General features: G+C 33.7%; 1 long non-coding RNA gene across 1 annotated transcript; it reads left to right on the top strand.

Annotated features, from left to right (window-relative positions):
- The first annotated feature begins 54357 nt into the window (after window positions 1–54357).
- Window positions 54358–108750, top strand: LOC146998498 (uncharacterized). Its single transcript, XR_015039316.1, has 3 exons — window positions 54358–54631; window positions 107975–108099; window positions 108438–108750. It is a non-coding gene; the product is annotated as an uncharacterized LOC146998498 (long non-coding RNA).
- The last annotated feature ends 35429 nt before the right edge of the window (window positions 108751–144179 follow it).

The raw sequence follows: 144179 nt of genomic DNA, 5'->3' as shown, positions 1-144179 counted from the left end.
ATTCAAATATTGGATTAAAATATTTGCATGTGGTTTACTTTCAAGTGTTGGATTTTTTTTCCAAATTTCGTTTTTGAATTTTATCTACTCAAAATAACTTTTGAAAGTGCCTATTATTTTACAGTTTCGTTTTTATAATTTGTGTATGTTTTTTATCTATAATTCTGCAATTTCCTGCACTGCATAATATGGCCTGTAGGGATTGAACTGATAAAGACACGTTTTTTTTCTTTTTTTTTTTTTTTTTTTTTTTTTTTTTTTTTATTATTTTCAAAGATTATTTTTACATTTTAAACTTTAATTTGTGTCTTTATCCCTTCACAATAGGCTCTTTTATTTATTTACTTCTTTCGTTACACTAACCACTTTATGATGATGCTACGGAAGTTGTAAATTTACTATTTTGTTTTTGGTTTTGCCATATTTTGGCCCTCTGTCTTCTGCAGTTTTCCATATTCGCTTGTGAGTTTTTGGTTTTTGCATGTGTTTTGTTCCAAATTGAATATGAGATGAATTTTAAACGAATTTTTTTATTTCATTTTCCTTTATTAATACATGATAAAGTCATGGTAAAGTATATATATGTGTAACGCATTAAGAGAAAAATTAAATTTTAAGAGAAAGCTATGCTGGAAAATTAAGAATACAAGGCGAAGTGCATTTATGTTATGTGTCTGGGTAATTTGACGAGATATCGCATAGCTATTATTGCATAGCGTTTTGGCGAATTATTTTGTCGCCAAATTTATCAAGACAACGTCATTTGGGTGACATTTTTGTCCGGTCCCTGTATCACCGTAATATGTATTGAAATTGACCACTGTGTTAGCTGTAACCGAAATTCCACACTCTTATTGCTTTCCAGTAATTTCGAGAAACAGAAAATACTAGAAATATCTCGGTGGGCGGTTGAAAACTATGAAAGCCCGGAGAAAGAGCATCTGAGTTCAGTTGTTTAGTTATTGTTATTGCGAGTTGTAGTTTAGCGGGAACTGGCATAAATCCGAGTTAGCTTTCTCTTTAGATGAGCCTTGCGTTGAGTTGTGTTTAACGTTCTCAGTAGTTTGAAGTGTAACTATTCACTATACTGTGTGATACTGTGAACATTTGTACGAATATTTCTGTGGAAAATTCTAGAGTTCTGAAATATTTCTTTTGATAAAAGTAAATTTTATTCACCTGTCTGTCATGAGACCTGTGTACATTCAGTTTATTACGAACCCGCACACATGCAGCAATATATAGTAAAAGTGGCAGACTTACTGTACAGAATAAGAGACTGAAATTTTCTGCGAAAGTTTGCTGAACTTAACATAATGGCCCGCGTCGCTGATTCCGGCATATTAACATAAATCATTCAGTCAAGAGTGAGACTTTCAGAAATAATGCAAAGTGCTTATACCGCACTAGGTATAAAGTCAAGATAGATAGACCTTGTACGTATGAGTTCACATATTATCCGTGAACTACTAACCCAGGACTAGGAATCTGAGGGTGCAATATTTCTTTCTGCACTACCACCATCTTGAAAAGACTTCCGAATCGACAGATTGCATCTTTTCTAAATTTAGCAGTATTTTATTTTAAAAATTCTTTGGTCCCTTAAATAAATATTTAAGAACTGACTCAAACACGTTAAATAATTATAAAAACCAATTCTAAATTTCTTTCGATCTTTAAATATTTGATTCTATAGCAATACTGGCCTCTTTTAAGTTTGTGTGCGCATTCACTTATTCACAATTTCATTTTACACAAAAACGTTAACATAAAACCTTCCTCTTCTGAAATACCTTTATTTTCTCTAATATACTAGTTCCAATCTTCATTGAGTCCGACCGGTGGTAAAGGTTTGGAAACACTGAACATTAATAATTTCTGAGTTGAAGTCTTTTGATTGATTGAATTAGTTTCGATTTTCATCATAGTACCTGTAATATAGTTACCGGGCATAACATGTGTCCCCGTGTTACCGTAGCATAACAAATTGAATGCAAATATTTAATTTTCTAAATAAATTCCTGATTTTAAAATTGCTTTATTTAAAACGCGTTTGACAGTCTTCATTCCTTTTGCATGCGTGTAGTTAGTTCAATTCAATATTATAATTCTAACTGAAGCATCTAAATCTGTTTTAGAATGTGAATAAAATAAAGTTAGCATGAATAATTATAGTAATTACGAAATATGTTACCTTAAAAATTAATATGTGTATAATTGGCTCCGATATTTTCGGCAAATTAATTAAATGACACCCAAAGCAATATAAATATAAATAGCATTTCTGAAAGGTTTCATTAAATGTTTTCTAATGTTAGTAAAAGCTATTTGCTACATAACGAAGATAAGATTTTTTTCCTTGTAGTTAAGGGTCTATTTAGGGGTTTCTGAAGGTTAATAGTTTGCACACTGCGCAAACAAAAATGGAACATTTCTATATCCCCCGTTCAACTTGGGCGATTGATAAAATTCAACTTGCGTTTTTCATGTCTTGAAAGCGTGACTTAGTATATGTATTAGATTTATATATAGTGTTATAATAAAGGTATGTGGACACAAAATCGGACATTTTCTGAAACGGCATGCCAATTTTTTTTCCATATTTCTATTCTAAGATTCACATTATGAGAAACTGCCATGGTTTGTAAAAATCGCACGAATAGTTTAAAAACCCTCGGAAGCCATAGTTTTAGCTCCTCAGTATTAATTGAATTTGGTGAACCATTGAATTTGATATACATTTGTTAATATCTCTTTTTTTTATTAAACTTATTTGATTCTTTCTTTCACATTTCGAAATTTAAGGTCATTACAAATTAAAAATAAAATTCGCCCATTTTTTATGATTTTTTTTTAATTTGCAATTTTAAATAATTTTTATAAATTTTTCAAAAACAATTTTGAATTATAACCTATAAAATTTACCCTCATCTTAAAGCAGATGCATTTCTAACCATACCTGCAAAAAAATAGAGTTTTTTATTCAAAATTTTCTAAGATAAACGTGACTTTAGATATTGGCGCGTTTGGAATTTGGCATATTTTTATGAACGATAATAACATCAAATGTGGTTTACGCACTTAATTAAAATTATTTGAAAGTATGAACAATGATTTTTATCCCTCTCGAGTACAATGAAAGAAAGGAAAGGAAAATAGGTTGCTATAAATTAAGAAATTTGCCAACTGCGCTAATTCTTGGCGCAAACTGAAAAAATAAGCCAAGATAGACTTTTAAATTTCTCACCAGAAATTGGCAAAATTTAATATCTAGGCATAGTTTGAATCATAGAATCGGAATATATAAAATATCATTATGTTATTTCAGAAAAAGCCCGATTTTGTGTCAAAATACCTATATTAGAACAATGCTGAGTATAAATCTAATATATATCCTAAGTCGCGCTTTCGAGACATGAGAAACGGAATTTGAATTTCGTCAATTGGCCCAGTAGAACGGGAGATATAGGAACAGTCCCAATTTTAATTTTTTCCAGTGTACATATACTTTTTGTTTGGCTTTTGTTACTGTTATTTTTCGCTTCGGTGCCTGAAATATCCGTTTCTCAGTGCCACTTCAAAAAATTTAGAAAACACTATTTCTAGTCATATGTGTTTACACTGTAAGAATAATGATCACGTATTGCCCTAGCAGACTGAAATTTACCAAGCTTAAAATTAAAGCAGGATTTAATTAATTAATTTAACGCAGGCTTAAATTTATTTTCTTGAAAATGAAATAAAAAGTCCGATCTGCGAAGAGATAACATAGCAGAATTGTTCGATAAATTTAACAGCATCTTCTGCTATAAATACTGCACCTCTTTGGAAATAAATACAATATATTAACTCTAAGCATGGTAAGTAAAATAAAAATAATTAAAAGTATTTAAAAGCTAAGATGTTAAGAGCATTACAATATGTTTAAAAATCCTCGAAAGTCATACAACGGCAAATTTAAATTGTATCTTTAAGGTTATCATTTATGGCAATTATTGCTTTGAATTATTGCTATAGCTAATTGGCAGCCTGTAGATTGTATATGTTCCCTGAACGTTTTCATTCTCTCCATGCAGTTAAGATCAAAATACATTTATTATTATTATTATTATTATTATTATTATTAACCTGTGACTTATTTATGCATGGATATTATTTTCAGTTGTTTGACTATGCTCCGGCCATCTTCATATCTCGTTGAAAATAGAGACCATATTTAGATTATTAATGGGAGTATGTTGCTTCAAATGACAACCACTTATGGAGTTTATATTAAATTATGCTGTATTTCAGGTCTTAAAATACAAGGGCTTTAAAAGTTTTAGGCAAAATTGCTTCCAAAATGATACAATAAGTGATCTCCTTTTCTTCACGATGTTTTCTCTGCGGAAACCTATATCTGCATCGTTAGATTAAAATAAAAATTGCTGCTGTCTTGATGTAACCCGTGTTTATTATTCGAACTCATTCTTCAAAATATTGGATACAGGTGCAATTTGGCGTCTATGGAGTTAAGTTAACCCTAACGGCGCTTTTATGTACAGAAATTTACTTTGTGCTTCTAACAGACTGTTTTGCATTTCGCAATTCTGATTTCAATAGCTTGTTGTTTAAAATTAAGATTTTTTTTAATCCAGCAAAGTATTTTGCAAATACAATTACTAATATTTCATTTATTGTTTAAAAATTTCACAATTATTAAAGTTTATACAAAATTTGACAAAACGTCAAGTACTTATAAGAATTCAGAGTCTCAGATGGAAACTGATCATAATAAAGGCAATAAATTAATTAATATACGATTCCAACTGAGTCTTGTTTGCTGCTGTCTTGAAGAGCATGCTTGGCAGAAAAGGAAAACTTTATCAAAAAAGAAGATATCTTTTCATAAAAATGAGAGACGAAGACGAAATAAAGGAAGAGTTTTATTCTCTTTCTTGTCGACATTTAATTTCTTTTCCTTTTGTGAGCGTAGTTCTTGAAATAAGAAAGAAGAAAGACACTGATACTCAAATATAACACTTGTTTTTGAAACCCATGTAGAAGATGAAATGTTTTAAACAAGAAACACTAGAATTAAGAGAATAAGCTTTAATGACTATCTTTCCAATCTTTTTCGCGCGCGGTGCATTATTCAAAAATTTTATTTAAAAGAGATATGTTAAATTTTTACTTTTTCGAAGACATTTTCTATTAATTGAGCGTAACTATAAAACGTCCTGGGCTATTGAACACATTTATCTTCTGTAAAAACTGTACAATGCACACCTGTATTCTTAAATATGCATAAATGTAATTTGAAATTCAGAAGAAATATAAAAAAAGGTACTTAAAATGGTTTTAGTGGCTTTGTTTCAATGATAACTGAAAACAATCTACAGTGTTATTGTCGTGTTTTATCCCCAATCTCAAATCTCTTGTTAGTATATTAAATGGTAGTACTAAAACAAAATTCAGTTACAGTACCAATTGTACACTGCGCTAGAAAAAACATGGGAAATTTCCTATATCTCCTGTTCTACTGGGCCGATTGACGAAATTCAAATTTATGTTTTCATGTTCCGAAAGCGCGACTTAGGATATGTATTACATTTATGTATAGCATTGTTCTAATATAGGTATTTTGACACAAAATCGGACTTTTTCTGAAACGTCGTGCCACTTTTTTTCCCATATTTTGATTCTACGATTCAAATTATTCCAAACTGCCAAGTTTTGTAAAACTCGCACGAGTACGTGTTACAAAATTAGGTTTCAAAATTTTACCTCCTCCATGTTAATTGAATTTGATATATATTTATTAATATCTCTTGTTTTATTAAACTTATTAGATTCCTCCTTTCATATTTCGAAATTTAGCTTCATTCCAAATACAATTCGTCTATGTTTCATCATTTATTTTTAAAATTTCTATTTTTAAATAATTTTTATATATTCTTCGAAAAACATTTTGAATTATAACCTATGAAAGTTTTACCATCATCTTAAATTGAATGTATTTTTAAGCATACCTGTAAAGAATACCTGCTGTTTTTCATTCAAAATTTCCCGAGATATACGTGAATTTACATTTCGGCGCGTTTTGAAATTTCGTGTATTTATTATAAGCGATAATAACAAAAATGTGGTTTACGCACTATGTTAAAATTATTTGAAATAACAAACGATGACCTTTTTTGTCGCTCGTGAACAACGAAGAAAAAGGAAAGGATAATATGTTGCTATAAAAAGTTCGTAAAGTAAAATTATTCTTAACACAAACTGAAAAAAATTCGCCAAGATAAATTTTAAAATTTCTCCATAAATTTCTCAACGAAAATTACAAAATTTAATATTCAGGCATACTTTGAGTCGTAGAATTGAAATATAGAAAACTATTGGAATGTTATTTCAGAAAAAGTCCGATTTTGTGTCAAAATACCTATGTTAGAACAAAGCTATATAAAACATCTAAGATACATTTTAAGTCGCACTTTCGAGACACAGAAAACACAATTTGAATTTCGTCAATCGGCCCAATAAAATGGGGCATATAGAACGATCATTTTGTTTTTCGCAGTATACCTTAGCAAATTGTAAGCACTTCAGATCTACTCTTTCTCAGAATCATATTTTTATTTCGTAGCTGCATGCATGTGTGCAATGTTAAGTGGAACAAGACTATAGGCATAAAAATTTCATACATATGGGGATCTCTAATTTTCAAGCGTCCTAAATGCCTTCAATTAAATTTAATTATTTTTGTAAAATGCATATATAAGCATTCTACTTATTGTCAGAATTCGTTTTGAATTATTCAAGAAAGTAATAATTGAAGATAACTTTGCTATCAATAATAAAAATCTGATGTATACACCACATGACTTCCTTGTACGGAGTATTAAATTATACGCATTTTTCTTGCGTTTCGTTTAAACTTATTGGATTTTATTAAATCTACTTCGCCGACAGCGCATAAACCACAATAGAATAAATGCATTCTTTATATTCACTCTATTTGTTTACCATAGCGACACTCTGGCGATAGGTTCATCTAACAGTATTATATTTCGTTCATATTATAACTCAGAATGCACAAAATTTATATCATTTAAAGAATTATCTAATCGCTGCCACATGTCCTATTCAAATACTATAATAAAGCTAAAACGATGTATAAAAGAAATTAAGCAAACAAAACAAAAAAGAAAGTTTTTCACATACGATTGAGTATTTCTCATTCAATTAAATCAGTTCTCACTTCGCGACAAGGCAAAAATACATAAAAACTCAAAATATCTGTATTAAAAACTACGAAGTAAATCTTAAACGCTTATTTCCTCGAAACAATTCCAGAAAGGATTAAGCATGATTTAGTTCGCAATAATAAATGAAGGCGTTATCTTTGTTGTTCCGAAGCTAAGTTTCTCTAGATTGGCAACAAATCCACTATCCTGCTGTTTTAAACAAGCAATGGCCGCCATCAAGAAATGTATTAGGCTTAGCGGCACTTAAACAACTTTAAAATTGTTGATAATTCTAAAAATATTGCATACAGATTTACTAAAGGCATTAAAAACCTCAACCGGAAGATAAAAAAAAACATAATTCAATCATTTTTAAAGCAAAAAATGTACAATTTACAAACATATACGAGTAAAGAAATTCAGATCACTGAGCCGGGTAAAAGAGTGGATATATATATAAATATATTTATATAGGTTTGGTGCGGCCGATTGCAACCAAAATACGAGATGCACATCTACATGTTATAGCAGTCTTATATACAAAATTTCAACGTTCTGAGGCTACTCGTTTTTGAGTTATGCGAGATACGTACGTACGTACGTACAGACACCCCGAAAAATTCTCTTCAGAATTCATTTTAAAGCAGTTTTATAATTTTTTTGGAGGAAACGAGTCTTTTATTCTGTCCTTACGACAGATTTACGCAAAAACATCGTTAAATTGCATTCGATACCGGTCAAAATGGATATTTTCGTTGAAATATGCTGCCTGAAACTTTTCGCGATTACAATACTTCCTTTTTACTTCGTACAAGTAAAAAGGCTCCGTCTGTTCTTTTTATATTAATTACTTTAATATGAAATTTAATTTTATACAATAATTATTCATATAAATTAAATTCCATACTTAAGTATTTAATATGATTTTATTATTTTAGCTAATTAATATTACTTTACATATTATTAGATTGAATTATCAAAGATGATTTTCGAATTTTGAAAAATGAGATTTATACTTTACAAAATTTATTCGATCCCCATATGAAAATATGTTTTAAATCTTCAAGAATTTATTACTTCTCAATGGCAGCATGAATATAACATTTGAAATAGGAACAAATATTCTTCACTTAAAATTAAATAATATCACACCGCTTAATAATTCGCTCATTAGAATATTCCTATTATTTTGTATATGTTCTGTAATTCACCAAAGGCGCATCAAACACTTTGGCACACTAGTAGTCTATTTTTAGCGTTCAAAGTAACAGTATAGAGATATTAAGTATTAAAAGGAGCAGAAAAGAAGAAAATTCAGCAGCGCCATCATCCCGATTCTAACTCCGAACCTCACAATACCAACCGGACGTGCTTCCAATTACATCAAGTAGGCAGGCGGTAAAGGAATAGAAAGGTCTCTTACATTCTCCCCCACCCTAAAGAGCGACTGAAAATTTGTGGACTTAGTCGCCAAATCCAGGTGGTGCTGAACCACAATAATACATTATACAATACCACATATTTAATATATATTTTTGAGTGGCATTTATAGGGCAATTAGATATTTATCTGGGTTGTAAACAGGTGACAGGTGAGAGCAGGGTCCGGACATCCGGGTGGCTTTCACTGACTATTCCGGTATCGTCCGAATCCCTCAACTGTCCAGAAAAGAATATTTCGAACACATGGTGTAAAACAGGCGTATTGTGGGTTCCTTCAATATGAATGCTTATTATACAATATAATACACTATACATTAATAGTGCATCACTCGATATAGTAAAACATACAATAATAAAAATACCTAAACTCTACAGACATTTTGGCGAGCAATACCAGTGCGCATTACGCAACTTATAGCTATATACATTATGCATTAATAACACATACACACATTTATTACACATACATACATAGCATGAAAAGTGCAGTCGATATATCAAGGCATTATTCATAATACATTATATAGTTATATACATTATACATTAATAGCACATACACACGTCCATTACACTGATACATACATAACATGACAGGTGCATACCATATATCAAGGCATTATACATTAATAGTGCACTCAATATATTAATACATACTATAATAAAATTTTCTAAACTCTACAGCCATATTGCAAAGCTGTACCAGTGTACATTATGCAACTTGTAACTATACACATTAACAACGCATGCATACATACATTAACACATACGTTAAATAAAATGTGCATTCGATACATTAATAGGTGTACTCGATATATTAATACATACAATAATAAAAAAATTTCTAAACTCTGCAGACATATACCAGTCCAAAATTGTACAGCTTATAACTATATACATCGTTATACATTATACAATAATAGTACATGCATTACATACATTACATTAATACATACATAAGATAAAATGTGCATTTCCCTGTTCGATTAGATTGAGCATTAAAGTTATGCATTGGCATTTAATTAACTGGTATGAAGATATTAATATCTATGTAAGAGATAGGTCTCCTATGGCTAGGTGGGACCGTGTTCCGCACTGCCGAATTCAATGCCTAGCGCTTCGAGTTTTAGCATCATTAGTCATATTTTCCTCTGTACTGAAGGTTGCTTGACCATAAATCTTTTGTAGGTGGTTTTCTATAAAGACGCCATTATCTTCCAGATGGTGCTTCAATCTCTGAACTAGGAGCTTCAAATAAGCAACACCGTGGCCGGGGTTTGACTTTCGGGCCTCCTGATGTAGATTTCGGACCTCCTTTGGTGTAACTAAAAGCCAGATGAGCTTTCAGTTACACCACGAAGGCACGCAGTAAGGAAGGAAAGCATCCCTTATAAAATAATATTTATTTCCTTTATAGAGAAATTTATGCACCTTTTATGATAGGGTTTTATGTTAAAGTTGCGTGACACAGCACAGTTGCTTTTTTTATTTGCATACTTTTTTAGAGAATATACATCTGATGAACAATGGTTCAATGGATTTCTTTGAAAGGAAGGTGTAATATAAATAACAAAAAAATAAATAACGGCAATTTTGAACAAATCTATTTGGAACTAAGAAAAACGTTTTACTTATTGACTTCATAATTTGAGACTGTGTTTTCAAGCGAACTATATAATTTTTCTGAAGAATTTAGAAAATTGCGGAATTAATATTTTTTTATTATTCTTATTTTAGGAGAGAGCGAAGAGTTTTTCTTTAATCTGTGAAAGTTTCAAAGCTTTATAATCATTATGAGCATTTATAGATTTCGAAAGTTTAGTAACGACACAAAAAATCAAAAAAAGACAGCGATTTTTGAAAATTTAAATATTTCTAAAATTCACCAACATATAAAATTTTCGAAAAAGAATTATATAAAATTTCCTTTGGAAGCTTGTTTCCAGCTCTATGCGATGGTAAAAAAATAAAATTCTGAGATTTTTTAGATTGATCGTTAAACGAAGACATGCATGAAAAATAGTTTCAAAATTAAAACATTTTAATCGGATTTTGAAAAACAAATCGCTTCGCCACACTGTATTGCCTTCAACAAACAGTGTGTGAACAAATTTTTAGTTCGGCAGCTCATTAGAAAGTAGTTTAAATCGATTGAAAACTTTGACGACAGCAATAAACACTATGAATGAGTTAATAAAAGCTTACAAAATATTATGAAATACCATTGAATGCATTTGAATCTCCAGTTATAGAAAGCACGCTAAGATTATCTGCCTAAGAGGGAAAAGTCTTCGTGGAAAACTTTCTAAGGATAAGTAGACCTTATCCAATTAAACACTTCTAAGATTAAGCGGATCTCTATTTATATACGTAGAATATCACGAAAACACCCATACAACGGCCCATTCCCCGGAGACAAAATGTATTGAATAGTTCTAGAATATGTAACATTTTCAAATATTACATATATGTTCAATTTTGTAATTCTTTAAATTACAATAATCATTACTAAAACTTTTAAACGTTTCTAAGAAAAAGGTACTTCTAATAAAAATTACGAAGCATCTCATCGTATGTTTAAATAAAATATTAAAAACATCGAAATCCCTTAGGTTTTTCTGAAGCAGTAGAGGCGAAAAATGTACAGTGCCTTCGCCGAGACTCGAACCGCTTGAATGTGCATTGATTATGCTTCCAGCTACACCACCAAGGCATACGGAAGGAGAGAGGAAATACCGTATAACATTTTCCTTAATTTATTCGGTAAGCACTAAATGATGCATTTAGATTGAATTACTGGTAACTTCACAATCTTTTGAATGATTAATGAATTCATTGCAAAGTTTCTGCAAAAAATTTATTATTTGTGGTCCTGAAAATTTTTATTATATTTAAGTAAAAAAAATGCATTGCCTAAAGAAATAATGCAGCAACCACGCATATAAATAGAGTAACGAGCTTGACCTGTAAGCAAAAGGTTTTAAAACTTTGCTTTAAATTTAAACATTGTAACCCGCATGTAGCAGTTAGCAACGTTGTTTCCTTCCTTGTTTCTTAATCCTATGTCTTAGCCTTTAGCTGTATATAAAATTTTGTGTAAGAAAATGTTAGTAAGCTCTTAGTGAAAAACTATGTTGCGTCGAATACTTCCTTTAAACTTCTCTTCACAATAAAAAAAAAACGTAATTTTTAATGCCCATGTCAAAAAGTAAAAGACGCATTTTTTTTGACGTTCTAATGTATAAAAAGAATTAATATGCGTCTTTTTTCCGCCTAAATTTCGAGCAAATCATAGTTTTTTCTAAACCCTTGTTACATGCATCTATAAAAAAGGTACAATTATTTTAAACAATCTGCTGAGTATTTTTTAATTGATAATCATAATTTTTTATGGGGAAGGGGAATTTTCTAGACTGCAATCATTTTTTCCATAACAAAACAAAGCATTAATTATATCAGAATTAAAAATATGTTTAAAGCTGATTTTTAGCTTTTATCTTTTTATTAATATTTTTCATTGTAAATCAAAAACAAATAATTTTTTAATTATTATTATTTTGTCTACTACTTTTCTTTACTAATATCTACTGTACATCATCGATCTCTTAATCTCCATGCAATGAAAGAGATGAATAAATTGAAATTACATTATATTTGTAAGGACTTACTGCATTTCCCCTAATGTACTCTTATGGCGTAAAAGGTCATCTAGTCCAGACAGAAAGTAGAAGATCTGTGGCTTAAATACCAGAGAGGGTTTCGAAATTATCTTAATGGTCTTCATTGTGGCGCCCGAACTAAACTGTGGTGAACGGTAATTACTTGTATTTGATCGACTGACTGTCATGTCTCTTCCCAGTCCTCTTTAAAATTGAAAAGGCAATTAATTAACATCCCCGATCAGAAAACTGAAATTCATAGTTCGAACCACGGCCAGGGCACAAATAATTTTCCCTTTTCCTTTATAAAAAAAATGTAAGTATTTTTATACTGATCTGCCCAGGTATTTGTTGATTTATACGGAAATAAAAACTATGAATTTACTTGAAAATGCATATTCGTAAATTGTTAGGCTTTTTTCAAATTTTTTGGCATTGAATAATGCACAAAATCATTCAAGATATCTAAATTGCTTAAGTATTGAAACAACAGGACTATTATCAAAAGCAGTTTCATTAATTTACATACACATTACAGTTACGGATGCATTTAAACTTATTGTACCAGAAAATGTTTGCAACGGATTTCGGACTTCAAGCATGACTTTTGAAAGATTCTTTTAGTTTTGCACTGCCCCAATACCCCAATTTTTTCTTTTCTTAAAAAGCATCATGTCGTTGCCTTAAAACTTCTTTTAAAAACCTATATAATACGATCCGATTCAACTCATTGTGAAAATCTAATTGAACCATTGGTAATTAAATTACCGCATGGATTCGGTAATCCATGCGGTAATTTAATTGGCTATGCTGCTGGGAACGAACGCTTTGTTGACATGACTAATGAGGGTATTGCAGAACTACTGGTAGATCAGGCTGATGAAGCAGATTGGGCTGAAGTGGTAGCTATGCTATACCAAATAAAATCAGATATAATTTCTGAAGCTCGAAATTCTACCCTATAATAAAAAACATAAACTTTGGTAGGTAATTGCGATTCTATTTTCCGAACACATATCTACCATAGAAGGAAACAAAAATATTCGAAAAGGGGCTTCATAACCGTTTTTCTTCGTGCGATAAAATTAGCAAAGAAAAGTAAGTTACGTATTTGGTTTTAAAGGCAACCATAAAAATTTAGATGCTACAAAAGAAAGAAAGCCTCTAGAAACACAGAAGGCGCAAATAAGTAAATTAAGGAATTTTTTTTAAAAACAGACCATCAGGTTCTAGAGGCTGAAAAAGAAACTTCAGTATAATAAGGTGCTTAACGTAATTAGTATACAAATAAAATCATAATTACCATTATTATAAGTTTATCATCGAAGGAAACGTTTGTTGTATTATGCACTGCAGTGAAGAAGAAGTAAACAAGCAACTTCTATTTCTTAAAATTAATATATAAGGCACTTTTTTAACTATTAATGTATTCAACAAATATATTTTAGCCTTCTAGAAGCCAAATACTGTACATATGTTAGTTTCAAAAAAATTACAGCTCTCCCACGTTAATACATCCCGAGCTAGCAAGTGGAAGATTAATGGTTTGCAACCCCGTTTGGGCGCAGTTGAATTTTTTACGTTTCCTACTCAAAATCCAAAGAATATGTGTAGAGGACGTTCATGTTAAAATATTGAGAATAATAACTCGTTCTTCTCTGAATTTGACAAATTTAGTCTGATCTTTTCACCAGTCGATTTTTAGTGTAATGGAGGGTGTAAGGAGTTACCAAATTCTTTTGTTCAGGCTTTTGTAACATAAGCTGTTAGCATATCCAGTGATCGAAGATCGGTGTTTCGAGTCCTGGTAAGAACGCAATCGATTTTAGGGTCCCCATTTTAAAAATCCTAGTAGCCCCTCCACGTTTACTATAACTGAATTTGTCTAAATTTTTCTATAACTCCATCCAAAGCCTTGTGTATAATGCAACATTCCTCAAACATCTAAACAATATATTGTATCGCAATTATCTCTCTTCAAAATGTTTCGAAATAACACAGAATTGATAATAAAAACAAATTTGTTTGAAACAACCATTAGCTTCTAATTTATCAAAGGGAATGAAATCAATCTAATTAAACCAACCAGCGGAACGAGTTTACAATCAATCAACAAGACCATTTTTTAAAATTTAAACAGTTGTTTGAGTGCAAATTCCTTTTTTGAAAAATAAACAAAGGAAGCGGAGTATTTTTTTACTGCTTCTATATCTAATTACCCCGAAACTGTTTTGGAAAATAACTTCATCGCTAAATGCAGTTTTATGTGTGTACATAAAACTTCATCTTCTTGCATAAGTTTTTAATGAAAGATAAAAAGCTATTTCTAGTGAAAATTCCAAAATATTCTCAATAATAAAATAAGAATTAAAGTCATTTGCTGATGAGTATGAAAGAAATTCCTAACTAAAAAAATCGAAAGTATCTGTCAGTATCCTATTACCATTTTTCACGAATTCATAAAGTTGGTTAAATACCCATAGGTTAAACTTTCTTACTCTATATACTGTGAGGCCAAAGTTGGCCTAGATTTCCTCAAAACTATAAATTTTGTTTGCAATTCGCAAAAGAGATGCGCAGAAATTAGTCTTACTTATTAGCCACTCGGAATCCTTATAACATAGATCTTCGGATGTCATAGAGTTATTCACAAACAGGATATAAAGATTCAATATATTTTAATACTTCCTCATTTTTTCTTACAGTAATGCAATTTTAATAACATAATTAGTTAAAATAATCAAAAGGCAAATGGGAAACGTATTCTCATCTCTCTCTTCGGATTATGCATATCTATATAAGTCACAGATTGTACATATTATTGTCTGTGATTTACGTAATATATACATAAGTCATGCAGCTATATATTGTGTAAATCACATAATATACCTCTTCACCTTCAGTCAAGCAAGTTAATCAAATTGTGAAGGAATCTTGAGTTTTCGATAGAAGAAAATGATATCTGATATGAGCAAAAATAGTCTTTCCGTGCTTCTACTTAAGCGGGCATGTTTCATAGTCTCTTCTAATACTAGATTTAATAAATTAGAGGTTTAGTTTAAGCATATTTTAAGTCTCCATAAAAGCAATATGCTAATCTAGACAGTGCATAAAATTAGAAGTAATGCGATTTATCGCTATCTTTGACACTCTGGTTTCAGCTTTATATGCTAGAAAATGAATCGAGAATCATTATACATTCTTCATTCCCCTTCACCAATAGCTCATTTGATGTAGAATCTGTGTAAGCTTATTTGGAGCTCAACTCTTCGCTAACATACTCTCAGGTAATAATTGGGTTTGTAATAATTAATCACTTCCTCTCTATTCATTGTGACAAATGCGACAATCATTGAACCACTGGGGCATACCAGAATTCCGGCAGAGTTGACAGCTCTTTAAAGTCTTGAGATGCAGTCTTGAAACTGAGACGCTAATTAATAACTTAAAAATGGCTAATGACTGTCATTCATGAACCGTCAGTTGGGAGTAATTAGTTTGACCAGGATTAGAGAGAGTGTTAAAGTTTTGAGTGCAAGGGAACTAGGGCAAGTCGTTGAATACTAGGAGAAGCGTTAATGGGATGTTTACCCATCAGTACTACATTATCTATCAGTTTTGTCAAAGAAAGAATTATATTTCTTTTCGTAAAGGCTTAAATTTCGTATCACTACAAAATCTATTACCGGATTTGCATTTCAATAGGATAATGGCATGTAAAATTAAATATGAAAAAGGATCTATTTTTGTTTTCTGTAAACTTTAATACCTGAAAGCGAAAAATTAGGTTATAGAGTGGCAGACGTGGAGGAATACACCTCCACTATATGGCTCGGTAATTCTCTCCATTCGTTTCATTAGTCTAGGCTATGACGCGATACAGGTCACCGGATTTTAGATGATTCCCAAATCATTCTATACAGTCTCCATTCTCAATTTTCCTACGTAAAACTGGGAAAGGAAGAGCTATGGACCCCCTGAAAAGATGCTGTGACTGGGGGTCCTAGGCTCTCTTAAATGTACTTTATTTATAAACCATTATCAAAATTTCAGTCAATAAAAATAGTGCGCAGTATGACATATTAACGCAATATGCATTCTTACAAACATTTACAGCTTCATTTCAGTCCTTTATCATAATGTACATATTAATGAAAATTTGTATGCATACCTTTACATTTATATACTTTCATTTTTATGCGTTTTTACATGTTATTTTTCTATTTTATATTATTGAAATGCTTATAAACTATGTTTTTTCTAAACGTGTATTTTTTCTAACCCCAACTTAAATAGCTTGGTAAAATTTAAATTAATTCATCATAAAAGATTATCATTCATGCCGCAAAGCAAAGTACCTTGTACCTGACAATGCAAAAAACAACATTCATCAAATGGGGAATTTCATTATATATTCTAAAATCGTAATACAAAATTGCTGCAGATCTCTCATTCTGAAAGAAACATACATCTGGAGCGTTAATTCACAACCGTTCTAAGTCGGGGAACACTAAATTCTAATGCTGCTTTTGCGCGGAACTCTTACATTGCGCCCAGTATGATATATAAAAATAGTGCACTGTATGATACATGAAATTCGTAACATTCGTAATCTAGCTCCATAGATGAAAGCGTTGTTTGAAAATTCGGTTTTTCTCATTTTAATAAAATTAACGATGGTAACTACTTAATTCAATATTTCGTGTAGTCTCTTAGAGATTGTGTTTACTTCCCAAGTGCTTCTCGGCTAAGACACAGTGATTAAATGCTATATTTGGATCGTCTGGTTTCGCTAAAGTCACAAATTTCTTTCACGGATCTTATCAGAGATGCTGCTTCCTCAATACAATACCGACACCTTAGTCCCACGATAACGCCTTCAAATATGATATTATCGTGTCAAATAACTCCTGCCATGTTGTACTTCCAAAATGTTCTTTGCAGCATAAAAGTTGGTTTATTATCTTTTATTCATAATTGAATCCTCCAAAGCCTAAGAGATGTGCTTTGTCACTTTTATCAGTTCATTTGTCTATTTATAATGCAAAGGGCATGTAAACTAGTTCACCTGCGACTGTTCTCTCAGTACTGCAGGACATGTCACTAATTCTTCTGCGATCATGTCATCAGATACCTGAATCTTCAAACTTTCTTTCTTTGCTTTTCCCCCGAATGTACTTATCATTGTTTCACAGCAAGCAGGTAAACTAAGAGTTTCTGCCACCATGTAGGCTTTAAATTTTAATGCTACTAACTCAGCAATTTTATATAATGCAAGTTGATCTTTATCACTTTTTTTTATTGTTTTTTCAATTGTCTTTTCGTTTCAAAAGCCCGAAGTATTCTTTACTTTTTACTAAAATATTTTTATGTTCAATTGAAAAATGACGCTTTAATTTAGTGGGTGCCATCGCGCTATTGATCCGCATAAAACGCAGAGAAAAATTGGATTCTCTAACAAGGTAAATCTGAATTTTAAATATTTTTCCCCGTATAGGCGATTGACATTCGAGTTAACTTCATAATATTTATCTCTTCTGCACCGTCTGTAAGTCTACTAGTGTAAGCAGTATTCTCATCATTAATATCAAGACGAGATATCTTTATGATAAAATGATCTATTAAATGTAATAAAAAATATTTTTTAAATTTAAAATTGGTTGATAATATAATTCAAGACTTAGTAAATTTATTTAATTTAGAAATTCGAATCGATACCATAACAAAAAAGCAGTGGAATTAACTACAACCGCTGATCAGTATTCATTTGTGAACTGAACAGGCAAACCAATGTATAACACTGTAAAATTGAAAATGAACTTGGCTTACCGGCGTCAAAAAGTTTCTGTATCTTTAGTGGATGTGCAGGGCACTGTTAACTTCCAAGCTGAAAACTAATTCATTGATTCAGCTCTTTCATACACTCCCTAACCTTAACAAACCAATTTATTATCGAATAGTTTTACTTTTGTTTTCACATTACCCTACGTCTAACACTTTCATTCCGATGATGAACATACTATCTTCCCTCTCAGATGGCAACGAATAGGCCCGTCTCTTGACAATCATTGTGACATTATTTGCTTAGTAGCTTAATTTTCTATATCACTCGTTCTAGTGTATGACATCATTTTTCTTAGCGAATTCTGTATTAAGTTTCTAAGCTACATACGTAACTAAAATTTTTAATTTACATTCGTGTTTGCTAATTACAACCGTATCCAAAAATTATTTTGCATTATACTACTTTTCTTTTGCAAAACGTTTTAATTGTGTATTTGATTTTTTTCGTGGAATACTTGAAGGAACTTCACGGAGCACCAGTGTTCCGTGGACTACGGGTCTACAGACAAAAACCTCACTTATATGAAATAGAATCTTTTAACCATTCAATATCCGCACACTCTGAAATAAATGCAGAAGTTTACTGCACTACTTCCACAGTTGCATTCAAAGTCCCACTATATTTTTTTTCTGGAAAGTAAAACGACACATTTCAGGTTACAGACTGCATGTGATTTCCAGTCTCGGGACACAATTAGCTATTATCTGATTATCGGTAGCATATAGCTTTTAACACATTTTCAGTACAATAAAGGGCAAATTTGAGCTTAAAATCCATTTAGACCCTACAGCACAGCAAAAGAGCAAGAAGGATTTTAAAGCGGTTAAACATTGGCAATGCCTTCCGCCGTTCCGAAGAACGTATCACTACATTTAGCTGAAATCGCAAACACTATCACCACAATTCAGTTTTAAAGTAGAGCTTTCATTTCTCAGTGCCGCCATATCATATGTACAACATCTCAGGCAGACCAGTGTCACCATCCTTACGGACTTCACATCAAGCCTAGCTGTAGTTGTAAGCACATTAGTACAATATACATGACAAATGCTACTTCAAAAACGCTACCGAGAGCAGACACACATTGTGCTCTGTCTCCAAAAATGTCCATATAATATTGATTTTGTGACGTTACGAGTATACGCATATACACTGCTAAAAAAATGGGACAGTGCTATATCTCCCGTTCTACTGGGCCGATTGACAAAATTCAAACTTCTTTTTTCATGTCTCAAAAGCGCGACTTAAGATATATATTAGATTTATATATAGCACTATTCTAACATAGGTATTTTGACACAAAATCGGACTTTTTCTGAAATAACATACCAATTTTTTCCATATTTCGATTCTACGACTCAAATTATGCCAGAATACCAAGTTTTGTAAAAATCGTACGAGTAGTTTTTAAAATATTACCTCTCAAAATTTTAGCTTCTCAATGTTAATTGAATTTGGCAAATATTAATTAATATCTATTTTTTTATTAAACTTTTTTGATTTTTTCTCTCACATTTCGAAATTTAGGTTCATTCCAAATAAAATTTACCCAATTTTTGTGTTTTATTTTTTAAATTTCTATTTTTAAATAATTTTTATAAATTTTTCGAAAAAAAATTTGAATTATAACCTATAAAATTTTTACCATCATCTTAAAGTAGGTGTATTTTAAAGCATATCTGCAAAAAATTAGACTTTTTTATTCAAAATTTTCTATTATATATTTTCGCGTTTTGAAATGAAATTTGGCATCTTTTTTTTGAGCCATAATAACACGAAATGTGGTCTATGAATTTTGTTACACTGAATTGCCACAGCTATTTTTAACCTTAAATTTCAAGTAAAATTTTACGGAGAATTATAATTATATGACATTTTTCCCTCAATGATGCGTAATAAATATTTATTAATACTATATGAAAAGCTATAAAAGTCAAATTATGATATAAACATACAACCCTCTAGAGACTGAATTAATGGAAGTTCAATGGTTAAGTAGAAATGATCTGCAGCTACTTAATCGCTGGATAAGTCAGCAGATTCTCTGGACAAGTAAGAATAATTATATAAACGGCACCCAACATTCTGGATTCAATTAACAACGAGGATACGATGTTTATTAAATGAATTCAAGAAGTTTTAAAACATAAAAAATCAACTCATTTTTTATCCTAAAATGTATTTTTGTGCGTAGGGTATTTTAATTATATCCTTAAAATTCTAATTTAGAATGTAATTGTCAAGAACTGAATCCTAATCATCAGTAATATAAATAAGTAATTATTACGGTTATTAATAAATTCTTCTTATAAAGTAATTGCAAATATTTCAAAAAACTTTCTGTCTAAATGCAAATATTCTTCTGTGCAAATATTTTTAATTTTATATTAATCAAGATTGCACACGATATTATTTATTTGCACTTCAATTCTTAACGTCAGTTTTAGTAGAAGTTACAAATCAATTATATTTAATTAAGGATTGGATTGGATTATTTAATTATGGCAAAGCACACGAGGGCTATCTGCCTAAAGGGAGGGATGCCTTCGTGGAGGATTTTCTAAGGGAAACTGGCTCGTTTAAACGTTACACATGGGGAAAAACACTAAAACGCCCACGCTGCCAGCCCGTTCGCGGGATTCGAACTTCGGACCGAACTACCAGTGTTCAGCGTCTTTACCGCTCGGCCGCTGGTGAGCTATTTAATTAAGGAAGAACCATCGAAGTTTAGAAACAGCCTACCGTAACAGCAATTCAATTATCGGCACCGTATCTTTCATGTTACTCCCGATTGGCAAGCTACATGATTTTTAATGAGTATTCGGGTTTTGCTAGTAACTTCACTTGGAAATCGTGCTTCAAATAGCTCAGTTGGTTATTTGAACATAGAAAGAACATGGAGGCTATTTCATTAAGATGCTTTCACAGAGAACCTTTGTAAAGAGAACCTAAAAAATTACGAAAACCAACTATGCAAGCCTGGGTTAGACTTCGCAACAAACAATTAGTATTTAACAGTCTTCAAATGCTTAGGCAACTGGTGAGGCTCCAATTAAATCTCCAAGTTAATATTTTATTTGTAAATATTTAAAATATTGTTGTATTCTTAGACACTAAAAGGAGAATTTAAGTTTTGTTAACTCGTTAGTAAACTACCAAGCCGTAGTGCAAATGAGCATTCAATTTCTTTTGCAATAATTGTATTCACTTAATATTCTTAGAATATGAGCTAAGGAAGGAACGTTCTCGGAAGATTAAAAAAGTGTTTAAATCCAGTGATATTAGGTTTCTCTTACAAGCCCAGGATCAAAACGATTCCGGAATTGCCCGAGTAGTTGACTTGTAAATGGCTATGAATTAAGCAGACTGACTTTTAATCTTACGTTTTCAGTCAGAAAACGTATTCCAAAAAAATAAATAAAATAAAATAAAAACTTACTTTGTATTGCATGGCAATGCATCTTTTCATTATTCAATAACCAGTCTGAGAACCGCTTGTGTTTCGAAAATAAGTATGTGTACTCAATTGTCCTGCATGTTCTTCAAATTTGTCTTTTTGTGAATTTTTTCTTTCCCAAAAACTAAAGTTGCCTCTCAAAGGAAAGTTTTTTGTCATTGAAAAGATAAAAGGAGTATGGCATCTACTTTTAGAGGCATGTCAAAAGCAGATCTCTACAAGCCTTCTCTTCCATTACATGTTGTGCAGTCAGACAAAAAGTTGCATCAGCGTAAATTCTATAATGTATTTTTATTACACTCTGATTATTTTATTAACATACAGTGAATATATACTAAATCTTTTACTTTAGCTTAAGTAATTCGGAATTTTTGACGGAACTAGGACTTAGAAGATAAGTTAAATTAAATATTTCTATAACCCAATAAATTCAAGGTCGAAGTCTCAATATTTTATTTTCGGAGGGAGGGGAAATATTTTCCGTTTTGGTCCATTATCCTAAGTATATTTGCTTCGATTCTTTATGTTCCATAAAAGCTAAAAATTTACGCATGGTATACATATAACGCATAGCTTCAAATTAAAATTTAATAATATACAGAGTGGTTATAATTAAAGTTCCACATTGAAACGGTCATAAAAAGAAAACTACTAGATCAAATGTTATCAAACTTGGTAATCGTGTAAAGGAAGTCACGAGAATTTATTTTCCGCGAAAAAAAGGAAGTTCGAAACCTCACCACCAGGTTAAAAAGGCGCTGTATGCAATATTATTGAACGAAATATGGGTCGGAATCTAACTTAACATTTTGTTGCACGGGTTTAACATGTTGTATACCCTGTATATTAAGAAAATTTGAAGTAAGCAAATTATCGTTTAAAGGCGTTAAAGTCGATAAAAGTCAAGTGCGCCATCCGTGTAAAGGAGAAATTCGTCCGTGAAAACCACAAATTAGTGATTAGAAAATGTGAGATCGCAAATCACTCGCACAAGTGCGTACAATCTGGAAATCGTTTTCTTGCAGATCGCTAATTTATAATTTTTGAAGCCTGAATTCGGCCCTAAAACATGAAGATTCAAAACGCTTTTAATCGATTTGTGCCAGATGGATCAGTGTGATTGCATCTCGCTTAGAGTCAATGTTAAAATGTTTCGTGATACATGGACTGCAGTAACGTGGCATTTTAGATACTAGGATTTTTATGCAGGGCTGGGCCCCACCTCACATGTATCACACAGTTACTTAGGCAACATTTCACGAATGAAAATCTTATAGGCCAAAACTTCCTCTCTTCCCACCAGACCTCATCCTCTGTGACTTTTGGCTATGGGGTTATCTCAAAAGCACTGTTTATGGTGATAATCTAAACAATTTGGCAGAAATGAAAAATGTGATACACTGACATGTCCGTAACATTCCTTCTGATATGCTAAGAGCTGCTGTTGAGAATGCAGTAACAGGATTTAACTTGCTTTCGGAAAATGCTGGACGCTACATTGAATATGCTTTGTAACACGTTTCGGAAAATATTAAACACATTTTAAACAGATGTTTTCGTGTCTTATTTCATTTAACAATATTGTATACAGCGCCATTTTTGCCCTGGTGGTGAGTTTTTGAACTCTTTTTTTTCCGCAGAAAATAAATTCTCATAACCTCCTTTACACGATTCCCAAGTTTGATAACATTTGGTACGGTAGTTTTCCTTTTATGAACATTTCAAATTGGAACTTGAATTATGATCACCATGTAAATTAAACTTTAAAAATTTGACAGTTTGGTTCAAGTCCCAGCTTTAAAAATATATATATAAATATAATCTTTTATATTAATTCTCTTAGAAAGAATGTTTTAAGAAGCTAATTTTTCTCTCGCGTTATAGATTGTATAAAAAAACATGATCTTTAATATGATTTAGATTGTTTCAGCCGATATAAGAATCGGGTTACTCGGTGGTACAGAATAAATCCTGCTGGACTGTTTTATTTCTTTGTCATTTAGCAAAAATCTTTTAATTAAAATATTTATGCTTTGGACTTTGCTCTATACTTTGTTTATAGTTAAAATATCTAGAAAATGAAAAGCTGTCTTCAGCTGAAACGCAGTTGATGCAATTGATATTTTAAAAAAATTGACAAGAATGCAAAATTTATGGAAGTCTAGGAATCGAAAAATCTTAATTTTTTTGTGTGAGCACTGAAAATAACTGTAGAAGGAAAGAAGAAAATTAGGGAGAAAAGTAAGCAAAAATTTGCAGGGAAATTTGGCTGTCAGACATACCAAGATGTTTAAAAAAGTTGGACGCTTTTGAATATACTTTCAGGATACTTCAAAGAATTTAGGCGTTCAAAGAGAAAACACTTGGACGTGTACACCAGCAAATACCATCAATTGAGCTTGTGTTAGCACAAAAGACAGAAACGCTATCATTGCAGATTAAAGTGAAAAGCGACTGGTTTTAGACTATATGGTTGTATAAATTTAAATTACATTATAGAACATCATATCGTATCATAAATGGAGAATCCCGTGATTTTCTCAGTCGAATTATTTGAAGATTCAGGAGTTTATCCAGCATTGTATGTAGATGTCACCTAAAGGCGTTTTTTTCCCTCCTGATGAAACAGCGGCGAGCTGTAAAGTCGCTGAACACTGGTAGTTCGGTCCGAGGTTCAAATCCCGCGAACGGGCTGGCTGCATGGGCGTTTTCGTGGTTTTCCCCATGTGTAACGTGTATGCGAGCCAGTTTCCCTTAGAAAGTCCTCCACGAAGGCATCCCTCTCCTTAGGCAGATAGCCCTAGTGTGCTTCGTCATAATTAAATAAACCAAAACCTTTTGATGAAACCAGTCTTTCCTTTCATCTCATACCTTCAAAATGTTTAGCCTCTAAAGACTGATAAAGGCTCTGACGAAATACTTCGTGACGAACTTTCTAAGGGAAGCCAGCTGTCATACGCAATACACATGAGAAAATCCACGAAAACGCCCATGCAACCAGCCCGTTTACCGGGGTTCGAATCCCGGAGTGAACTACCAGTGTTCAGCGACTTTACCGCTCGGCCGTTTGTGGGCTTTTATGAAATGGAAGGCGATAACTTTGTTTAAAATGATTGTCAGAAATACCAATATGTTTCGAAAAGTTGGATACTTTTTAATATACTTGCAGAATGCTTAAAGAAAAAGAGAAGAAATATAAATTTTTTCGTAAAATTTAGTATTTGTATTTTTTTAATTTAAAACTTTTTAATCTTATAATATTTGATTCTTGCGATTTCAAAAATAAAATATTTGACTAAAATATGAATAACATTTTAAGAAACCAAATGTAGGATAAAATTGTGTAAAGCAATGGGCACAATGACAATGAAACAATTAAAATAAAAGTATAAAAATTTAAAAATTACCTAAAATAATAACTATGACAAAAAATATATAGAGAAAACTATTTGAAAAAAAAATAAACGCTGCACCTTTATTTACGCAGTTCGAATAGGTAAATAGAAATTTTTAAAACAGTTATTCGAAAAAAAATGCAACTTAAACAATTAAAATGAAATTCGAAAAATAAAAAATTACTTAAAATAATAAGTTATAATTAAAAATATAATATAAAGAATATTATTTGGAAATAAAGAAACGATGGTGACTTTTTTTCCCTCTCACGGGAGAGGAAACTAGGTTGCCATATATTAAGAAGTTCGCCAAGTGAACTACTCTTGGCCCAAACTGAAAAAAAAGTGCCAACATAAATTTGTGAATTTCTCCGTAAATTTCGCTCCAAATCTTACAAAATTTTATATTTAGGCGTAATTTGAGTTGTAGAATCGAAATATGTAAAACAAATTGGTATGCTATTTCAGAAAAAGTCCGATTTTGTGTTAGAATAGGTGCTATATATAAATCTAATATATATCCTAAGTCGCGCTTTCGAGATATGAAGAACGCAATTTGAATTTTGTCAATCGGCCCAGTAGAACGGAAGATATAGAACTGTCCTACTGATACACCTACGCATACATCTATGGAAAGGTAATGCATAACGCTTTTAATTTATGCTGGGACATGGTTCCTTCCTTTCATAGTTACTTAGATTTGTGATTATGGACACAGAGGCATGTCGCTGTAAACAGAAGGCAATGAATGCGCAACACTTCATTTCTGAACATTTCAGTTCTCAGAAGCAGTATCTATGGAACCCAGCCCGGAGCGCAGGCTTTCATAAATAAAAATACTGCTAGAAATACAAAATTTACTCGGTGCTGTCATAGCATGTAGCTAACTATGCCAGAGCTTCAGGGAGTCACTCACATCTTAGATTCACTATAGTGAATGGCATTCATAGACGCCTATCATAGAAATGTAGCATTATTATGAGATGAATAATAAGCAGCACATATTTTTATATTATATTTTATATAGTATATTGTACGAAAATAGACTTCAAATCTATAGATGTATATTATTCAGAAAAATATCTATAAAGAAAGCAGCATTACCCCTTAAACAAATTTACGTATAAATGTAGCATTAAGCCCACGTAGCCAGTTATAGTGAAAGCCAAGCTTGCATATCAAGCGGTAAGTATGTGGTAATGTAATATATATGTGTTTTTATTGGTTAATCGATGTTAAATGTAAGCTCTGCATATGTTAAAACAATGCACACATTGTTTATAAGATTAGTGCAGAAATTCCTACTTTATTTCATATATAAGGTCCATTTATTGTATAGCGTGTTATTCTTACCCTCCCCTTTCCCACACAAAGACAGCTTCCACAGGACATAGTCCCTATGATCAGAATTAGATATCCTTATGAATTGGACCACTCAGATTAGTCACCGTTCGAAATGACCTCCGACTGCTGTGTTAGCCGTAGAGAATTAAGCTGCTAACTCGTCGGAAGATACTAGAGCTATGAGAGTGAAATGACTTCTATTGAACTGACTGCATGGAGCTCACGTATCTCTTTGAACAATCAGGGGGAAAATGTAGTACCGTTGTATGAGCAAAGTTAAACTGCAGCTAGTACGGAAGCTAATGTAGGAAAGCATATCGTTTAAACATTCGAGCGAGTGATAAACAAGTAATCAAACTAAAAATATACATATTAATAAAGAACTATGTACAAAGTATAATATAGATGGCTGAGCTGAAAGAAAGGGTACGAGTGCTACTGTGATGCTTTGGCAAGAATATGAACGCCTTTGCCACCTGTGGTGGCTGTGAGTCATTTCGCATGCCACTTTTAGAGCAAATGCTCTTAAGATATGCTGTCGGGAGAAGAATTAAAATCGCTTTATCTTGGACGTTGTTTGCTGTCTGCTTCATCAGATCTTTAGTCAGCTGAATTCCGGCAGTACCTTGTGGGTTAAAACCTTACGTAGAACAGGACAGTTACGAGATGGAATGAGCAATATTAGGTGGCGAATGGCATATTCCAGTAAACTTCTGCTACAAGAAGCTACTGCTCGATATGAAGAGTCTGTAAAAGTCATGGCATTCGGTACACATTCGATTGCATAGGAGATAGCAGCATGCAAAGCTATTAGTTTCGATTGGAAAACGGAATTTTTGAATTCGAGAATGGGTTTTCACTTGTACTAAACGATGTTGTTCTGCAGATTGCAAACGCTATTTCCAATACCCTTTTTCGATTTTGGATCCGTCCGTATACCATAGCAGTACAGCATTGCGCACGATTATCAGAGCTTAAGTTTTATGTGCTGAGATTGTGAGTTTATGCTCTTTTCCCAGCTTATGAAGGTGCTCAGGCTTTCTTGAACTCTTTTTTCCAAGCTCGTGAAAGTCCTCAGACTTTCTTCAGCTCTTTTGTATGCGGCTGCTTTTATCAGCTACTATCAAAAGAAAGCCTTCGGCATAGGCCTTTGAGTGCTCTGATTCGTCATAGAGTTAGAGTTGTGGTAGCAACTAGGTTCCATAAGATCGGATCTTAGCACGAACCCTGTGGGGTTCCTCTGGAGATGTCCTTCGTCACTATGGTGCATCTAATGTTACTTGCGCTTTGCATTCCATTAAATACCTTTGAATGAGGTCAACTAATGTGTCTGGGCATCCTACTGAGACAGACCTATCAATGACAAACGGCCACACTGTGAATCGAAGACCTCTTAGATGTCGATTGCTATATCGAGTGGTTGTCAACTTTATTACTATTTGACATCAATTCGGAAGACATACTGCTTTGGTTGCGTAATGCAGTTTCTTTTGAGGCAATAATTGAGATGTGACACAATGAGGCACTCTAAACATTTTGCTAATGCCACAAGAATGCATATTTTTGAGTTAATGGTGAGGTATCTTTCCATGATTTGAATCTCGGTGACATTAAATTGACATTGAAGACACAGCTCATTCATCGAGTTTCTTTGCTCCGAAAACATATTTAAAAAGTCTCTACTGTGAGGCTCCAACTAAAATGTGACAAGTTACAATATCACCACGATTTAATCAGTGAATCTCGTGCCTTTCTCTTTCTGCTCTCATGCTGTTAATAGATAGCATATCCGGCTAGTAAGTGGAAAGTTTGTGGTTCGAGTCTCAAAGAAGGCATAATTGATATGCCACGCTTCCTGGCTTCGAAAAATTTAATACTTCGTAAAATTATATTTCTTAAATATGAATTAATAATTTCAAATTTTTAGTTAGTTTTATTTTGAAATACAGATTAAACACAATGATGACAATATTAATTTAATATAGCCTCATAAAAAATAATTTTTTATATTCGAAATTCTTATAACAATACTGTTAGTTTTGCTAACTTAATCATCAAAAGTTTTTTCTTCCCCTTTCTAAACCACAGCAACAAATTACAAAGAGAAAATTCCAACTTTCAAAGAAAAGAAATTGCTTTCATAGAGTGAAGCAGGTGGAACAGAGTGAAGTGATTAATTTCTCATGCTTAAAGCTACTCACCATCAATCTAACTTGTCCGAAAGTGGTTTTAAAGGCCCATGATAAATTAAATGCAACTTTAGTTCATAAGCACAAAACATTTCTTTCATTTCTTTCAAGGCTTATACTCTTTACCTGTAACTCTCTAACGTTATACTCTTTACCTTAACTGTTTTTCAAGCTAAAACAGCTGTAGAATTAGTTTCCATCTGCCAAATAATTTTGGAAATACTCTTTTATATTAATAACTCCTTTAATTTTTGGATAAAGGTTATTTATGAGGAAATTTGTAGTACTTTTTTTTTTTTAATGATTTTGTAGATGAGCACCGTTTTTTAAGTAAAATATAAAACTGAAATTTATGTATTTTGTTAGTTATTTCATAAGTGGTTATATCAATTTGCAAAGTCTGAACTTGAAGTTTGTTTTATTTAAGAATTTGTAAGGTTTATTTTAAATTTTAATTTTATAGCAGTTATTTTTAATTTTGAAACACTTTCCCTTAAATTCTTGTTTCCCACTTAACGCCCTACCAGAATGAGTTTTTAGTATCGCGTTGCATATAAACGAGGTTGAAGAAGTATTTAAGGAAGGTTCAGCTTACTTCAGTAGAAGAACTTCAGTCTATAATGGCGCTTGCTTGCCCTCAGGTTACTTCGCTATTGAACCAACCACGTTCGGCTGCATTAAAATAATAAAATCATATTAAATACTTAAATATGAAATTTAATTTATATGAATAATTATTGTATAAAATTAAATTTCATATTAAAGTAATTAATATAAAAAGAACAGACGGAGAGTTTTTACTTCCTCTTACGAAGTAAAAAGGAAGTAGTGTAATCGCGAAAAGTTTCAGGCAACATATTTCAACGAAAATATCCATTTTGACCGCTATCGAATGCAATTTAACGATGTTTTTGCGTGATATCTGTATGTAAGGACAGAATAAAAGACTCGTTTCGGTTAAAATGCGGTCTAGCCCACTGCTTGGCGATTGTTTTTCAATGGGTAATAAACGCGCCAACATGGCTAACCCGATGTTTTGAAACTGTGTTGTTATTCTGTTGCCACTAAATGTTATCGCCCTGTGTTATATTTAAAGAAATTAAATATTGAAAAATCTCCATAAATGTTTCTCGCATTGTGATAAAACAACGGTACCTAGAGCCATCAAATTTTGAATAACATACGTTTCCAACCTAATATGAGCATCTGGAAGCCCAAACTTGGAATTTTTTTTTTATTATCTGATTGATATTTTGTGAAACTTGAACGAATTTTTGATTAGCAAACTCAAAGATTTGAAAGCGAGCAACGGCAACACAGTACGGGGGAAAAAAAAAATCTGAAATGTTTCAGATTTTAAATTACGTCCAAAGGGGCGTTTTTTAACATTTTGTGTGTTACCTTTCTTTATTAAATATCATGTTCCTCGCACTTAAACCATAAGATCCAGTGCAACGGCAATATCGCAAAATAGTTTTGAAACGAGCACATCTTTAGAATTTCCGATACAGAGACTCACGCGCTGGAGATAAAAATGTTTTTTCTGCACAACGTTGCCATTGCTCGCTTTGAAATCCTTGAGTTTGTTAATCAAAAATTCGTCAAAGTTTTAAAAAATAGGAAATCGATCATAAAACAAATTTCAAATTTCAAATTTGGTCTTCCACATGCTCATATTCGTTGGAGGATTACGTTATTCAAAATTCGATGACTCTATGTACCGTTATTTTATGACAATGTGAGAAATATACATACATTTACGCAGATTTTCATTATTTAATTTCTTCAAATATAATGCAGGACTCTAACATTTTATGGCAACAGTTTGAAAAGTGAACCGACATTTATCCGTCCGACGTAAAATGCCAAAACGAAACTAATAGTCCTTCGGGATTCAAATCCTTTTGGACTAAAAAAAAAAAAAAAAATTACGTGCAGAGCGCAAAACTGTGTATCGGAAATTCTAAAGATATGCTCATTTTAAAATTATTTTGCGATATTGCTGTTGAACTAAATTTTATAATTTAAGTGTAAAGAACATTATATTTGATAGAGAAAGGTAACACACAAAACGTTAAAAAAAAACCCTTTGGGCGTAATGTAAATTCTAAAAGCTTTCGTTTTTTTTTTTTTTTATTTTTATTTTTACTTGTTAATTCTGTTGCGGTTTGAATGTTCTTATGTGGTGGTTCTTTTTTTAATTAAGTGTTTCCTCCCCCCTGTGGGTTTTAGCCTTTTTTCTGCATATATTACGAAACGGCGTATAAAACGTTAGTAAATTTATTTAAAGATGAGGGGGGTTCCAAAAGGGTTTACCCCTGAGATAAATTCATATATAAAACCCCTCAAAAAGACTACATTTTTCTTGAAAAGGGTAAGTGAAAAATTTTTTCTTGTATGGTTCGTTTTAAAGTTGCTTATTTTTAATATTTTGTATTTCTTTTTGGCTCAATCCTAGAAGATTGGAAGAGCTGACGTTGTGCAATTCTCTGATGTTTTTTAATGAAAATAGATCGATATGTACATGGGCAAAGCCAATGCAGTGCGCAATGCCGACGTTGTGCGCGATGCCGAGTTTGTGCAATTCTGAGATGTTCTTTTTAAGTGAAAATAGATCGATGTGCACATGGGCAAAGCCAATGTGGTGCGCAATGCCGAATTTGTGCAATTCTGGGATTTTTTTTTAAGTGAAAATAGATCGATGTGTACATGGGCAAAGCCAATGTGGTGCGCAATGCCGAGTTTGTCCAATTCTGGGATGTTTTAAGTGAAAATAGATCGATGTGCACATGGGCAAAGCCAATGTGGTGCGCAAAGCCGAGGTTGTGCGCGATGCCGAGATTTGTGCAGTTCTGAGATGTTTTTCTTAAGTCAAAATAGATCGATGTGTACAGGGAAAAAAGCCAATGTAGCGCGCAATGCAGAGTTTGCGCAATTCTCTAATGTTTTCTAAGTAAAAATAGATCGACTTGTACATGGACAAAGCCAAGGCAGTGCGCAATGCCAAGTTTATGTAATTCTCTGATTTTTTTAATCTTTTTTAATTGACTTCAAATTGTATAGCAGGTTTTTCTATACACTGTTTCTGGTATGCATAGTGACTGATATCTCTTTAAGAAAATATGTATGCACGCAGATAAATTTTAACAAATGAATCCTTGAACGCATGAATCATGCATTTTGCGAGACATAAACTTCCATGTTTGAATGAAAATGTTGTAAATTTCTACGAGGTTTAAACCTCTCGCATTTGTTGTGAATTGTACGTAGCTTTTAAGCGAAACTAATGGTATTTTGTGTTTTAAACTTACCTAAATTGAGTTTTAAATTATTAGACCAAAGGGGAAATTTGCCCAGAAGGACTATTAATTTCGTTTCGGCATTTTGCGATGATTCACTATAAGCGTTGTTTAACTTTTCAAATTGTGGCCAACAAATATTATCGCCCTGTATTATATTTAAAGGAATTAAACGATTAAAAATCTTCATAAATGTATGTTGTTTCCCGCATTTTGATAAAACAACGGTAACTAGAAACATCAAATTTTGAATAACGTAATCCTCCTGCGAATATGGTCATCTGGAAGCCCAAATTTGAAATTTGGAATTTGTTTTATTATCGTTTTCATATTTTGTAAAACTTTAACGAATTTTTGACTTGAGGAATTTCAAAGCAAGCAATGGCAATGCTCTACAGAAAAAAACATTTTTATCTCCAGCGCGCGAGACTGTGTATCGGAAAATCTAAAGATATGCTTATTTTAAAATTATATTGTGATATTGCTGTTGAACTGAATTTTACAGTTTAAGTACGAAGAACATGATATTTAATTAATAAAGGTAACACGCAAAGTGTTAAAAAAAACGCACCTTTGGGGCGTAATGTCAAATCTTAAATTTCAGATTTTATTTTGTTTTTTAATTTCATTATATTTGTTATCTTTTTTTAATTTCCTATCGTTGACAATATTACCTATCCTAGCTTTAGATATCGAAAAGCCATGGCTTTCACAGCGTTTTTTAATAACTAGATACGAATAAATTTCTTCGGAGAGAGCACAAATGTCCGAAGACAAATTGTCAAGTAGCAGACGATAATTTATGCTTTCAAAAATATACTTGCAGTTAAAAAGAATTTCCAAGCAGACGATTTCTTTTCGAATTTTTACTTCGTAATTTGAGCAGTTAATTCAGTTGCCGTTGAATGTTCTTATGTGGTAGTTATCAATCGAGTGGTATTGCCATTTTTCTGCATATATTTCGTTAAATAAACAGTCGCTATGGATTTATCTGTATTGCTGAGAGAGGTGAGTGAATGTACATGTAAATTTATTACTTTATTGGAAGTGCAAGGGAAACGTGCCGTCATTGAATGGTGTATGAAAGTTGGTTTCATTGCTACTTTTTTTGTTTGTTCGAAATGTGGTGAAAATATGCGTTTTTGTGAGAGAAAGGGAAGTATAGATGGATTTGAATGGCGATGGAGTGTTCCAATTGGTGGTGAAGGAGTGATAGTTAAAGTGGATGAGAGCAAATTCGGGAAAATGAAGTATGGAAGAGGAAAGCCTGTGGACGGTCATTGGGTAATTGGTGGTATGGAAAGAGGAACGAACAGGTGTTTTTTTAGAGAGGTTGAAAATAGATCGAAGGAGAGTTTGGAGAGAGTGATAGTTGAATGGGTGTTGCCGGGATCAACTGTGGTTTCAGACTGCTGGAAGGCATATGGTGGACTAAAAAATTTAGGTTATGGCCATCTGACTGTCAACCACAGTCTGTACTTCCGGAATCCCGAGTCGGGTGCGCACACTAATTCCATAGAAGGTACCTGGTCTGAAATCAAACGTCATTTACGTCGAAATACAAACCACGTAGATGGCGAATTTGATTCATATTTAGCGGAATATATATGGCGAAAATGGCACAACCAACTCACTAAGTGATGAACATTATCCTGCCTTTTTAGCGGCAATCATAAAGATTTATCCGCCGGAAACGGCGGATAAAACGGAGTAAATTTTCTTAAAAACGGAGCTTAGGGAGGTTTTCCTCCGACATAAATTTAAAAAAAAAAAAAAAAAAAAAAAAAAAAAAAAAACCCCTCAAAAAGACTTTTTATTTTCCTGAAAAGGGTAAGTGAAAATATTTTTTCTTTTTAAAATTGTTTATTTTTAATATTTTCTTTCATTGTGAGAAATTAGATTTTTTAAATTTATTAATGTATAGAATTCTAATACGAGAGTATAGAACGTGGTTTAGGAATTTAAGAAACAGGGAAATGAAATCTGTGTATGATGTTGATATTCAATAATAAATATTTTTCTTTTTTTATTAATGTAAAGCTTAAAAATTTTTAGAAAATAATTAAGATTGTCTACTTACTAGTATGTAAGAGATGGTGTCGTTACGTAGCAATAAGGTAATTTTGTAAAGATGATTAAAGTTAAAATGTTCCTCAATATGAAATTAAAATTTTAAAAAATCTGTTTTTATTTGTATAAATACTAAAGCTTAAAAATATTCACCCTCTATGAGAGACTGCGATGTTGTTTTCAGTTTTAATAACTGTTACAATTCACTTACAGTATTATAGTAGTTTAAAATACAAAAAATTTAGTATACTTATTTCTACATCTGTAGAGAATACATTATGACGTCACAATCTTAGTCCCACCCATTTATGAACGTCACATAGCTCCGCATTCGCAACTTTGTTTCTACAACGTATTCTGAGATTTTACTGGCGATTTTTTGAAAATCGCCGCTACTGAAAATCACAAATGATTTCACACGAAGACAAGGAAAATATTAAATATTTTAATGAGATTTTTGAAATTGCCTTTGACATATATATACACTGTTTTGTAATAACTTGGAGAGGTTTTACTGCGCAGTAAGAAGGAGAACACTTGAAGACAGACGTAGCCGTTATATAAACACACACTTTTATACCTTTGTAAGTTAATTCTTAGGACAAGTATTCTTTCTCATTGCACATCACCATTAGGGATGCACTATGCACCCTACTATTTTATATAGACTACATTTTTTAGATAAATGGACAATAGCTAGGAGAGGCTAAGCGATATGTATAAGCAACAGTTAGAGTAGTAGTAAAAGGAATACGCAACCGGGAAAATGCAGTATTCAGTAAATTACACTACCTGATACTGAAAATGCAACACTAAGAAGTAACGGCCCTCCAAATTTCAGGGTAAACGCACGTCACCGAGCTATGCGAATGATGTGAAATGCGCGTCTCTCCAGCGAACGTTGAAGAACGTTGATAGTATTTATGATGTAAAAATGCGCTTTTTTAAACATGTAAATTTATGTATAACAAAATTTGAATTTTTTTTTTTTTTTTTTTTTTTTTTCACTCAAAATAAGAAATGGGTGTATAAAACTTTTGTGTTTTTGAAACTCTATGAAAAGTTTTGGAAATCCTTTCCTGAACATTGTGTGGATTTTAACACACAAAGACTTTTAGACTGAAAATTTTAATATGACTCAAATATTATCAAAGTTTATATTTTGAAATTATTTAAATAATTATGTCGGCTAAAATTTTATGAGTTGTATTTTCTAAAATTATATTTTCTTCATTTGATACTTTATTAATGCTCTTTCTCTAAATAGGCATCTCTGTCGTTAAGCATTATCTCTTTGAAAGGGAGAAAAATGTAAGATAAAAAATACGTAAATACAAAATTATAATTTAAATACCTTTTCTGCACTGCGTCGTTCGACCATGTCATATGACTTAACATAACGCTGCTGACGTAAATGGAATTAAAACAGCCAATAATAATTTATTGTATTAACAATTATCCAATCAAATGCATTAAAATCGAAGCTAACTCATTCTGAATTAAGATTTCATTTTGAAAGAAAGGGCATTTTTGTTACTACGAGTACCTCTGTTGCCGCAAAGACTGCGGCTTCCTGCTTTCCTTTCTTCCGCAAAACAGTGTCAAAAATAACTACTCCATAGAAGTCAGGACTAATTTGTGGCCACATTAATCGTCTCGGCTACCAAGTTTACTCTTTGTTGTAGATCAACATCTCAGTATCTACGCAAGCAGCATTCCTACATCATTACAGCTAAGTACATTTTATTACATATACTACATACATACCATGTGTGTGTATTTGTGTATATGCATATAGAAAATTCAAAGCTTAAACTAGCAAATTTAAATATTATATCCAATTTTGAACAAAGAACTGACACATAAAAATTTTGCAAATGCAAAACTTTCATTAAAAGCAAACTAGAAATCGAGAGCTGTTCTATAATCGCTAGACGTTGTTCCAACCTTGTGCAAAACCAATATTCGTACAAAAATTAATTTAAATTTAATTTGTTTTGGTTTTGAATATATGAGGATGTCTTGAAGCATGCAGCCACAATGAAAATTATTTTATCGGTTTGTGGAAATCTTCAAGCAGAAAACAGTATCAAATGCATTACAATATGTTTAGATATATAGTAAGCATTTATCACTACTTACTATTCATATTTATAGATTAAAATGTTATAAATTAAACAAATGCAGTATCAATGACTAAAATGCTGTTCGGTAAGTAAAAATATATAAACGAACCTTTCCATAATGTCCACATCAGTGTTAAATACATTTAATAATAATAATGATATTTCATTGTCAGCAATATTCAATAGAAACAATTCTTTACTAATAATATTATGTTTCTGTAAATACACGGTATATAAAAAATAACGCATTTATAAAAATATAATATTGATATGCAGGATTTACTAAACAATTGCATGACTAAGTTTCTCTTAATTATTAGTCTTAAACTGATGTGTTTAAGTTCAAGAAATTAATCAAATATTATAATACTTAACTCAGGTAACTTTGTTACATTGTACATACCTATCGTTAAACCCACCAATAAACAAATGGGTAAAACTGCAGAATGTAATCATTCGAACTGGTTTTAAGCTCTGAGGAGTGGTCTGATTATGTGGGCCTTTGTGTGGTTTACCATATGTGTTAAGTAGATGCGATCACCTTCACCTCATGACTTCTTATGACGTGAATCTCACAGACTTCGGAATGTCACAGTTTTTTAACTGTGGATGTCACAACTACTTGATGGTACCACGACACTTTTCAAATACTCCTTTCAATATTAGTTTACAAATGTGATGACGGTAAGTCAACCACAACAAAGCTCGTCGAAATTTCCATTCAATTCTGGTACATACTCCTTGGATCAGTCCTGTATTAGATGCTGTAGTATCAAAAGACATACCGATGATATTGTCACGTAGCCCAAATTGGTCCTGGAAGAACTCCTTTAGCCATTTGCTCAGTAATGCCTTTCCGAGCAACAGATGCACCGAGCAAATGTTCAAAATCTTTGGCAATCACTAGAACCGCTACTCTGTCTTCCAAAGTATTGACACTCCCTTTGGCAACTCAGAGTAACAGTTTACTATTTACTATCCCAATGCTAGACCAAATGAGGAGGACTTTCAAAGAGTGACTCTTCAATTTTCTTTGCCATTTTACTTCTACTGATCACCCAAGCTCGTTACAAAGTAATTAGAGATACATAAATGTTTTAAACATCGTGGCCAAGGCTCTTCGCAGTTGCTATAAACAATATACTTGCTTGTCGAACAGAAAACAGTTCTCGATCGCAAGTTGACGTGAGTGTCTGATCAAAAAGTTTCATTCTAAGACTTGCATATAATATTTTCGTTTCAGGAGGCGAAAACTCGGACTGTTTATCACTAGGTGGTGATGATGATAGAGATAAGTCTTCTAGTATTGCTTATTGACTTTTAGTATCGCTTATTGGTGGTGATGATGATAGAGATAAGTCTTCTAGTATTGCTTACTGACTTCTAGTATCGCTTATTGGTGCTGATGATGATGGAGGTAGGTCTTCTACTATCGCTTATTGACTTCAGCGATAGCTTTCTAATGTTCATTTCATTTTTATTTTCTTTTGTACACTAAGTTCATATTTTCTGGGAAAAACCCTTGTCTACTCCATTCATTGACGAACTCAAACAGTCCTATGATCCTCTTTTTGTGACCTTCTTGATATGCGCTAGTCATATCCATCGCATTTTGCCAGGAAATCTCAAATAACTTTAGAGGCTTACGTTATACTAGCACGGATATTCTCCTCCGTCTTAACGGGGATATTTGCTTTCCTCCACACGTCCTGTAGTCTAGTACCGGTAGATTTAGCAGCATTCCAAAGTGTTGCTTTCATTTCCTTGTGATGGTAAGTAAAGTTAAAAGTACTTTTTCCTTTGGAGGGAGGAGAGCTTCTAAAATGCTCACAACTAGGCACCTTTTATAGCAACCCAATTCTCCTTTTGGTTCCCGTTTTAAAGTTAGGCTACTTGCAAAAAATGAAAGAAATACATGAGAAGCCGATTAGTACAAAGCAGTTGAAAATTAGAAATTTCACAATTTTTAGATAAAAGTATCAATGTGCGCAACCTCGAAATATTATCCAACCTTTTTTAAATTCGGAATATATATCTTTTAGGTAAGTGAGACTCGGAGCGTAATCAAAGTCACATGAAAATATTATCTTAAGAAATGAAACACCCTAAGGGTCCTTCTAGAAAAGTAAGCGTCAGTGAAAAAATTCTTTTTCCTTAGCCGAATAATCCAAACAAAGTAAAGCTGTCCTTACATGATCAAAATTGTCTAGGGTAAGAAAAATCAATTTCTATTTTTATTAATAACAAATTTTTACCAATTTTTATACCTTTTATCTGAAATGTTATTTGTAATTTGTAATACAGAAATTATGTTATTTTTTTCGCATGCCGCTTCTGAGCAGTTTAAAGATAATTTATTAAAATTTCATTTTGAAGATTAAAACCTTGTGTTTACAATTTCTGTTTAAAGTTCATTTGATCTTAACAGTCCATTCAGATAAAAACCGGAAAGGTAGCTCCATTGACAATTCCTCTAACTGCGCCTTAAAAAATGACCCGTAGATTATTAACTTATTTTGTTTCTTCTTTCAATTATATACTATTTATCTCTAGTTTTTAAATTTACTTCCATAATTAATTTTTTAAACATGCATTATGTTGTAAATTTTCCTTAAAGTAGGTAATGTACCACTAGTTTTAGATTAAATTCAAATTTGTGCTCTTTTGTATTCATATTAATTTCGCAACATTCTTCGAGATTTTCATAGTTTCTAACATTATGACTTTTACGATATATATATATATGTAAGCATTGTATTTATGCATATGTGCGTGTGTGTGTAATGAACATGTGGTTTTACTTAAATTTCACAAATATTATTTTTAGTGATTATAATATCATTGAGCATTCTTACTGTTTGTCTAAGGTAAAAATTCCCAAAGAGAAAATTAAAATAATTGTGACATTTCTATGTACTAATTACATGTCATGTTCTTTGAAATTCTGTTAATACCATTCGTATATATATGTGGGCGTCCTATGATTTTATTCTTAGACACATATGATCAAGAATGTTATGCTAGCAAAAAAAGGTTACTTTAGTACATTTAAATTTTGAGTTAATTGCAACCTTGACCAAAGTTTGAGTTAATTAAAACCTTGCACCTTTATTTTTTCATTTTGTTTTATGCATTTTAATTTATAAATACAGTATTTCTGTTGAAAGATTAAGTTAAATAAATTATAGAAACGATATTTTAACAAAACGTACATTAAAAACTAATAGTATACCTAAGACACAATAACACGCCGAATAAATACTGATTCAGAAGTCAAACAACAAAAATCAGCGTTAATTCACAAAATTTTCACAGGACTAGTTTCGATGGTTTTACCGAACCATCATCTTCAGCTGCAAAACCGCAAATGAACAATATAGGAAATAATGTTTAGATAAGATAAGAAAGCCTGGACAAGAATAAGCAAGTGGCGCCATCTGTTGGCGAAACCAGAACTAAAACATAATTTCTCTAAAAGCCGAAGGCAAATTTGGATTGGAATTAGGATCGTTAACTAGAACAGAAAGATTTTTATGAATGTGAAATGCCTCTAGAAAATCCAGTTCTCCAATGGAAGATGTTTTTTGAATAATTTTGGCAGCAGAAAAATTGAAAGTGTGATTTTCGGACCAACAATGTTGAGCAACAGAAGACTATTGATCCTGACTATTGATGAATTCTATTGATCCTGCTATTCAGTTCACTTTTGAACTTGAGACTTGCAATTCTCTTCCGTTTCTCGACATTCTGGTCACACGTAACACATCCAACTTCAGTACTACAGTTTACCGTAAACCTTCATCGGTTTGCCTTCCACCACACTTTAAATCATGTCATCCGACTAAACAAAAGTTAGCTTCATTTTATTCCTATGTTTTCCGTGCTCTTCAAGTTTGCTCCTCCAAACTAGCCCTTGATGAAGAACTAAATTATTTAAAAGCAATAGCTATTGACAGGGGCTTTTCACCCAACATTATTAATCAAGCAGTTAAAAAATTCTCATCTCAACACACTAAAAGCCACACTCTTATTTTAGGAGATTATAAAAATTCTGTTGTCATTCCCTTCTTTCCATCAATTAGCTATAAAGTTGCACATATTTTGCAGAAATTTAACTTTCGGGTTGTTTACTCTCCCATCAATAAAATTCCAACTTCTATACTCAAGGACCCCATTCCGGATATGAATTCCTGGGGTATTTATAGGATTCCTTGCCAGTGCGGTTTAATTTACATTGGCCAAACTAAGAGAGCCTTAAAATTTCGCGTCAAAGAACATGAGGCATATGTTAGAAAAAAGGAAACACAGAAGTCTTCTGTTGCTCAACATTGTTGGTCCGAAAATCACACTTTCAATTTTTCTGCTGCCAAAATTATTCAAAAAACATCTTCCATTGGAGAACTGGATTTTCTAGAGGCATTTCACATTCATAAAAATCTTTCTGTTCTAGTTAACGATCCTAATTCCAATCCAAATTTGCCTTCGGCTTTTAGAGAAATTATGTTTTAGTTCTGGTTTCGCCAACAGATGGCGCCACTTGCTTATTCTTGTCCAGGCTTTCTTATCTTATCTAAACATTATTTCCTATCTTGTTCATTTGCGGTTTTGCAGCTGAAGATGATGGTTCGGTAAAACCATCGAAACTAGTCCTGTGAAAATTTTGTGAATTAACGCTGATTTTTGTTGTTTGACTTCTGAATCAGTAATAGTATACCTGTTTAAAAATAAATGCTACTTTTTTCTGCTAATCCGACAGTTATAACTACAGTGATAGAAATTACATCAAAAGGGAAACATAGTGTATTACTTTCAAAAAATAGTTAACTTTGAATGAGCTAATGCGTAAATGTATTTTTACTTTCAAAAAATAATCTTGAATAAGCTAATCTGCCTCATGTAAATCTGAAACATTTGAAAGTAATATATTGAAATACAAGTAAGCACTTCAAGACAAGTAAAATATACTTTAAGCAAATAAAGGACCAGCTTACACGTCTGCTTTCGCAAACAAATACCTCAGGTCAAAAAACAATGTTGTTTACAATAACATTCAAGAGTTTTGAAAACTGATAAAGCTTTTAAAACTGAAACATAGCCGTTTCCAAAACTCTGGCCAGAAAGATAATCATAATACGATAGCAGAGAACTAAAGATATGAAGCAAAATGTCAATAGAAAATATTTTGTGGAAAACAACGTTACAAACAAAATTTATGCCTCAGGTAAATGCTATAGATTCGTAAACATCTGGAGAATCTTCTTCCTCTAGATAATCCCAAATTTCTGATGCTTGATTTCTTAAATAAATATAAACAAACATTGCAATGAAGAAGGGACTGAAGAAAGTCGCTTTGTTTAGTTAGTGTTCGCAATAAAATATTAAATGCATGTTAAACATTGACGTAACTTTTTTAAACTCAATAAAAACTCTCATAGAATTTCAGAAATTCGTGCGTATTATTACGAACTGATACATTTATTATGCGTGTAATTGCAATACTTTCTTTTAATGAAGATACTTTCCAGAAACATACCTACATATATTTTTCACCTGAGAGAAAATATAAAAAACCTATTACATATAGAAATTTTAGCTATTTGTGTACACCTTTATGTTTGATAAATTTTAAACCTACATTAAATCGTTTATAGGCGTTGGCCACTACTAAGGCCAGCAGGGGTAGTCACTTTATTATGGAGGCACTTATAAAATGAGCCACCGTTGCCTCCTAGGAAGGGACAGACAAATTACATCCACCCCCTTCTCCGGGATTCAAACCTGGGCCCTTCGGCAGTCAGAGTCATTAACCACTTTCCCGTTCGAGCGGCTCATTTTGAAATAAATTTGCTTAAATTTACAATTACTAAATAAACACACAAAATATTAATAATAAAAAGACAAAAAAGCTTTGTAAAGCCATCTTAGTAAGAAAATTAAAATATAGTAAACTGAAAAGAGACTGAAAAAAAACCTCAGAACAAACAGAAAAATATGGGCGAACATTTAACGCTGCATCGGGAATTCTAAATGTTTTATAGTTTTGTTTCTGAATTGTATATAACATAAGTGCGAAGAAGATGATGCATAATAATAAAGCTAAAAAGACAGGAAAAAAAGACTGGATTAATAGGAGTGAGTATAACAGCAGACTGGTAGACTGCGAGCTCAGAGAGAGCGTAAAAAACCTTAACAAACCCTTTCGGGCGACCATTAAAATCTAAAACCTTTAAGATTTTCTTTTCTTTTTCGTGTTTTTAATTCTTTTTTTAGTTATATTTATTAAAAATTTGCAAATGCTTTTGGCCAAGCATTTCATATTTAATTTATTTAACCGTGATATGACGTGTAACCGTGTATGATGTTTTTTTTTTTTTTTTTTTTTTTTTTTTTTTTTTTTTTTTTGTTGTTGTTGTTGTTGTTATTTTTACAGTACTAGTTATTTAACAGTTAGAAATAATTATTGGCAACTTTAAAAATATCCTTAATGTAATTTCTCCAGATCCAATCAAACTAAACTGTATTCGTGAATATCTTTAAAAGGTTTAAGTTTATACCCTTTTTAACATCTTAGGCTTATCGAAACAGAGAGATTTTTTTAAAGCTAAGTATTTTTTTATGAAATTTTTGTAACATATAATCATTGGAATATTTACATAACAAGTTTGAGCCGCTTCTTTTCAATCATCTAAAAATAATAACATTATTTTTTATTTTTTAAAACTAAAAATTTATATTTATCTCTTGTAAATGTTTCTAACTTTTTCTACTTCCATTTTCGTTGTGCAGGCAAAATATCTGTTACCTTAAGCAATTTCACTGTAGAATAATGTTTTCTAAAAAATCAGTTATTTTATCCATCTTGCTCTGCCAATTTCACTATTTTTTTTCTTTATCATTTCATTTCAAATTCTATTTATATGTTAATCTTTAAGATTTAATCTTTAAAATTAACCAAATTTTCGCATTTATTTAGCACAATTTTTTCCTCTGTTGTAAAGAAAGTAGAATCCTTAAACTCGTTACTTTCCATTGCTTTAATTTTCATGCAACCGAAATAAAATTAATTTTTTTCTCTCAATACGCTCAGCAAACATAGCAAATTTATTTTAAGACATATGACTGTTTTTGGAACGCGTTTTAGCAATTAAGCAGTGAATTCTACACTTATGCTGCTTTCTGTTATTAACCACACCCACCAACGACCAAGCGAATAAGACTTAAATTGCTGGAAACATTTCAGGGGTTCGATTCTCTGGTAATGCTGTAATTGTATTGATTGTTCCCGACATCTAAGGTTAAAATGATCCATTTCCTTTGGAAAGTCATTCACGAAGCCCCAAAGGGTTCACGCGCCTTTCGACAACCAAGTAAACAAAAGAAAAGTCATTAACGTCCACACACCTTTTACAGTTTCAAGCAATTCTTTTTTTTTTTTTTTTTTTTTTTTTAAATTTAAGAGTTTTTGTAAGAAAAAAATACTTATTCGTACATGAGCAGAAACTTGCTCGTAAACTAATTCAGGTGTAACTAATAAATTGAATGCAGTCAACTGATAAATTTCCAATCACGATCTGACATATTGCGTCTATTGGACAACATTTCTAGAACACAAGTTGATCATTAATATGACTTCAAATCTGCAGGGAATCCAGGGAGTTTGTTTCATTACATTTTGATAATTTTTCACGACTAATATACTACCCGAAACACCGATCTCAACATTTTTCAGCCAACAAACAAGCTGACCATTCCCAGTCTTATTACTTTCAATGCTCTAATTTCAGTTTCCCTATAAGGTATTTCTCCCACTTTCCTAGCGTGCCTTCGTGGTGTAGTGGTTCTGCACGATGGTCCGGTGTTCCAGAGGTTCGTTTCCCAGCGAAGACGTTTACTAATTTTTCCTCTTGCCTGCCTCCAAAAAATACCTAATGTCTGTACATCCCTAAATCCAGAGGTAGTTTTATTTATTTCACTTTTATCGCATTTTTGTCTTTTTGAAAGTGTAACTTTAAATTTCCTGCTCTATTTTTAAATTCTTTTTTCTTTTATGTTAATTATGTTAGATTGAACTCATTTATTCTCAGTTGGCTTAAAATAAGAAAAAAGAAGCTAAAACTTTTAACAATAATAGCCTTTATGTCATTTATTTTCTAATTAACAGAAAGAATTTTCTTTTAATTCTGCAGCGACAATCCTTTTTTTTTTTTTTTTTTTTTTTTTTTTTTTTTTTTTTTTTTTCCATCCTCTCTTTTTACTTCCTTTGAAACTAAAATTCTTTTATATTATTTAAATAAATAATAGGAAGAAAAGGTGAAGTAATTTCATTTTTGATTGAAAATGAAACTAGAGTACCATTTATCTTAATATCGTCCAGCAACAGTACAAATGTAACCAAATGTACAATTCTCGAGACAAATTAAATATGTGTAGTAAAACAGGATAAATATTCGAATAGCACATCTCCGCATTCAGAAAACTTTATTTGGAAACATGAAACAAAAAAATCTGATGTGTACACCACATGACTTCCTTATACGGAATATTAAATTATACGCATTTTTTCTCGCATTTCATTTAAACTTATTGGATTGAATTAAATCTACTTCGCCGACAGCGCATAAACCACAATAGAATAAATGCATTCCTTAAAATTCACTCTAGTATTTGTTTACCATAGCGACACTCTGGAGCTAGTTCACTTAACAGTATTATATTTCATTCATATTATAACTCAGAATGCACAAAATTTATATAATTTAAAGAATAGAATTATCTAATCGTTGCCACATGTTCTATTCAAATACTATAATAAAGCTAGAATGATGTATAAAAGAAATTAAGCAAACAAAACAAAATAGAAACAGTTTTTCACAGACGATTGAGTATTTCTTTGAGTATTCTCACTTCGCGAGAAGGCAAAAATACATAAAAACTCAAAATATCTATATTAAAAATTACGAAGTAAATTTTAAATACTTATTTCCTCGAAAAAATTCCAAAAAGGATTAAGCAGGATTTAATTGGCAATAATAAATGAAGGCGTTGTCTTTGTTGTTGCGAAGCTAAGTTTCCCTAGATTGGCAACAAATCCACTACTCTGCTGTTTCAAATGTAAACAATCAATGATCGCCATAAAAAAAAAGGCTTAGCGGCACTTAAACAACTTTAAAATTGTTGATAATTCTAAAAATATTGCATACAGATTTACTAAAGGCATAAAAACCTCAACCGGAAGATAAGAACAACATAATTCAATCATTTTTAAAGCAAAAAATGTACAATTTACAAACATATACGAGTAAAGAAACTGAGATCACTGAGTCGGATAACAGAGTGGATATATATATAAATATATTTATATAAGTTTGGTGCGGCCGATTGCAACCAAAATACGAGATGCACATCTAGATGTTATAGCAGTTCTATATAAAGAATTTCAACGCTCTGAGGCTACTCGTTTTTGAGTTATGCGAGATACGTACGTACATACGTTCGTACAGACGCCACGAAAAATTCTCTTCAGAATTCATTTTAAAGCAGTTTTATAATTTTTTTGGAGGAAACGAGTCTTTTATTCTGTCCTTAAGTACAGATATCACGAAAAAACATCGTTAAATTGCATTCGATAGCAGTCAAAATGAATATTTTCGTTGAAATATGTTGCCTGAAACTTTTCGCGATTACAATACTTCCTTTTTACTTCGTACAAGGAAGTAAAAAGACATTCGCTACATTTTATTTCCGGAAGTTCCTCTTTAAATTATGATGCCGCTTCGGTGGTCTTCAATGCGTTAGATTTGTCAAAATGTATTGAAATTAAACTCCAAGGTGGCCATGCTTTTAGTTTATAGTTCTTCTAATAGCTTGAAAAGCTTCTAAAATCTAAAAGCTTAAAATGAAATGACATGTACTGCATCAGTTTGAGCTTTAACTCTCTTTCTTGCAGCAGAGAGGAATTACTTAACGATTGCAACTGTCGAAGATCTACAGTTCAGGCTAAGTCGATATTGGTGAGGATTGTTTTCTAGTCAAATTCCATCTAAGCAAACTATTACTACAGCTGTCAATCAACTTCACTATTTAATCTCGAATAACAAGTTTTTATGCTGAGAGCACTATTCACAGTACTGTCAAAATAAACCACTGCAGTTCTTAGTAGATTGTTTATAAAGAGAATTCCTCCACTTTCTTAAAAAAACTGAAACTACGAGATAAAATGTTTGTATTAAGAATAACCTAACTGTAGGGATAAAATGTTTATTATAGATGGTAATATTATATATTCATTAATCTTCATAATTAAACAATTTTGCTGTTTTTTATGTTATTACTACACTAAGTCACAAGTGAAAAGAATGAATCAATTTGAGGTAACAGAACATTAGAAAAGATGATTAATAGAAATTGCAGCATTGTCAAAAACGCAACGTTTCAACGTGGCGAGTGTGGAGGATATTACACCACGAAGGCATGCTAAGAAGGCGAAAGAATTACCTTAAAATCTTCTAGATGTGTTTCAGATTAATAATCAAAATTTATTTGTCCAAAGCGGCAATTTGCCCAGAAGGACTATTAATTTCGTTTTGGCATTTTGCGTTGATTCACTTTCTGCGTTGTTTCACTTTTCAGATTGTTGCCACCAAATATTATCGCCCTGTATTATATTTAAATAACTTAAGTAAGGAAGAATCAGCATAAATGTATGTATGTTTCTCGCAGTGTGATAAAAAAAAACAGTACCTAGAGCCATAAAATTTTGAATAACGTAATCTTTCACCGAATATGGGTATCTGGTAGCCTTAATTTGGAATTTGTTTTATTATCGATTTCCTATTTTGTAAAACTTTAACGAATTTTTGATTAACAAACTCAAGGATTTCAAAGAAAAAACATTTTTATCTCCAGCACGCGAGACTGTGTCTCCTAAATTCTAGAGATATGCTCATTTTAAAATTATTTTGGGATACTGCTGTTGAACTGAATTTTATGCTTTAAGTGCGAATAACATGATATTTAATAAATAAAGGAAACACACAAAACGTTAAATAAACGCCCCTTTGGACGTAATTTAAAATCTGAATCCCTTCAGATTTTATTATTATTATTATTATTATTATTATTATAATTAATTTATAATTTTTCACAACTTACTCGTTGCCCCTCCTAGTCAATCACCGTGGCAAACTCCAGTTTAATCTTGGCTCTGATCATTTTTTAGATTTCAAATTTCTGCATTGTAGCTGTATTAGAATTGGAGACATCGAGTTGTAGCGACTATAGGAAAATCTGTTAGCTGGTCTCTTGAGAGTACTGCAAACATTAAGATCATCATTATCTTAATCTGGAACTCAGGTCTGGAATTTTCTGGATTCCCTTTCCCTATTTCCAGTATGTCATTTGAAAGCAGATTTTGTGTCAGAATTCCCTTGTTATAAATATCTGGATTTACAAGGAAACTTTGAATTCCTATTCTTGAGAATATTTGCTCCTCGTATTTCGAATTCCTGTTTTTCAAAAAAAAAAAATTGTAAATAGGGTAATTAAAAAAAAATACACTTTTTACGCTCATCTGCTAAATCAAGATTTTTCTAAATACGAAAGTTCTCTTTCTCACAAACATTCGAAAGTAAGTCATCTTGATAAAAGACAATAATTCGATAAATTAAGATGTAATAGCTAAATAATCTCAGTTTGGGCGTTTATGCTCATCGTTTTCTGTGTGATGAATTTTGATAGATTTTCACGGACTGCGGTCTGATCAATTCATCGCTGCACATAAACTATAAGGTACAATTGCAAAGTAGAATACAATTTTGCAGACCTAAAATTTTAAATTCTGCTTTTACAAAATTTTATTATGGCAATGCAGTTTAATATTTTGATGAATCAAAAACATCAGAAAGATAACACTGAGTACATAGATGCTAAAAATACTATATTTTAGTCAACTCAAAACAAGAGAACCTTCTCCATTTCTGGACAAATATAGAACATTTGTGTACAAATATAGAACTTGTCCAGCAATTAAATCGAGTGACTATTCGGCTGTATTTCAAAGCTAATTTACTTTAATAAATTATTAGTCAGTAAATTTGTGAAACGAATACTATAATTTTTTCCATAATTAAAAATTAAGTATATAATATGTAAAACAGCACAGTATTTTCCGCTTTAGTCTTCCAGAATGCCTTTTTAAAACTAATTAAGCAGATTTTTTTTTTAATCCCAAACAGGTTATTAGTCTCGGAACATGATATTGCATTCACCTTTCATTCGAGTCTGTTGCCATTCGGCAAAATGTAAGATATTTATCTTTCAAATTTAATTAGTCATTTCCTAATTAAAATAACTAAGCTATTTAAAGCGATAGACGCAATTAAGAATATATTTTTGTACTTTTCAAATGTATTGATTTAAATAAAAATGAAATTAATTTATGATATATCTAATTAAAATATTAAATATTTTATAGATATATTGCACTATAGACTTTTCTTACTTTTCAAATATACAGATGATATATAACGTTTCATGCATGTAACGTATTTTCATCTAGTGACCTATAAAATGTTACGCTGTTGGACCTGGACCATTTCTATTCATAATCTGTACTGATAAACCATATTAAACTTTTTAAAAAAAAACCTTTTGAGCAACTTCTAAAAACTGGATCTTTTTTTTTTTGTTGTTGTTGTTTTGTTTTTTTCCAAGTTTCGCGATTTTTTTTTTTTAATGTTTTCTTTTATAGTTTCATAGAATCTGATTGCTGTTTCATCCCCTTTATACGTTTTTCTCTGTCTGCAATGCTTTCTGCTGTCTGCCTTCAAATGAGGAACTGAAAATAATTTTTAGAAGATTAATTTTGTGAATTGCTTTCTGTTTCTCAGTTTCTGTTTCTCAGCTCTGTCTGTTGCTACATGATGCTATAAAGGGTGAATGGGATATTTTGTAAAAGTCACATTTTTCTTTTGAGATCAAAAGCTGGATAATAGTTGCACTTTATAAGCAGCAGCAAAACAAAATTCCATTTCATTAACGGTAGCTAAATGGTGGCTTGCGAGTACCTCTAAAATTTCTATTATTAATACAGTAATAAAAGAATTTAAGTTTGTATCTACGAGTTAAACAAACGCTAAGTAACTCTTTTTTCAGAGTTACATTTCGTAAAGCTTATTCTAATAATCGCGTTTTGCTTGGCTTAAAAATACGTCTTAAATTAGTTCTTTATTCCTATTGTTTCACCTGCTTCCAACAGAATACGTAAGTAAGAAAGGTCTGAAACAGTCGTAAGAATGTAAGTTAATATAATGAGGATTGGCATGGCAAACGATCTTAAAGCAAATCCTCCGATTATACCCGACGCTAGCGGAAATTATCTGGGCTGATGAGTTCTCATTTTACTATTGCGTACCAAGTATAGTTTGCGACATTTACCTAACCCAAGGTGGTAGGAGGGAAATTTACTTGTAAATTATATTTAATTGGCATTATTCCCATGAGAAGCAGAAGTCAATCTATGTAAGATTTAATCTGTACTTCGAATTGATGTCTAAAGTAATTTTTTAAATTCTATTGTTGGGTTTATTCGGTATTCTGAGAATGTAATAAAAGCCGATAAGAAGAATATCTTCGAATATCTTCTGCCATGTTTGATGGTTAAAATAGTGAGAAGAAGCAAATCTATTTAACTTTATTATTCAATGCTGTAAAGTAATGCTAATACTAGTCAAATTTAATTAATAGTCAGATAAGACGTCTAATAAAGAACATTATAAGGAATAATTACGAGCATTGAATTTTATTCACTGATAGAAAACTTTTACAGTATATGTTTGCAATAGATTCATTAGTTTCTTGAATTTTTACAACCAACATATTACAATATACATAAGGATTCGAAGTAACGTCTTATAATTTCCTTAACCCTTTAACTGTCAAGTTATTTTGATGATTTGGGTACACAAATTGTCAATTTTTTTTATTGCAAAAACCAAATGTTTAGTACAAAATAAAATATAATTAAGTAGTTAAAAATTGATATTTTGACGTACATGGGTAAAATTTTTAAAGTTTTGTAGCCACAGCATATTTTCTTTGAGGCACCTGTCACTCAACATGGCAGTTGCAAAGTTCGCTTCTAGTGGAGCATTATTTTCTAAAAATGAAAAAAATTAACTATTTTCTAAAACATAAATAAATATAAGTGAATACCTATTAGTAGTTCAGTAATTCAGTCTTATGTGGTACAACTGGAAACACTTTTCCAAGCACAAACCAACTCCACAATCACTACACCAGAATCGTGATTCCTTCCTTATATTTTCCCCATTTTTATCCTTTTTCGAACAACACACTTTGCACTATCTTGTAGGCTCACGTTTCGCAGGAATAGGAGGAAAAGGGGATATAAAATGTCGTTCAGTAAGACGGGCAGGGTTATCTATTGTAGGTGGTCTGCCAACATTCTTTTGTCCAGAAGCTGCATCATCATATTTATGTAAAAGCTCTTCTACAACTTGGATTCGAAATTCTAAAAATGTAATACGTTTCCCAACTACATTTTATAGAGCAAATATGAGTTCCAGAGTACCTTGTCTAGTAAATGTAAAAGTATCTTTTTATAATATTTTGTCTGACGTTTTCGGATTGTTGGATGAAAGGATATTTCCTGATCACAGCGATCTACACCACCCATAGTTAGACCGTAATTAGAAACAATCTTCCGCTTGAGTATATCTCCATTTTTTATTTTTGAGGCTGACCATGGAAGTATCATGAATACTGCTCATCAAACACACATCCTTCATCTTCGGTTGAAGAATCTAAATCATCTATATAACGTTTCAAAGAACTGAACGCTATTTTACAACAAAAAGATCCCATGCACCTTGAACCAAATAACCTCTAACCTTTGAAATCTTCAGTAAAGTGCTGTCATCTATTGAACTGAGCGCACATTAACTTTTCCCGAGATACAGTCGGGTTTGACAAAGAGATGAAGCCGAAATAAACGTCTCCCAATATATATTCGTTTATAACAATACGATGCACTCAAAAAAAAATTACCCCGAGTAATACTCGGGCGTGACATTTTCGAACACTAGTGCTGTGCCCGAGATTATCTCGGGCATGACAGTTAAAAGGTTAATTATAATATTACCCGCTCAACCTGTATAGTGGTTACAGACTCTGATTGCCGTAACGAAAGGACCGGGTTCCAATTCCAGAGAAGGCATAGATGTTTGTAAATGTAGAGCGTCTTTGCGGCATGGGAGCGCTCCAAATATGCGGGGTACAGAAATTTCTTTAGAGAGATGATTGATGGTAGGGAAAGAGGGGTGGGAGACTCTCGGATCCGTCCCCTCAGGGGTACTATCTCTCAAAATTGGGGGAGGAACTGAACTAAAATTCCGGCTGTCGCCTATATAGCGCTTAAGGCTCTTGCCTACGACAGGTGCGTTTGACCTCTTGCCACGATGAACGACGTGTACTTGTGCTAACCATTATCATACAATGAGACAATAGCAACAACAACATGATAATATTGTGCTTTATGAATTAAATGCCGTATTTAAAATTTTACTATATGATAACTAAATAAATGAAGGGGGATATGCTCGGTTTGTAGTTGACGTTACATATTTTGTAATATCCCAAGTTCTTTTCGCGTCGTCCATCTACCTGGACCACCTTAGTATATAATTTCATCTTAAATCTGCTAGCATTTGAGGTGTCTAAGGAATCAATTTAAAGTCAATTCAGTTGGCAGAACTTCTGTTTTTCTGAAAACAGTGCTAAATTATCAGATTTAAAGTTATTAATAACACTGTTTCAGTTCGTTCACTATCTCGCAAATTTTAGCTTTGTGTACTGTGAATAAAAAAGAACCATACTGGTTTTCAAAAGAAACATGTAATTTCCTGATAAATAAAAAAATATTTTTACTTCACTAGAGTGAGGTCAACAAATCTAATTTCTTAAGTACTCATACGCCGTATCCGTTCCTCAGTAACGTAATCTCAAAAGCAATTACACCCAGCATCGTACTGCTCCAGGACATATTGGAGAATCGTGTATTACCACTGTTACCACTGCGCATTATTTCAAAAGAATCATTGCAAAAGTGTTTACTACTGATATCGCTTTTCGTTAGTGAGTGTGAAAGTATATTAATTCTTTATTTATTGATAAATTAATAAATCAATGTTATGTTAAAGACATGATCTTTCAGAAAGAAAATATTACTCAGAAATTTAAAAATTATCACAAAAGACGTTACTAAGATTTCTAGGAAAATAATAAAGCATTTATTGAAAAATAAACTAAAAGTATCATTGTTGATTTTGATTATTTTCATTGCTCATTCTGCTTATTTTTCCTTGGATATTTTTCAGTTGAGATAATAGTTACAGCTCAAATGCTTAGTTTAATTCGAAACTTATCCACAGACTTTGTATGCTTGAAATTTTGCTTGAATTAGTCCCACTCTATAATGCAACTAAAGGTTATAATAAGAGTTTTAAAAATGTGTGGCATTACATTTTTAACAATTTTTACAGATTTTGAAAGTCTTTGCTAAGAAAATCTGGAATCAACTGCCTGGTATTGTACCGAGCCATTCACCAAGCTCTATGTGGAAAAACTGCAGACGCGTGGTAAGGATGTTATAAAACAGTTGAGAAATGAATAAATCTCATTAAAGGAGAAAATCGAGTATTGACTCACTAGATACTTCATTTCAAACAGAAGTGAAGAAGGAATATGATGAATTAACTTTCTATAAAAAGGAATGACTGTTACAAAAAGAGAATTTTTTAAAGAAATTAACCAAATTTCTTAGAAAATACATATAAACAAAAAAATCAGACATTAGACGAAAGCTTTTTTATTCTCATTTAAGTAGTCCACTCGCTTTTCTAATGGACACCATTCATCGACAAATGAATGCAACTGTAGAAGGATGATGCCAAATTATCTCAAATTTAGCTGAACACACAGGTAAGTTCATAAACCTGCTAAATACTTTTTAATCCATTCCTAGCAGTGCAAAATCGGTACACTTCTCTTTTTGTTAATAGAATTTAAAGCAAAACCATGACTTCCGTGTGACAATCAATATTGGGTATAACTTTGGGAGTTATTTCATGAACGATTATCTGATCTTAGTAACATGGGACTTAAATAATTTTATTATGCAGCGAAGAAAGACAATTCAGAAGAAAAAGATTGAAAGTGAAACTATGGTACCTGTAAAGCTACCCTTCTTTTCAGTTGAGGAGAATGACATTCACAAACCTTTAATAATTTTTTTAAACTGCTGCATAAGAAAAGCAATCCTAGTTGTATTATTATAGTATAAGAATTACGTCGAAGTTTCGATGAATGCAGAGAATGCGCAACAAACGGAAGCACTTGACAATCCGAATTTCGAATCAGCTGTCAGTTGGCAACCCCGGAAAATTTCTAGTTTTTATCTGCAACAATCGAATATAAAATTTAAATTATCAGAGATATGTTGGAGGTATTGATTTCAAACATTGAGAATTGTAAGATATAAATGGAAACCATGTTGGACTTAAAAATACAAAATGTTTATGCCAGTGTGACGATTAGACATATGTTCCCCCTTTGGACTTCCAGGTGCTTAATGAGAACTTCCTGTTTTGTTCAGAGACAAATGGACAGCAGAACTTTGAAGAAATGTGCAGCAGAAACCCCCTCGTGTGGTTTCCAGCAATAAGCGACTAATTATTCTCTTTCCAGGTTTTTAACAAAACGAGGAGATAGCTTTGTGTAACTACATTTTTGATGCTGTAAACGAGAGGAAGCGAACGCATTTTTGGCGTCCTCACCGCGCCAGTGGCTTTTGTTTAATTTATGGCTGTAATGATTCAGTTATTTTACTATTTAATCAAGAATTTCTAATTAAGTTTTTAAAATAAATATTTTAAAATACAACGTGTCTTTTCTTGCACCCGACACGGGTGTTCTGACGTTACAGCTTTATTAAAATGGTGGCAGCGGTTCAGATGAAAAAATCCATGCAGAGACTGCAGACCGCCAGGCTCTGAAATTCATCTCAAGTTTGTAAGACAGCCATTGTTCGAACATCATCAGTGTTTTGCAGATATTACAGACCGCCAGGTTCTGAAGTGCAGGACGAAAAGTTACGAACATCAGTTCGGAAAAGGGATTTACAGCTCTTCGAAGCAGTGAGATAGAATCCACAAAGAAGTTTAGGGACAACAGTCCAGATAAAAAAGAACGACAGTCTCCTGAATACAGCCCATCTTCAGCAGCATAAATTGTGCGATCATCTTGTGTTCGAGAAAAATTAGTGCAGAAGTGTGTGGACAAGCCTTGTCTGAAGATCATCAGATCATTGTGTCTGTGTAGTGAAGTGAGGAAAAAAAATACGTGTAGTGCAGTGTATGGTGTTCAGTGCTATGAAAGTTGTAGTGTGTTGTGATATAAGTGCTTGGATCTTTAGCGTCCATAAAAATCTTAAGTTGTGAGAAATCTTAAGCCGTGACAGCATTCTTTTTTCCAAGCATCAACCATTCGAGTCTACAATCCAGACGGGTAAGTACCTAGGATTTTTATATTGAGGTAGTAAAGTAATTTAATTTATTTCTGTAATTTAGTATTATAAGTTCATATAACTGTTTTAAGCCCACTTTGTTTCTGTAAAGCTTAAAGAAATGTGCTGTTTGGGTTTTAAGTTACAATAAGAAGTATAAATTTTAGAATTTAAATCTGTGTTAATAGATTTTTTGATATCTGAAAAGTTAATGTGTTGTGCTCAAATTAAACTTATATAATTGAATGTGTAAAGGAGAAGAATTACTGTAACTTTGAAGGTTCTAAAGATAGGTGGTATTCTGACATTCATTTCTAAGACGTCTTGAATATTAAAAATATTAGAATTTTCAGATAAGGTGTGTCAAACATTATTTGTGTAAGAACTGAGAAATTTTTTTCTATTGAATGAGTAAAAGGAGAATGCTAGAAATACCCAGTATTTTTCATTTTAACGGTTGTCATATTAATGTTTAGTTATGAGAATGTAGATATATGTTTTTTATAATTAACCTGTGAATGCATATTTTAATATACCTCAAATTTTGATGAAAGTATGTTGCATTGCCATAAGTTGCCATTGAGTTTAACGCAACTGAATTTAAAGCTTTTAAGTATCTGTAGTCTCATAAGTCCTCAAGTAGACAAAAATTTTTTAACGCATAATGTGCATATTATGGTGTAAAATGTTTTGCATTTGTGTTTAGATCTATGGAATATGTTGTGAAAAAATTAAGGGTTCAATTTTACTCTCTCTTTGTGAAAATGATATTTGTTTAAATCAATTTTATATATGTAGTGTGAGAGAGCTAAAATTGTTAGGTTGTTAGCATAATTTTGTTCATATCATAGCATTCTTAGCAAAAGTTAGGAAAGAGGATCTTAAATCCTTGGCTGAAGAGTTAGGGGAAAAAGTTAGCCCTGAACTTAGAATATTGGATTTAAGACAGCTGATTATAGGAAATGAATCCTATGAGGAGGAACTAGTGAAAGGCCTGTCAGAATATATCACTTCAACGAGGCTTGAGAAAGAAAAAAAAGGAGCAGGAAAGACTTAGGTGAGAAGAAAGGCAGGAAAGAATTGCAGAGAAGCAAGATAGAATTAGGAGAGAAGAAATGGAATTTGAATTATCGAAGTTAAGCTTACTAGCTGCTAACGGAAATGACTCTGTAAATGGCGGGAATGAAGAAAATGGACTTAAGAAAAGCCGTTACGATCTAAAAAAATTATTCCAAAATTTGATCCTGAAGAGAACGACATTAGTTTGTATCTAGTCATGTTTGAGCGCCAAGCAAAGCGTGCGAATCTTCAACAATCAAAGTGGGTTTCGGTTTTACTGACAATTTTGCCAACTGACATAGTTCAGCTGATTATGCGAGAACCAGAGCAGCAGGCTTATGACTACGATTACGTAAAGAGGATATTGCTTAAAAGGTTTAAGCATAGTCCAGAAAAATTCGTATCAAATTTACGGAATCCCAGAAAAACACTCGAACCACTTGGAGAGATTTTGCCTTTGAATTAAGGAATTATTTTGAAGAATGGATTGCAGGTTTGGAAGTTCCCGATTTCGAACTTTTAAAGAATCTCATGATAACGGACCAAATGAAGCGCCGTGTAAATGTCGAAGTGCGGCAGCATTTTATTGACGAATGGTCAAAGATAACGACTCCAGATAAATTAGTGGAAATGCTAGGAGAGTATGAATACGTACGTGAAACCCGGAAGAAGAAATCTCCTGGTTACAGTTCTAAATCACAACGGGGAAATAAAAAGCATTTAAATTCGAGAGATCCGCAAAGGTATCATCAGTCTGGAGGGAAAACGAGATATGCGCCCTAGAAAAAAGAAACTTTCCGAAATCAGGATGAACGTCAATTTCATGCCCGTAAACCACTTAACCGAACACTTAAGCCCTCAATGATAGAAAGTTCAAAAAGATTTCAAATCACCAGCTATTGTAAATAGAGTCCAGGAGATTGAAGAAGATTGTTTAGCCCCGTATCTAACGATAGCTAAAGTGAACGGTTTTGATCTTCCAGTTTTGAGAGATACCGGGTCATGCATTGATGTAATTTGCAAGAAATATCTCACTCCTTCGATGCTCACGGACGGACTAAAACACCCGTTTGAAAAGGCCCCAATTTGTTTACTCTTAGTAAAGTAACAACAAAAGCAGTGGTCATTCGAAATGAATTGGAACATTATTTGTTAGGAAATAGAATAGCCGCAAAATTAGCAGGAGATTAACACAATAAACTTTTCTTTCAAGTGAAAACAGGTACTCGAGCTCCGAGTCAATCAAAGAATGAAATGGGGAAACGTTGTCCGGTGGAGTCTGAACGCGGCGAACTAAAACCCTCAGGCGAAGATTCTTCCCCCATTATTGAAACATGGAGGTACTACCTCCATGTATTGAAAGAGGGGAAGTTTCGTCTCCAACAAAAAAAGGGATGAAGGAGGCCATTTGCTCCCTGCCTGAAACCGAGGTGAACGACCTGACACTACTTACTATAGACAAGACGAGGTTGTCTGATCTACAAAAGAAAGGTGACGTTGTAAAACCATCTTTTGACTAGTCGCGTTAAACGATCACAGTAACCCTTTGGGAAATGTGAACAAGTTAAGAAGTTCCTTTTCGGTTCGGCACGAACAAGAAACTGTAAATAAGCTAAATGACGTTTCGTACCAACCAGACTCGAAAGGTTTGCAAATGCCTAAAAATTCCGTAGGAGAATTGCCCAAGACACCGAGTAGTTTAAAATTACCAAGGAAAGTAGAAAAATCCCCAGTTCATCATTTATCTATACCACTGCCTGATACTGAAGGGTCAAAGTGGATTAAATGTAGCTACTTCATGAATGATGTAAATCCAATTTGTAATGAAGTATTTTTTTCTGATCTTTAAGCCAAATTGAATGTACATGTTTATTTTGAGGTCAAATATAGTAGCTCTCATTCAGGTGTTGGGTTACCATTGAGAGTTTATCACAAACGGAAAATTTTAAATCTGCAAGGTTTCCCTTTTCAGCCTGGCTAAAAACATAATTAATGTTAAAGTTAGAATGTATATTGTAGATTGTATATTATATATTAGGATTTAGGAACGGGGAAGACAGGCACCACACCTTTACCATTTGGTTAATTGGTTTAGCTCCGTCTCCCCACTACGTGATGCCAGCCGTTTATTGATGTTAGCAAGGTATATTATATATTTCAGAAACTATCTGTTCTTTTATGGTATATTTATAATTTAGTTATCAGTATTATGTTGATTTTATGTTGTTTTTTTACTAGTTCTTGTTATGTTTATCCTTGGTACTTAGGCCAGCGTTGTGGAAAAATTTAAAAAAAAATTTTAAAAAAGTATTAGTGCTAATAACTATTAGTTAGTTTTATTTATTAAGACTTACTGTGCTAAGGTACTAGAAATTGGAGTCCTGAAACCCCCAACCCCGGGGAGGGTAGGAGTTGTGACTATTAGACATATGCACCCCCTCGGGTTTCCAGGTGCTTAATGAGAACTTCCTTGTTTTGTTCAGAGACAAAATGGACAGCAGAACTTTGAAGAAATGTGCAGCGGAAAGCCCCTCGTGTGGTTTCTAGCAATAAGGGACTAATTATTCTCTTTCCAGGTTTTTAACAAAACGAGGAGATAGCTTGTGTAACTAGTTTTTTGATGCTGTAAACGAGAGGAAGCGGACGCATGTTTGGCGTCCTCCCCGCGCCAGTGGCTTTTGTTTAATTTATGGCTGTAATGATTCAGTTATTTTACTATTTAATCAAGAATTTCTAATTAAGTTTTTAAAATAAATATTTTAAAAGACAACCTGTCTTTTCTTTGGGTGTTCTGACGTTACACCAGTATGATTGATGCTTCACTTACCAGTATAGCAAATATTTTTGATCCAGCATCATACTTGCATATTTAAAATAGTGAAGAATTTCTCTTACTTGAAAGTTATTCGGAAAAGATCTAAGAATGTCTGTAAAAATTTGCTCAAGACAAAAAAAATACCACAAAGCAAATTAAGTCAGAACTCAGCACTCACTTGTTTCTGTAACGATTGTCCATCGGATTCCTCACATGGTTTATATGGCCTCACATGGCCAGTCAAGTAGCTTGATAGATAATATCACGCTAAATGTCTGTTGCAGGGGTATCAGAAGCACACAACTTTGACGGTTGGCAATGTAAAACAAAAACTGTTACTTTACCATTTATGGGAGTCTTTAAAGGTAACGAACGTTTAAAATTGATTAAGTCTTCCTTTACTTTTTTTCCTGCGTTCTAGAGGGTTTATAAGCATAGAACTTCTTCAAATACCTATTATCCGGTTTGTCTGACGCCAAGAATGAAACACTGAGGTGGAATTATTGAGCTTTGATCCGCAATGTCATTTAATAGCGCATATCTATACAGTATTTCGTTCGGGTGTTGGCAATAACATAGTCTTAACTTTTCTTATTTTTAGAAGATGCGCTTCACAGGATTATATAAACGAGCTCTTATGGTACAAATACAAAATATTGTTTTAGGAGTCTATTGCTTTTTAGGAGAACATGATGTCTACCTTTTTTTCTTTCAAACAAATTATTTCTACGAGCACTTCATAAAATTTTACTTGCCTTGGTAGATAAACTAGTATCAAACTCCTAACAGACATTAATCGAACTATCGCTATCTCTGAAAAGAACTACAGAATTTTAAGAAGATTTTAAAACAAATATTTTTATTAACTCAGAACCCAAATATAAATGCACGACTCTCGCGTACAGCTCAGCCAATCACTTGCGGTTATATAACTTAAAGTAACAGTAAATTCAAATTTAAAATTAAGCTATTAGTCAAAGACTACGCAATTCAATTTAACACAAAGTTAGTTCCCAAATCTAACCGTCAAAAATTTAAATTAGGCAACAAAAATGCAAAGCCGAATAAAGAAGTCTTATATGAGGTAGAGAAAACCCAGTAACGTGGCTTCGAGAGGCAGACCACGCTCTGAATTAAACTCAAGAAACCTTCTTTAAACCCATGGATTTTTATTTTTATTTTTCAAGTTAAAAAAACATTAGAATTGATATTAAATAAAATAGGTAAAATACTAACAAAAAAATCAAAACTAAGTTTTTATTCCAATTTTTGAAAAAGTATCATTAACTTTTAAAACAAAATATGATGGACAAATGTGTAATAACAATTTTATGTAAAAATACATACGTATTGAAACAATTTTAAAACGTATTGAAACAATTTTAAAACTTTGAGTACATCAAAATTAAAACAAACACAAAATCGAAAATTCGTAAACATAAATAATGTCCACACTCTACACATCAACTCAGAGTAATGACCGTTAAGTGTAAGTGTAAAATACTATCTCATTCTACCTTATTGCATTCTGGTAGAAACACTGAAGCTAGAAGTAACAGTAAAGATATAAAACATATAATGACTGATTAGTGAAATATAATAATAATAACCCTACATCTTTAAGCCAAACAAAAAATAATCTCCAATACAGTCTTTACTAGAAGCTTCTAAAAGTCAGTTACCTTTCCGGCGGAGGCGAATTTTCTTCTAGCAGTACAAATGGTTATCAGTTTGCCTTTGGTTAATAGGTAAAACAGCAATTTTTCTCACTAGCAATAATTTATTTTAGAGAATAGAAATCAATTAAATCGTTATTATGTTTTAATATACAATCTTTACATCTATCGTAGCACATATTTAACTGATCAAATTTAAAGGAAAAAAAGACCAGTTTAAAATGTCCCTATAAGAATACCATGTTTTAAAATAAACAAGTAAAGACGTGTTATTAATATATCACTAATTATTCTTTAGCATGTTCAGTCGAAATTCACTGAAAAAATTAATTGTTGGGTATAGCTGTGAAACTATACGTTAAAAAAAAGTAATTGAAAAGGAAAAAGTGACTGTGGTGTTCAGAGCGTTGTACTGGAATGTGAAAATGCAGCAAAAGGTAGTAATGAAATCTCAAGTACGATCATAATAATATTTTTATAAATATACGTTCTTTAGTGATTAAAAGGCAACGTTTACTTTGACTTTTGAATTGCTAGATATATTTGTCTTCAAATTTAATTAAAGATACATTATTCTATGAAATTATCATACCAAACTGAGATAGAGCACATTTATCTTTTATTCCGTAAAGCAGTGCTTCAACCGTAACCTCCAGACTTTGGAGAGATAACTGAAGTTTAACCTTTCCCCAAAGATTAAAGATGAAACTAAATGTCAATTTCTGTGCAGTCAACCTCGAACTCGATGTTAATTAGAAACTGAAATTAGAGAGATAGTACCCGTAATCTGCCAATAATTTTAAAAGCGCGTCTTTATCAAAGAATTTAGGATTTTCTCATCGCCCATGCAACGCGGTATTTTAATCAAAGGACCCCATAAGCGGATCTTCGTTTATTCAGTACAACTAGCCATCATCTAATTCTTCTGCATTCTAAGAGAACTGTCGCCGTGCCATAAATTTCGCATTTTCATTTTCCCAGCGGTCCTTAATAATAGTGGATACAGCTGTTTGACGTCATACATCACATGATTTCTACATTGAATCTAGAAAGTTAAATTCCAGCATTAAATGTCTCTTAAAAATCCAATGAAGGAACATGAAACTGGTGTTTATTGAAGAATGTTTAATGGCTTGCTTGATAAAATTTTAGATTTGCAAAAACGTCAGATATTTAACATATGATTGCCTGTCTCGCAAATAGAATTTTATATTTATCGAAAGGAAGATAAAAAACTTAACGCAATGGCTCATTTAATTTGATATAATATATAATGCTTTTCAAGGATCAATACAAGAATTGCAAGAACATTTCAGTTTTATCGATGTGTATCGAGTAAAGATAGTAATATAAAAATGTTACAGCGAATAAGAAATAAAATAAGAAAAACGTCATTTGAATTTTTATGCAAAACATGTTGCATAAAAATTCAAATGACGTTTTTCTCATTTTAATTCTAGATACGCACGAAATATTCCAAATAATTTCTTCTAGCTTATATTGTTTATGTCTTCAAATATTCTGTACGATGCTCAAGCGATGTAAATTCTTGCCTTTACTAACACATAAAAGTTACGAAAACTTTTCCAGTAGCATGCTTGTGTATATTTATCACACTAACTGGTTTTCTTATTGATGTGAAATTTTATTCATTAGTAACATGAAATGGATTGGATGAATGCAAAGAACGTTAAACCAAGATCCTAAGCACATGGCACTTTCAAGAACTCAACACCTAATTTCTTAGTTTTCTTGATGAAATGATACGACTACGAGGACCTATAAAATAATTTGGGTGTTTTGTTCAACATAGGCCCATAGTCGAAGCCTTTATTGGCCTACGATGTAATCTAAGACCCTGCATCAAGCCAGAAAATTTTCAGTTTTGTCTACGTAATCCGAAAATATGTGCATACGATACTATTATTAAAACCTACCCCAATATATTAAAAATACTAATAATAATCTTCTGAAAAAATTCAGCGTCCCATTAGATTTGTCAACTTGACTCATAGGTAACACAAGTTCTAGAATTATCAGTTCCTGATTAAATATTTTTTTTTTCTGGGCATAGAATTCTATGTGAGCACATGTTAACAATTTATATTTTTCCCAATACTATAAAAAAAAAGTTTTTGTATTTAGTAATTTGGATTCAAATCTAACTCTTTGATATCCTTCATGATACTGAATGGAAATTTTATGCACTTAAATGTTTACTTCATTGTACACAGTAAAGGAAATATTGTAATCGCCAAACATTTTGGGTATCATATTTTGTCGGAAATATCCATTTTGACAGATTTTGAATCCATTTTTACGATGATTTTTTCCGGGACGTTTGTACATACGTATATATGTATGTATATATGTTTATATATGTGGGATGGCATCGTCTACAACAATTAGATGGTTCTGCAAGTTGGGTGAAAGGACTCTTTTTTTCGGGTGATAGAATTCAAACGATTCCGCCATTAAAACAATGATGGCATTAAATGTAAATTGATGTTCTGCGAACAAGAAGTTAACTTCTCTACAACTGTAAATAATCTGATCTGTTTCCATCTACGAATGGAGCCCACCAGCGGCCGAGTGGTAAAGTCGCTGAACACTGGTAGTTCGGTCCGAAATTCGAATCCCGCGAACGGGCTGGCTGCATGGGCGTTTTCGTGGTTTTCCCCATGTGTAACGTTTCGAAGTTTCCCTTAGAACGTTCTCCACGAAGGTATTCCTCCCCTTAGGCAGATATCCCTAGTGTGCTTTGCCGTAATTAAATAAACCAAACCATCTACGAATGTAATATTTTCATAGTTTTTAGTAACTATTCGTGTTACTAAAAACTATGAAACTAGTTTATTAGTTTTCGGACTAGTTTATTAGCCCTTAGACAACCATCTCTAAAGTAAATTCACAGACATCATATCCCTAGTAAGTTAAATGACAAAAGTACTCATGCTTGGGAAATGTCAAATTTAAAAAAATTAATTATAGACAAATAGCAAAATCTAACTTTTAATGCGGTCTCCCAACTCCTATATTTATATTCGGGAAACTCTTACACTCGTTATTAAAAAAATAAGCTATAAGAAATTTGATATCCATACAATTAAAGTTGACCGGGATATTTAATTTCAAAATTTGAAATTTTATTTCATTTTCAACTTGCTTTATGAATCGGTTAATCGAGTGAAAATGATTCGAGGAAATAAGTTTAAATGAAGTGCAACAAAAAATGTATATAACTTAATAAGCAGTACAAGGAAGTCATGTGGTGTCCATGTCAAGTTTTTATTTATAAGTTTCAAAATATTTACTCTCAAGTTAAAAAATTAATAATTTTTGTTTCAGAAATTAATTTTCTAATTTGTATACAATTTTGACTTACTATAACATGCAACGCATTTACAGAGTAAATTAAAGAGAATAAGATTTTGAATAAATTATCTATTTGTTGAAATGAGGATTTCATGCGGAAATTCCTCTATTACTTAATGCAAATACTAATATTGTACTTACTTATATCTGTCAGATAGCTTTGTATAGAAATAAAGAAAAGAATGTGTATGTGTGTGTGTGTATTTAATTATGGCAAAGCACACGAGGGCTATCTGCCTAAGGGGAGGGATGCCTTTCGTGGAGGACTTTCTAAGGGAAACTGGCTCGTATACACGTTACACATGGGGAAAACCACGAAAACGCCCATGCAGCCAGCCCGTTCGCGGGATTCGAACCTCGGACCGAACTACCAGTGTTCAGCGACTTTACCGCTCGGCCGCTGGTGGGCAAATAAAGAAAAAGAAGTTAAATTTCAATTCTGATGATTATAAAGCAGATCAGGGGAAAAACAATAAAAACCAGTTAGCTGAAGCCCTTCAATATCCCTTTAAAGTACTTTCTTACGAAAAGCTTCAAGTAAGTAATTTTTGCATAACACCTTGCTAGAGAAATTGTATTGCTATTAAGCAAAATAAATGTGCCGAATAGAGATATGTAAATGCAATTATCGTAATTCCTAATAAAAGCAAAGTTGAATGCAAATATACTGCATGCAAATATATTCAAATGTAACTGTGTGCTAAAACCTAGTTTCTTAAAAGCAAATTACATGGTATCTAAAAATTGTCCATCGTCCTTTTAAAATTTAACCTAAAATAGTTATAAAGTATATTTTAATACTTTTGTATTTGTGTATAATAGAAATACTCTTTTTTCACTGGAAATTCACTCAACAGTCGCCAAGAGATTAAGACCGCTGAGACTAGTATTCCGACCCGGGATCAAACCCCGGCGAATGGGCTAGCAGCATGGCTGTTTTCGGGGTTTTCCTCATGCGTAACTTGTATTATGAGCCAGTTTTCCTTAGGCAGTACTTTATGAAATCATTCCTTCCCTTAAGTAGATAACCCTCGTGCGCTTTGGTGTATTCAAATAAATTAACCTATGTGTAAATCCCCCTGTCATATTTGAAACTTCTTTATATATCTGACCTCGCGTTTTTATACTTTCGTCAATTTATAGTATTTTGTGTATAGTTGATGCTTATATATTTTATATCTAAGATTTTCCGCTCCATGTGAAGCACAGTGGTGAATGCGAAGTAAACTAAACTAACATTTAAAACAGGAAAAAAAAAAGATATCACATTTGAAGCACAAAATTTTTATTACGTTTCTTGTATTTTTTGGTTACTTTTACTGCTCCGTCAAGCAAGGTTGTTATTGTAACATTAAATCAAAATTATTTTATTATCTTCATGAGAATAGCTGAAACTACCTTGTTTGCTTCATTAAGAGTTAAGTGACAAAATCAGATTACCTTAACTAAACAACTGCTAGACATATTACTAAAGGATCTTAAGTGTCAAAATCGCGACTAGAAAATTAACTTAAACCATTTGTATATGATTTTAGGAGTAGCTTTAACTCTGTGAGTGAGATCTGTTAAGAATGAACAAGTTAGCTTAAAGAAAATCCGCGTTTGAACATCCGCGTCTGAGCAGTTTGAACATATTTTACGAAGCCAGAACTTATCAGTCGTTCCCATCAAATCGAGAAACGGAAAAAAATAAGTCTACTTCAAAAATTATTCCACTATGCATTGTTGCTTATTCTGTCTTCTTAAATGGACAATGGAATTTGTTAGGTTTTTCAAGACTTTTTACTTATGATAGAATGCAGTTTCTTTAAATGCGAGATTTCCGCATAACTGTAGGTGATGAGATTTTACTCTTATTTTAAATACGTCTAAGAAGCGTTTAATGTTTTGAGGGGGGACAAGAATTCCATATGATTTTAGAATACGTTTAGATTTCACGTACACCAGCGCATATACACTCATGTCCCTAAATTAAGGATAAATCGGAGTCACTCGGAAATCGAACTCTAAAATAAATATATCACCTGTAAAATCACTACACACATGTTCAAGAATCATATGCAAATTTCAGGAAGTAACCAGATGACACCGATGGTACGTCACAATGACGAGAGTGTAAGAGAGTGATGTATAAGGAATACAGGCAAAGAAGTAAAATTGTTCGCAGGCGCTTTATAAGCATTTCAGTGCAATAACCGAATAGTTATGACACAAAGGACGCATTTGGATGATTTTTCACGTGGTAGAATTATTGGCCGTCTGGAATGTGGGCGTACCCAACTGAAAGTATCATACGAACTTAGAATTGCCCAGAGTGTCATCTCCAGGCTTTGGCAACGATTCCAAAATGATGGTAATGTAAGTAGACGTTACAGCACAGATCGCCTCAGAGTTACAACACCGAATGAGGATCGGTATTTGTCAGTTACTGCCAAAAGAAACAGGCGGAGCACAGCCTCAGACCTGTCTCGTCAGCTCTCTTCAGCCACTGGAAGAACAATTTCAAGGCAGACCGTGTACAGACGCTTAGGGCAGATTGGTCTATATGCTCGTAGACCTCTCAGATGCGTTCCACTTACTGCAACTCACTGTCGCCTGCGGTTAGCCTGGAGTAGAGAGCCTGCATTGTGGACACCGCAACAGTGGGCTTGTGTGATGTTTTCCGACGAGTCCAGGTTTAGGTTTCAGTCTGATTCTCGCCTGACTTTCCTATGGAGAATCCAGGTACCCGTTACCAGCAAGAAAACATCATTGAACGACACCGTTACGGTGGTGCAGGAGTGCTCGTTTGGGGTGGAATTATTCTGGGTTCCAGAACTGACCTGCATGTTCAAATTGGAACCATGACAAGCCAAATCTATCGGGACGTCATTCTGGAACAACATGTACGTTTGTTTCGGGGCGCCATGGGCGCACAATTTGTGTTTATGGATGACAACGCCCGTCCTCACCGTGCAAACATCGTAAGCGAAGGCCTTCAATCGGAGGATATCAACCGTATGGACTGGCTAGCATTCTCACCGGACTTGAATCCAGTAGAGCACGTGTGGGACATGCTTGGCCGACGAGTTGCAGCCCGTCAACCTCCTCCTACATGTTTACCGGAACTTCGGAGAGCATTGCTTTTTGAGTGGTGTAATATCCCCCAAGATCAGATCGATAATTTGATACTCAGCATGCCTAGGCGTTGTACGGACTATATTGCATCGTCTGGGAGACATACGAGTACAATGTATTAACAATCATACCAACCATGTAATATTGGTTTTTTGTAAATAGGTGTTTTTTTTTTTTTTTTTTTTTTTTTTTTTTTCAATTTGCTCCAGGGAGAAAAATCGCTAATTTTTTTAATAATACCAAACATATAGCATCTTTTGTTGCTCTTTACCTTTTTTTAATAAATAAGCTTTACAAATAAGTCAAATTTGTTTTGCATCTAACTCTTCCTTTGCCTGATTTTGCATTACCCTTAATTTATGGACATGAGTGTAGCTCCCTTAAATGGAATATCATTGCGGAAGCATTTATATGAAAAAATGATTCCTTCTTAACTACTTTACACATAGAGTAGAATACAACCAATCCGCTAACCTATCAGAATTAGAATATATAAAAACTAATAAAGTCCAGTCATCTTATCTATTAGAATTAGAATATATAAAAACTAATAAAGTCCAGTCATCTTATCTAATCAATTGCTAGTGAGTCAAGTGGTGAGAAATAGAACATTCTCATTATTTACTTGTTGTTGTTGTTGTGTCCATATTGAATGTAAGAATAGTTGCCAAAGCCTATTCCAAAGAAAGGTTGGACTTTTATTTTCCACCCCAATTTTGGGGGACAGCACTCCTGGGGTATTCCGAGTCCAATCTTCTTCCCTTCCACCAAACCGCAAGAGGGAACTTTCGGCTCGCCGCATATTTAGAATGCCCCCATGCAGCACGGGCATTTTAGAAACATCCATGTCTTCTCCAGCATCCGAATCCGGGCCGTTCGGTACCACAGTAGGCTCCTCTGACCACTATACTTTCTGGGCGACTCATTAAATACTTCTAACATGAATATGTGAGAAAAAATTTTTTCTTGTATTTCAAGGATATTATTCATTGCTGTCAAAGTAATCAAAACTTTCATAAGAATGTTTTGATGCATTTTAATTGAGGACAATTTTTATTATCCTGTCATTTTATAGAGGAAAAGATACATTTACAAAATTTAAAATTCATATTCTTCCGGTTTCATGTAAATATTAAAATTCCGAAATAGACTGGTCAAAATAGTAGCATTATAGCTATCAGTTTTATCAACGACTAATAGAGTTATTCATTGTTGAGTTAAGAAAATTTTTGCTTTACCAAAATCTTTTTTAAAGGACTCTGCAGTAACAATTTTCGGACCCACTACTTTCTCCGCTTATCAAAATTTCCTCTTTTTCACACAACTATCAAAATGCTGTCACCTAATAAAAAGCAAATGATTAAAGCATAACCCTTTGCTTATAACCCGCTGAATAGCATTATCTGACTGAAATGTATTTGAAACAAAATTTTAAACACAGCTATCTTATCACATTAAATAATACTACTGTAATATCTCAAAAATGTACTTGAAATAAGATTGTGAGAATGCGCTTTTTGCACTCCGTATTATATTTGGAGACTTGATGAATGATGAATGACAAGAAAGAGAATTCATTGTTTTGATAACCTTAAAAAGGGCTATCTAGGATAAATTATTCAAACACGAGTGATAAAAATGTACTTTGCTTCTTTAATCCTTATGCAAAGCGACAAAGATTAGATATATTAAGTGTAATTATGTATCGCGATTTATTTGACTGTGTGATTTTTATAATAGCTAATGATGATGACTTAACATTGACATGATACTAATGAATTTGACTTAACATTTGTATTTAGATAAGAAAATTTGAGAACTAATCGGAGTTTTTTTTCTGTTGCTGTTGTTAAAAAAACGTATGTATTCCTAGATATGTAACTATTTCGGCCAAGAGTACAAATCAAGAAGTTTTCTTATGCCAAAATTATTGTTACCTTTCCTAAAGTTTTCAAAAATTGCATTTCTGTTATCTTTAATGCATTTTAATTGAAAATTTAATGCATTTGCGTTTGCACTGAAGATAATTTCAAGGTCATGGTAATTTTATTTCATGGGATCAAAGGATCCAAATGAGAGTTTGCTTTTGACGAAAGAATGGATACACAAATGTCAAAGAGAAGATTATATTAATGTGAAAAGCGGGAAAATCTGCAGCGAACATTTTCTATGCAGTGTTTATGAAGATGATATGAAAAATCGCTTGTTTGGATAGCCACAAAAAGAAACTGTTGAAATGGAATGCTGTGCCGAAAGTAAATTATGATGACAATAATAAATCGAAATTGATGATGACAATAATAAATCAAATTTTAATGATTTTGAAATAAAACTCACAAATGAAAATGTAGATCATCAGATTTAACGATAAACAAGAATGCATTGATAATTTGAAGAACAAAATAATATCCTTAGAAAATTGTATTAAATTGTATTAAAGTATTGAAAAATAGAGAAAAAAAAATTTTAGAATATTTGTTCAGCGACAAAGGTGGACGATATCTAGACAGAAATTGGTATCAGAAATTAAAATCTCAAATAGCGAAATTTGGGGGGGGGGAGCACAAATCGGAGAATTTGGAGAAATGTCTAAAGGCTATTTTTATAAAGACGCAGATTAATGCATTACTGAAAAATCAGGTAGACTAGTGAAAATATTTCACGTTGCATTGTCATAAGAGCTCTGTCATCTTAAAGCTATGATTTTTGGAAAGAAAAAAAAATAAGAAAAAATTGGAATATCTTTACCTAATATTATCAAATTAAAGAAATGGTGTTTATTTTATTTTTTAGTGTTTTCTAAATTTTAGTGTAGTCCAAGAATTTAAAGTAATGTTCTTACTCTAAAGAAGGAAAGAGGCGAATATTTGTATTCTGTAGAAAAAATATGCGCTCTCAGTTTCGACGAAATGCATATAGATTGAAAACTATGCTATGACTCTAAACAGACTAAGTTGGTTCTTTTCAAAATGTTCAGTTTGTTTTAATCAGAGGTCTCATTTCCGGCTCTGCCTCAAATTGCTGAGAAATCGCATTTTAGATAGAGATAGATGATTTGTTTTAGAAGATGTAACTGTTTTAAATTTTGATATTATTAAAGAGGTTTTAAATAGAGATTGAGAAGAAATCAAACTGTGTCACAAACTAAAACCAAATTATTTAATGGTCAAGGGAAACGAGAGACAAAACGTCGCTCCAGAGAAAACATTATTTTCAAAAAGTACCGCAAAAGGTATACTCTACCCCACAGGAAATCAGAAAGCATCTGACTTCTATGAGTTAATCGATAATATCTTCGGTATTATGAATAGTACCAAAATAATACCAACAAGAATAACAAGTATTTAACAAACTAATTTTGTTAAGTACTTGTTAAAGTTATTCTTATTGTATCCTTTGTAACTAATTATTGATTAGATTTTGTGCTAGATTAGCGTTCTAGATAAAATATAATAGTATAAAACATCAAAGTAATTGGCATAGAAAGACCTGCTTCCTTTACTCACACTTTTGAAAAATTAAATAACTGTTTTAGGTACTCTGAATAAAGCTATTTTGTCAAAATTAAGGTAACAATCTTATACACATTTATTTAATTGTAATATAGATATAAGTATAAATTACAAAATTATTTTAAAAATATCTGTTATATTGAATCGGAAGAGAATTATAACAATGTAAAATTTACAATCAGGCAACAAATCAAACGTAGGTTAGCAGAAATGTTGCCATATATGTCATATATGTTTAAACCTATGTCAATGTAAAGTTGTTTTTTGAGTAAATTTAAATAGCTGATATTATAGTTATCTTAGAAGCAGTATAAAAATTCTCTCAGTTAGCATGCAAATAAAGTAATGATTAGAAATAAACGTGCATTAAATTAAAAAAACCTGCAAATAAAAATAAAAAAACCACGGAACTTTATGTTAAAAGAGTAGCACATTTTATCTATTATTTTAAAATTGAATAAGCATTATTAAATTTTTTAATGGTTCAGTCTAAAATGCATAAAGCAGTAACATTGCCTCTTCCAAATTATAGCTATCTTTCACACACAGCTCATTTTAAACGCTGGTTCAAAAACGCTAATTTCCAAGCTGTGAATTATATTGGCGCGCTCAGTGTCATCATGGCTACGTCATCACTTCTCACTTTCTGCTTCAGGGGGAAAAGCTCTATGAGTCCTGTGTCAAAGAGGGGGCAAAACTGTTTCGGATCGCGCCGGTCTGAAGACTATATTATGAGAATTTCGGTTCGGTTTTAGAAGGTTAACTGATTTTTTTAAAGGGTTAAAACATAACCGCTCTACGCCATAAAAGGTTTTTCATTACAAGGGCTCGAGAAGCTTTACCATGTGACAAAACAAATGACGCCGAAAGCTCTATGTTACATCTATATTCTTCTAACCAATAGCAGCGAAGCAGCTATCACAGCAGGAGGTACAGCGAGTACGTTTTAGGAACATGCGTCCAGTACCGGTACCACCCGTTTAACTGACGAACAGCTGCAGCTGCAGTCATAAAAGTCATAAAGTCATTTTCGAAACGGACTACGTATAGTAAATTGGCTATCTGCTACTAGATGAGATAGCTTACAGCGCCGCCTGGTTGAAAATGGCGGAGTTAGCGTCCCTAACTCGAAAACGGTACGAGATAGGAAGAAAACGTACAAAGTTGTCTCATCGTCGAGCATCGTCTAAGCATCGTCTAAGATCTAAGCATCGTCGATTTAGTATGAAAAGACACTTTGTTTGCATAAATTTTAAGAACAGAACGTTTTAAACGTACATTTGTTGTTCACGATTTTTTACACTGTGATATTAAGAACTTAGAAAGAAAAGAACAACTAGTTATTACAAGCTACCTTTATGTTCGTTGTTCAAACTTCTCTCCGTCAGCTAAAATGCACAACTGGATCCTTATTAGAACTTCATGTTTCACGCGCGGTATCATAGCGGGTGACACGTTTTCACAAGCATTTGTAATGCGTTGTTGAAGGTCCTGTAATGTTTGTGGAGGGATCGCATACACCTGCTGTTTGAGGCATCACTACAGGAAAAAATCCATTGGAGTAAGGTCAGGTGAACGTGCAAGTCACTCTTCGAAACCCCCATACCCGATTATTCGTTCTCCGAATTCCTCCATCAGGTACTTACTGCGTGTGACGTTTTATGCACCATCATGTTGGAATTATCCATTCCGGAGTTTAAACAATGGCAGGTTCTCAACAACATCGAGTATTACGTCTTGCAGAAGTTCTAAATATTGTGCGGCCGTTAACGTAGCCTGGTAAAATATTGGATCGATTAGCCTGTTATTGTATTTTCCACATCAAACATTAATCGAAAACCGTATTTGATGTCGAGCGTCGGCAGAACGTGATGAATTTTCCAGTACCCAGTAACGGGTATTCTGTTACTGTACGTTTCATTCCTCGAAAAGCATGCCTCGTCAAATCACACTATATCTGCCAAGCATGTTGGCTGAACCGCTATTTGGTTCACGACGAAGTTGCACCATGAAAACGTATCTGGGCATCCCCATCCAGTAATGCCTGATTGGGTGTTGACCGGCATGGATGAGCATCTAATTCATTTAAGATTTTCGAAACGGACTTTTTGACAATCCACAGTTTTCCCTTATCTCTCTTGTGCTGCTCTTTGGATATGTGAGGGCGTATGATAAGACATCTTCTGTTTGTACTCTCGCCTATCTTAACTGGTCTAATCGATGTAAGCTATCACTTAGCCTTTTTCCCTTAACACGTTTCACAACCTGTAGCATTGGTTTTGTAGGAAGGATGCGGGCTTGTAGGAAAACGTTGCCGAAACAACCGCGCTGCCAATAGTGCCTTGTGCTCGCATTCACCGTAAAGCAGAACTATCTCATACTAATCATTTTTTGGCTCTACAACTTTGTGATTCACTTTTTCTTCTTATCTTGTATCGTTTACGAAATAGGGACGCTAACTTCGCAGTTTTCCCCCAGGTGGCGCTGTAAGCTAAATCATCTAGTAGCGCGCAGCCACTTTACTTCACCTAGACACCACTTTTATGACTGTATCTGTGTTCTACAGTTAAACGGGTGGTACCGGACTTTAGTGGACACAACTAGATTTGCGTACAGATGTCATGAAAAAAATCCATTTTACAATTCGTTTTCGGGGGGGGAAAGTCTTTTATTCTGTCCGTTCGTACAGATTTCATTCAAAAATAGTCGCCCAAATGGATTCAGGAACGGTCAAAATGGATATTTTCTTTGAAATGTGTTCCCCAAAATTTTTCGCGATTTTCCGCAATTCCCTTACTTCGTACAAGCAATTAAAAAGCATAAACTACTTGTAAAAAATTAAACTTCAAAATTTATTTAAAAAATTTTATAAATTTTCTATCGATATGATCTTTATATATAAATTTCCAATCAAAATTAAACTAGCTGTATCCAACAACTTTGATAAACTAATTGTTACCATATTTCTTAATATCAGATCTAAAGGCTTTGTTAATATAACTTTTGCTTAATTTTGATAAGGCTTATAAGACTGTATTTGGAATAATGCTTTAATTTAGTCCTACGATCCTACTAGACAAGTAGTGAGTTATCACTATGCCTCAAATAATGTGACAAAGACCTGCAAAGATTTAAATAACCTCTTTGTTAAACTGAACTCTTATCATAGGGCACGACCCGTATTACAACTAAACCATTGTTTGTGCCGATATAAATTAAACATTACCAGATACTTAAATTTTAAACGCAATATCAGATACTTGCATCTACTGTTGATAAAGTAGTTTAAGTCTATACAGTTGAATACAAAGCTAGAAGCTAGCTCAAATAATTTACTAGCGAGTACGTTTCGCTTAAGTATCCGCTGTGAGAGAATCCGAGTACATATAGACAGCCGAGTACATTTAGATAAGCCGAATACATTTTTATAAGCCGAGTACATTTTTATAAGCCGAGTACATTTAGACAGAGCTAGTAGAAACATAAGAGCGTAGCGCGAATGCCAGAAACTCTGTCCCGGATTAAGATCCCACAGCCTTCATCATAAATACGCTAAATATTAATTACACTGATTTGCATTCTGGTGAGGAATACGGAAAGAAGAAATTCAAATAAAGATCAAAATCATTTATCAAATGCCTGGCCATTGACCGTCAGGTCATTAGGCAACGAACTCTCCAAGACTTCTTTACGATACAGTCCAAACTCTTAAGTGCAGAACACACGTCCAGATGAGCAGCATCCATAACTTGCCCAGAATCGTACAAAGCACCTAAAGGTGAGAAGGTCAGATTAAAACGAAACAAATGAGCCCTACGTATAAATTCATAGTTTCAACTACCATAGTCTAAACTCAGCCACAGCTGTAACACAAGGAGAGTCCGAGACACAGTCAGCTTTGAACAGCACCTTTCATGATTTATTTTTGGAAGCACTAAAAGAGGTATTACGAAAGGATTTTTTACAAATTCTATTAATTTCAAGTTTAGCAGAGTGAAGAGATAGGTCCCTGGAAGACCTTTGGCGAACACCTTCCAGAGACCTATCTCTAGATCTTAATAACTAGTTAATGTAACATAAAAACCTTTCATACCTTCCTTTCCGTGGAGTTGTTTTATTTCTTTTTTCCCTACAATAATATCGTAGCTGTAGCTGCTAGACAGCTGAAAAGATTGTAGATTCAATAGGTTTATTTTAGAAAAACACGAAAAATCTGCATCACCTTGGCTAAGATTTAAGTTCCAGACTTTTCGATAATTAATGGTATGTACTTTTCAGTTATGCCACGAAAACAATAGGTGAGAAGTGCGAAAATTCTTTATGTTGTCTCTCACTTAAAAGATGATTGGGGAGAAGATGACATAGTCGCGCAAATCCAGTTGGCTACGAATTAAATCCACCCTGTTTAAGTTCGGGGGGGCACTAGACGGACGTGCTTCCAATCCAACTCCGAAAGTACATGATAAGGAAATAGAAAACTACTTACGAAGTAACTGAACCGCTACAAGCTTTAGCAGGATATAATCCACTAGAGGGAAAAAAGAAAAATATTCATACGTACGTCAAACAGAGCTTACAAAATTTTAACAATGTATTTAATGAAAACTGGAAATAGAAGGCTTCACTCATTACTGTTTATGTATATTTTCAACGACTTTAAAAACGTTTCTAGATTATTTATGGAAATAGTGATAGATCTTTTCTGGAACTGCTCTGCATTACTTATCCGAAGCATGCGAAGCTATACTCAGGATCTTATTAATGTGATTTAAAAAGGTGCAAACCGGAGGAAGAATTGGAACTGAGATCAATAAACATTATTGGGAAATATTTACATGTACTTCTCCTAGCGTGAAGGTTATTCCCGGAAGCTTAACAAAACGGCAATTAGGCTTTATACGATATTTAAAATGTCGAATTTTTAAGTAGTAATATTTGAACTACGTAACTACTTAAAATTCCCACATCTAAGATGTCGCATTTTTAAGTAGGCTGGCGATACAGATTGGTATTCGGTAACATTATGCTTGGTTTGGGAGTCTTGTTGGTAAAGAACTGTATAGCTAATTCTTTACCAAGAAGTTTATTGCCAACAAGACCTACATGGCTTATAAGAACTAGGTGTAATTTTATCCTATATTAAATTTTTAATTCATATTTTATAATAATTATACATCAATTTCTTTAATTCTGAAGCCCTTAAAAATGCCATCAGAGATTGGTTTGATGCTAATTCCATGCGGGTGATAGTGACGTTATTTGGCATCAGAATCTAACTGAGTACCGGTTTGATGACAAAGCGTTCTGCTTTATAAACCAGGTAAACAGACCGGAGTCTTGTAAGATCGGTTCTTGATTATCTCTGTACTTAAATAAACATAAAATTCGCTTTCTGTATCTTATCTTTTCGAATATTGTGTATAATCATCAAACTTTGTTGAAAAAATAAGTATGTTTATGACGAAAGTTCGGAGATTATTTGCAAGTAGAATATTTATTTCTTTATTCTGTACTAATGAAACTCGGATAAGTTGAGTCTTTTCCAAGCCTTAAAACATACACTGCAATTGACATTTATTGTATAAGTAAGTACAACAGCAGAAATATTGTAGGAAAGCTTCTGTTTAAGACTTTTGTAAAAATTTTATAATTTGTTGCCACCTGCAGCATTTTGTTACTGGGGTATCCGAAAGTTATTTTAATGAAATCCAGTCCTAGACTTATTTAAAGAGGCACCGTAATGTCAAGATATACCAAGGCTCTGTAACTCCCTTATATTCGATGGAAGGAATGTTGGATGTAGCATTTTCACTTCTTGTAAGTCATACTGTGCTTTGCATTTAGAAGTCATGTGAAACATCAGTCTTCCCTTTCATGAATCAACCTTTCGAATAGTTTATGTACAGAACCTCACCTACGATTCCTCACCAGAATGCAAATCAGTGTAATTAATCGTATTGTATTCTATTAAACTTAATATGTTTCACAAACTATAATCAATCAACAAATGGACTGTATTCCTACACTTTTCTTAAATTACACTTGTCAGCGATGCAAAATAATTGATACAAAATAAGCGAGCCATTATACATGGCTGTCACAAACACAATTCTCTCAATCAATTATCTTGTTGCCACACATAAAGTTCAAAACTAAAGGAAGAAAAGCAAAAGGAATTTACGCTGTTTGCAACAATAAAATGAAGCAAACGATACTCACATAAACATCCTGGCCCTCGTTGAAATCCCAGGGGATTTCAACAGTTGGAGCATTTTGAAACTTCTTAGTCTGTAATAAAGATAAACATAAGAAAAAATAATACAAAATATTATATGCGAAGCAGTTCATAGTTTTTAGTCTGCATAGGAAGAGGACACAATTTCACGACTGGTCGTTTTATGACACCATGACCAGTTTTAATACTAGCAACTCTGATTCTTTGATCTGAGCCCGGATGAACAGCAATTATTCTCCCTAACCTCCATTTAAGAGGCGGAAGGTTGTCTTCTTTGATGAGGACTAAGTCATTGACTTCTAAATTGTTTTGACTTTTTTGCCATTTAGGTCTTTGCTGAAGCTGAGACAGGTATTCTCGACTCCATCTTTTCCAGAAGTGCTGAAAAATAAACTGTCTCACATGCCATCTGTCAATGTGATTGAAGGAAATATAATTTAGGTCTGGTTCAGGTATGGCAGTTAAAGACGTTCCTATTAGGAAAGGACCAGGTGTTAATGCAGTTAAATCATTTGGATCAGCCGATGTTGGACACAATGGCCTAGAGTTGAGACAAGCCTCAACCTGCGCTATCAAGATCTGAAATTCCGGATAGGTCAGCACAGTATCACCAACAGTCCTTTTTAGATGTAATTTCATTGACTTTACTGCCGATTCCCATAGTCCACCAAAATGGGGAGATGATGGCGGGTTGAATATCCATTTTATTTCCTCTAAAGACAAAATTTGTGAATTTCTTGATTTTGCTTACATTGCAACAAACATTTTCTGATTTCTTTGTCTGCACCTTTAAAGTTACTACCGCAGTCACTATAAATCTCAAATGGTTTCTCTCTTCTTGCAATAAATCGTTTCAATGCACTTAAAAATGCCTTTGTTGACAAATCTTCTACCACTTCAAGATGTACTGCCTTGATTACAAAACACACAAATAAGCATACGTAATATTTAAATGATTTTTGTCCACGTCCTGCACGATGTTTAATCATAAACGGTCCAGAAAAATCTATTCCAGTTCGATGAAATGGTCGCGATTGCGTTACTCTAGATTCCGGTAGATCAGCCATTATTTGACTTGCAGTTTTAGCTCTAAGTTTGAAACACGTGATACAAGATCTTACTACTTTTCCGATAGCAGATCTAGCAGCTATGATCCAAAATTGCTGTCTAATTAAAGATAGAAGAAGTTCCGGTGCTGCATGCAGATATTTGACATGAAAGTGTCTAATTATGATTTCTGTCAGAATGTGTTTTGAAGGTAATAAGATTGGATGTTTTTCATTTTCTGATAGTTGCGCATTTTTCAGTCTTCCTCCTACACGTAACACTTTGTTGTCATCTAAAATTGGGCACAAGCTAAGGAGGTTGCTGTTTGTAGGTCCTTTCCCAACTCCAAACATTGAATTTCCTTAAAAAAGTGAAATCGCTGTATTATTCGAACAATACAGAAAGTTGCAGCTCGAATTTCATTACTAGATAAAAAAGACGTATTTCTTTCTAGATATGCTACTTTAGAATTCGATATGAATCTTAATATCCAAGCAAATATGCGTTGTAACTTTGGAAATGAAGATATATTTGATATAATAGCAAGTTCCTGTACAGGTTCAGAAACTACAAATGAGACTGTTTTACGTGCATCTGGTAATGCCTCTTCATCTATAAGAATATTTTTAGATAAGGCAATCTCACTGCACTTTAACCAAGAAGGACCATTCCACCACAATTGATGAGATAATAGTTCTGCAGGAAATAATCCACGTGAAGCACAATCAGCTGGATTTTCCTTTCCATCAACATGACTCCAGTTCTCAGGTGGTAAGATAGATTGTATTTCAGAAACTCTATTGGATACGAATACTTGCCATTTTTTAGGATCTGACCTTAGCCATGACAACACGATTTGTGAATCACTCCAAGCTTGCACTAAATCAAAATTTATAACTAATGCAGCTTTTACAGACTGAATTAAGCGTGCCAATAACACTGCTGCACATAATTCCAGTCTTGGAATCGTAATAGATTTTAATGGTGCTACACGAGTTTTAGCTGTTACGAGTTTAACATTAATGTCAGAGTTATTGCAAGTTTTGATATAAATAACTGCTGCATAACCTCTTTCAGACGCATCACAAAATCCGTGAAGTTCACATCGAAAATAATCAGGTAGCAGAATTTTCCTAGGTATATTTATAGAATTCAAAAGTTTAACTTCTCTACATAGATTTCTCCAATTTCGATCAATCTCTTCTGTTACAGGATCATCCCATGATAACTGTAATTTCCACAATTGCTGAAGGATCATTTTAGCGAGAATTACAAACGGAGCTATCCACCCCAATGAATCGAATAGTTTTTCTACGAATGACAAAATAATTCTTTTAGTCGGAACACTTTGATACTCTATTACACCGACATTACATTTGAATTCATCATTGTCCGGATGCCATTCCAATCCCAGAACTTTCAATGGTTTGTCTTCTATTACACGATGAATATTGTCACTATCTGTGTTTGTTAAGCCAGAGGTTTTTAACAATGACGGTTCACTTGTCGACCATTTGTGAAGCTCAAAGCCACCACTTTTTAGCAGATTTTGCAATTCGTCTATCAATGCAATACCTTCCGAACTATCTTTTACACCAGTTAACATATCATCAACATAAAAATCTCTTAAAACTATATTCTTTGCCTTTGGAAAGTTCAATCCTTCATCAATCGCTAACTGACTCAAAACTTTGGTTGCAAGATATGGAGCAGCTGCAGTTCCATATGTAACTGTTTTCAAACTACAAACTTGTATTTGTTTATACGTGCTATCTCTCCATAATATTCTCTGAAAATCTCTATCTTTTTCATGAACCTTTATCTGTCTGTACATCATTTTAATATCAGCGGTTATTGCAATGTTATGAAGTCTAAATCTTAGTAAAATACAAATTAAGTCATCTTGTATTTTTGGGCCTATCATTAGTTTATCATTTAAAGAAACACCTGTGGTTGTTTTAGCGCTCGCATCGAAAACAACTCTCAATTTTGTTGTTAAGCTAGAGTCCTTCAACACAAAGTGATGTGGGATATAATAGTGTTTATTCTCTAATTCATAATCTGTGTCTGGCACTAATTCTACGTGTTCTAGTGAAAAGTACTCTTTCATAAACTGAATATACTGGTTGTAAATTTCTTTCATAGATAACAGTCTCTTCTCCAAGTATTGAAATCTTCTGTAGGCCACTTCACGGGAGTCACCTAGAATGTCTCTATTATGTTTGAATGGTAATGCAACTGAATAACGACCTGATGTGTCTCTAAAATGCGAGTTTTTAAAATGTTCTTCACAAAGTTTTTCTTCATTTGTTAAAGGTTGTACATTTGGAAACTTTTCTAACTCCCAGAAAGAATTTACTAACTCATCTGTGTTTGTATTCAAATGATTTACATATACTGGCTCAAAATTTGTAGATTCAAAATTTGTAGTACCCGAAATTATCCATCCCAACCTCGAATTTAGAGCAAATGGTAGATCAGGACCACGTTTGACAATTTCTCCCGTCATTAAATACAGAAATACATTTACTCCAAATAAAATGTCAACTGGTTGTGACTTGTAAAATAATGGATCAGCTAATTGTAAATCACTGAAGTTATCGAAGATGATTGATGGCAAAGATACATAGGGAATGTTGTCTGTCACCTTGTCCAGTATAAACGCTGATGTTGATACACGAATATCACTTTTAAAATGAGAAGTGAATACTAAATCGACTTCGTTACGTATAGTATTAAATTCTCCTAGACATGATACAGAAATGGAATTATCTTTCACTCGTAATCCTAATTTCTTCACACAATCCCTTGAAATAAATGATCTCTGAGATCCAGTGTCACATAAACATCTACATTTCACAAATTGTTGCTTAGAATTTTGAACTTTTATTAAAGCAGTACACAATAAAATGTGACTGGTTTGATTACCTTTTGCATTCGAATCATAATGAGAGGCACAAACTGTGGCTGAAACGTCCTTAGGACTCGTTAATTCATCTCTTTTAATGATAGATTGCGTAGGCGGAGATATACTGTTTAACTGAGTTTTATTCTTTGAATTATTTGCAATGTGCAAAATACTGTGATGCTTCTTAAAGCAATGTTGACATGTATTTAAACTCTTGAATTTTTTGAGCAAGTGCATATTAGATAAACAATTAAAACAGTAACGATTATATTTTACAAATTCTATCCTTTGCTTAACCGACAAATTTAGAAATTTCGAACATTTGGCTAAACTATGATCTTCTTTACAATAACCACAACCCAAAGTAGCAACCAGAACATTATTCTTATTTTGAAACACAGATTTAGGTACCTTATTACTTGTAGATTTGCTATTTTGAAGTGTTCTTGCATAGTTTTTTAGGAATTCAATTAAAGTCGTAAGTTTTGGAATTTCATTAGATTTTAACTGACGTTCCCACCATAATTTTGTAGCAGGGTCTAATTTTTGCAAAATTAAATAAGTCATTAAAGTGTCACCAAAATTATCAATGGTTTCATTCAATACTTCTAAAGAACGAATTATTTCATTAATATTGTCAACTAAATTTAAAATAGCAAATGCTGATTCATTTTGAATAGTTGGTAAACTTACAAAACGTTTAATATATGCAAAAATGTGTTCTCTCTTATTTGAATATCTTTCGTCTAACAGATTTCATGCTATTTCAAAATTACAATCCGAAATTTGAATGGTTTGAATAATGCGATATGCTTCACCTTTCAACGAAGCCTTCAAATATTGCAATTTTTGAGCATTAGATAAATTTGTATTATTTCTTACACAAGCACTGAAAAGATCTTTAAAAGCTATCCATTCTGTAATATTACCACCAAAAGTCGGTAATGTTAACTTGGGTAATTTAATATTGTCAAGAACCTGTTCTGAAATTACACTATTAGAATTATTTTTACTATTTTGATTTTTTAATATTTTTTCACCTTTAAATTTCCACAAATAAATTTTATCTGTGTACTCCTGAACATTATCTATTTCGTTTTCTAATTCTTTAGTATCTGTAATTAAACTTTCGATTTCAGAATCAAGCTTTCTTAACACAATTTCTTTTAGTTTCAATAATTCGACACATTCCTCTAGTTCTATTAAATTAATTTCATCTGCAGTTAAAATAGTTTCAATTTTCTTTACATAATTAGTAACGCTCCTGCGTAAAACCGTTCTTTTTGTTTTAAAAGTTATAAGTTCACTCATAATTGATCAATTCAAAAACAGAAATTGTTCTTAAATCACTTAACACTATTATTAAAATGAAATCGAATTCTATGCTGTATTACAACATTGTTCTTAAAATTTAACAACAAATTAAACGAATTTTTGTTCAAAATCCACTTACCTCACAAAGTGGAGGAATATTTTCACCAACCGTATGCATATTTGCGTTGTTAGAATACACTTAGAACAGTCACTATCTTCACTAGCTCTCCGGCTAGACTTTTGACCAACAATAAATGTTCTTAAACTTAATATGTTTCACAAACTATAATCAATTAACAAATGGGACTGTACTCCTACACTTTTATTTCATTACACTAATTATAAATAATATGTCAGCGATGCGAAATAATTGATACAAAATAAGCGAGCCATTCTACATGGCTGTCACAAACACAATTCTCTCAATCAATTATCTTGTTGCCACACATAAAGTTCAAAACTAAAGGAAGAAAAGCAAAAGGAATTTACGCTGTTTGCAACAATAAAATGAAGCAAACGATACTCACATAAACACGTATGTACCTTTTGAATGTTATGTACAGAATGCAAATGTCAAATTGCTGGAAGGAAACCGAATTATGTTCTTATTAATTTTCTTGAATAAAACAAATTTGATAGCTGAGATTTAATAGAAACCCGTTAAGTTCCCTCAAATATTCGGAAACATTCGCATGAGACTGTGGACTGCTTTATAAATTTATTGTATTATTATACATTACCTACTCTATTGAAGTATTATTATACATTACGTACTCTATTGAAGTATTATTATACATTACGTACTCTATTGAAGTATTATTATAGATTATGTACTCTATTGAAGTATTATTATACATTACGTACTCTATTGAAGTATTATTATACATTACGTACTCTATTGAAGTATTATTATACATTACGTACTCTATTGAAGTATTATTATACATTACCTACTCTACTGAAGTATTATTATACATTACCTGCTGTACTGAAGTATTATTATACACTACCTGCTCTACTGAAGTATTATTATACACTACCTACTCTATGTTCTATTCCTGAGAAGATATCAAATAATTCTTGTTTTAACAAAGATGTGAGGTATTTATATTAAAATATGCTTGGAGTATTTTTTACATTCTTCGTTTTATTTCGATAATAAGTAAAAACTTCTTAAAGCTACAGATATTCTGGCAAAAGAAGCTTATTTTGACATCAGTTGCTTGCATTAATTGTTAAATATCGTGACCAATAATATCCTTAAATTATCACTGTATTTTATTTTTAGTTATTATAAAAAAAATCTTCTTAAATTTTATTTTGAAACTTTGTATATTTAGGCTTATTTCAAAGAAGGGAAAAAAACAATCCGATAAGCGTATTATGAAATCTCCTAGCTATTAAATAAAACAAATATTCATAAGGCATTTTTCAAAAAAAAAGCAAAGCGCTTTCGTATTTTAAAAAAGAGAACGAAGGCATTTTTAATTAGCAGTCCTGGGAAAACAATTTCTAACATGCATTCTTCATAACTCATTCCTTCGGTATATTTTCTGTCGGTCAATAACGATAAAAAACAGCCTTATATAAAAGGAAGTACCTTAAAAAATATGGTCTTTCATTTTAAATTCTAAGCTCTGAATTATTAAACACTAAACTTGAAACAGATGCTTTGAATTATTGAATTTCTTCTTTCCTAATGAATTCCCGAATTACGATTTTTTTCAATTTCAAAGTATATTTACTGCAGTGATAAGAAGAGAACCAGGATTTATGATGTAAAATAAGTTGGTGACTTATTGTCATCTCAGAAAGTAATCCAAATTCTTAAGGAAAATCAAAAATCTCGGAAAAAATGTAATTTTTGCCTTTAGCAGGTAAGTCTTTCGTGTTAAAAAACAAAGTGTATAAAGTCCATTTTTCAGGTTCCAGCTTAAATCCTGAAGGCTGTCATAAACTGGGATATATCCAATGGGAAAAATCAAACATAACATTCAGAATAGGAAAAAATGATTTATTAAACACCTCGAAGGAAAACATTTCGAGCTGTTTATTGCTTTTTCTTCGTGATTTTGTTTCTTGATGAAATAACATGTACCGCCACAAAACAAAAATAATTTTGCGAGCTCCATGGCAAGCGATTCAATGAAATAACTATATCTTGTTGCAACTATATCTTGAGTAATTAATTTTATTTTATTAAATGAGTTAACTTAATGAAATGACATTTTAATGAAATAATAGCGTGGCGAGTTTTTTCTGCTATTTTGAACAGTTAATTTTAAATACAAGATTTTATATGCTACATCTTTAATTTGTAGGAAACTAATTTTTTAACTAGTAAGCCTATCACAGCTTAAAATTTTTTCGAGAGTTAAAATCCGAAATTTGTATGCAACGGTCAGATTGCAATTTTTTAATCATATAGTTTGTATGCTCTTTAATTTCTTAAATATTCTCTTAGGTTTTCAGGTGCGTAGACTGTAATCTGAAATATTCTGGAATTTGCAGCTCTTTTGCTTACATATTTTTATTTATATTTTTATGACAATTATTATTTCTTATTGACAATTATTTCTTCTTGAACAAATATGTACTCATTTTGCTTTATTATTGTTAGTCTAAATACAATCGCGAACATATTGTATGTAAAAAGTGATACAAGCTTTCAGTTTATGATAACACTAAAATTATCAGATACGCGTTGAATTTATCTTGAAAAGGCCCTTTTCATTATCTTTTGATTGAGGTCTTCCTACATTCAAAATGTACTAGTTCGTCTAATGTATCTTCTCGTTATTCAATAATATATAACAGGGGTGGCCAAAGTGCGGCTCGCGAGCTTGATATGGCTCTCGCAGGCAATTTGTGCGGCTCGTGCATATAAAATATGTGTATGAACTGTGGTAAACTAAAACTATTCAGTATCCAAAAAGAAGTAATTAATTAGTTTAGACTCTTTTTACAAAAATATCAGGGATTTCGTTCTATTTAAAACCTCCTCCACTACTTCTATAATGATGTAAATATGAACTTGTGGCTTTTAGAAAATCTAGATGCGGCTCTCGAACATTCCTGAACTCAAACGTGCGGCTCTTACTGACATAAAGTTTGGCCAACCCTGATATAAAATAAAACCTGTTCTTATTGATAGCGTTGTAAGGAATTGTTACATTTTCCGTACTTGCTCTATTAATGTAATCGGTTAACAAATCCACCTTGCATAAGGTTCGAATGCGGCAATTGCATAGAGTCATTAGCTTTTTGGGGGAAGTAGGAGATGGGGAAAAGGCACAATGCGCTTGCTGGGACTTCTCGAACCCAGTATCTCTTGAATACGCATCGAGTATGCTTCCAGTTACACCACGAACGTATGCGAAAAAGAGGGAGAAAATGCCTTACACACTCCTCTTTTAAAAGGTAGTTAGGAAACAGGTGAGGCAATCGCCAAATACTGGCGATGATGAATTTTGTTCCACCACCTTTTAGTACGGGCGTCACTGTAGAGTCATTAAGTTTTTTGAAGCAGGAGAAGAGGAAAATATGCAATGCTCTTGCCGGGACTCGAACCTGTACCTTTCGAATACGCGTCGAGTATGCTTCCAATTACACCATTAAGCATTCGAAAAGTAGGGATAAAATACCTTATAACTGTACAGTTGATTTTAACTCTGTTCTCTACTTCAAAAACTTAATAGGCTTACAACAGGAATATTTAAGTGAATTCCTTGTTGCAAGCTTTTTCAGCCTGAAAAGACGGGCATTAATCGACTCTGTATGAGAATCGTAATGAGATATACCGTAATTTGTAATCTGTTTAAGTAGGTATGTGGCAACATAGCAACGAAAAGTGGAAATGTAAAAACAGGTGTGAAATCTTCACCGCATTATTATTAGACAACTATGGGCACTTTTTGACAAACCTTCCTGATAAAGATTAACTGTGGCAATCATCATTCTTCCCAAAAACACTTGAAACATCAAATGAACAAAAAAAAAAAAAAATACAGATATTAGACATTATAAACATCAGACATTAAACATTATATTCTAAATATTTCTCCATCTCTGCTTGATATAACACTAAGACTTCTCAACTAAGATATAACACTTTCGTTACAGAAAATGTATACACTGCAGCAACTGTGAAATCAACTCGAAACTGAAACTTTGGATAGAAGCTAACGTTTTTTACATACCTTCTTGAACAGACGAAGATAATATTTATGATTTCAGCCCTAGATATTAATGATAGATCATTTTAAACTTCAATCAAAGATTTCTCAAGTGACTTTGTAATAATGATGCTGATGACGTTCTTTAAAATTTTTTTAAGTGTTGTCAATGACCTCCTTTAGTTCTTTCCTTCAAGACTGGCTGACAGAATCTGAAATCAGTCAAAATGCAATCATCATATTAGCGTAATCATCATATTAGCATTTTGATCGTCTATATTTTTTCCAGGACAGCGGGAAGACGAAGAATGTCCAGACTGGAAACGGATGTGATCATTCGTATTGAAAAATACCCAGAATATAAGCCCATTACTTTTTATGGATGATGGATGTTTGTGAAATTAGCAAAATTTAAAAATAATAAAGTTATTGCTTCGTTAAGCGATGATGAATTCCTTTGATTCTAAAGATACGTTATGTCATCATCGTGCTTCACCAAAACTCTTTAAAACTCATTGAAACATACTCATTAAAACATTCTGTCGACAATTAATGTCGCGGTGGAAATTTTCTGATAGCTGAATAGCATATTTTTTGCAAATTTCTTGCCATAAATCACTATGCAGGTAATTACTACAACATATCAAGATGCCCGTGTTGAGTCATTTAACATTTTACAGCATAAAATCATTTTTAACCTCATGTTCCTCTTCGTGACAATTCCTATCCTCAGATAACCGTTCCAGCTCAAGATATTTTTGGTATACTGTTTCATTCAAATTCTGTGTATTAGTAATTCATCATTATTCTTAATTGTGACTGCTCTATTTATAAGATATTAAAGAAGTTAGATCACCAAGAGATATTTTAAACAGAGCAGTTAGAAGGTAGTTATGTGTTTAAATAAAGGAAGCAAATTATAACGCAGAAATAACATTATACTTGATATATTAATTAGTCCATGCCCCTTTTATAGTATATACCAGCGTTTCTCAATATTTTTTTTTAAGTAGGGACCACTTTATAAATTAGAATATTCTGCGCTGCAACATATGCAACGTAGTATCATATGTTACTACCAGCAAACTTATCTGAAGTCAGTCAAAATGCAGTCATCATGTTAGCGTAAAAAGGCATTTTCATTGTTTATTTATTTATTTATTTATTTATTTTCAGGACAGCGGGGAGGCAGAGAATGTCGAGACGGAAAACAGATGTAATCATTCGTATTGAAAAATACATCCATTTTTAAAATTCAGGTTTAGAGCATTTTCTGTTAATCAACCCATTATCATTATGATTATGAACTATACTATCATTCCTTCTTTTCATTAGCTCTCAGAAATATGTAAATGAAATACATAGATATAAGAACAGAATTCATTAGGAAGATCTTTGGCAGCGACGATGGTCATAGTACTAATTCCTCGCCCAGTTCTGCAGTTTATTCCGTGTTAGCCATTTTGCTAGCCAAATTTAGTTGCGTATTTAAATAAATTTGACTCTTTAGACTCATTTTAACTCATTAGATAAATTTGACGCTTTTTAGGTTTCCGCATTGTATATCTCTAGCTTCCAACTGATTTGAGTTTTAATTTTTCATTTCTGTTATTTGAAATCCCGCACGTTGCACAGATAAGCAAGCTGTGCATTTGATCAGTTTAAAATTTGAAATAAAAAAATTGTTTAAATCACTTTTGATTCGGTAGTGGTCCAACAGCTACCGAGCTGTGTGATCTGTTGATTACAGGCGAACGGATTAGCTGCATGGGCGTCTCCGTGTTTTCTCTCTGTGTAATATGTATACGAGAAAGCTTCCGTTAGAAAGTTCTGCAAGAAGGTTCTCCTTTCCCCTAGCCTGCTTGCCCTAGAGTACTTTGCGATAATGAAAGAAACCAAATCAAAGCAATCAAACCTGACTCAGTTGTTATTTTCATGTGCGGAACGATACCTCGCCTGACAATCTCAGAAGGATTAAGTTGATTAACAGTTAACCTTAATTTAACTCCTTTCATAAGTTAATTAAGGAGTGAAACCATAGGCAGTTAATTTAATTTAATTTTGTATCGTTTTTAAGTAATTAAGTTGACGGAAGAAAATTTATGTTCCTATTTAATAATTTAGGCTATTAGAATTTGGATGATCTTTATTTTATTAACTAAAATTATGTAAATGTTAATACTCATATTAATGAAATGGATGAGATTCCTATCGAGTCTTACACAGCTGTTGTAGGTTTATATATAAGCTGATAAGCGGAAGTCCGAGATCGGCACATAAGTCAAGTCGATTTCCGAGCTTTGTTTCTATTTGAGTAAGTGACGAAAAGTCTTTCTCACGGACTACGTAGAATCGAATTGGGTTGTAATTTTTAAAGAACAATCGCACAGTTCACTATATTCCGCTTTCATTGGTAATGAGCTCAGCGGCGCCAGCGGTGCTGCAAAAGGAACCACAGCGATAGCGTTTTAAATGCTAAGACCAGGCAGTCCATAGGTAGAGAAACGAATGATAAATTTCATAAAATCTCAGTGTTCGAGATTTGCAAGAACTAACCGTTCTCCTTTCTCCTAATAAACTTAAAATAAAACAACTTTACATATAAAATTCTACAGCATCATTTATTTTCATAATCCGTAGAACTATAAGAAACTACAACAAAGATCAGATGGTTGCCACTTTTACAGTGATAAACTATGAAAAAAAAATAACAACTGAGGCTGGGTTCTAACAATACTCCCACCTTTTGATTGATGACATATACTTAATCAAGCAAAACAAAATATAATAAAAAATGCTGTCCACACAAATATTAAAGCTAAATAATAAACAAAAGAAAAAATTATGTTCTTAAATTTCCACTCTAAAATAACTCAAGTAGTGTTCAAGTTAGAAATCTAGACGGAATTTTAATTTGTCGTCCACTTCTAGTCACGACAGTCTTAATGTCCTTTGATAAATCTGCAGCTGAATTATTCTTTGGTAATTTTGAGACTAAACTGTCTTCACCCTGCGTCTCAGTTTCATTTGCCTCATCTGACTCCAAAGATGAAGGTATTTCGAGAGGGAATATTCTCTGGATTGGTCGAACTAATTCTCCAGACATGGTTTTGACACGAACTACTCAAATGTTGCCGTCTTTTCCGGGATATAGTTCAATTACTTTTGCTGGAGGCCACAAAACCTTGCGTTTGTAATCACATTCGATAAGAACTATATCACCGATTTTTATCTGTTGAGAAATCGGCACTGTAGATGGACGTTGCACTAGCAGGCCGAGATATTCATTTCTAAATCTCTTTCTCAAGAGCTCTCGTAAATTCTGTAAATGTCTCAGTCTCTTGTTGAAATCAACTTCAAGATGATCCAAGTCAGGAACTCCAAAGACTAGAATTTCACCTAAAAACAAGGACGGTGTCAAAGGGATGAGATCATCAGAGTCCTCTGACACATAAGTGAGTGGTCTGGCATTCACAGTTGCTTCGCAGTCGCACAGCACACTCATCAATTCTTCATAATTCAGACATGACTGGCCTAGGACTCGACGCAAAAGCTTCTTAATCATTTGAACAAGTCGTTCCCAAAAGCCACCCCACCATGGTGCTGCGGGTGGACTGAAGTTCCAGTCGATCTTGGCGGCTTCTATCTCAATGGTATTCCAATTAATCGATCTCAAGAGATTATTGGATCCGACAAAATTGCTTCCCTTATCGCTATAAATTATCGATGGCCTCCCTCTACGAGCAATAAATCTTCTAAGACCAAGTAAAAATCCTTGAGTTGAAAGGGACAAAATCAGTTCCAAATGGGCCGCCCTGAAAACAGCACATGTGAAAAGTAAAATCCAAGCTTTTCTTTTATCCTTCAAAATTAATCTAAATTTTGAAGGATAAAAGCCAGCTAAATCAACGCCGACAATCTCGAAAACACGAGCCTCTCTAACTCTGTTTTCTGGTAGAGTAGCAGGCACAGTCTGTAGTCGTTTACCTTTATGTCTCCTGCACCTGACACATGCATATAAAGCTTTTCGAATCATAGCTCTACTTTTCAGGATCCAAAACGTCTCTCTAAGTGTTGACATCAGTACGTGAATTCCTGCATGAGACATAGAGAGATGTTTATCAATTATCAATTTCTCCACAATCTTATGATTCTTCGGAAATAACATCGGATAAATAAAATTTTCATGGTCTTTCCTTTCAGTCAACCTAGACCTGACACGTAAAATGCCTTCGTCATCTTGGAACACACTTATTGACTTCAGCTTCTTAATATCATCAGATGAAAAAGAATCATGTTGAATAATCTTCACGATAGATTTCTCAGCCCTTATCAATTTATAAACTTTTAACTCTCCTGATTCTCTTTCTTCTTTCCTCTTTCGGGTATTTCCTATGAATCTGTGTATCCATCCAATCATTCTAAGTATTTTCTTATACTTTTAAAAATAGCCAAAGAATTGTGAAGACATATCGCTAACATTGCTTAACGAAACTATAACTGCTTTACGTTTTTCAGTATTAACCTCTTCTTTATTATCGATTGGGATAGAACGAGGCCATTCTTCTTCCGGCAGTGCCAACCAAGGTGGGCCCTCCCACCATCTTGATTCAATGAGTTTCTTCACAGAGCATCCTCTTGATGGCATATCGGCTGGGTTTTCCGCACCTGGTACATGATGCCAATTTTCACGATCCGATAGGATTTTAATTTCTGAAACTCTGTTATTCACAAAAGTGCTCCAGACTTCTACGTTCTTTATCCAGAACAGTGCTGTTGACGAATCGGTCCAGTAATATTCCTTTGAAATTTCGACCTTAAGGTTCTTGTTGATAAATGATGCTAATCGCACCCCAATAAGACAAGCAAGTAATTCAAGTCGTGGTATACTTATTTTTTTCAAGGGAGCCACTCGTGCTTTGGCTCGCACTAGGGTCACTTTGATTTCTTTTTTAATATCTTCAGGTAGCTCTGCATCCCAGCTCAATTTAGTTTCCCAGCTCTTTTGCAAGTATAACTTTGGAAGGAGAGTAAAAGGGCATGTGAAACCTATTGGGTCAAAACCTCTCTGTACAACTGATAGTACGTTTCGTCTTGTCACTGAGAGATCAGTCAAGTTGATATTAGGGATGTCACAAAACAAAGAATCTTCATATTTATCCCACAGAAGACCAAGTACTTTCAATGGTTCGCTCATTGTAGATTTTTTCACTGTTCAGTTCTGCTTGCTCCCACCCTCTTAAGTCAAAGTTAGCACTTGCCATTAACTGAGTTGATTTTGCAATAAAGTATTCTGCTTCTTGATTCGAATTCACTGAAGTGACACAGTTGTCAACATAGAAGGAATTTTTCAATTTTGTAGCCACTTCCTTCAAAGCAGGTTCACATTGGTCTAAATGAGAGTTGATCACTGCTCCTAAAAGAAAAGGACTGCATTTTAGTCCGAAGACTACTCTTCAATGGCGAAATTTTCTTATTTCCTTTTGTTCCGAGTTTTTCCACCATAGGAATCTTAGGAAATCACGATCAGATCTTCGAACAGATATTTGAAGAAAAGCTCTTTTAATAACTGAGATAATCCCTATTTTCCCTTGCCTAAATTCAAGAAGCAATCTAGGTATTAATTCAATTAAATTTTGACCTTTTGCTAAACAGTCATTAAGTGACAGGAAATCTTTTTGCTTGCACGAAGCGTCAAATACAGGCCTTACTGCTGTTTTATCTTTGAAGACCGGTCTGTTGGGAAGATAATGATTGTTAACTCGTTCCTCTTCTTCTGTTACTTCTTCTATTACTCCAGATTCGAGCCATTCTTCGAATACTGCATTGTATGTTTCAAATTTATCTTTCAACATGAGCTTCTTTGTCGTGGAAAAATCAATCGCTTTTCAGCAACTTCTCTGTTACTTGGTAAAGCTTATTTATCGTTGATTCAAGGTAAACTGACTTCATAGCGATCATCCACCCTCTTTAGAGTCTTGTGAAAGTGATCCCACACTGCTTCTTCTAACTCTGAGTCAGTTTTACTTTCTTTGGCATCTGTAATTCCCAGTGCTTCTAGCTTCCACAAGTTTTCTATCTCACTGCTGTGAGTCAACATCGACGTTATGGTTGAAGCCATGGACAAGGAGTTTCTTTCTGAAAAGTTATCTTTTATCTTTCCCATGATTGTACATCCAAGTACTGATTCCACAGCAGTCAGCCCATTTTCTAATTTCTGAATTCTTCCAGTTAACAGAACACCTGCGACGTCAGCTCCAATAAGAACTTCTATTTTCAAATCCTTTTTTCCTACATCAGATGTATGGATATTCTTCTGTCTTAGTTCTTGTATCCATGGTCCAGGCTGTAAACTGACTACTGGTCCACAAATCTTCGACTCTTCCAACAAGATTAGTCGTCTAGAAAAATCACCTGTTAGGCTTCTAACGTTTACTTCATAGCGTTTGTGAATTTCTCTCTTTGTTGTTACTCCTCCAAAAACTGCATGGATTAAAGATTCAGATCCAATTGCGTGGCACCCTATGTCTACAGCAGTCTCCTTTAATATGAATGAACGTTGCGATCTTGTATCGATAAGTGCCCTTACTGTCTTCTGCTTTTTATTTGCGTCTATATTAATTAATAGTGTTTGAAGGAACACTTGATCTAGGAAATTAGTTTTGTGTTTCCTCTTTATTCTTTTCAACATCATTTCTCTTTTGATTGGTAGGCAAATCCGGACACATGACACCCCAATGTCTTTTCGAGTATATCAAACATCGTACATTTGTCTTGCATTGCTTGGACCTGTGTCCAATTTTGAGACAGAAGAAGCAACCCTTCTTTTTCTTAATTTCATCATTCTTTTGACTCAGAGGCATCTTCTGAGCAACAAAGCAATCTCGACTTTCATGAAATTTTTCACAAAATATACAAGAATTCTTCTCACTATAATTGGTTGCTTTATTATGGCCTGAGAATGAATCATTTGCTGTAGGCACGAAATGTTCACTCTAGTACCTTTTATCTCTTCTACTTTCTCTCTTGGCACCCGAATCAATTAATTTAAATCCAGCTTTTGCCAAAGAAATTCTCTGTTCTCCTTCCACTTCATTCTTTAAAAACAATAATAATTGTTTCAATTTCTCAGAGTGAGAATTTTCTGCTGTAATTATTGATGCATAATTTCTAATCCAAACTCGTAAAATTTCCTCGGGAATGCAAGATTCCACGAGCGGAAACAGCATTGCAGCGTATTTATCGCTTGTCATTCCTACTGACTCCAACGAACGCAAATACGACTCTAACTTGTCATACAATTCTGATATACTGTATTTTCCCTTTTGATCAGTGACATTTTTAATAATCAAACCTGATAATTCCCGAATATAGAATTCTACCAACAATTCTTCCCTGCCAAACCTATTTTTTATGCTTCCTATAACTTTTTCATAATTTTCGGCAGTAGCAGGGAAGCTGTTTACAATATCCCGTGGTCTCGTACCGGGTACGGTCGCTTGAACGGGATAATGCATCTTATCCTCGTTTTGAATTTCTTTATCTTCATGTATTCTCCGAAATTGCCCCCAAAACGGTAACCAATCTTTAATTTCGCCACCGAATTGTTTTAACTCAATTTTAGGTAATTTCAGTTTCCGTTTATTCGAATTCGGCGGAACACTGCCTATGGATAGTGTCGTTTGGCGATTGAAGAATAATTCCGTTTCTACTCGTATTAAATCTAATTTTTCTTTGTATTCTTCAATTTTCGCCCATTCACTTTCAAACTGATCATTTGAAGAATATTCCGAATTTAATATTTGAGTATCAAATGCATTACGTTCAACAGATAAACGTTTTAAAGTAACACGTTTCGTTTTTACAGATTTTGCATCAGGAATTTCCTTTTCTAATTCTTGCAATATTGCATTAATTGTTCTCGTAAAAGACACTCTGACAGGTTTTCGTTTCTCAATGAACGATTCCATTTCAATAAAAATAAATTCAATAAAGCCAAATAGAATTAAATTCGATAAACTATGAAAGTGATAAACTATGAAAAGAAAAATAACAACTGAGGCTGGGTTCTAACACTCAGTTTGGGGAGAAAATGATAGATGTTTGTCATGTATAATTTCTAGACTATTTTTAGGTTTAGTTCGGTATACGCAATTAATTTAAAGTTTGCTTTTTGAAAACCAAGAAGACTACAAGGGTAGGTTTCGAGAACCACTTGTGGTTCTCAGACCACACATTGAGAAAAGCTGATGAAGAATATCCTTCAAAAAATGGAAAAATGGCTTAACAAAAATATTTAGCAGAGGCCTCTTTTCGCTCATCTTTCTACATTCTGTGCTGCATGTAATTTTAGGAATCTACAATTACGCTCTTTTGCAAAATAATCGAAGCACCAAGAACAACTTTTGCGATCGTGATGAAATTTGGTATGCAAAAACATCTTGATTGAACATGCAAATGATCAACGTTTCAAGGCAAATGAACAGGAATTGCGATCATAGCATGAATTTCTAGTGCGCGATTCGCAAAGTATAAAACCAGTAACAGAGGCGTAAAATTTATCTTTTTTGTTGTTGTTGTTGCTGCTATTGTAATTCCGTAAAGAAGCAACTAAAGATGCCATTACGACGATATCGGAGACCTTGCAGACAATTAAACGACTTCAAACGTGGTCGCATTGTAGGGTTGCGTGAAGCTGGGTGGTCATACCGAGCAATAGGCCGCCACTTGCAGCGTACAGACACTTCTGTGCAAAGATGTTGGCAGCAATGATTGCTACGAGGAATTTCCCGACGAAATGAAGGCTCTGGACAGCCAAGGAACATAAATGCGAGGCAAGCTAGGATGAATGTTCGCCAGGCCCGAACGGCACCAACGATATCATTGTAGACTATTCAACGCACTATACCGCCGGGCGGTATAACCACGTCTATACCGCCCGTGGTACCGTCCACCATCTCACGGCGCTTGTCTGAGGCGGGGTTACGCTCACAGAGACATTTACGTCGTTTGCCTTTGACCCCACAACATCGACGGGGCCATCTGGAGTGGTGTCGTAGCCGATCATCATGGCTGCCATCAGATTGGCATTGTATAGTGTTCAGCGATGAATCCCGCTTCACTCTGAAAGCAGATGATCACCGTGTTCGTTTCTGGAGACGACGGGGGCCAGCGGTCCCAATCAACCTATGTTTTACAAAAACATACAGCCGTAACCCCTAGTGTAATGGTCTGAAGCGCTATTTCTTATGACAGCAGTTTATCTTTATCATCCTCCGAACATCTTTAACAGCTTAACGATATGTTGATACCATTCTGCGGCCGGTTGCATTGCCCTTCATGGCACGCCATCCTGGGGCCATTTTCCAACAAGATAACGCCAGGTCACATACCGCTCGCATATCTCTGGATTGTCTCCGTGCTGTCGATGCTCTTCCTTGACCAGCAAGATCACCAGACCTTTCACCAATCGAGCATATCTGATACATGGTAGGTCGCCAGATTTGGGCCCCACAAAATATCGCAGATCTGGAGTGACAACTGATGATTGCCTGGCAGAATGTGTCGCAGGATGACATCAGAAACCTCTGCCACTCCTTGCTTCGACGAATTCAAACATGCATTGCCGCCAGCCTCTGGCGGTTGAACCCTGGTTAGTCGAACTCCCCCGGTTCGACCAACTACTAATTTGAACACTCAATGGGTGATTGTGAACCGCGAACAGGTACTATGACCTTGATTTTTTAATCATTGTATTATTACGAATGAGCTATACACATATTCAGTTTCATCAAAAACAACCACTTCCTTCATGGTGCTTAAATTTTTTTGCAAAAGAGTATATGTTTCAGCACTGTATATTTGTACACTGTGTGCAGCAGTACTAATGTGGCATTATTTTGTCTTTTTATAAATATGAGAAAATTTTCTACATTTATTTCAGTTTGACTCTTAGGGTAATTAGTGACATCTTCGGCTTTTAAATATTTATAAACAGCGTAATAAACTGAAATTCTACTGGTGGTGTTCTTTAACAGGTTTAGTCCACTCATTTTCTTTTCTTACTTTAAAAATCTAGCTAATGTTTGAACTTCTAAGACTATCATGTTAAGTTTATACACCTAGGTTGCATCTGTTGCATGTTTATATGTTACACTTTTCTTATAATAAAGCTAGTTATAATCAAATACAAAGCACCTTCCTCTTTTCAGACATTATTTTTAAAATAATAGTTTATAATTAAATTTTAATTAATTTTTTATAATCAAAATAAATAATAATAATTTAAACTTAAAATCCTATTTTGCTGGTAACATAAATTTATTATCTACCTAAATCTGGACTTTAACCTAGAATTTTGTTAGACACCTCCAGACGAGAAGTACTACTAAATACAAGTCCCAAAAATAGAGAATTGCTTGATATTTTTCCTTTATTTTGTACTTCCCTAATCTACAATAGGTTGAGTGGCTAGGACTAATATGTTCAACTGCTGGATCTGAACCTGCTAACCGAATAGGCAATGCTTGCCATAGATTTTTCACAGTTTTGTTCCTATGACACAATTTCGTTTAAAAAACATTCTCGACGAGATATAGGTGTGTAATAAGATTATTGGAGAGATAGCAGTTAAAGATGCGATGTTTAACTGAGTCGTAATAATTGGAGAAGCATTTATGCGTAAATAGAAAAATGGAGTTGCAGACAGACGTGGCTGAATTCAACATAATTTTATTATTGGATACAGAAACTTTGGAGATGCAATATGTAATTCGTACATCATTTGCTTATCTCATCTTAAGACAATGACGATGCACAGAAGATGTTGCAGCGATGTGTATTGGCTACAAGAAAGGAAAGCGGAAAAACGTGCTACGCCTGGCCAAAATATGAGATATATGGTATAAAGTTTCTTTAATATGACTGGATAAGACCTGTCAGTAGGATTACATAAGCAAGCAACAAACGGATTAATTTCAAAAAGACGCTGTCTAAAAAGTTATTATAAACAGTTTCTACTTTTAGGGCAGAAACGACAGATAGCCAAATTAAAATGGGCAATAAATATTGTTATTGCCAAATTAAAGTTAATAATTTTCTTTCATAGTTCATGTCGTATATACATATCTTAAGTGCTGCACCTTATTAAACAAACTACTTTAAGTACAATTCATTTCTTCGAATAAAAGGCTTCTCGCTCGAAATAAGATTACATTGTATTGCACTGTAGTGAGCTACTGCAATATAAGATTTCTTTTTAAATAAAGAGTATCAATAGCTCCATCTATTTCTAAGCTCAGCTTGAAACGATAACGTTGAAAAAAAAGGGGTTCTTAATTGGAACTAGACTAATTGCGCAGTTTGTTTCAAATCATCTTCTCAAATCAAAATAATGTGGCTGAATTTTAAAACTTGCTCTAGGTTATCTTCACCATGACGGGCATTAAAATACTATGTTACTATCACTCATTTTCCTTGTAGAGTCATTAGGTTATTTTAAATCGGGACACATGAAACCTGTGCAATGCTTTCGCCAGGACACTAACCTGGACCTCTCGAATACGCGCCGAGTGTGCTACCGTTGCAGCAAGAAGGCATGCTGGAATGAAGGAAAAATACCTTATACACTTCCCTTTTTAAAGGGCGTCTGAGGATTAGGAGACCCAATCGCCAAATCCTGGTGGACGAATTATTGTCCACCACATTTTAGTTCGGGCGCTACTGTAGATTCATAAGGTTTCTTTTATGCAGTAGATATGAAAAATGTGCAATGCCCTGGCTGGGACTCGAGCCGTGGACGCGCCGAATGTACTGCTGTTACGCCACTAAGGCGTACTGTAAGGAAGGAGAAAATACCTTATATCCTAAATATTGATAATGTTATGAAATTGCAGTGCACTACGAATACGTCTGAAGCTAAATATCGCACAGAACAATTAATAAATAGATAAACTCATGTAAGATTCCTTTTTAAAATTTCGACACATTTAATTCTGTAGCAGTTTAAGGAAATATATTTCTGTGTAATAACTTTATTTGGATAAATCGGGGGGTAAAGATTAGTGCTAAAGAAATGGCAAATATTAAATTTATTTGCATATTAAAGAATGATGAAATTTAAAATTTTTCTGGAGCAGTAAACGCTAAAATTTTATGGTGAAAGTTGAAAGGTAACCTAAAACCCGAAACGTAAAAATTAGTTTAGCAGGAAATAAAAATGCTGAATATTAGATAAAAGCAAAGTGACTGAAAAAAGCACAACAATTTTTAAAATCTTTTTCTTAGAAGAGGAGGAAACATCCTTCACTGACTACTAATAAAAATAAGACCTAGAATTGAATCAAAGTCATCTCTTATCCAGAAGTTCTTTCAGAAGGCATCTAATGCCCTAAGTTAGATATAACTTTAGATATAGCTTAGGACATCATGCCATTTCTAATGCGTTTAAATCTATCTTTCAAAGGAGCACTCTTTTTCTATAACGTTCAATGAATTTTGAAAAGGAAAAAAAATGACGCCTCAAGAAATCTCAAATTACTTACTTTTAAATTTATATGGTTATATTATTCTAAGAAAAGTATAAACCGCGATACTTATAAAGGAATATGCATTTGCTTAAGGAGAAATATAAAACATTTCAAAACGTTTTGGTATCTGTTTGAGTGCACGCTAGTAAATAGACAAATTTATCCAGAAAATTTACTCCAGACATGAAATGTGAATGTGTTTAAACTGAAGTGTCAAATCGAAAGAGTGATTTGTCATTAATTAGGACTTTATTTCGAGTGCTTTAAGAGGTCGCATTTACTTTAGTAGGTTACTTTAGAGGTCGCATTTACTTATTGTAGAGATCAGAAAGTATTCTGCTTCTGATGTCACCAACGCTCTTGTACTTTCAGTAACATAATCCCGTTAAGGTTAATAAACACGATTTCAGGCTCAGTCCTATCAGATGGTGTCCGCCAAAAACTTTGCGGAAAAAACATCGCAGCGAAACGTCGCGGAGAAAACAACGCAATTACAAAACACCGTGGCAGAAACATCGCAAAGAGAACAAGCACATCGCAGTTCTAAAACATCGTGGTACAAAATATCGTGGTCGAAAATAAAGCGGTTCAAAAACTTCGCAGTTCAAAAACATCGTAGTTAAAAATATTGTGGTAAAAGATAAAGTACCTACAAATCATCGCATGACGATAACATCGCACACATATGTTTTCAGGTTTTGAAAGTTTTAAATGCATGTTCATATAATGATTATAGAGCGCAAGAAGGAAAAGAGGGATTCTAGAAAATAATGCACCTTGAAATCTTAATAGAATTTTAAATTTATACAGTTAATGAACAAAGGTCATTAATAAATTAAGCTTTCTGTATAAAGTTTAACTGATAGTTTTTCATAAAAAATAGTCTAAAAATGCTTAGAAAAATGAAGATAAATAACTGCTTGAGATTACTTTTATAAAATTTGCTTAGTTAATTATCAAATTATTTTCTTTTACATTTGTTAATCTGAGAGCGTTTTAATGAACATTACGTATTGCTTTGTTTCCGTTATTTTTAAAGTGTCGTTAACATTTTCATGTACAGCATGCAATCAATTTTTTGGATGTCGATTTGTTAATTATGACGAAGGTAAGTTACATAATATATCACTATGCGATTTGAAAAACGCATGTATACGATGTTATCAGCATGCGATGATTTGTAGGTACTTTACTTTTTACTACGATGTTTTTTACTACGATGATGATGATAAACTGCGAGGTTCTTGAACCGCTTTATTTTCGACCACGATATTTTAGAACTGCGATGTTTTCTCTCTGCTATGTTTTCCGTTGTAACCCTATCAGACATGTAGACCGGCGATATATTTCCCTGTGTAGACGAACTGGGGCTGGCGTCGTCGACATCCAGATATACTTGTTCAGAAATATATCTTTTGTGTAGACGCCGGGCCTTGATAGTTGAGGACGAGGGGCATACACCTGCTTACCTCTGGTAGATGCCAGGTGCCACAGTTCTCCGTCACCTGTCGCCTGTAGACGGCTTTTTAGAGAGCATGGTCCCTTCGCAAAGTTGTTTTAGCAAGCAAGAACACTCCAGAAATATGATAATTTCAGACAAAGGTCATATAAGACAGCTGGACTTCGATACAAAGTACAAGAAGAGGACCGGCAGTACCTGTACAAAACAGTAGAGAGACTGCTAGTGCATAATGTCAGATACAGCTCCAATAATGATTTTCGTCAATTCATCAGTCAATAATTCAAAGGTATTGAATGGAGTCCAGTAGTTCTCAATCAGCAGATTATATTATTGATACCATATTATTGGTTAATGCATTTCGCCGATGTCAGAGAACATTGTCACAGGAGCATGAATGAGTGGACAGTATGGTACATTTTCAGCCATTTTGAACTCGTTAAATACGTGTGTAAAGTAAGCATTGGAATTCACTTGAAATATTAGGAAAATGCTATGCAAACTGATCTGTCTTTCTGAAGTACGCAAAAGACCACTAATGATATTACATACATAGGATCCCATTGTAGACTATCCCTCCTTTATAATCAGCATATTTCTCGGTTGGATGTTTCCAGTAGTAGAATAATGCAATTTCTTTATCATACAATAGTGATTTAGAACTAACACAGTGAACAGTTTTTGACTTCCGAATATCAAAGATTGTTATATTTAATATATATGAACATCAAATATTGTTGCTACGAATATATATGAAATAATCTGTGTACCTTACTGCGTGAAAAGACAAATAAAGCAGCATTGCTGCTTCTATAAAGTGCAAGACTTGATCACCTTTTGCTGTAACATATAAGCTTTGTTAATTAGCTAAATTCTAGCTCGAGTAATTCTGTTAGTCGAAATCTTATAAATGAAATATGTGTAATATTTTAGCCAAATGGTTTATTATCATTCTGGAAAAGCTGCAACTAACAAAGTCTAGAAACCATACAAAAGAATCACAGTAGTAGGAATTTCTAATACAGGCTTCAAAACAATTATATCAGTAGAGTAATTAACATTGAACATATGAAACAATTTACTCTACCTTTTTGCATTTATTTTATATTAAGTTTGACAATAAATTAAGGTTTTATCATTATAAATATATTTTTTTTAATGCAAGTGATATCTTCAACAGCAGCCTCGAGTTTCTGTCTAACTCTGCATCGTTATAACAGAGTGTAGAGAAGACATAAAAAATGTTCGATTAGATTGAACAGATTAGATTGGTAAAATTGTTTTCTTTATTTCATCCAACTTCATATTTAGGGTTATATTTAAATTTTAATTTGAAATCAGTCTCTCATTTCAAAGATATCTATGGCGTTTGTGTGGTTTTGCGATTTATGTCGTTTGTGTGTGTCTTTACTGGCAATACTTATACAATATATACTTTTGCGTAGAAAAGAATCAAAAGCGATCAGAACTCTGCTTAAGCTCTACACCTACACTGTATATTCTCTATGATGCTGTATTTCTTTCCCAATTTAAGTTCTTAAAAAAATTAATTTGTTTTCTGTTGATACTCACATTTCTATAATATTGCAATGCTGTTGTCTTAACTATGTGTACGACTGCGTAGGTAAGAATGAAAAGCGATCAAAACTCTAATTGAGCTCTACTTCTACACCGCATATTCTCTATGATGTTGTATTTCTTTCTCAGTGTAGGCTCTAAGTATTACTGAGTTCTCTGTTGATCCCTGACGCTTTTATCTGAATTCCTTAACTATCTCTTGTCATGTTTCAAAGGGTTTACTTGCAGTAATTCCCGACAACGGACCTAAATTATAAGACCAATGAGCAAGAGAATAGAAAAAACTATTCAAAGAATTAAAATCTTTTCTTTGAATTAAAAAAAACGGTGGTTTTCCTTTAAAACACTAGACTTATAGAGTTTAACTCTCTTTTGTGGCATAAATTGTAGACTCTACGTAGAAGACGAAGTAGTAAATATTCGCTATGTCTTGAAGAAGAAATGCTGCAGAAGAAAGTTTTAAATAACCTTTTTATTGAAACAATTAAAACAGATTCATGCACTAAGTGCTGACAATTTACCACCACTTGTGGCTAACTTAAATTTAACAGAAAATACGAATGTAATAAATCACTAATAAATTTGAATGGCTAACGGTTGGCTCCTTGTCTTAACTAAACCGCAAAATCGGCTGCAGACAGCAAAGCCGAGTCTAAAAACATAAGTCTAAATCTGACGGTTGTCTAATACCGACTTGAAAGCTAATTTCAGACACGCAGCATAAACTCGAAACTAACTCCGCTACCACTACTTTTCGAACTCTTCAAATGCAGCTTAAATACTGCTTCTGAAACACGCTTAATTAGCATATACGTCATTAAAAATTTACATTCCGGCAGAAAACTAAAATGAGGAGGAAAGGAAAGTAAAACAAAAAATAAAGCGTTGACTAGAAAAGTACGTTTTTGATATTTTAAAGAAGCACATGCGATATAAAATTAAACAGTAATTCTTTTTCAGTCGTGTCAGTTTTTGCCTTTTTTGAATTCTGTCTGAATTCATTTGTAATAAATGAAATTTAATACACAGCTACTTCACTGAAAATTTTTAAAAAAATTTAATTTGTTATTAACTTGATCAAAATTTACTAATTAAGAAATAAAATCTGAAAGGCTTTCTACGTCCAAAGGGGCTTTTTTTAACGTTTTGTGTGTTAGCTTTGTTTATTAAATACCATGTTCTTTGCACTTAAGGGGACGGTGGACTTTAAAATAGCTAAAAATCAACCAAAATTTTATTTTTTATTCTCGTAATATTCCATATACGTAACTACATCGGATGCAAAAAACCGAATTCAAATATTCTAATTTTTAAAGAAGTTACACGCATTTAAAATATAAATTGTATAAACAATGTAAACTTTGCCCTTTAAATTTTGGAGAAAATGTAAAAAAAATGTATTTCAACAGTTATAATTTATATACTTGCTCAAAAGAAGTGTTTATGTCTAAAAAAAGGCTAGAAATGTCAAGCGTGACAATTATTAATGAATTTAACTTTCGTTATGTAAATGCTATACTCGTAGAGCAGGGGGAAACAAATTCGTTTTCCCTCTTCGTTGCAAAAAAGAGGGATCAACGTCGCATGAACCAAAGCATACAGAAAGGTTTACTTGCTTGGAAGAAAAAACAGAAATAGTAAAAAATATTGTAAAGCATTAAAAATTAATGTAAATGTGACAAATGAAGATAAAACATATGGTGCGAGTGAATTTTAAAAGTTTCATTGGATATAATCCATAAATTCTTTCTCACTATAACTTTTAATCACATACTACACTCATGTCCAAAATTATGTTTACATGCATAAATTCACGGATTTCTCAGAGACTATGACTTATAATTTAATGAATTTTCGTGGAATCATACATAACATGATGACACATAAAGGCAAAAGAAAAAATTGAAGATCACCTTGTAAGGATCTTAAGTTTTACTAACGTTTATTTTATTTTAAATCTTTACTATCACTTCTTATTTTCTACTTCCGGCCAGAATTATAAGCGTTAAGGATTTTATGCAAAGTTTGTCTGGCGAACGCTAAGTATTTAAGTGTGGCCTTTTTGCCAAGCAGAAGAGAGGAAGCAGTGAGTTCGAAGCAGGCCGCTTACCTTAGAAGTTACGCAGTTGCTATTTGCCTTCCAGGCCAGAGGTTTTAATCCTCTTGATAAATTAAACGTATTGTAGTGTTCACAGTCTCTGTGCTACATACGCTTCCTGTTATTATAAGGCCAATCTTACACGTGTATTATTCTAAAGTTAAATTAGAGTTTAGTTTCATTTTGATATCTTTTACGTTAGACCCCGAGTGGAGGGTCATTGTATTCCGAAGTACGGAAGTCATTGTATATAAAGAAAAATAAAGGGTTTTGTATACCCTTCGTCTGTATCCTGTCTACTTACTACAATTAGTGAACATAGCTTTAGTAAGCTCTGTGTTCTAGTCAGGTCATTGTATGTTTCCGAAGAAGGTTAGAAGAAACATTGAACCTGATAACCTCATATGATATAAAATTTTAGCATGAAACAATAAAAATGGTAATAAAGTGTGACAAAGTTAAGAAAAAAAGGAATGATTCAGAAAAAGAATTAAGTCTTACGAATTTAATATGGAATATGATCTCCCCTGACTTGTACACACATATCACAACGTGTTTTAAGGCTGGAAATAACGTTGTTAACCACAGTTTGGGGAATTAATCTCCACTCTTCCAGCAATGCCGTCTTCAGAGCATTTACATCTCTAGGAGGAGGATGTATACGTGCAATTGCTCTTCCAAGGTAGTCCCATAAGTTCTCTATCGGGTTAAGGTCAGGAGAGTTTGGTGGCCAAGGTATTCGCTTAATGTCTTCACTTTCAAGGAATTCATCAACGAGGTTTGCTCGATGTGGACGGGCATTATCATCCATAAATAAAAAGTCAGGTCCATATGCACCCCTGAAAAGTCTTACATAAGGATCTAAGACCTCATCTCGATATATCTGGCCTGTCACAGATCCGCTGCTGAACACGTGTAGGGGCGTACGTCCATCGATCATTATTCCACCCCATACCATCACACCTCCGCTACCGAAACGGTCACGTTCCACAATGTTCGAGGGATCATTTCGTGTTCCTGACTCCCTCCAGATGTAAACACGTTTAGAATCACCAGTTAAACTAAACCGCGACTCATCAGTAGAGAGAACATGGGACCATTGATGTTCAGTCCAGTTTTGATGTTCTTTACACCAATTAAAGCGATCCCTCTTTTTCTGTGAAGACAGTAAAACACATACCCTTGGCTTTCTGGCATAAAGGCCTTTTTCATTAAGCCTTCTGTATATTGTTTGCCGTGATGCAACAGTTCCAGTGGCGGCTGCAAGCTCTGAACTTAAGTGGCGAGCAGTAGCCTTTCTGTTACGACGGGCAGTTAATGCCAGATACCGGTCTTCAGAAGCAGTTGTCATTCATTTCCGACCTTGTCCAGGCCTCCTTACAACACTTCCATCATTTTGAAACTGTTTCCATAGCTTAGAGACTGTCTGTCTTGAAATATTCAGACATGTGGCTGTTTCCATGATTGACTGCCCTGCTTCTAAACGGCCGATAATTCGCCACTTTACAGATTCTTCCAAATGATACTTCGAAGCCATAACAAACCGCTTTGAGTCCCTACACACTGAAATCAAACGCTATGTTGCAGAAATTCACTCAAATATTCAGTTTGCGCAAAGCGCTTGATTCACCTTTGGATGACGTAACGCCTAGATTTGCATATCACAAACCGTTTGATTACTTTTGATTGGATAATGCTAATTAGGCTTGGTTTTCACACATTCCCTGCAAATACGGATCACATTGATTCGATATTTCATTGAATATCATCATTTTTGGGTATGTAAAGATAATTTTGGACATGAGTGTAATTTGAGATATGTTTATAGTAAAAATCCTTTCCTTATTTCAATATAATGAATATTGAACCTTGTAGGAAGAACAAAACTAAATTTTCAGAATGAACAAAACACTTTTATTTGAATTTTAAAACAGAACCAAAAAGCTAAATGCTGCAGCTCTTAACTATCAAAATTTTAAACTCTTAACTACTACAGTTAAAACTCTTACAACTCTTAAAAAACTAAAATCTTAAACTCTCCAAACAAAATATACCAAAAATTCTTCCGAATCCCTTCTTGTTTCCACACCGTAAAAATGCAAGTTCTTATCCTATTATTTATATTTCACGTTCTCTTTAAGTTACGATCTTTACAAGTCACGATCTTTACAAGTCACGATCTTTACAAGTCACGATCTTTACAAGTCACGATCTTTACAAGTCACGATCTTTACAAGTCACGATCTTTACAAGTCACGATCTTTACAAGTCACGATCTTTACAAGTCACGATCTTTACAAGTCACGATCTTTACAAGTCACGATCTTTACAAGTCACGATCTTTACAAGTCACGATCTTTACAAGTCACGATCTTTACAAGTCACGATCTTTACAAGTCACGATCTTTACAAGTCACGATCTTTACAAGTCACGATCTTTACAAGTCACGATCTTTACAAGTCACGATCTTTACAAGTCACGATCTTTACAAGTCACGATCTTTACAAGTCACGATCTTTACAAGTCACGATCTTTACAAGTCACGATCTTTACAAGTCACGATCTTTACAAGTCACGATCTTTACAAGTCACGATCTTTACAAGTCACGATCTTTACAAGTCACGATCTTTACAAGTCACGATCTTTACAAGTCACGATCTTTACAAGTCACGATCTTTACAAGTCACGATCTTTACATTTATATTTGTCATATTTAATATTATGAGATTAAAAATAGTTAAATGATACGAAAATGTTACCTAGTATTTACAAATTTATATTTAAAGTTAATTTGCTGCTTCTCATGACCATGTATTAAACGTAAATTTGAAGAAAAACCTTAAATTCGGTTTTCCCAAAACAAATTTTTTGGCGGTTCCTATGTGTTGAAAATGCTCCATGCGACTCATTTTTAGTTCAAAATGAATGATATATGGAAGAAACTATCTTGTTATATGTTACAGTAGAACTGTGTACGCATTTTTGGATAAGAGGGTTATTAAGAAGTTTAAATTGTGATAATATTTAACAAAAGGTGATATTTTTCCGAAAACTGGGTTTAAGTTCACAAAATTCCTTTAAAAATTTTTTATTCATCATATTCAATAAAGGATACACAAAATCTTTTGCTAAGTCTTTATAACTAACTTAAATTAGGAAACAAATATTGAAAATTAGAGCGCAAGGAACATTTTTAATCTTTAATTAAAATAATTAATTATTTGTTTTAAAAAATTTTTATTTAAAATAAATTGAAATTTTGAACATATATTTTATAAACTTATGTTATAATATGTATATGTGTAAAATTTCTTGTTGAAAACACAAAAACGTAAAAAACTAATTTTTATAGTCCACCGTACCCTTAAACAATAAAATTCAGTTCAACAGCAATGTCGTAAAATAATTTTAAAATGAGCATATCTTTAGAATTTCCAATACACAGTTCCGCGCCCGCTAGAGATAAAAAGGTTTTTTCTCCCCACAGAGTGTTGCTATTGCTCACTTTTAAATCGTTGAGTTTGTTAATAAAAAAATTCTTTAAAGTTTTACAAAATAAAAAATCAATAATAAAACCAATTCCAAATTTCGGCTTTCAGATGCCCTTATTCGCAGTAGGATTACTTCATTTAAAATTGGATGGCTCTAGGTACCGTTGTTGTATCACAATGCGAGAAACATACAAAATTTTATGCAAATTTTTCATTATTTAATTTCTTTAAATATAATGCAGGGTGATAGTATTTGGTGGCGACGATTTGAAAAGTGATACAGCCTTTTAAAGGCTGTAGCACAACTTTTATTTTTCAGTGCAAAATCGCAAAACGAAAACAACAGTCCTTTAGGGACAAAGCCTCCTTGAACTAATAATTGGTTAGAATAAAACAAGGTCCTTACAGACTAAACATGAAATTTTTTATTTATAATTATATAAAAGAAATCATTTTGTTGGAGAATTTATATCAATGTAAAATTTACGACATATCTTAATATATTTAAATACTGCATACAAAATTAGCATTACGTACAAAAAACGAAAAAAATAGTTTTGCATTTTAAAAGGCGTTTGCCCCTTTAGAGAAATTTATTTCTCGCATCGCTTTTTTATCGAAATGCGCATCATTTCATAATAATTTGTAATTTGTAATCTTTTATTTTAATGGACGGTAATAATTAAAAGCTGCACTCACGCTCTCTGCACAAATAAACTCGAAATTTGAAGCTCACGCATAGAATTAAAAACAACATTTTCGGCTAAAACATTTAAGTTCCTTTGGCTTTATGATCGATTGGGAATCGAATTAAGATGATGCCAAGGTACTTAATAGAATACTTGCTCAGTGCTTCCACATATGTTTTTAATTAGCATTTTAAAGGCGTTACTATAAAACTGTTACCATTTGGAATTGCTATTATTTTAAAATATGACTAAACATCTTTCTTTTTAGACTAGGTGTGAACGATGTGAATGAGAAGCTCTTCAGTGCATAAGTCTAGAGAAAGTGATCAGTGCCTTTTCACCTCCTAATGCCTCAACTTGCCTAACGCCTTAATTAATCAAATGTTGGTCCAGGTGAGATATTTATTTTTAGACAAAAAGCCAAAACTATCATAAAAGATTCGTGCTATTCAGCTTCAGGAGCACATAATTGCTGTAATATCCAATGCACCTTTAACTTCATAACTCAATGCATTTCAAAGACTGAATACAATGTTGCTAAATGAGCAAATATCGAAAGCTGCTGATAAGAGATAAAAATTTCAAATATTTCTTAACATTTTAACTCTTAAATTAGACTGATATGTTTAACTGTTTAGGTCAACACGATTACACGATTTTATAATCCTTGAATTATTTTTCAGTGACGTTGTATTTTACTTGTTTTCTTAATCCTCGCTGCTCTATTTTAGGCTAAAAACCTCAGAAGCTATGAAAGTGAAAAAAAAATCTCAGTACAAGAAAATTATCATAAACTGACGCAGATTTTATTCACCTGCTTTCAGAGTTTGAATATTATTGTCATCTTCAGCTCTAAATGAAAGAAAATTACCACAAAAAGAAACAGAGATCAGTGACTTTTCGAGAGCTTATTACTATTAGCTAACCACGACACCCTCAGTAGCAAAGGCAAGCAAATTCTTTAAAATTCATTATTCTTTGTTTCTATTTGGTGCACTTGCCTTTAATTTAATTGCAAATGTATTATGCGATATTTGAAAGCGCTTCTGTTAAACTAAATATAGTAAACAATTATAGTTTCATGTCTGTTGTAGTAGTTCAGAAACTGTCTCACTAATATTTTTACAGTTGAATTATAATTATACTAATTAGAATTTGTTTCACTATTAATGAGATTTTGGCAAAAAAATCATTTTAAGCTTGTTTTAATTCATATGATACCAATTAAGTGTATTGATAACGAAGAACAAATTTGTTTTGGAACCGCCTCGATATTGAAATCAGCGAATTCAAAATCCAATCATTCTAAGTAACTCGCTTTGGCAATTTTTCATTTTAACTAAGCAGAAAACGAATTGGAAACTGTCAAAATGCATTTCTGAATTAAAAGTGGAATGAATAATCGGAACACTTATGCATCTGGATGTAACGAATCTCAAAAAAAAAAAATTATTAAAATAAGATGATTTAAGATTTTATAATTTCTAAGAAAATGAACGTAAAGACACTGTTTGCACTATTTGTAGCTAATATACTCTAGTCATGATTTATTTACGCTTAAAATATCTCCAGATTTATGTTTTCAATTTCATTTTCCCCTCTTCTGCTGATTTTTATGAATAAAATATGCCGCCTCCAACTCTTCTAACATATAACCACACCTTCGCATTCTAAAACAATTTTTTATTGATTTGAAAGGAAAAAAAATCATTTTTTCTGCTCCTTCATTCGTTTCAAAATAATTTGAAAAATGCACCTAATTTTAGATTTCTTTGTCATTCAGCTAAATATTAAAATGGGTATTTTCAATATTTTCATGAGCAAAGAACTGAAGGTTATTTGTGTTAAACAACTTTACTTTCTCTGAATAACATACATCTCTTCAAATTTTCACCTAATAAATAAGAACCACTTAAAAATCTATATATTAATTTTATTATATTAAATTTTGACTTCATATATTTTGTTTCATTTTGAACGGCTGGAGTAGCTAGAATATAACTTTTGACTATTGCAAATCATGATTTACGTAAATAAATATAAAACTCATCAAATCCCTTAAAAATATTTATTAATTGTAGCATTCTCCTTTCTACTTCTATTCCCACTATAATACCAAAAATATCAATTATGTATTATTAAAATTTGATCTCATCTCTGCTTCATTCTGGGCTGTTCTTGTACTGGGGCAGATCTACGTAGTTGTAGGTGATTGATTTGAAAGCCATATTTTGATTAAGTATTTAATAATAAGTTATTAAATATTTAATAAGTTATTTACTTCGCAACTGACATTTGATTGCAACAATAATGTATTAGTAATATATTTCTGCATTTATGTGTTTTATGTGTTTCAAATTTTTAGGTATTGAGAATCGTTCGGCAGGCCGTCAAACAGTGAGTTATTACTTTATAATGTATTTATCCCGCCTTCTTAGATTACCTTCGTTGTGTAGTGGTCTGCACGCTCGGCACGTATTCCAGAGGTCTGTGGTTCGATTCTCGGTGAAGGCGTTGCTCATTTTTCACATCTTCTGCATCCAAAATACCTAATGTCTCTACAACTTAGACTAAAAGATATCAGTAAGTCTAAGGAAGGTTAAAGTAACCTTTTTAAAGTCTTAAATTAACAGAAAGCACTGCTTGTGTGAAATTCCGCTACTTGCGGGAATTTAAATTAACATAAGATGATGTTAAATTCAAATGTAGGTAACATAGTTTGAGATAACAATACAAAATAAGCTAATTAAGTTGGTTGAATACAATTATGGCGCATATTTTAAGCATCTGTTAGTAAGAAGAACTACAGAAAAAAGTTATATTCAAGGTTCAGATTATAATAACCGGTTTATTAACGTAAAATCTTATAAGATCTTGCTAGCTATAACAAATATTAGTACTTTACTTTGTGAAAGTACAGTGTCAACCAAATATAAAACCACAAAAAGGAAACGAATACATATGAGAAAACTACATTTCGGAATCCAACTAGCATAGTAACTAACACATTTTTTAATCTCTCTGAAACTTATATGAAGTCTATGAAGAATGTGCAAAACATTAACGTCATAAATATTCTCATAGGTAAAACAATATGACTCTCTTCATATATATTCCAACGACCTGTTAGTCCACCTGCGGCAGAGCGGTAAATTCGCAGTACACTGCTATTTCGACAATAGTTCGATTCCAGGCGAATAGGCTGGCTGCATAGGCGTTTCGTGACTTTCTCTGTAGTCACGAGCCTGTTTCCGTTAGAAAGTTCTCCACGAAGATCCCTTACATAACGTGCTTTGTCATAATCAAATGACTTTCTGAGACGTTTTCTAGCATACCACAAACGTCAGCCTTATTGCTGCCACAGGTTACTTACATAATTAAATGTATAAGTTAATCATCACTTATATAATTTGACACATGTAACATAACATTTATTGACAGAAAATGACATGGTATAAATCTCTGGTTTCTTTTTGATTATCTGCAAACTCATTAAACGTCGTCAACCCCTTAGTGACTTTCTGAATTGGCGAAGAACGTTTTTTTAGTTACCTATACGGCTTACAGATTCTATCCGGGGCATAAACAATTGACACTGCATTTCCACAGAATTCGATCATTTAGGATGAACAGAAGCGTGGATTTCCGCATTTTCTCTGTTGAGCAAAGCACCTCATTTCTAAAGAAATCAATCACTTTCTTTCTCACCAGCTGGTAAACTTCACAATCCCACTGTAATTTGTGACGTAGAAAAAGCGCCCTTGAGGGAAAAAACACTGAGGAGCTAGTCCACCTGAAAGTGTGGCTCGCAGTTGTGTGATGCTTTGGGTTTTTAAGCGGAGATTTGCTCGTGGCGACATCTATGAATCGAATCAGAAGTGCAGTGTGCTCAGCAACAGAACTTGGGGTAACCTCAGCAACGCAACATGTGAGTGAAATTCTCTACCGCTAGGGCAATAGATTCAAGGATTTGAAGAACTCTTCTATGATTCAAAGTGAAAGAACCAAGGAGGACAGAATAAATTGTATTCTAACCTCGTTGGAAAGAACTCTTTCAAATTTGCAAGTGTTGAGTGGATCCGCGGGCGACGTAAACTAAATGACAGTAAGCAGAAAACGTGTAGATCCAAGTACATTTAAGCGCACATGTAGTACGCGCATGCGTGGATTGGTTGTTATCTCATGTGAACTCGAAATTATACCAAAAACATGCTTGTCATATCACATGCTCAAATCTTAGTTGCAGAATTCCAGAGAGTACCAGAATCACAAAAGTGTGACAAATGCCAATGCCAACAGTTGTAAATAAAATTTCATCCGACACAAGCAGTTTTGAATAACATTGTGTGTAAGAAAACAAAAGTATGAATAACGTGAGAAATGTAACATACATACACACATTTAAAATGAATAAATACAAAATAAAAAGCAGATCAAAACCTAATCCATTTCCACGCTGATAGCAGAAACAAGTGGCAGTAATAATGCAAAATAAAAAAATACTTTTTAAATTCATCACACATTCAATTCGGTATCAAAAAATACATTCAAAAAAGTCACATTAAAAAATCTGATGCAGACACGATATAGCTTCCTTGTGCGCCGTATTAAATTACACACATTTTTTGCTGCATTTCATTTAAACTTATTTCCTCGAATTTCATTAGAGATATAATTCTCATTCAATTAATTCAGATCTTACTTCGTGGCAAGGCAAAAATACATAAAAATTTAAAACATCTTCATTAAAAATTGAAAAATATATAAAAAACATAAAACATCAAATACAGTTAAAACAGTTTTAAAAAATTACTATTAAAATTAGAGTTTCTACGCAAAAATAAGCAATTCGGCCAGCGGGCAAGAAGGAAGATTTTTCGGTACAAAAAACGGAAAATTTACATTTCGTTTCACTTGGCAAAAAGACACTGAGAGATGCAGAAAGTGACTTCTATTCTGCTAAGTTTCAAACAAGGAGGTTAGAATAGAAGGAGGGAAGGTTCAACTCAAACGGTGAAGCTTGGCGGCCATCTTCCTGTTATCACCGTGACTTGTGCAAGGAAGTCTGTCATTGCAACATTTTTTTCTTTTCTTTTTGAAGCATGTCAGCTTGTATTGCATATGGATGCACAAATAGATTCTCGAAAAAAATTCCGGGCATTATTTTTCACACGTAAGTATTAATTTTCTTTTTTTATGTAATATGACAACTATGTCAAAAAATATCACAATGTCATGTGGTTTTCTTTCCAGATGTGAAAAAAGGACTTAAAATAGGTTATTTAATATAACTATAATCAAAATATATTAAATACATTTTAATGTTTCTGTTTATAGCTGGTATCTTCGTTCCTTAAGATACAATGCTATATGGTAGGATTTAAATTGTATAATTTGAACGTTTTAGTTAATTCGTTTTATAACTTTCATGAAAAGTAAGAAATCAATTGTTACTATTTTTATTAATTGTAAAGGTGTTAAATAAAGCAATGCTTTTCTTTATATATTAATTATTATTCATTTTTTAAGTTAAGATAAACTGTTCTGTTGTTGAAAATTTTTTGCATAAACTTACAAATTTCTGAGCAGTATAGTGATAAAATTAAGTAAAATATTTACACAATTGAACATGTGGAAAGATGTATCCAAAAACTTATATAGGTGTATTTCTGTAATTCAACTTAATTAAAGGCAGTTTCTTTGAGATTAATAAATATGAAATGCGCATAAACTGAAATCAATGAATTCACATAAATCTGTTTTATTTTATTAAGATTTATTTTCTAACCTAAGCAAGTTCGTGAAATATGCAGAAACATAATTTTTTAAAGGCTTTAATGTTATGCGCATGCATTTAGATTTCGGACAATTTCTTAATAATTTGCTGTACATAGTAAATTATGGATATCATCTTTATTACTTTAAAACAAAAATTCAACAATAGCGAGGGATTTCATTATAAATTTAACATATTTTTACTGGAAAATAAATGCACGGAACAGGTTAGAAACACGTACATGTCACTGCCGTAGTGCAATGTTTTGAAGTCACAAACATAGACGCCGCTTGTTCGGCGGAGTTTCATTCCCCGATAGTGGAGGAAACCGCGAACCCTCCCTCCTTCTATTCTAACCTCCTTGGTTTCAAATGTAAAAAAATGGCTAGGCTTAGTAGTAGTTAAACAACTTTCAAATTGATGATAAATCTCAAATATTGCATGCAGGTTAGTTAAATGCATCATCCATCTGGGGATGCATTTAACTAACCTGCATGCAATATAATTATTATATATATATCCATAAAAATTTTAACCGGAACCATAAAAATATAATCCATAAAAATTTTAACCAGAACATAAGAATAACATAATTCAATCACTTTTAAGGCCCAAAATCCACAATTTACCAACATATAACAAAAAAACTCAGCTCACCAAGCCAGGTAACAGAGTGAGTATATATATATATATATACTTTTGCTGCGGCCGATTGCACCCAAAAAGGGAGGTGCACACCTACATGCTATAGCAGTCCTATATGCAAAACTTCAAGTTCTCAGGCTACTCGTTTTTGAGTTACACAGGATACATGCATGCATACTTACATACGTACGTAGAGACGTCATGAAACTTCTGAATCCATTTTTCAATCCATTTTGGGAAATAGAGTTCAGTTCTGTCCGTACGTACAGATGTCACGCAAAAACATCGCGTATGTACGTACAGACGTCATGAAACCTCTGAATCTATTTTTTCAATCCCATTATTATGTCAGTACGTACAAATGTCACGCAAAAACGTTGTTCAGATGGATTCGAGAGCGGTCAGAATGGATATTTTCGTTGAAATATGATACCCGAAATTTTTCGAGATTACAATACTTCCTTTACTTCGTACAAGAAAGTTCAAAAATAGAAGAAAAATGAAAATTGCAAGAACTAGGAGGCAAAATATGACAAAACCAAAAATGAAATATGAAATTTACATCTTTCGCTGCATCGCCATCAGGGGGTTGGGGCAATGAAGAATTAAATAAATAAAATTGTTTGTTTCTGGATCAACAAAGAAGCAATTGAAAGTATAAAATTTTAAAATAAGCTTAAAAAAGTATTAAAGATAATTTGTATTTTTTCAGTCCAATCCCAACAAAACGAAATAAGAAGTGCTAAAATTTGCAAAAACATATACAAATTCAAATAAAATTTGAAATGTTATGCAAATTTTCTTAAAAACAAAATCATGTGCAAAATTTTTAATCCAATAGTTTATCAGGTTCAATGTTCCGTCTTACTTTCTTTGGGAACATGCACAGACCTGACTCGGAACAGGGAGCTTACTAAAGCTACGTTCAATAAATGTGGGAAATAGACAAGATACACAGGAAGGGTATACGAAACCCTTTATTTTTCACTCTTTACAATAATTTCCGTACTTCGGAATACAAAGACCAACTACTTGTGGTCTGAACGTAAGAATATAAAAATATTTAACTAAACTCTAACTTAAATTTGGAATAATAAACACGGGCCTAAGTGGAAGATTGGCCTTATATTAACAGGAAGCCGTATGTAGTACAGAGAACTGTTAACACTACAATACGTTTAAAAATTATCACGAGAATTAAACCTCTGGCCTGGAAGGCAACCAGCAACCGAGTAAAACTTCTAAGGCAAGCGGCCTGCTTCGACTAACTCCTTCCTCTCTCTCGCTTGGCAAAAAGCCACAACTTAAGTACTTGGCGTTCGCCAGACAAATTTGCATAAATAAGTTAAAGCTTTTAATTCTGGCCGGAAGTAGAAAATAAGAAGTGATAGTAAAGATTTAAAATAAAATAAACGTTAGTAAAACTTAAGATCCTTACATACTTCCCGCCAGTGTTAATTAGTTTGAAACTGAGGTCTAAAACGACCTTGTTGAAAACTTTTAGCCCTAGAATCTAACGCGAGGCCAATCTTTTACAAACATTTCTAACTAGAAGCTAGAAATTTAAAAAAAAAAATTGTTTTTTACAATATCAGCTCCATGGACAACAAATTTTTCATCTGTACTGCATCTAAACAGGAGCTTTTATTCAAATCTGGTTCCTTCCAGAGATCTGAAAGGAAAACTAGTTTAATGAAATGTTACACAATGAAATGGCAAGTAACATAAATATTTACATTTCTCTTAACAATCTTATTTCATTCATGACTTTATTTTAATTATCTCTCCCCGTGCTCTCTGCCTTGTGTTGTAAAAGAACACCAAACACGAATGTGTTTATGTATACGTGTTCAACACTGCCTCCTACAATCAAAACACTAACGTGTTAAAATTCAACATAACAAGACCTCGTAACACACCCTATCTTCAACTCTAAACCCTGAGGTACTATTCTGAAAGTGGCTAACTCTGAAGTGTAGCGTCAAAGAGCCTAACTACATTCATTCAACCTTTAACACATATTCACCATAATTTGGTCTTTTTTCAGTCACACGAATAAGTTTTAAAATTTTTTTGCATTACTTTCACTTTTACCATATCATAGTATTTCTTAACATTTAAAATAACAGTTCACATTTTATATAAGAACATATTAACATGCCGTTAATTTTACGCATTTTAAAACATACATTAGTATTACACTGTTAACTTCTATTCTTTTCCAAGCAAGTGCCAATTCTTCTACATTGAAATACTACATTTCAAAAAGTCTTTCAGACTAAAACTTCTTTCTTGCCAGAATGTTTTAAATAAAATTTATACAATAACTTTTACAATATTTAAGTATTTACACATTCCTATTATACATCAACTTTAGTTTTACGCGCGAGTAATTGAAAAACATAATACCAAAATCAGTAACAACTCATTTCTCGCCTTTTTGGCGATAAAGGTAGACCTCACACTTCTTAAAATCTCGCCACTTGCAGTAAGAATGAAAGATTAACTTAAGTTTGCAAAGTAACATAAAATTTTACTTATGTTTGTGATATTCGGACATTCTTTTCTGAGCCCAGTCCTGGAACGTAGCGCAGATTCTCGTTTGATTTATCCTCCTTCTTGTGCGGGCTCGCCCTTCAGTGCCTTCCTCTAGAAGCTTTCTTTTTCCTCCAGTTCGGTCACCCTTGAATACCTTCTTTTTCGCCTCTACCTGTGGTCTTGGCCGTTTGATGGCATCTGGTCTTGGCGGAACCGGGACACTTCTTTCGCGTTCCTGCTTGGACCTCGTTGCTGGCCGTTCAAATTTTCCTTGTAACTTTTCCTCCGCCGCTGGTGGCCCTTCCGCAGTTCGGCGACATTTGCCGCGGAGAGTCCTGTCCGATGAGTTGATCTTCCGTTTGGGAGCCGGGTTATAGTCGCCGTTATTTCTCCTGGCTTTCTTTGGATTCGTCGTACTTCTCCCTTCTTCATTCTGGGGGTGTTCGTGAGCTCTCTTTTCTGGACGGTGGAACGGCTTCTTTTTCTTGTTAATTTCAATTTTCCAACGGGGAAACTTTCTTTTCAATTGCTCCTGCCTCCTAATGGCTTGTCCTTGTGCTTGACGTTGTTCCACCTCTGGAGCTTGTGCCTGCCGTGCTGCCGTGTCGGATCCTGCAAAAGATCTTTGAAAATTTGCATTTTATTACGATCATAGTAGGGTTTTATTTGATCAATCTTTGCGGAGCATGTTTCACCATTCCTGGCTTTTAACACCACTACAGCGTGAGTTATTTTTTCTATGACATATGGTCCTTCAAATCGTGGAAAAAATTTGGCGGTTTTATCTTCTGGTGCTGAAGAAAGTGAATGCTTAATTTTTAACACTTCATCCCCTACTTTATAAGTTACTCCCCGTCGTTTCAAATCATAATAAAGTTTTTGTTTTCTCTGTGCTACTTCAGTATTCTTTTTTGCTTCTTTAATTAATTTTTCTATATCACCCATTTTAAATTCCGGGGCTCTTTGTTGCACATAAAATAATTTATCTAACGGCGTTACAATCTTTCTGCCTAAAAATAACTCAGAAGGAGTTTTGCCCGTTGTATCATGTTTTGCGGTCCTAAGGGCGAAAGCAAATTCATTGACATAGTTATCCCAGGTTTTATGAAAATTTTTAACATAACTACGGATAATTTTCACTATATTTCTATTGACCCGTTCCGCTATATTTGATTGCGGCCGATACGGGACCATTTTTAAATGACGTATGCCCAGTTTTTGGCACATGTCTTCAAATATATTACTTAAAAATTGAGGACCATTATCTGATATAACTTTTAGGGGCGCCCCGTATTTTAAAATATATTTATTTAAAATAGAATCAGTAACTAATTTCGCGGAGGCTCGTTTTAAGGGAACAATTTCGGTCCACTTACTTAAATGATCAACCATAACAAGGAGATAGCGAATTTTATTTAACTGACTTTTTGGGAAAGGGCCCAATAAATCGATGCCAATTATTTCATTTGGAAATTCGGATTTAATACTATTTAGAAACCCGGCCGAACGGAAATTAATATAATTAACTGCTTGACATGTTGGGCAGGACTGGACATACGCCCTTGTTAACTTTTGCAGTTCCGGAAAATAGACTGCCTCGCGTACGCGTTGGATAGTTTTTCGAATACCAGCATGAGAAGCTAAAGGGCTGTCGTGCAACTCCTGCAGGATATTTAATCTAATACTAGCTGGGATAACAGGTCGAAATTCGTCGTTGGAATTTGTAGTTTTTGTATAAAATAATAGACCATCTATTAGTTCGTAATGGGCCGCCCTATTTCTTATCGCCACAATATCTTGGTGGCTAAAATTTTCAGGATCCTTTAAATACTCATAAATGCTTCCAAACTCAGGATCCTTACCCAGTTCGGTTATTACAGTTTCTCGGGAATTTATTGTACATGCTGTGAGCATTGCTACCTTTACAGTATTATCTTCTTCATCTATTTTAATTCTGGATAGGGCATCTGCTACGATACTTTCCTTTCCGGGGGTATGCTTGATTACCAGATTATATTCTTGTATCTTGAGTGCCCATCTTATTAACCTTGGGGATAAGTTTTTCCCTGAGTACAATCTAGTTACCGCCGCATGATCAGAGTACACTGTTATTGGCGCCTTTCCAAAATAGACTCGGAACTTTTGCACTGCTAACAGAACTGCAAGTTCCTCTCTCTCGGTCGCAGAATAGTTTCTTTGTGTTTGATTTAAAGTTCGGCTAAAAAATGCCACGAGCTGCTGATTTTGCGAAAGTACCGCTCCTACCGCATAATCCGAAGCATCCGCTGAAATTTCTAAATTCTCATCCTTTTCAGGAAATTTCAACACAGGGGCTTGCGTTAATGCTTGTTTTAATCTTTCGAAAGCACTATTGGCTTCGGCCGTCCACGAGAATCTTGCCTTTTTCCTTTTTAATTTTAACAATGGTTCAGCAATAGCTGCAAAATCTTTTATAAAGGACCTATAATATGAACAAAGTCCTAGAAAAGAAGAGAGCTTCTTCGCCATGTTTGGAGTCGGATACTTTTGTACAGCGATTATTTTTTATTCGTCTGTCTCGATTCCTTTCTGAGATATTTTGTAACCTAAATATTTTAATTCAGGGGCTGCAAATTTGCACTTTTCGACATTAACTTTTAGACCGGCCTCATTTAATAAAGAAAACAACTGTCTTAAATCCTGTACATGTTGGTCCAGATTATCACTAGTAATAATGATATCGTCTAAATAGATAAATGTGGACTTTCCAAGAACAGGCCTTAGCACAATGTCCATACATCGCTGAAATGTTGCCGGTGCCCCTGAAAGGCCAAACGGCATACGCAAGAATGCATAAGTGCCAGACTTGGTTATAAAAGCAGTCTTAGGCACATCTTCCGTTTTAACCCCTATTTGAAAATAACCAGTCGTTAAGTCTAACGTAGTCATATATTTGGTAGAAGTTATGTCCTTAGAATTTCTTCAATAATAGGTAACGGATATACCGGATATTTAGTTATGGAGTTTAATTTACGGTAGTCAATCGCGAATTGCCACCTTTTTGGATGTGTCAATGGATAATCATTATTTTTCTTACATAAAACCACCGGGCTACCATAACTACTTGAGATGGGCGTTATGATCTTTTTACGTAGCATATCGCTGATGTGCCATTCTATAATTTTTTCCTTATTCTTATCATACCGGTATGCTTTGTGGCGAACTGGAATTGAATCTCAGGTGTCAATACTATGGTTAGTAACTTGAGTAAATCCTGGAATATCACTAAATAACGAAGCAAATTCACTGACCACTTGTCGGATTCTTTGTTGCTCTTCATTAGGCAGGTGGTCAAGGTTTTCTTCTCGGACTGGTTTCATCGTCAGCTTAAGGGACGCTTCATTAAAATCCAGCGTTGCTTGTGCCTCTGAAAGAAAATCTATTCCTAAGATAATATGTGCTTGCAGATTCTTTACTATGAAAAACATAACCTTTACTTGTTCGTCCTTGATACGGACGTATAGCGGTAATTTACCTATGCACTTACATCTTTCTCCTTGCGCAGCTAACACTGTCGTATTATCCGAATTATATATGCGATATTTACGAAAATACTTCCTAAAAAAATCTTCTGCCACACACGAACACTGCGCGCCTGTATCCAGGAGTGCGGTGGCTGTGATATTATTCACCAACACTTCAATCTTCGGAAGAGTCAAATTTTTCACCATTACTGTATTTAACTTGAAGGAAGAGGGGTTTTCTTGGCCTTCGGATTTCCGCACCCTCCCGTCAGCAGAAATCCGTTTTAGTTTAAATCATTTTTCATTTCCATGCTTTCCTTCTTTTTCCACTGGCCTTGAGACTTTTTTCCTGGATTGCTATTGAACTGTCGACGTTTGCCGGCTCTTTTTGAATGCTCGGGTTTCCTTGCCCACTGATTCGCTTTGCTTCCGTAGCCGTGTGCTTGACTTTGCTGTTGTCTTGGCGCACCAAATTGGTTTCGTTGTTGATATTGGCGTCTTCTTTCAGAGCATGAAGTGGTCATCCAATTTTTCCAAAAAACTGGTTACCGGTGAGTTTCCATTAAATGTTACTTCTGGTTTCATCGAAGCGCGCATGGTCTGGACGATGTAACCAAATCCTTCCAGGGCATTTCTGGATTCTGAGCCGCTTCTGCAGGCAGCACAGGTTCTTCTTGAAACTCGGCCATGGTTATTCTTCTTCGTTGGGCGCCACTATCAGGTTCAATGTTCCGTCTTACTTTCTTTGGGAACATGCACAGACCTGACTCGGAACAGGGAGCTTACTAAAGCTATGTTCAATAAATGTAGGAAGTAGACAAGATACACAGGAAGGGTATACGAAACCCTTTATTTTTCACTCTTTACAATAATTTCCGTACTTCGGAATACAGAGACCAACTACTTGTGGTCTGAACGTAAGAATATAAAAATATTTAGCTAAACTCTAACTTAACTTTGGAATAATAAACACGGGCCTACGTGGAAGATTGGCCTTATATTAACAGGAAGCCGTATGTAGTACAGAGAACTGTTAACACTACAATACGTTTAAAAATTATCACGAGGATTAAACCTCTGGCCTGGAAGGCAACCAACAACCGAGTAAAACTTCTAAGGCAAGCGGCCTGCTTCGACTAACTCCTTCCTCTCTCTCGCTTGGCAAAAAGCCACAACTTAAGTACTTAGCGTTCGCCAAATTTGCGTAAATAAGTTAAAGCTTTTAACTCTGGCCGGAAGTAGAAAATAAGAAATGATAGTAAAGATTTAAAATAAAATAAACGTTAGTAAAACTTAAGATCCTTACAAGTTGACAAAAAAATTAAACGAAAATTTGGGAACATAATGCCGGGTTAAAATGTAATAGCATAAATCATAAACAAGCAATAAAACTTAAAAATCTAATAATGGTTTACAATTTCATTAGGCCGAGTTCAAAAATATGTGTAACAAAAGTAATTCAACATATGAAAAAAATAAATGAAAATCTGATCTAAAAAATATAGAATAAAGAATAAAAACAGAGGAGTTAGTTCTTAAAATCTGTAACACAGGAGCAACAAAAATTTTGAAATGAAAAATTACATTTGCCTGTGTAGTAAGTAGCAAAGCCTAAAATGGTAAATAATGTTCCTAAATAATGGTAATAGAATAATGCCTAAAATAGTTAAGTAATAAATTTAGGTAAACTGCAAATTTCAAACTGAATAAAAATATTTAGAAATTCTATAGTAACATAAAATGTATAATATTAAAAATGAATAATTTGAAAAAGGAAAAACATCCAATTACCTGGATTAGGAATCCTAAAAACCGCTAATTTGAGTTCAAATGAATTATTAATTCGCTTCATTTCAATGAATGAAATAAGTACCAAAATATATAAAATACTTTTAAAAATTAAAATGCACAATAGAAACAAAATATTTCTCTGAAAAAGTAGATTTTTTTTTTTTAATAAATGAATTTCAAAAAATTGTGAGGCTCGCATCTAGTAAACTCTGAGCAAAGTTATGAGCAAACTTAGATTATCCAAAATAGGTATTTGGAAAAATTGCTATAAATTATAGGTAATCAAAATGAGAATAAAGGCAGGAAACGAAAGAAAATGTCAAAGGTTGCAGCTCACTCAAGCGAGCTTTCTTGATATTTGGAAGCTGAAAAAGAGCCATTTTTTTAATAAAAGAGATAGAAAACCATAAGTCTAATATAAATTATAAACTAATGTCAGAATTTTGGCAAGAGTGCCTATTCAGCTGCATTAACGATACAGCCTTAGTAGTCTAAACTAGGTTTATGTCAGAGATTTTGAACCTATGACACGCGTATCATAAGTGCTACGCGAACCCATTTTGGATGACATGCATCACGCATTTCCAGAACAATCGACGAAGACAAAATGTTGCATAATACAAAATCTTCGGGTACGTTCTATTCTTGTCAGATGGGTCACATGGATGCCCCCAGATGGATGATTTCATATATGATACTGATCAGAGTTAAGCCAGTTATTCTTTTTCTTTGATTAATAATAGGTTAGCAATAATTTTTCTGAAGATATTAGGATTCCAATTAATTAACTTTATTGTTTTGAAATTTGAATTTTGAATTGTTTCATTGAGTCTTCTTTTATCTAATAAAGTAATATTGTTGAGACTAAATTTGTAGGGCGAAATAATCTGCTTCTGTGTCATTCTTGTTAGATTTGTTAAGCTTAAAATGTTTAATATAGATATCTTGCTTTTAAATTTCCTAGTAATTGTTAATAGATTGACGCCATCAATGTTATTTGTGCGTAAATTTAGAAGTTTTTCGTTTTTTATTGCGATTCTCGTTTATTGCGAACAATGCAGCGATAGGTGTAAGTAAATATTTCACTTTTGGTTTTGGCATATTTTCCCCTTAATTCTTTCAGTTTGCTCAGAAATGAGCAGTACATTTATATCAACAGATATTGGAATTATGGATAAACTGAAAAAAATAGCTTGACGCTTAAACTGCGGTTTTCATCACATATTTATCTATGAACAGAAATCTAATTTTGCAAACCTTCAAACGCCAAAAGTCATCTGTAAACTTCATAATTCTACTTAAAAAATTTGTATAAAACATACTTTGTGGTATAGTAATGAATTTTAAATATATAGATACATAATGTAATTTTGATTTACAGATACGTACATATTTGTAATTAGTAAGCTCCAAATTCTCTAACGAATCGAATTATGTTTTAAATCAAAATGCCCAATCAACGTATCTATGGCCTGTCCAACGTTCAACCATTGTTTTCGATCCCCACTCATTTGACTCCAAGAATTTTTACTGATATTATATTAATATACTTTGTAAGTGACAACATTATTTAATTTCATTTTGTTGTTGCTCCAAACCATTTATTATTTTAGATCTGTCTTGGAAAAATATATGCTGCTAATGAATACGTCTATTTGGGAATCTTTGATGCGTAATGTTTCTTATTAAAAGAACTGCCTTTGTTGACACTGGGCTTAAATGTAGATAGTTTAAGAATTTTCTGATTGCATCTCAGACACGGAGAGAACTAAAACCTTTTGACTACTCGATGATCTTTCTGATATTGTTTTTTGTTACTCTCGTTTTCGAAAATATTGCGAGTCAACGTTAGTAGTGATCACTAGAAGTGATCTGATCTGCGCTTTCATAACATACGCAGTTTTTTCTCTTCGCCTTCTTTTTTGTCGTCCTTTTTTTCCTTTTCGCTTTTCTGAATTATATTAGCCGAGATGCTGATGTCACAGCTAAGGATGGAAATAATAACTAAAGTGAAAATGAAGTAAGATAAGTAAGATAGGCAACTCATACCTTTAAAGCTCATAGTTCTCATAATATCTTAAAACTGATAACGAAAGACTTGGCAGAATACAAATTACAGAATTACATGTGGAAATAAGAACTATAACATCCCATTGTTTATATTATTGGAATCTTAAATCTTTAAGTCAGAGTCTTAAATATGTAAAAATAGCATAATACCTATTTTCCAAAATAAATTTTTGAAACTTAGAATTCCATTTTAAATTGCTTTACAAACAGTTGCTCCACAACTTCTAAGCAAAGAATAATCAAATTATATATTTTGATATTTTCCTGTGGTTTCAAAATACATTGTTAATAATTTTGTGCGCTAAGAGTTTGTACAAACTTTATGAATAAATATGTCAGAAGAGCATACACAATAACCAAAAAATTTAGAAACCTTTTTACAACTAAAACAAGTAGCAATTTTTACAGGTGATTTTCATCATCCGTTTACTTTAATCAATATAAATGGTATTACGAATGGCCGCCCAGCCGATACAGAGGTTAGGGGAGCCTATTGCTTTACCGAAGTTCCTGGGTTCGAATCCAGTAGAAGGCATACATGTTTGTAAATGTATTGTTACGAAATGTACAGGCGCGGTAAAATGGCAAGAAAAGGCAGTGTTGCCACATTTGGCGAGAAATCGCCCATTTGGTGACAAAATTGGCGATATGCCATGGACGGATGCAGAACCTTCTGGAACGAAGTCTTACCAGTTTAGCCCAGAATGTTCTCGAACACAAGCCGAAAACTATATAAACCCTGCTGGTCAGCAGTCAGTTAGTGTGTGCCTCGTCTAGCGAGCTGATAGTCAGTCATTGAGCGAGTGTATCGAGAGAGACTTTTAGTGCATCATTGAGTTTTGTCTTAGACTGTGCTGAGTCGAGAGCTGTACTCTTGTGTATCGTCGAGTGCATCGCGTGGAGAGTCTCGAAAGTACGTGGAGTTCGGAGAACGACTAAGCAGAGTTGGGAGCTATACTCTAGTGCTTTGCAGTGAAGCTGTCTTCCCCGTGATAGCCTGATAACCTGATAACCTGGAGGCTGTGTCGCTGATCGCGTCAGCGTGTTTATATAGTAGTTCTTCGAGACTGTAATGTGATTTTGGAGCTGTCCTGATTAGTACTGGCTAAATAAAGCGTGTTTCGATACTTCATCAAGTGTCGTCGTTATTCACTCCAAATCCATACGAACGCAACAGCATTATGTTTTTGCGGCAAGGTGGGCAGTCTAAATATATGGAGAACCGAAAGTCCTCTTATGTGAATTTGTGGTAGGGAAGAAGGGTGGGAGAGACTTTGAACACTCCGCCGGGGTGCTCTCTCTCAAAATTTTAATGGAAATTGAAGTCCATCTCACTTGACGCTCTGGTAACCACTCTTCCATGAAATTCATGGATAAGACAGCAACAACAACAAGTATAACGAATATAAATCGTACAGCGAATATGAAAAAGAGTGTGGCAACACTACTCTGCAAACGCGAATATTAATCAGCTGACTGTGTTCACGGCTCCCACGATTTTTTATATATTTACAAAGTCTGTGCTATACATATATTGTATTTTGTAACTTTCTATTTTGTTTACTGCACTATACTTACATAATTTTTATCTAGAACTCTTACCTGTGAACATCTAACACTCTTAAAATATGAAATGAGATGACAAGATGCAATTTAAAATGTTAGAAAAAGAGGACGGGGCATTTTCCATTAAGAAAAAATACTTAGGATAGCTACACTAATGTATCCTTTATGTTAAATTTATTTCGATTAACCATCCTACTATCCTAAACATAAATTTTTATAATCTAACCCTTAAGATACTAAAGGTAAAAAGGATGAAACTGAAGTGGGTAACTCTCTAAGGTCTTTCTTTTTTTAAATTAAAGTAATTTAGATCACTGTAAAGCTTGACTAGATTACCGGAGTTTAGAAAATCCTGCATAAAAAAGTACGGAAATAAATGCAGGCTCGACAAAATTCCCATAACAAGTTGTTCGACTATGCACAACTGCAAATTTAGGAGTTAAACTCTGAATGAATGATCCAATAATGAAGGAAGTACTAGTTGGTAACCCTGTCCAACTAAACCACATAAAAAATTCATGCTTATTTCTTCTATATTCGTCTATCCAAAAAAGTGGTTTTGGGAATTTTTTTTTTCTCAATTCGATAAATTTTCACTGCTTACATTTACAAATTTGATCTCTGTTTCCGTATCCCTAGTCTAAGTTTGAAAAACAAGCGTAAACTTTCCTTTATTGGATTTTAAAAAGAATGAGTTATACGTAGAATTATGTGGAATCAATAAAACTCCATTTGTTTTCCCCCAAAGCAAATAAATTCATGCCTTACACCTCAACAAGGAATTGATCGATTTACTCGATATTTTTTTTAATCTGTATAAAAAAAAGAGAGTTTTTCAAGCAAAAGTCATAGACAGTATAAATTCTCTTCCTCCTACCCAAAACCTCAACATTAAAATATAGACTGGGTTGAAGTATTCAACTGTGGCAAAGGGCATAAGGATTTTCTTCCTAGCCCTATCCTAGTTCTGATCGAAAACCTCTCAAGAAAGTCTAATAACATGAAAATTCAGCTGCTTGTACGAATTCTACTTACCTCAATATAGAACTTTTACGGGATTCGCAAGACGAAATTAAATAGAATTTATAATTATTTCTCCCGCCTTCCTTGCGTGCCTTCGTGATGTAGTGGTCAGCACACTGAGCCGGTATTTCAGAGGTCCGTGGTTAGATTTCCGGCGAAGGCGGTTGCTAATGTTTCATCTTTCCTGCTTCCAAAATACCTAATGTCTCTACAATGGCGCCCGAACTGAAAAAAAGGCTCGGGGATGATGAATATATATTTCTCCCGCCTTCCTAGCGTGCCTTCGTGATAATGGTCAGCACACTGATACAGTATTTCAGAGGTCCGTGGTTCGATTCCCGACAAAGGCTGTTGCTAATGTTTCATCTTTCCTGCTTCCAAAATACCTATCTCTATAATTTGTTCAAATTATGTCTAATACAAATAAATTAACACAATTCTTAACAAAAATAATCCTTTTGCCTAAAAATAGAGTAATTAAATCAAAAAAGGTCTTATTAGAATTCCTAATGATAAAAGCAGCTGCAGTGTTTTCTTCTGTAAATTTAAATATTTTTTATTAATAAAATAAAAGGAGTTATAAGTTTTCAGCCAGATCTAATGTGAAACTCCTCGCAAGTCTATAATTCAATATATAAATTTTGCATAAACTAATAAATAAACTTTAATTAAGGGTTTATTCAAAACTGTTTGTTTACTTTACTCTTTTATTAAATGAACTTTAGTTAAAGTGCAGTAAACAAACATTTTTTACTAAAATAAAAGTAAGTAAATTATTTAAGGCGAAATTTAGTATAAACTTGCCAAATACTTTGTATTCAACTAAAGAAATAATTTTGAAATTAAAAGCGAATAATTTAATTATGAAGACAAAATCCTTTTATTAACTTAACATGCAAAAATTATTTCTACTCAATATCAGTGGACTGCTGTCTGTTCCACTAGCTGAAAAAATTTAAGAATTTTGTTCTTAAATTTCTTATTTTTTTTAATTCTTAAATTTAAAAATTTTGTTCGTAACACATAAGCCTTTTACCTGATTTATGAAATTGTGACGCTTACTCATAAGAAGCCAAAGATTAGGTGCTCTTAACAAACTCTGAGAAAATTCTTAAATGCCCCATTTCAATCATTTTTTTTTTTTTTTTTTTTTTTTTTTTTTTTTCGGCAGATGGCCAAAAGAATGATAAAGTCGTCGGTACGAAAACAGAGTGAGTTTGTGCAGTTTCGTCCCGGTTCTGGTCGAGAATATCTAAGAAAATGAAATCCCATGATCTTATCCTCTCTCTTATCTTAATCTAAAATTTAAAACTGAGTCCAACGATTAGCAGTGGTCTTCGTTACTCAATGCTGTCAGGGGACTATTATAATCTTTAATAAGATAAGAATTACGGTGAATTTCCAGTAGCAAATGAAGTCAATTGGGAATAAAGAACTGCAATAGTTTTATCTGAAGTCTAATATTTTATTCATGCTTTTCTGAAGTTAATGGAAGTTTTGAACAAGATAAAAAAATGAATCTGAGAAATTTATTATATATTTCGCTTGTAATATTAAAAACGCTCTTTCATTTATTTAAAATCATTCATTCATAGTTAATTCTCATTCCTGTAAAATGTTTTAATTCATTGATCCTAATAACCTTATTATAACAGAAGACAAATCTTACTAGTCATAAAAGTTATCATAAATATTAGCAGTACGCCAGACAATTGTAGCAATATGCCAAATTTCTTCTGTTGTAGAGACACTAGAATTTATTTGAAGCAGATGACATGAAAAATGAACAATGCCCTCACCAGGACTCGAACCTGTACCTCTCGATTACGCGCCGAGTGTGCTACCGTTACCCCACGAAGGCAGGCAGAAATAAGGGAGAAACTACATTATAATGTATATCCTTTAAATATGAATTGTCAGCTAGCAAAAAAAAATACACAGCAAAATATGAAATTAATAAAAGATACATGAGTCGTATACAAATGTTTCTTAATCCTAGCCTTCTAGATTTTGCGGGAATTCTTTCAACTGCATTTGTTACTTCGGTTTAACAATCTTCCTTTTTGCAGCTTTGATAATCATCCCATTTACTCTGCTGAATTTTCCGAACAAAAGAATTAGCTACAGTCTAATGATTATGTGGAGACTGCATTCAGAGCAACTATCTATTAACAAGACTCACAATTGCTTTTATGCAATTCAGAAGGAGGAAAACCCTGTTTCTCGACTTGTTCAGAAATGAAACGCAATTGTTGGCTCAGTACTAAAGCTAGACACTTGGGAATGCTAGTTCCTGTTTCCTGGCACTCTGGTCGATAAACTCGTCCTTTAGTCATTGCTTTTCACTTCTAAGTAAACCATAAGACAAGCAAACATAAGAGAAAGTCTTAAGAAGCAGTAATGATCTTTGAGATCTCGCAAAACTTCTGAAAGTTGAAAGATAGGATATTGGATTGATGTAGGACAAATTTCCGTTGTGTATTGTAATGACGCAAAATATTTTTCCTTCAAGAACGTTCACTGAGTTAAAAACAAATTTTCAACACTCTTTGAAATTTAAATTACTGCAGAATAAATGCATATCTTGTGAATGTAATAAAAAACCTCATCCCTTTTTACACGTTATCGTCGTCTAATAATGTTGAACTTTAAAACAATAATAAAAACTATAGATTAAAAAGGCAGATTGAATTAATTATAATACAATTTCTAGAATGCTTGTGATTATCTCCTACAATTAACATAGTGTAGAGACATTGGGATATTTTTGGAAGCAGACAAGATGAAAAATTAGCAATCGCCTTCGCAGGAAATCGAACCACGGACCTCTGAAATACCGGCTCAGTGTGCTGACCACTACACTACGAAGGCACGCTAGGAAAGCTGCAGAAATACCTTATAATAGCTTTTTCATAGATATATTCACTATTATTATATCCAGTTCATAAGTATTACATTAAAAGACTTTTCTCCCTTATGCATTAAACTCATAAATTATCAAACTCTACCTTTATTAATTAATTAAGATATATATTAAGCATCATCAACCAATAATTTGTTTAAAACAGGGTGACTGAGGTTCGATTAAATGTTCCTTGGGTTCCGTATTCTATCTTATGAAAAACTCCCAGAGTATTATTATTTATCAATCTTTTAACTTATCATCTTTATCTTTACTGTTACCTCTGCTTTAAGTAAATTAATAAAATAGGTCAACGCGAATTAACATCTTTTAGGTTGGATTATTTGAATACATCAAAATAAACGAGGCTCTCTGTTCGATGGAAGAGATGTCTTCGTGAAGGACTTTCTAAGGGAAACGGGTTCATATTCACGGTACACATAGGGAACCATGAAAACCAATCATGCAACTAAGTAGTTTGTCTGGGATTGAACTCTGGTCAAATTACTATATTCTGGATGCCTAACCACTCAGCCACTGATTGGGCTCTGAACTGTGGCACCGATCGCTGGTCAACTCTGAACTATTTTTCGCCCAGCTTTTAGATTTATCTAAATCGGCTTTAGCCTTTTGCTAGGCGTGTTTTCTCCGTGATTCGATGAGTCTGAACCAAAATTTAAAAAAAGGACCTCTGCCTGGGAGTTTTATATTTAAATTATTTAAGTTTTACCTTGACATCTATGTTTTGTTAATTTCACAAGATATGGTGACCTGTTTTATCATTACGCGAGTCTGTAAGCTATTAAACTGTTCTAATAAAAGAAACTTTTAAACCTTTTTCTAAATTCAATGTTATTTCACTGTTAATCTAAAACTGAGCGATAAATCGTCTGACTGTTTACATGGAGTAACACTACTTAGAGTTGAAGTTTTTAGATTTCGTACAAATTGCAATAATAAACTCTAATATATTGTTACGAATTTGATATTTAAAAAGCTAATGTTAGTACAATTATAAATTAAATGGTTTTATTTCCCGCGCAGTGCAGCGCGTGACGAATATTAAAAGAAAGCTAAGCTGGAAAATTGAAAATACAAGAGCGCGTGCATTAAATAAATAAATATCTCTTTTTGATTTCGAGAAAGTACTAGAAAATTCTAGGGCGTGATTTTAAAATCTTATAAAAGGAGGAAAACATCTCAGTTCGTAGTTCTTTGTAATATTGTGGACTTATGGACATGATCCGTGTACCTGGATCTTCAAAGCTCTGATTATTTATTGCTAGTGTAAAATGTTTTTCACCATTTGCTACTTCGCTCAAATACCGCCGTCCCTATATGTACATAGTGTATAGTTTCAGTAACTCATGTGCCTCAGTGTTGTACAAGAACTTTACTGTTTAATTTCTCAGACTTAAGACTTCACTGAATTGTGATATCTACTATTTCAAGATGCATTGGCTGTGGACAGTTCACGGGAGAGTGACCCCACGTGACTACCACTGTCCAATCTGTGTTTTCCAGCAAGGATGAATTTGAATATTTTGTTTAGCTAATCTGTTGCACTTAGTTGTGCCATTTGTCTTCATTTAGATTGCGATATTAGTTTAATTATTCCAATCTGGATAACCTGTTTCAAAACTTGATAATTATTAATATATCCAATATTTTTCATTGCACGCGTAAGCTGCTTTGCTCGGAGTCTGAACTTGGGTGGGTGACCACCCACGTGACAGGCTCCTGCCAATCATCTCCCTCCACTCCACCTAATTTCACAAAATTTGACAAGTTTCGCCTAGTTGGCGCGGCGTAAATCGCCTTAATTAAAAACTTAAGTACCAACGCCTTAGGGCAATTTACCAACAGAGACTGTTAAAGTAGCGGTTGGCTACTAATTGCCGCCTAGCCATTGACTCGATTTCGATTTCAGTTCGTAGTAGTTGCTTAGTTTGTTGTTTAGAAAACTGCTCTTGTTGATTGTGGCGAATTCGCGGCTTAACTTTCTTTAGCTGTTCTGAATTACGTTCTATTGGACATTTGAGTAGTTAAAAGATAACTACTATGATATATTGTGATACTGCACGATTATTTGAGGACATTTAATCATATTTGTTGTTATAATAATAAATTTTTGTTCATTTTTCATCGGACTTGTGCATTCATTTCGTAACGAACCCGTATGCACGCAACAATTTTTGGTGTCAGGAGTGGGGTTTGAATGCCAATAACAAGAGCGATGGAAGAACAATTGAGACAGCTTATTAGTGCTTTTGCTGCATTCCAAGAAAAGATGGAAACTGGCCAAGCATCATTTAAAGAAGAGATGAAAGACTCTGTTAAAACAGAGATTAGATCCGTTAAAGCAGAAATGGAATCGGGACAGGAATCCGTTCACGAAAAGTTGGAAGCTGGTCAAGTAACTTTTAAAGAAGACATAAAAGCTGTACAAGAAAAGATTGAAGCAGGTCAAACGAAATGAAAAGAGAAATTCCCTGCATAATAGAAACTAAATTCGAGGATATGGAAAGCAGAATAGACAGAGTTGAAGACAAAGATGGAAAAATTCAGGAAAGAGTTTCTGCAGTGGAGCAGCAAATTGAAGAAAGAGTTTCTACCGTCCAAAAGCAAATCGAACAACAGATTGATGGGAAAGTTTCTGCAGTTGCCAAAGAAATGGATACTTTAAAGAAATTCGTAGCGACGGCAGGGAGCAGGAGTGATGATTTTAAATTCTTACCGATGCCTGCTCGTCCATCTCTATAACTATCTACATATGATGGGAAGACCTCCTGGCAAGTGTATCGGACACAATTTTCTATAGTGGCGGAAGCGAATGGATGGGATTCCCAAGCTAAGGCCTATCATCTTGCCGCTTCTTTGAGAGCAGACGCAGCGGATATCCTGCAGACTATTCCCGAAAACCAGAGACTAGACTTTGAAGCTCTATCCGGCGCATTGGAGCTGCGCTTTGGAGAGAAGTGTTTAAAAGACTACAGCAGGCTTCAACTAAAATCCTGTCAGCAGAAGCCCACCGAAACACTTCAGAAGCTCGCCACGGATGTTGAAAGGCTGTCACATCACGCCTTTTCGGAGTGCCCGACAGAAACAAGAGAAATCCTGTCGCTGCAATATTTCATCGATGGCATCCGGGATCCCGAAATACAGAAGGCTCTACGAATGGCGGATGTTAAAGATTTGAAAAGCGCTTTAGTGTACGCCATGAAATTCGAGGCAGCCCAGGAAGCCACTCGTCGAGACCGCCACCCAGTCAGAGCTGCTCAAGTCCAGGAGCCAGAGGATCAAGTCACCGCTCGTCTAGACGATTTAACTAGACAACTGAACGCCTTGAGACGGAATATGGGGGAGAAGAAACCGACCGCTAAGTGCTGGAACTGCGGTGCTGAAGGACACATACGACGAAACTGCAGAACACCCCAGGGTACGGATGTTAAGACCGCTCCTAACAAACAGCAGGTAAACTAATAAGTGGCCATCTCGCGGGGCGGAGGTTGCCAGATAAAGAAAAGCCCCAGTTTAAAGCGCTTCAGATTTCTGCAGTGAGAGGCGGCAGTGATGGACTTTTCATAATAGGACATATTAATGGAGTTCCCTGCAATTTTGACGATAGATACAGGAGCCAACGTTACCATCATCCGAAAAGATTTGGCTCAACAACTGGGAAACAAACTTATCTGGACGCCGCCCTGCGTTACCCTCCAGACTGTGTCCGGTGAGAGGATCGACATCAACGGAAAAGTAAATGTTAACATCACGTTTGAAAGTGCCGCTTACCATCACACGGCATATGTAGCAGAGATCATTGATTCTTGCATACTCGGATTGGATTTTCTAAGGAAATACAATTTTTCCTTGGACTTTAAAAATAACGAATTGCATTCTACATCTGAGGACATAGCGTTATTTGGAGTTAATGATGAAGAAGTTAAATCTATCCACAAAATTATAGCTCAAGACGATATAACAATACCCGCAAGAACCGAGTTTTTGCTTCCTGGATCCATAGCCGAAAATAGAAATTTCCACTACGGCATCATAGAATATCCCAATAGCTGTAATAGCCCGAAAGGAGTACTAGTAGCCTCAACACTCGTCGACCTATCCAAAACGGTTATTCCGGTGAGAGTCGTCAATGTGACTGAGAAGGCGAGACTTGTTAAGAAAGGTGAAGTGGTTGCTGCATGTACTCCAGTAACCAGCGTTGAAAGAAAGAGTAACATCCAAGAATCCGTGTCTTCAGAAAGCATTACATTGGAGTTATTGCAGAATGCGCAATTAAACGATGAAGAGAAGAATGCTGCCGATCGCGTCGTTAAAGATCTTCAAGTTGTTTTCTCCCGCTCGTCTTCTGACGTGCGTCGAACTAGTTTTATACAACATAGAATAGATACCGGTGATCATCCCCCTATCAAGCAACATCCAAGACGTCTACCGTTTGCTAAACAGGAAGAGGTGCGAACACTGTTAAGAGATATGGAAGAAGGCGATGTCATCGAGCCTTCAGTAAGTCCATGAGCATCTCCCATCGTCCTAGTCAGAAAGAAAGACGGCTCAACAAGATTTTGCGTTGACTATCGCCGGTTGAATGAGGTTACGAAGAAAGACAGTTACCCTCTTCCTAGAATTGACGACATTCTAGACACTCTTTCTGGAAGCAAGTGGTTCTCAACACTTGATTTAAAGAGTGGGTATTGGCAGGTAGAAATACAGCCTGAAGACCGAGAAAAGACGGTATTTACTACGGGACAAGGGCTTTGGCAATTCAAGGTGATGCCGTTTGGACTGTGTAATGCGCCGGCAACATTCGAACGTCTTATGGAGACTGTTTAGAAAGGCCTTTCCTACGAAGCCTGCCTGATATACCTGGACGACATCATCATCGTCGGAAAGAATTTTGAAGAACATTTAGAAAATCTTAGGAAGGTGCTTCAGAAACTAAAAGAAGCCAATCTGAAGCTGAGTCCCGCTAAATGCAAATTGTTCCGAAAGGAAGTCACTTACCTGGGACATGTCATCTCTGCAGAAGGTGTGCGCACGGATCCTTAAAAGGTATCAGCGGTTAAATCCTGGAAACGTCCCGAAAATGTCCATCAGCTGAGAAGCTTCCTAGGGCTTTGCACCTACTATAGGAGATTCGTGAAGGACTTTTCTTCCATCGCAAGACCCCTTCACCAGCTGACAGAGAGCAAGCAAAAGTTCTTGTGGACAAAAGAATGCGAGGATGCATTTAACAACTTAAAGGAGACTTTAACATCTGCTCCAATCCTGACGTATCCTCAGCTCTACCGACCATTTATTCTCGACACCGACGCGAGCAATGAAAGTGTCGGTGCTGTTTTGTCCCAAGAAATAGACGGCCAAGAACGTGTAGTGGCGTACTGGAGCAAGTGCCTGTCTAAACCGGAGAGGAATTACTGTGTCACTAGGAAAGAGTTGCTCGCCATAGTCAAAGCTGTAGAACATTTCCATCATTATCTATACGGCAGAAAATTCCTCCTTCTCACGGACCATGCCTCAATGGCCTGGCTTTTAAATTTAAAGAATCCTGAGGGTCAAATAGCCAGGTGGATACAGAGACTCCAAGAATATGACATCACTATCCGTCATCGTAAGGGATCATTACACGGGAACTCCGACGCCCTGTCTAGACGACCTTGCCCAGAAAGCTGCCGATATTGTTCCAGGGTGGAAGCGAAATACGAGCTGCTGACTCCGGTCGCAAGACAAATTACAACATCACCATCGGCTGATCGAGACCCGTGGAGTGATGATGAAGTCGGGAAAGACCAGCTGAAAGACCGCGACATTAAACCCATAATTGATTTAATGGAGTCATCAAACAGAAAACCTACTTGGCAGGACATTTCTATCTGTAGTCCTACAACAAAACAATACTGGGCACTCTGGGATTCACTTCACATTCGAAACGGCGTCTTATACCGGAAATTCGAATCGGATGATGTGAAGACGTTCCGATGGCAACTTATACTTCCAAGATCCCGCATTCCTGATGTCCTTAAAGAATTACATAGCAGCCCTACAGGAGGTCACTTTGGAATGATGAAGACCTTGCAGAGAGTTCGTGAGCGCTTTTACTGGAATAATGCAAAGGATGACGTGAAAAAGTGATGCGATGCCTGTGCAGGTCGGAAAGGACCGAGGAGACGTAGCCGAGACAAGCTGCAACGTTACAACGTAGGGGCGCCTTTTGAACGTATCGCCTTTGACATCCTGGGACCGCTGCCACGAACTGCTGATGGCAACAAATACATACTCGTTGTCATTGATTACTTCACCAAGTGGCCTGAAGCTTATCCTATTCCTGATCAAGAGGCTGTCACAGTAGCTGAGGTAATGATACAGCACTGGATTTCCAGGTTCGGAGTGCCTCTTCAGTTACATTCCGATCAGGGAAGGAATTTTGCCTCGGCAGTAATCATAGAACTATGCAAACTACTCGGCATTGACAAAACCCAAACGACGCCATTGCATCCCCAGTCGAACGGCATGGTAGAGAGGTTCAATCGAACCATCCTTAATAACCTCTCATTAGTGGTTTCCAGAAACCAACGGCACTGGGACAAAAACTTACCACTCTTTTTACTGGCTTACCGCAGTGCTGTCCACGAGACTACTGGCTATTCTCTATCACAGATGCTCTTCGGTCGTGACCTTCGTCTGCCTTGTAATCTATTGTTTGGCCGCCCTCCAGATGTTCTTTCATCGTCTGAAGAATATATTCAAGATCTCCAGGCCCGGTTTGAAGTGATGCACAACTTTGCACGAGAACGAGTCAACTTGGCGACGGAGAAGATTAAGACCTGATACGACACAAGAGCTACTGAACATCAATTCCACGAAGGAGACAAGGTGTGGTTGTGGAATCTGACTCGACGGAAAGGACTTTGTCCAAAATTACAATCACCTTGGGATGGCCCGTACACAGTCCTAAACAGGCTGAATGACGTCGTGGTTCGGATTCGTAATTCTTCGAACTCTAAGCCTAAAGTCGTTCATTACGACCTAAAGTCGTTCATTACGACAGGTTAGCTCATTATTATGGCCATAGTACGTAATGTAAATAATTGTAAATAGTGTAAGACCATGTCCTTTTCGTTTCTAAATGTGTATTTAGTATTTGATTTGTATTTTTGAATTTGATTTGTATTTGATAGCATTTGATTTGTTTTATTTATTGCATTTATTGTTCATGTTGTTTATTATTGTAATGTAATGCTTATTATTGTATTCATGCCTTAGTTGTAAGTTTGGCTTCCTGTCCAGGGATTGTACTGCCCGGGACGTGCATTCCTTGGGAATGGGGCAATGTTACGAATTTGATATTTAAAAAGCTAATGTTAGTTCAATTATAAATTAAATGGTTTTATTTCTCGCGCAGTGCAGCGCGTGACGAATATTAAAAGAAAGCTAAGCCGAAAAATTGAAAATACAAGAGCGCGTGCATTAAATAAATAAATATCTCTTTTTGATTTCGAGAAAGTACTAGAAAATTCTAGCGCGTGATTTTAAAATCTTATAAAAGGAGGAAAACATCTCAGTTCGTAGTAGTAGTTGCTTAGTTTGTTGTTGTTTAGAAAACTGCTCTTGTTGATTGTGGCGAATTCGCGGCTTAGCTTTCTTTAGCTGTTTTGAATTACGTTCTATTGGACATTTGAGTACTTAAAAGATAACTACTGTGATATATTGTGATACTGCACGATTATTTGAGGACATTTAATCATATTTGTTGTTATAATAATAAATTTTTGTTCATTTTTCATCGGACTTGTGCATTCATTTCGTAACGAACCCGTATGCACGCAACAATATTTACTAAAAATTTATGAAAAGCCTAATAATCTTTAATTGCATTGTTAATAACATCAGCAATCCATATTAAAAATCAAATATTAAATAAATAGAAGCCACTATTCGTTAGCCTTTTGGCTGTCAAAAGAAAATACAGTTACTTGTCTTCATTGTATAAAGATTAGCAGCAAATGTACAAAGATAGTCATTGTACAAAGACTAGTAGCAAGTGTTAGACAGTGCTGTCCAAGCAGCAAATGTTTGATAGTTCTGAGAGTTTTAAAGTTTTCTGTGTACTCGCACAGTCTAGTACATTTTAAAGATTGTATAAGGCCATTTTAGTTCTTTAGTTGTACTTTTATAAGGCAGTTTCTTCCATCTTTCTGCATGCAGGTGAAGAGTAGCACACTCAGCGCGTATTCGAGAGGTTTAAATTCGAGTCCTGACAAGGGCATTGCTCATTTCTCATATCTCCTGCTTCAAAATAACCTAATGACCCTACAGTGGTTCCCAAACTAAAAGGTGGTGAATGATGATTCTGCCCCACCAGGATTTGGCGATTGGGTACCCTAATCCCTAGCCGCCCTTTAAAAGGAGAAGTATGTAAGGCATTTTCTCCCTGCTTTCTGCATGCCTTCGTGTGTAACAATAGCATACTCGGCGTGTATTCTACAAATCCAGGTTCGAGTCCCGGCGAAGACATTGCTTATTTTTCGTGTTTCGAACTTCAAAAATCGTAATGACTCTTTAAATCGTGTGATTCGTTATGGTTGAAAACATTTTCCGAGAAGTTGTAGAATCATTGGCCGATGATCCCTCTGAAAGAGCGGCTAAATTATCTGCTAACTAATAACTAGTACATCGCTAAATTATCTGGCACTGACGACGATTTCATGTCCCACCTGTCACAGCATGTCACTTCCCACCTGCTAGTAGTTCGATTGTTTGTCAGGCTGCAGGGGGAAAAAAACGTTAATAATTAAAAAACAATAAAAAAAATCTGAAATGTTTCGAATTTTAAATTACGTCCAAAGGGAAGTTTTTTAACGTTTTGTGTGTTACCATTATTTATTAACTATCATGTTCTTTGCACTACTTAAACCATAAAATTATTAAATTCAGTTCAACAGCAATGTCGCAAAATAATTTTAAAATGAGCCTATCTTTAGAATTTCCGATACACATTTCACGGTGGAGATAAAAAGTTCTCCCCCCCCCTAGTGTGTTGCCATTGCTCGCTTTTAAATCTTTGAGTTTGTTAATTAAAAAGTTTTACAAAATAGGAAATCGATAATAAAACAAATTCAAAATTTTAAATTTGGGCTCTCAGATGCTCATATTTGCAGCAGGATTACGTCATTCAAAATTGGATGGCTCTAGGTACCGTTGTTTTATCACAATGTGAGAAACATACATATATTTATGCAGATTCTTCATTATTTAATTTCTTCAAATGTAATACAGAGCGATACTATTTGGTAGCAACGATTTAAAAAGTGATGCAGCCTTCTAAAGTTTCAACACAAAACAGCAAAACGAAAACAATAGTCCTTCAGGAACAAAGCTCCTTTGGACTAAAAAGGGATTAGCAAGCTATTTTATTAGAAAAGCTGAATATTGCTATGATGAAATGAGAAAAGACTAAAAAAAGTATATAAATGTATGTCAACAAATCGGGAATTCTAAACATATGCTACTTCTAAAAATTTTGCCATTTTGTTGTTGCATTTTACATGGCATAAGTGTGAGGAAAATTGCGCTTCACAATTAAACTAAAAAGACGAAAAGGAATTAGACAGCAGAAATCTCAGTGAGAGCGTAAAAAACTTAACAAACCCTTTTGGGCGTGCGTTAAAATCTGAATCCTTTCAGATTTTGCCTTTTTTTATTGTAATTAATATAGTAATTTTTTGTTTGTTTCTTCCTCCAAAACTTAGTGGAAATCCTTGTACTTCCGGCCAAATCGGCAGTTCAGTACAACCATTTCAACAGCTTTTGACATGGATTTTAAATTTTCTGTGATGATGTGTAAGACTGTATATTAATTTCAAAGATTATTTTTACAGATTATTGATACAGGATTTAAGCACATGGCATGAAAGGGTTTCCATTATTTCGAACTAAAAATATCTACAATGAGCAGAAACGAAAGTCAGGTTGCCCTTATGCCTCTAATCTTGTTCATAGCAGTTCGTCCTTTTTATGATGTGGGTTTCAGATTCAAATGCTTTCAAATGGAGCCTTAGGATCTAACAGTAATAGACGCATTGCGAATTAACAACTATCATATAATCACAATGGCGTGCGTTTTTGGCAAGAATTATTCGTGGGGATGAAACCCAGATCTATCTGCAGTATCTAACATCAATGTTCAATAACTCAGCCATAAAAAAGAACGACTAAAGATCCTGTGTTGAATGAAATGAATGTTGGATACTCGATGAAATGGGGAAAATATGCGTTAGGAAATGTCTCTTGGCAGATTAATAAGTTTTGATAGCACAAGGAAATATTTGTACGAAGTTTAAATCCGATAAAAAATTATTTAAGGCCATAAATAGATTTAATGGCATCTTAGTACTTTAAAGTGGAATTAGCATTTCTCAAAAACTACCAAAATTATTTTTAAATAATTTTGGTAGTTTTATGAACTCAACAACTATTATTTATTACAACTATTACTTATTACTATGAACTCAACAACTATTACTTATCACTATTGACTTTTGACTATTGACTATCAACTCTGACTAACAATAAAATCCGTTTAACAATAATAAATAAATAAATAAAATGCTTTTAAAAAAACATTTGTTTTCTTAATTTGCATACAATTCTCTGTTTTTCTACCTAATTTCCTTGTTTATTTAAACATTTATGTTAACGAACAAACGTTTTTGGATATCCTCCCTCATACCTCTATCGTCTGTGATGACAGCCAGTTATTCACGGTCGTTTTCACTTATCCATCGGTGTCTTAACTTTGCTTGAATAACTGCATTTTATTGTCACTCATTTAACTGTCTCCGGACTTCACATATCGGACGATGAATATTCGCAGCTTGCATGTTTCTATTGTTAAGAACTGTTGATGTTGTTAAACATCAATTGTCTGCACATACCACAGGCCAGAAGTACCTTTATGTTTCTTCCAATTTCTTCAAGAAATTTTATTTCCTTCAACCGTACAATAACCTTTTTTCTTAGATCACATGATCCTTTTCCTGCACACCTAAATAGATTTGGTCTTCATCATACAAACCCCTGCATTTGTAAACAAGAAGTTACAATACAATATTACCTCTTCAATTGTGAAATTACGAAGGATCTTCTCTTCAAGCCATACTCTATAATATCAGCTCAACTCTGGTTTAAACTAATTCTGAAAAATAGCATCCTTAACAATAAACTAATAGAAACTCTCATCAACAATTTATCCACTAATAGTGGTAACCTGAAAGCACTATAACAAAGACTTCTAATTACGAACTAATTAATTATAAACCTATTGGCGTTTTAATTTATTAAAGTTTTGAAAGAGTCTATGAACTCAACAACTATTATTTATCACTATTGACTTTTGACACTGACTATTGACTATGACTATTGGCTATGACTATTGACTATTAACTATGACGTTTCGACTCTTATTCTATCCACCAAATACGGACTATTATGAACACAAAATTATTAACTCTTATTCCACTAAATATCGACCTTTATTCTATCTTCAAAAGTTAATTATGTAATGTAAATTCAAATGAAACTATTTTTATATATTTATATATTCATTGTAACCTTGATGTAACATATATTTACTGTAATCATTTGTATATTTATCCTAATAAATGCTTGGCTGGTGGTAGATAGTATCCATGAATAGAGCATAAAAGCCGAAAGTCTAAACGGTGTGGCTGCTCTATTTAATGGTCTCCTGTCTCCTGTTGTTAAGAGCTAGATGACTGACAATATTATAAAGTGGGCGGGGCGGTCGATTTTCTTAGACATTTTAACTTTACATTTTGAAGCACACTGACTGACTCCCAGAATGCAAGTGCGTAGAGTTTCCAGAAAATACTTATTCCGAAAATTCCATATTCCTGCGAAGGATAGTTTTAAAATTCAAGCATTTTCCAGGAAAATTCCGGAGAAAAATCTTAAAATCAAGCGAAAAGGAATTCCTTAACTTAAAATGTTGAAATCTGATGTCGAGAAACTATTTCCTCACTTGGATATGGAATAGTTCACCTTTATATTTATCTGAAAATAAATATGCCAAAGACTGTCACTGAGGTATCCGAAAGGATTTTATCACATGACACAGTAAATTTAAAAATGTTTCTGAAGATTAAAACTTCGAAGAGCAGTCACTAGAGGATTATTCTTTGCTTTCATTCAAATTTAATATATTTTAGCACAGCTCTTTTCTTTTTAAAAAAGAAAAACTTTAAAAAGTATTTTCCCTTCTTTCTGGTTGTTTATGGATATTGTTCTAACGGCAGGCTTTTGTTGTGTTTGCTGTTTTCAAGCAACACTTCAATATAATTATTTGTCTTGCAAAAATAATTTTCTCGTTGAATTTAAATTTATTTCACCGCATAGTCTACTAAGTACTAGAAGCATATATTTCCAAGACTTATGTTTAATAATGTGATCTAAGAACTGCAAAATTGCCGACAACTTATAGTTTTTGATAATACGATATAACTTCCGATTAAAGCTAACTTACTGCTAATTTAAAGATACTTCTACTTTCCAGATATTTATTGAACATGTAACAAATACGAACATCTTAAATAATACGAACATTTATGAGACGTTAGAAAGCATATACGAAAACACATATTTTGAACATGAAGTATAAAATGATGTAGCATAAATATAAAATTTTTCAAATTAATTTATGATGTGTTAACAAATTATGTATATACATTGTAACGCCTGTAAGGGGGATAAACATGATTTTCAGTACTCATGTCCACTTCTTCCTATCAAATGTTATGTAAAAGCTCTTGAGTGAGTTATCGCTTCTATATTAGCTAATCTATGAAAGAAAACAGGCTTAAATATTACTTCCAACAACTTTACAAAATTAATACATCTAAGCAAGGCTACAACCGGATCGGAAATTATAAGCTAGCTCCTACTTGCCAATCAAATATGTCTTAGGATTCTAGTTTAAAACATGGCAGCAGCTTTTCGCTAAGCGACAATCTTGATGGACAGGCAGCCATCACTAATCCAAACCTCATATGCTTCAGATTACTTTCATTAAATCTATTCTAATTGAAAATGTGAATGATTAAATTCCTTTAAAAAACTGCAATCTTATATAAATATAATAAAATTACAATAACATTTTAGAAATTTCAAGCAGACAGTTATTTTCCTCTAATTTGGGTTCAAGATGAATTATATAAAATTATGCCAAGCTCGAATAAAACTGTATAACAGTGCAGAACTAACATCGCGAAATGCAATACATTAGGATATTTCGAAGCGAAGGAGATGAAAAATGAACAATGTCCTCGGCAGGACTCAAAATACGGACCTCTCGAATACGCGCCTAGCGGGCTGACCACTACACCACGAACGCATGCTAAGAAGGCGGGAGAAATACCTTACATATTCCCCATTTTAAGGGCGACTGGGGATTAGGGGACCCAATGGCCAAATCCTGGTGGTGGAGAATCACCCTCCAACCGCCTTTTTTAGTTCGGGCGCCACTGTAGAAACATTATAGAATTTTTCGAAACAAGGAAATCAAAGAAATGAGCAATGCCCTCACCGGAACTCGAATCACGGACCTCTCGAATCCGCGGCGAGCGTGCTGACCACTGCAACACGAAGGCAGGCTAAAAGGGGAAGAGATGCCTTACAGATGTTTAGTAAGTAATTTAATTTCAGTAAGAAAATTTTTCGAAAAATTACCATCCACTTTAGCCGATTCCTTCACTGTTTTTTAAATATTAAAGCAGAACTGATAAAGAGCGCATTTAAATTCTATTTTAAATGTTCTACACTATTTCAAAGAGTAAACGAATATGACGCCACTTAAAGGTTTTAGTACGAATTGATTGTGGGAATGCAACAACGGCGACGTGAACCTAAGATGCGTGACATGATTTCAAAATTTAAGCAATGTAAAAATATCAATATTTAAGTTTTTTAAAAAAAAAGAACAATTATAAATTCCTTCCTTAGCACGTATGTCTTCCACTGATAGCTGGAACGAAATAGCGTTGAAATGAACCTAAGATAGGCGAAGTGAGCTCAACTTTCTAGTATAAACGGCTTGAGTATGATCCCCGTGAGATGATTCTTCGAAATCTTATGTAGACAATGACTTCTTATTTTGAATGAAAAATTCGCAAAATTTCACCAAGATCGAGATAAAACTGAAAATTTCGAATTACACATACAAAAATCAAGCAACCGGACACTATTCCTTATATTAGAGAGACAATTTTAATGAATCGAGCTACTGTAATTTCATGAGTCCATTCCACAACTGAACGGAATCTGCGTTTAATGCTTTCAAACTGCTCGGTTTGATAATTAATAACAGAATAATTTGAAAGAAAAATTAAATATCTTACGCTTTGCTGAATGACCGGTCGCTGCCGCGTGGAAGATAAAAATACTTTAATTTCGGCAGTTGCAAAACATTTCTTTTAAACTCCTGTGAAATAGATTTTGTTGATTTAATTCAAAATACAAATATAGTGCAACTGGTAACACAGTTTTTTATATAGCCGAGTTTTCTACTTAAATCTGAAACATGAATATCTTATGCTTTGAGGAGTGGTAACCTAAAGCTTCACCGATGACG

This window comes from Stegodyphus dumicola, chromosome 2 (genome assembly GCF_044657685.1).
Source record: "Stegodyphus dumicola isolate Sdum_Otavi_A_Nest chromosome 2, ASM4465768v1".
Lineage (NCBI taxonomy): Eukaryota > Metazoa > Arthropoda > Arachnida > Araneae > Eresidae > Stegodyphus > Stegodyphus dumicola.
Note: the sequence above shows the minus strand (reverse complement) of the source record. Positions and strands in the feature narration are given on the sequence as shown.